The following is a 144,179-nucleotide window of genomic DNA, read 5'->3' as shown; positions in this document are numbered from 1 at the left end:
CCATCAGCAAGCCACTTCACTAAATAAGTAGGGTACAAATGTTGTTAACAATTACTGCAACTGGGAGAGTAGTGAGTACAGGCTTTTCTCATCTGCACTTCAGCATGCAGACAGCTTATGCTTACGTGTGAAAAAATGAGCTCTCTTTTTTTACATGTTTTCCCTTTCTCCATTATCTGTAGAACACAATAACAGCAGGGACAAAACCCTCCAGCATGATTCAGAGAGCTGAGAAAAGCCACAAACCCCCCTGCTAATGTGATGCCAATTTGCATGCAGAGCTGCTGCCTGCTTTGTGCAAAGCCCCCGATGCATCTCTGCTCACTGCCTCGGGATCACTGCTTCCAAAAAAACATGGCACAAAAAGAACTGCCCCACTGAATCAGTTATAGTATTCCTGGTGAGTTAAACAGGGAGCAGAGTTTGCCTCAGGTCCTGAAGCCAGTGTGCCTTTGTAAAATGACATCTTAACTGCAGGTCTCTGCATAGTGTAGGACATTTGAATTTTGGTTTACCCTGAAGGAAATCCTGGGCAAGTCAGTGTGTTAAAAGATTGACAGAGTTTGGATACATCATAAATCCATGGCTGAGGAATTAAGATCATAACCTCACCCCATCCATGAACCCATCTTTCCCTGCTGCAGCCCAGCCTTTAACCAGATGTGCTGTTCTGGTGGGCACAGGATCCCTCAGTGTCAGCTCACCTTGTAACCCCGTTTAGTGCTAGACCCATCTTAAGGGAAAAGAAAAATCATAGTTGTTGTCACAGAAGACAGCAGTAATGTACTTTATTTATGGAACTGGGAATAAAGCTACAAAATAAGAAAAAGGAAACAAAAAAGAAGAAGAAGAAGTAAAACCAATTATTAAAGCCACTTAAAATATTTCTCTGTCCTTATCTGCTCTGTCAGTTGTTTGCAGATGTTGCCATTACTGATAAATTCTCACAAATACCCATCAGAGAACACTCTGATTTTGGAGATACTGCCTCTTCCTCTGCTCACAGTCTCCTGTTTAGATGTTTTCTTAAAAGGAAAAATCTCTAAATATTTATGAACCTTCAAAATCTATTCCATCTCTCCAGTATTCCCCTTTCCAGCTATTATTGTGACAGTTTGCATCATGTTTCAGTTTAATTTCTTTCTTTTCCCTCCTGCCAGTCAGTGCAGACAGGTCCCTCAAGGTTGATTTTTTGTGTCACTAGCGCTGTACCTGCTGCCCAGAGCAGCTGGCTGGGTCCCAGTTGATGTTTAACCACTGAGGTAAATGCATCAAGGTCGGTAATTTTACTGAGCTTTCATATTTTTGCTGTGCATTTCCACCAGCAGTTCAGCCAGAGCTGTGATTTATCACAGAATTTCAAACATTTTATCTTTACTGTTCCTTCAAATCTAGTAGCACTACACTAACACGCAGTTCAGCAGGTTTCCTCCCCACTCAGATAACAACACCCAAACTGCTGCGTAACAGAGACAGAAAGTAGAGCATAGCCTGTTGCCTTGGGCTGGATGCAATCTGCCCTAGGAAAACCCTGGACCCAGGCTGAGGCTGAACAGGCTCACATCTGTGAAAAAAGACAGGAAAAAAGAACAGGGCTCAGCCGTGTTTGTGCACATTCCTTTCCAGGGATGCCTGCACCCTGCAGACCCCCACCTGCCTGCTGCAAAATCCAGAGCTGAAAATGGGGAGCTGTTAATCCCCACTTCCTGGTGTCCTCTGTGAAGTCTTGGCCCTGAGCACCCAGTGGGACAGAGGGAGGTCTCCATGCCCCTCCCTGCCTTAGGAAAAAGTACTGTCATTGTGGTTCAGCTCATTGTGGTTCAGCCACCACCCAGGGATGCTCCTGCAGTGCAACCATGCAGCACTTCTGGATGTCCTTCCCTCCTCACCAGCTCACTGTGTGAAGACAAAACCCATCACTGACCAAAAGCAAAACAAAGCACCTCAAAGGCCAACCCCTTCTTCAGGGACTGTGTGTTTATCTAATGAGGGATCCTTCCCAATAGCTTTGTTTTTAAGTGCTATGGCAACAGGTGGTATGAACATCAACAAACCAAATGGAATGGGAGGGCAGGCTTTCAAATAAAAAGAAAGTTCACATTACAGGAGTCGAGTGTGCAAAATGACACAAAAGCCAGCAAGCCTTGAATAGATTTAAAATGTGGTATGAAACAGGATCAAATTTTTGGAGGTAGTAAATAGCGTAGGAGTGGTAAAGGCTTATCAGATGAGTCCTGGTAAGTTGTTTCCCATCTAATTATGTTGGCACCCTCCCAGGTGTTCTCCTGCCTCTGCAGAATCACAGGACTGTGGCTAGAAACAAGTTGCCTTCTCCGTGGCAGCACAGACACCCTAAGTGTGTTCATTTGCACTGCTGCCCATGCCCTCTGCCTGCTGGCCAGAGCTCCACCAACTCTTCATGAGCTGCCAACACAGAACCTGTGTGTCAGGAAATTAGTTGGTTCTTCAAGCAACTTATCATCACTTTGTCTTGAGCTGGAAATAAGGACTGAGCTGCGTTTTTGCTAGCAATGTTTTCTGCCCTATCCAGCAACACATAAGAGTATAAATGCTCACAACGTGAAGTTCTCCATGGTCTACCTCATTGGTTTCAACAATGAAACTTGATCTCCCCCAGAAGACATGCTACATCCTCACAGTGCTGAATGAATTAGCATTTAGTGTACAGTTCAGAAAAAGAGTTTTACAGGTTTGAATTTATATAGCATGCCTATAAAACAACGGGATTGAATGCCTATGGATCATGGAAAACACGTTCAGTTTTCTCTTCTGAGTATATGGGTCCTATGCTTAAGCAGTTCGCTATATGTAAAGTTTTCTAAATCCTTTTTAACATTTATAAATAACTTTATTTTTAGTTCACAGTGTTCCAAGTTTTATCAGCAGAATACTATGTCTCATGTACTCTTCTAAAGTCCAAACACAAATATATGCTGAAAATAAACTCCGCTGCTTTGCTATCTCTACTTACTGGGACATTCTTTCCTGCTTTTTAAACTCAAGCTATTGCTGCATATTTCTGGATTTGAATACAAACAGCATGAAAAGGAAGGCAAGGGAGTTTTCTGAGTACCCTCTGTAAAGACACTCCTAAACAAAACTCTGGGAAAGGCTGACCTTCTTGCAGATTTGCCAGTTCATCTATCACAGCTGCACAATGAAAATATTTTTTCAGGGTGGAAAAGAGATACTGGACAAAGGGAATTTGCTCTTCAGGGGTTTACTTTCCTTCTGGGTGAAGTTATTCCACTGCTCTGTTATGTTTCATCTTTCTTCCTCTCCAAGTGTCAGGACTACTTCTAGAGAAAATGCTGCAAGGAATCATGACAAACAAAGCAGCACATAATCAGTAAGAAAATATGTGGAATCATTCCCACATTCACTTTCAAATCTGAAGATGAGTCTTAATGTAAAATGACTGGACTACTTTCAAAATTGGGACAGGCTACCCAGGGAAGTGGTTTAGTCACCATCCCTGGAGGTATTGAAAAGATGTATGGATGTGGTGATGAGGGACATGGTTTACTGGTGAACTTGGCAGTGCTGGGTTAATGGCAAGACAAGAGTCTTTTCCAGACAAGAGGTCTATGATCCTATGTGCTATGGACCTGGACCACAGGCACAATATGTGCTGGGGGCTTCTTCCCTGCCAAGACTGCTCTGGAGGGACTGAGGCATTTTCCCAAAAGAGTTCAGTGAGAGAAGTAACAGTGCCTTCATCAAGCTGTAGCTGTCCCCATAGCTCTCCCCACCAATGCAGCACAACCCTTGCTGGTGGTTCTTGACCTGCTCCCCCAAACCCCACAGTCACAGATCCTCCATTAGAGAAGCAAGGGGAAGTTGCTTTTCTTGCATCTTTGAGCTAAAAGTGACACAGGTTTCCAGGCTTTCTACTCCATGCTTCCCACTTCAGGCTAAGTTTCCCGTTTATCACTCCTCAGTCTCTGTTCCCCTGAAATAGCCCATTTTCCCAGGCAAGGGCTGGATGAGCTGGCAGAGACAGCCCTGTGCTTGCTCTCATGCTGAGGTCCACAGGCAATCAATCACTGGAGTGTGTTTGTTGCTGATACACTGATAAGTGCCTCCTCCTCTCTGTTTTCAAATTATTTCAAGCAACAAAAACAGATACCCAAAACCAATCTCTGAATGCTACTTGAGCAGCAGAGCCAGGGCCTCAGACAGTGGAAGAGCAGTGATGTGGGGAGAGATGGGCTTGGGCCAACCTCCCTGAAATGTGATGCTGCACCAGCAAGGATGACCAGGAAGCCCCACTTGAAGAATCTGGGTCAGAAAAATCACTTACCTGTTTTATAAAGACTTACCACAGGAAAGAGAATCTTGCTTTATATGTGAACCTGTGGGGAGAAAGGGAGGCAGCCTGTGGGGAAGGATTGTCCACAGCTCTGGGGTGTGGAGGGAGAGGAGGACTGCAGGAACAAGAACATCTGAGAGCCAGTGGGTTTGCTAACATACACTCCAGATATGAAAAATCCCAATGATAACAGCTATCATCTTGATAAAAGAGCCATGCTCCCGAAAAGTCTGAAGGCCTTTTGCTGGAAATAAGCTAAAAGAGGCCTATGGAAGTTTTTCTGTACTTTATTAAATTCTGTATGCTTTATTCTAGTTTTTGTTGAACTTTATGTTCCCTATAGTTTTAAAACAGAGGCCCCGGAATTCTATAGTTACAGTTTGCCTTTATTCTAAAGAGAAAGATTGGTTCAAAAATTCTTTTCAAACATTCTAACTTTTTATGAAGATTATTGAGCGACAACCTGAAAAATTAATATGGACAGAAATATCAATTACATAAACAGCAGATATGGGTATTTTACAGGTGTGCAACCAAGTGTAATAACTCATGTTATACAGACTTCCTAGGTCAAACAATCCATTGGAGGGAATGAAAAAGTTTTTTTCTCTACCAAATATTTTTTTTAAATTTCTTTTGACAAATAAAAAGTAAGCATATTAATACCCATAATTTGTTTTAAATAAACCTAGAAATCTATTTATTTTCTACAACTTCAAGATATCATTCATTACTGTCAGGTCCTGCCACCTCATTCCACTCAATTTATCAATTTTTAAGCAACTGAAGGGAATCTATTTAGATGCTACTTTGATATATAATTGATGAGCTCTGTATTACAGACGCTTTTGAGTCAAATAGCTGGGCCAGCCTGACTGGAGAGTTTTTCAGTGAAATGTCACAAGAGCGTGTGCTGAGCTGTTGCCTGCCCACACTGGCCCTGAGGCAGCAGGTCAGGGCAGGAATGCTCAGATTGCCAGCAGGCTTGGTTTTATATGAAGAGAGAAGTTCAGGGGCTTGTCTAGGGATGGTTGCAGTCAAATATTCTCCATCATTGCCATCTATGAGAATAGGAAAAGAGAACTGAGTGACCAGAGACATTTTCAATGCCACGGGCCAAAACTATAAAGGAAAGTATTTTTCAACTGGCAAATCCTGTCTGGATGTGCTTTTATGTAGCATGGCAGAGTAGGATGGCCTGGAACAAAAACATAAGGTGAAATTTCACAGAACCACAGAATATTCTGAGTTAGAAGGGATCCCTAAAGGATCATCAAGCCCAAATCTAGAGGGAGGGAAGGAAGGAAGGAAGGAAGGAAGGAGGGAGGGAGGGAGGGAGGGAGGGAGGGAGGGAGGGAGGGAGGGAGGGAGGGAGGGAGGGAGGGAGGGAGGAAGGAAGGAAGGAAGGAAGGAAGGAAGGAAGGAAGGAAGGAAGGAAGGAAGGAAGGAAGGAAGGAAGGAAGGAAGGAAGGAAGGAAGGAAGGAAGGAAGGAAGGAAGGAAGGAAGGAAGGAAGGAAGGAAGGAAGGAAGGAAGGAAGGAAGGAAGGAAGGAAGGAAGGAAGGAAGGAAGGAAGGAAGGAAGGAAGGAAGGAAGGAAGGAAGGAAGGAAGGAAGGAAGGAAGGAAGGAAGGAAGGAAGGAAGGAAGGAAGGAAGGAAGGAAGGAAGGAAGGAAGGAAGGAAGGAAGGAAGGAAGGAAGGAAGGAAGGAAGGAAGGAAGGAAGGAAGGAAGGAAGGAAGGAAGGAAGGAAGGAAGGAAGGAAGGAAGGAAGGAAGGAAGGAAGGAAGGAAGGAAGGAAGGAAGGAAGGAAGGAAGGAAGGAAGGAAGGAAGGCTTCCTGGTCCGTCCGTGCTTCTTAGGAAGGAAGGAAGGAAGGAACTGCCCTGCCTTTCTTCCTTCCTTCCTTCCTGGAAGGAAGGTGAAGGAAGGAAGGAAGGAAGGAAGGAAGGAAGGAGGAAGGCCCTTCCGCCTGTGTCCGTTGTCCGTCGTACGGACAGGGAAGGAAGGAAGGAAGGAAGGATCAGGATTGGTCTGGCAGGCTCAGCCTGGTCCCTGGTTACTCTGTGGTGGCACTGAAGATGATCTGCTCCATGGCCTTCCCCATCAGCTGACAGGCTTCTCATTCCCTGGATCCTTCTTGTACATGGGTGTCACATCTGCCAAGCCCAGTCAAGTGGCACCTCCCCAGCTAGTCAGGACTGCTGACAAGTGACCAAAAGTAGGTTGGTGAACTCTTCCAGCACAGGGAACTGTGCTGCCATTGCACAAGAACAGGCCCTGGTACTGTAAATAGTGGAGCAAGACACTCACTCCCCTTGCAGGAGCAGATGGGGACATGATTTTTTCTTTCTGTGTGGTATCTGCCTCATTTTAGGATCCTATACATTCAATTCACTTGGAGCTATTTTATTCCAGCAGTGGGTGTCACACAACTTGCCACACAGCTGTTGTCAATTAATAACAACGGGACATTATAGTAAAATGAGCAGCCTATTAGTTCACATCCTGGTTTATTCTCACGCCTCACTCTTGAGAAAACCATCAGGCAGCTGCACTGTGACTTTGAACTGGTCCCTATTCATTTCCTACTGGGGTGTGCTTGGACATCAAAATGTATTATTCATGCACAGCAGCTCAAAGGAGCCTCGCTCTTGCTTCAAGCCTGTGGAAATAATGCATTGGATCGGATGGTTATACAAATAGTAGTAATTATGCAGAAATCAGCCCATGTTCTCTTGGTAATGGCACCTCATTAATTTCGCTGAAGCCTCCCTAAATTATACCAACGAATTCTCCTGTAAGTTTGGGTTTGGGGTTTTTTCTGTTTGTTTGTTTTTTTCCCTTTCATAAGCAAATTGTGCCATAGAAAAGTAAGAAAGGAACATTTCTGCTGGGTTGAAATAGATAAATTTCCCATCAGATAAAACAGCGGTGGTGAGAATAAGAGTGGCGATGTCTAGTACACACTAAAACTGTGGTTGCTAACTGCTGTAGAGAAAGTATTACTTTGACAAAAAAAAGTTCAAGAATTAGTTCCAGAAGTGGCAGAGCCCAGTTTGCAATGGATTTCTGTAAGCAGTTGAATTGCATGAAGGTTGCAGCATGAACTCACCATGTCAGTAAAAATGACAGAACACTGCAGGGAGAAAGTAATAATATTAATTTTGATGAAAACTGCTATTAGCCAGTTGTTTGGGTTTTTTATTAGTAGTAGTTAATGCCAGATAATCTCCTTAGGAGACAGCCTTTGACAGAGGAGAGGACTCTTCACTTGACCCTGTGCATTTTGCAGCTGAAAATCAGCCATGAAGCACAACTCACAAGAGGCCTTGAAGACAGACAGAACATCCATGGTCTCTTCACATGGATCCTCTGGCAAATGGTAAAATCTGAGCTCTAGCTGGAGTAAGAAAATGAGTGGAAATGCAGTGTCTTTGAGACCTTCAGGAGTCTGGCAAAACTGTTTAAAACTAAACAGCAAGTTTGAAAATTATTGATGAGGGAGCTGATGGTTGACATATCCCTGCAGCAATTTGTCACCCTGTCCTGTTGATGGAGGAGGTTGGTGGGTACCTGGCAGCTAGCCAAGGTAAGCGTTCACTTTTATGTTTACTCTTTTTCAAAATTCCTTCTCTGACTATTTACTCTGATAGTCTCATATCTGATACCCTTTATTTTCTCTCTCTTCTGCTGAGGTGTTTCTTAAGTAAATAGATGATCACCCCTATTTTTATTAGGCTTTAGTTTTCTATTTGCTTATTTTAAATTCACCAGCTGTACTACTTAATGATTTTATTTTGCTTTGCCTTTCAAAGTCCATATTCAGTCTTTACTAGTGCAACACATTATTCATTTAATTCTTGAGGTACACCTAGTACTTCCAACAAATGCAACAATAGTCTTTCCTCTAACAAGCTTACATCTCAAATGATAGATGATAGAAGAAGCCTGAGCTGGGGGCAATCACAGAATGATAAGACTTTCACTGTATACACTTGAGAATGAATTGACCACAGGATGTATATAGATCATCACATCCTTGATGGCATGTAACCGTGTAATCAGTGGCTGATAATGGCTTCAAGACATCAAAGCAATGAGGTTTTAAAACAACCTTCTTGTTAGAGTTGGGGGAAAAACAAAATAAGTCATCCTTAAGCTGGTGCCTGGTGTGTTTCTGAAAATGACTGCAAGATGATGCTGTCTGCAGCAGTGAGAGAGTGGGGTTTTTTTTAATTTTACTTTTTTTCCACTGTATTTTTGTATTTTCTTGTTGTGAGCAGGGAGGGAAAGGGGCTTTTCACAGCGTAATCTTACAGAAGGTGAGTGTCAAAGCGGCATGCATAAGCAGTCAAGCACAGTACCCTGGGAAGGGATGAAAAAGTGCCACCACAAGATCTAGCAAGAAAGCAGGGTCATTAAATGCCTTTCCTTGCCCACCTGCAGCTGTGGTAGCTCCCGTCCATGCCTAAGAGGTGAAAGTATTTGTTTATTTGTTTACTGCACTAGAGATGGACATTGTGCATTAGGCTGATCCCAGTCGATCACAGACTAACCCAGTGACAGCTGTCAATCTGCCTTCAGAGCAGACAGAACCTGGCATTTCTAACTTGCCAAACCACACTAAAATAAAGCACAAACTATTTTCCAAATAAGCTGTTGTTCTAGCTTTTAGAGAGCAAATAAAAGCAGGGAGGAGAAGGAAGGTGGTCTGCAGGTCAGAAAGAGAAGTAGGGGCACATGGCCAGAAGATGATCTCACAAGTGACTGTGATCTGCTTTTGAAAAATAGTTTTCACTCCATCTGCACCAGTATATTTGATGATAAATGATACTGCTGATAGAGTGGCTAGACATCTTAAGACAAAATTAAAGGGTTTATTTGATTACATGGGGATAAAACATTTGTGCAGACAAAGCATAATTAAATACCATGCTCTCTACAGCCCCCAGAATGTTGCTGTGAGGTTAAGGTATTGTCTTTTTGCCTCCCTTGTGCACTGATTGCATTTTGCCTACACACATGCTCACACACACACACAGAGTCTGTCAGCTTGCTGGATTTGCCACTTTTCTCCTGATTTGAAATAGTCTTTCCTTACTGGAAAAAATACTTTTGTACCACTGCTGATAGCTTCCCAAATACTGGTAGTATTCAGGAAACAATGACAGGAAATGGCTTATTCATCCTGTGTGTTTCTGTCACTGATCATACCTAGAGACTGAATCCTGTTTGAAATATAGATGTGATTCTTGACTGTCTGCCTAGAAAAGCAGATATCTGAATGACAAAGGCTGAAAGGGAACCTGTGGTATAACTGTAGTCTTTAAAATTTTTTTTGGATTTTAAGTAGGAAAAATATTTGTGCAGTGCTACATGGCAAGGAAGTCCAGGAGTTTCTGCCCAGCACCTGCTTGATGGCTTTGGAGCGCAAAATCCCAGGAGCCAGACTGTATGGAGTCTGCTTTCTCCCCGTTTTCTGCCATACCTGACCTTACACCTGAATCTTTCATCATCTGTCACTGCACAGAAGGCAGGCAACACTGTTTTGCTGGAGTTTCTAAAGCACATCTAAATGCTTTGGCACATAATTATTTCTACAAAAGCCCTCCTCAGCTTCTCCATTCTGTGCCTACTTCACTGTCCTCTTCAAGTCGCCTTTTGCAGCATGGCTGCTGAAACTTTGACATGGAGAAGGGCACCTGCTGTTTCTGCAATCGCTGTCTGCCACCCCGTCTGTGCCCATCCAGGGAAGCTTGTCAGCTTGTTATATTGTCCAGTGGGGGGCAAGGATGGCCTTTGGTGAGCACCCAGCATGCAGGGATCTTTCCCTGAGCAAGCACTTCCGAGCACAACAGCAACACAAACATATTGACAAAACAGTATTTCAAATAGAAATAGAATTCTGCCACAAACACTCTGGAGAGCTCCTTCCCCCTCTCTGTTGTGGGGAGTTTGATCTCTCTGTGCACCACTTTCACCAAATGTCTTTCACAGCACACTCAGGGGTTCTGAGTAATTTCAAGAGTTTCAAGTGCATTCCTCCTATGTTTTGAATGCAGACATAATAGTAACATCTCCTCCTTGATTTTCTTGAAGAGTTTTGTTAATGCATTTCATAGTGATTTGACTTGCTCTCTCCTCCACATTTTTAGGTGTCTTTCTGGCAATAAGGATGTATTTTCCCTCATCAGAGAGCGAAGAGTGTTTACTCCTCAGCTCTTTAGATCTGCTTCACCTTACTCCATCTCCTTCAGGATAAGCTATTGATATCAGACTTGGGGAAATACAGTAAACTTTCTGAAACAAGGCAGGAGCAAAAAAATCTGGGGTGTGATGGTTCTAGCATGGGGTGACACAACACTGGTGCCACATCTTGGTGATGGAAAGAAGGATTCAGCAGTCATCAGTGCTGAGGCCCTCAGAGACACTTCTCACTCAAGTCTGGGGTTGGCATCCACAGCCTGTTTCCCAGAAAACCACTGCTGGTGAAATGCATGGCAACCTATAGCATATATCTCTTAATTATTGAGAAAGAGTACTCAAAATCCCTTATGTAGGGATATAACTATCCAAACTCCCTGAAGGAAAGGAGAAATGGGGTAAAATGCAGCATGGATGAGGAAGCGAGATGGGACAGCTCCCCTACCAGCAAGATGTGTGATCAGTGAAAGGGTCTCCAGAACAATGACACAACACCACTGACCTGGGCATCAAACATCACCTTGCTGTTGAGCAGATATTTTGGCAGTCAATTCTGTGGGAAGGTTTTGTCCTGAAAACTGCTTCCTCATTGCTTCATTTTTGGAATAAAAGCAGAGAGCCTGAGGGAAGTTTCATCCTCACAGATTCAAAGGCCTTCACACAAAACATGACCGGAGGTGCCATCAAACAAAGTTCTTCTTGCCCAGCCTTTGTCTGGTGATCCAGCTTCCCTCTTGCTACTCCAGATTCCACTTCATTTCAGTCACCTAGAATAGGTAATGCATTATTCCTTCATGTTCATACACAGATAATGGCCCAGAAGTCTCAAAAATAATTATGGTTTCAGATTAAGCCAAGCTTAGCTTGTGTCCTGAGTATGGACTTCAGACCAACCCAAGTTACATGTAAGCTCTTTGTGAGGCTGGTTTTGAACTTTCCAATAAGCAAAAGGCCTCATTGGATACAAACCTGTGTCACTGCATCTGCCTTGATTTAAAAGGAAATGATTGCTAAGCTCTTGGATCTAAAACATAGTTTTTGCTCCTTAAATTTAAAAACAAAGGAACAAAGGGTGTGTTGATAGCTGCTGTTAGGCAAGAAGAGATCAAAATGAGCTAAAATAGAGGTTTTTTATCAGTCTGCCAGAGCCTTCAAATTTTTTTCACCTAGTAAAAATTTGGGATAATAGCAAAAACTGATTCATACTGTTACTGTAGGCAATTAAGTAATTTTTATCATGTTTTGTCACTTTTTTGAAGTATCTTAAGCCATATGTAATTCACCATAGTTCTAACATCTGTCATTTCCTTGGGAATACTTCACTTGTCAGAAATTAAAATGCATTACTACTAATGAGATATTCTGATTTCAGATTGTCATTTCCGATTCTAAATATAAAAGTAATTACCAGCACATATGACCCCCCACATTCTAAATATAAAAGTAATTACCAGCACATATGACCCCCCACAACTGAACAATTTTATTATCATTCTCAGAAGTAGCATCAGTACTTTTGTTTTTTCCTTGTAAAAAAAAAAGCCTTTACCATAATGACACCCTTATAGTCAAGTGGAAGACAGTACATACACACAAAGGAATGAAATAATTGCATCAGTGATTTCATAATATTTTCTACATAAAAAAATAAAAATAAATGCAAAAGGACAGTTATTTAAATTTTTATGTACAGTCATAAAAGGCAGCTTTTGGGTTTGTTTCCAAATGCATGGAAAAAAATACCTAAAAGCAGAGTCTCAGCTTAGTCTCTGAAAACTGCAGCAATAGCAGGCAATGTTTGTGCTACTTGTAAATCTTAATAAATGAAGTGTTATTTCTTTTCATCATACCGATATCTCACTTTGCAAACAACACAGCTCGCTATGAGAGAATTTTTAAAATACAAGCAGCAGATTCATAAACAAGCTGGATTTCAGGGATAAATTTTGCCATATGCAAACCTCATATCCATCTCCTGCAGTGCTTTTCCTTTTTCAGCAGACTCCTTGCAGTAGGGATGCCAACAGGGATTCCTGTTGGCATCATCATCCATCTTGCTATTGGCCCTCTCAGCCTTGGATGCTCTGTATTGGATATCCTCTATTTAATATAGACGATAAGATGTCTCAGAAGGGAGTCAACAAGCAAGCAGACTTTTAAAGACTCTCCCTTATCTAGCACATGTAGTCGGAATTATCTAAATAATTGCTGCATTTATGCAACCAGTTCCTATTCTGTAATTTAATGCCTCTTCACATGTCTGTACATAACACTCCTCTGTACAGCCCCTTCAATGTTTTACAAGTTGTTTTTAGATGAGCATTGGTAAGCGTATTGATAATGGTGAATATTTCTTCACTACTTACTACTCGGTACTGAGAAACTGTATTTTGAACAAACTGCTCTGATTTATACTAATAGGAAAATATTTCAGAATAAAGCAGTCTAGTGGATATCTGGTTAGATCAATATTCAGACTGACACTAACTATGTCCCCTTTTCCAATTTCATGCCCATTTGAAAGACAAGAGAAGTTGATGGATTTTTGCCCAAAATCTTCTCCTTTTCCTGAGGATAAGACTATATGAGGAGACTAAGACAGAAAGGATTTTTTTGGGTCATCAGATCTAGCTTTCTGTTATCCCTGTTAGCCATGTCACACACATTTTTCCATAAAGAGACAAGTATCTAAGTTTATTTTTCATTCATATCAGTGATCATCTACTGGTTAGGAACATTGGGCTCATTTCCACTTGGAAATTGTCCTTGTTTATTTCCCGTTGTTTTTCTATCAGCATTTAGGTCAGTTAAATGCAGTGAGGTCCTTTGGTTAGCTGCCAGAAAATGGGGTTTCCTTTCTTCTGATTCTCCTTTCCTCCTTACCCTTGTTCTTACTCCTCTTCGGAAAGAACAGATCATCACAACCATGTGCTGTGTTTTGGGTGGGACCTTACAGTGGTTCTCAGAGGGTAAATAAGACTTTTCCAGTGTCTGCTGAAAGCACTCTGCCTGATGCAGTTCCTTCTCAACCTGCTCACCCTGCAGCTGCTTAGAATAACAAGCTCTTGTTCCTTCTTCCTTTGTTTCCAGCTGATGAGCTCCAGCTCACAGCGGGAATTTTAGCTACTTAGTGACCCTGTATTTTCGACTTCTGTAATGTCATTATTTCTTTATTTTGTCAAGATTTAAAGTAATCCTTTTGTTCCTGTACTGTTCTTCCTCCCAGCTGTTACTACCAAGAACTCATCAGCATGTTTCTACTTTTTCTGCCAAACTCTAAGATATTTCTGAGTCCCATATCCAGTACCCAAGGAATTCAGTTCTTCTTTTTTCTACTACTCATTAGTTCCCCTCACCCCTTACGTTTTGTTTATCAGACATTTCCTTAGTTATCATATACAAATTAACACACAAAACTCCAGCCTTATTAATAATTTCCAGTGAGGAAATGTTTAACCTAAGTCCAGGCAGATTGAAGCTATTTCACTCCTCTTTTATCAAAATTTAATTGAATCATGAGGGATAAGTATTGAATGTACTCTCAGGAAATAGCAAATCTGCATCGTGTTTTATACCATTCCCCATCTAGTTCCTTGCCTTTAATTATGCTTTTAGAATTATGGCATGAATATTGCCTAAGTTTCTAGTTTGACTGCATTCAGCATTTTGAATTCAATTTTTTGACGGGAATTGGCATATTTTATCATCAAGTTAAGAATTACTTAATTTGATGATAGGGCTCACTTGAAAACACAATAATGTTTAATTATTTGTAAGGCTTTCTGTGATGGAATATGTCTATTTGAGCACCTATTCTGCTGAATAAACTTCTTATATGATTTAAAGTACATTACAAGGTCTAAGTGAGTGTCATTTTTCCACTGTCATAACCTTCTTGATTTTAAAATTGTCTTTTTGTGGTTTTGATCTGCTCTTTCATTTTTATCTGATCAGTCTAGAGAATGTCTGCTTCTCTATACAGAGAAATTTATAGAAAAAAAATCCAGGAAAATTGTGCTTTACTGCTTTTTCCATGGTTCTTCATTCTACATCTGAGAAGGGAGCTTCCTTATTCATATTGCAATTCTTAAAATGTTTTAACTTGAAGAAGTACTCAAGTATTAATTTACTCAAACGTATTCACACAAGCAAGCACAGATATTAACACTAGGGGAAAAAAAACAGCCAAAGACATGTGTGAATTAATTGTGAATCACCCAGTACTATAGTACATTTGTTTTTTTAAAACTAGCACAAAAAGCCTTTCTCACTGCCTTCCTTACAAGTGTCTCTATAATCACCTGAAGCATTTAGCTTCACACATTGGAGAACTAGAGGATTTGACCTAGTTGCTAGATTTAAGGGAAACAAGACATACAGAGGAAGAAGCTGGAGGTTTTCAAGACAAGATGTTGCCAGGGTTACAGGAATTTGTTCATGCAATCCTCTCCACCACACTTGAACTATTCCAGAACTGCTTCATGTGCCGGCACACGGAAATAAGTGCATACACCAAGGTCTTGAGAATGTTATTTCCAGACAAGAAGAAACACGAGATGCTGTGTTCAACACTGTTTTCAGTTCATTTTGTTCATTTTCCTTATCAAACCAAATATTCTATGTCAAAAAAAAAAAAAAAAGAAAGAAAAAAAAAGAGAATGAGGTGATCTTGGTGTGAGAGAGCTCTTCACATGGTCAAGATGTTTTGTTACTATTTCCAGAATAACATCATTTGAGCAGAGACTTAATATTTCATACTGGACTTCATGGTAGTACTGAAGAGTTGCAGAAAAGTAAACCTATTTTTTAAGTGTGTATTCATTCATATTTCACCTTATCAGTATCCAATCAAAACAAAATATGTTTTAAAAGACTACACTATAAAACTTCTTTAGAGTAAGACAAATGTTAAGATTTGAACCATGTGGAGCTGTCCTGGCCCTGCCTGGACTTACACCACAGGTCCTTGTCCCCTGTGGCATCCCTTGCCACTCAGCATCCTGGTTATTGTCACATCCCACTCCTGCCTGCCCCTGTATCTTGTGTGAACCTCAAAGTTTCTCTGCTGCTGCCAGGTGGATTCTGGACATGACTCACTACCTTGCTTCCTCTGGGACTGTTGGTGGGTCCTGCCAGGGTCACCATCCCACCCCTGCTCAGAGCCTGTGGGATAGTGCCCATTGCAGAGGGCAAACTAAACCCGAGCTGCAAAGGCACCCAGGGATGACAACTCTGCAAAGAAAGCTCAAGTCCTGGGGGAACTGTGATGAGAATGAGTCTTCTTCTCTCTTTCTTCTAGAGTCTTCTTTCTTTCTTCCTTCTCCTAGACAGCTCTGATTTTCCAGGCTGGGGATCAGTCCAACTTGGCCCAGTCTGTCGGGAGCCTGACACAGCTTTTTTGTTGGACAGTCCTTTGGGCAGGAAGAATTATGGTAGCACATGCAGTAGATAGCCTTGCAAGCCAGTGGATAGGTTTTTTCTGCCTGGGAAAGTTCTTCTTTTGTCATATTACAACCACCACACCACAGCAGCTACCAGTCATGCTTCTGAGCTCCTCTGGGCATCTACAGGGCCCAGGAGAAGCCAGCAGTATGTGAAGCTCAATTTCATCTCAGAAACATCCAAGTAGCTCTCTGGATGCTGATTGCTACAGATCTTAGCACACTACAGTGTGTAAGAAACTAACCTCAATTTCCATGGGTGCCCCATAAAGCATCCCTTTCCTCAGACTGTGCTTCTAGTTCTAGTCTTTGCTTTGTTTTTCATGGCCAGTAATTAATTATCCCATTGATTGATGCAGAAAGCTGTGAGGATAGGTTGCTTTTGGAATCAAGCAACTTTAAAAAAAAAATCTTCATTAAGGGAAGGCAGAGATTTGGTTTGTCTGAGGCTCATATGGACATAACCAAAAGACCTGTTAGACCACCTAGTAAGGTTGAGACCAGAATGATCTCACGTGCTGTATCTTCATTATGAAAATACTCCTCAGCAAAGGTGCATTACTTGAGCATGTCTTAGCTGGGTTTTTGTGAGACCTCAGTGCAGTTCCCAGCACACCTAAGCTTTGAAGGACTCACGCAGAAAGGGGGCAGAAACAGGTCCAGCCTGCTGCAGGCACTCTGCCGTTGTGACTGTGTTGTGGTGTTACACAAATGTAATCCCAGCAGTCCCAGTGCTGCTCAGGCACGTCCATCCAAACCAAATGCAGCCTTCAGAACAGGGGCATTACACCCTGCCTTGCATCACGGCATACAGCCCAGCCCAGCTGCCTTTTGCACAACCTGGCCCCAGAGCCTCTGGATTCCTGACTCCACAAGCAACTCCCAGTGCTCAGCAGCAGAGCAGAAGGGCAGGAGGTGAGCTGTGCCTTCACTGCCTGCCCCTAAAGGCAGCTGTGCTGGTTCCTAGCCCTGCCTTACTATGGAGCCAGGTTCCTCTAGGGCATAGAGGAGGGTTTCTGAATCCCTGGAAGAGGAGGAGGAGGGGATAGGTCAAAGATTACGCTGGAGTGAAGAGCTGGGGCAGGAGAATTCATTTTATGACCTTGAATTGCATTGTTCACTGTGGAGACACATCACAGGCTCGTCACCTCTCCTTTGTTCCTGTTCCAGCTGAGCACTCAATGTTCCAATTCTCTCCTAATCAGCATCACCCTTTTTGAGCAACACAAAAAGTTTCCCATTTTCTAAATACATCAAAATAATGTCTTGATTTAATCTCCTTCCTGCAGAGAAACAGAGGGTGAAAGACCTTCTTCCATCTCTGTCCCTATCCTAAGAGCCGTTTAGTGCAGCCTTATTGACAATACTCAGAAAAAAAATCTAGCTCACTGCCTTCAGAACTGAAAAACAGGACAATCAGGAATAGCATAAAATCTATTCTGTCACCACTTTAAAAGCCCTTTAACAGACACCTCTTAAATCCAGCATCAGAACAGAGGCATGTCCTGGCAGAGAAGGGCTTAAGATGCTGTGTGACAAGGTTACAAAACCTAGGCCCCTCCATCTCATTTGTTCTGAAGTTTTTCTCCAGTCTTGGACTCACTAAGTGACTGCAAACACCCACTGAAGAGAGATTGTCTTCTTGAAATGAGGGTCTAGTGCTGGGTGACACTCAGCACTAGTAGAACCATAGTTAAAATACCCCAGTTGCACAGAGGCAATATAGGTCTGCTAGACAATAAATATATTTTTGCAAGCATTTTGTATTGGAAGTCTTGAATATCATGCAATATGATGACTTAAACACTTGGCTCAGAAGAGACAACTTCAGATATTAAAAGATAGTGTCAGTTTTTTGGGAGCTTTATTGCATAGTCTGATGGTCTTTGGGGCAGCATAAGAGAACCTGTGCGTGAAACAAGGAAACAGGCAAGTAAGCAGTGATCCTGACAAATGGCACAGCAACTTATTCTAATTAAGTAAATTTAATTACTGGAGTCAGACAAACTGTCTTTTTACAACCAGCCAACAAAATCAATACCAAGGATTAGTCATAGCAAATTTGGTAGTGCTGCCTGTTAGGAAAGTGGCTGGACATTTCTTATTAGAAAACCTGCTTTTGATCTAAATATTCCTTGCACAGCTTCATCTGTCTGAACTGAAATTGTCCACATGTGATATCTAATTTTGACTAATTTTTCCAGAAAATGTTATCAAAAAGAGCATAACCATTTCCAGGAATCAAAGCAGTGAACAGGATAGTGCTTAGCCTTGTAACTTTCCAGGACAACTATTTTCATCTTCTTACCCTTTGCTTTAGGGGGAGTACTTAAAATGCAGTAGAAAGTGGAAGCTACCATTAGAAACTGGAACTGTGCTTCCCATAGGGTCTAGCTAAACTCAGACAAGTTTCACAGTCTCGGACACTCCACAGATGCTCTGAAGTGTTTGACAGCTGAAATGCCCAGAGGTACAGCCCTCCCTGAGGACAGTGCATCCATTTGCCTCCCTGACGCAATCCAGGAAACTTCTCCACATGCAGGAGCACTGGGAAACTCCCCTGAACAGCTGCTGTGAGTCATTTGGGACCTACCTGGGATAAACAAAGAATTTGTACTTAATTGTACCTTAGCTGGCACTCAAGCAACCCAAGGGAGGGACCAGCTCTTTATGAATAAGGGAAGCAAACCAAAATAACAAGAAATAAAAAGACTGGCCAGCTACAGCATATTCAGACCTAGGCCTGGGACAGGAAGAGGAGGCAGAGGAGCCAAAGGACCAAAAGTTCAAGAACTGGGCCCATGGGAACCTCATGAGATTAAAGAGGACCAAGTGCAAGGTGCTGCACCTGGGTCAGGGCAATCACCAGTATCCAAAGGAAAGCCTGGACATGAGTTGGCAAAGTTAGACTGACAAAACCTACTGTCAGGAGATGGCAAACCTACATTGTGTTTTGTACCATTCCCCATCTAGTTCCTTGCCTTTAATCATGCTTTTAGAATTATGGGGTGAATATTGCCTAAGTTTCTAGTTTGACTGCATGAAGCATTTTGCAGCCCAGAAAGCCACCTGTAGGCTATCAGAAGCAGTGTGGCCAGCAGGGTGAGGGAGGGCTCCTGGCCCTCTGCTCTGTGCTCATGAGACCCTACATGCAATACTGCATCCAGCTCTGGGGTCCCTGACACAGGAAGGACATCAGCTTGCCAGAGTGAGTCCAGAGGAGGCCAAAAATGACCAGAGGGCATCAGCACCTCTCCCTTGAAAACAGGTTGAGAGAGTTGGAGTTGTTCAGCCTGGAGAGAAGGCTCTGGGGTGACATTATAGCACCTTCCTAAAGGGGAAGGTACCTAAAGGGGCTACGAGAGAGCTGGGGAGGAACTTTTTACAAGGACGTGTAGTGATAGGACAAGGACTAATGGCTTTGAACGGAATGATGGTAGGTTTTGATTAGGTATTAGGAAGAAATTCTTGACTGTGAAGGTGGTGAGGCACTGTAACAGGTTGGCCAGAGATGGTGGATGCCCCATCCCTGGAAACATTCAAGGTCAGGCTGAACAGGGCTCTGAGCAGCCTGGTTTAGTTGAAAATGTCCTTGCTCACTGCAGAGGGGTTTGGTCTAGATGACTTTTAAAGGTCTGTTTCAAACCATTGTATGATTTTATTTTGAGACAAGCACCCAGGTGGTGTCTTTAGTCCATAGTCTCTGGAGTCTCTCACACATATCACTGTCATCTCCAAGGCAGTTTCCATGTGGACAAAATTCCCTCAGTGAAAGCCAGACAGAAACTTCAACGCAGTCCAAGGGGTTCCTGAGTGCAATGAGGAACTCCAGGACTAGGGGAAGAGCAGGGACTGGAAGGAAGCAGAGGATATGGCACATCACAAAGCAGGAGACAATACTGCTGTGAGTGACAGAAAAAGATTCATATTTCTTGTAAAAGCAAAATTCTAATCAATACATATTAAAATGTCAACAAGGCAAAATAAACACATTAATTGTATTAATTAATCCTCTTCTCTTTTAGCATGTGTGCTGCCTATTCCTAGCCCACAACAGAAGTATCCAAGCTTTATCCAAGCAGGCAACAAAGCCATCAATAACCCTGTCACCACTGTGCCTCAGGGAATTCTCTCCTAACCCATTTAAGTCGCAGTGAGCTTAGGAATAGCTGTCAGAGCAGACCTTGATGATCTTTCTAGTAATCTTTTCAGGCCACTGGGGAAGAAATAAAATTGAACATTTTATTATCTGACTTGCTGTGGGTTTCAGCTTGGTTGTTTTTTTCCATTTCTTATTTGAAAAATCCAGCCTTTTAAGGACTGTCTTCAAAATCTTTCTACTCATCTCCTTGGGTGGGGCCTTCAAAAGGAAATACAACCATGATCATACATGTCTACAGAAATGACTGTTGAATCATTTTTTGTGGCTTCCCTGCTGGAGAGGAACAATTCTCCATGCCAGTGAGAACTGATTGGAGCTCTTAATCAGTGTTATGTTGATTAAATATTCACTAGAAGACAATTTAACCTGCTCTGGCTTACTTACTTTACGCTGAGGTGGACAAAAATACCTCATATTTGCTCCACCTGGGGGAGCAATCACCTCTGAAATAATCACAGGTGTTCCAGCAGGAATGATCTGTCTTCAGCCTCAATTTAGGTTGTGCAAATTCTTAGTACAAGTTTGTGTCCCCGAGCATCTCTTTGCTGCCTAGTAATAATTTTTAAAAAAAGAAAGGGAAAAGAGAAATGAGGAAAACACAACAGGTGCTGCTGTATTACAGTAGTTGTCAAACATTCGGGCTTGGAAATGTTGGGTGGCATACAAACACTGAGAGATGAACAAAGTAATCTCCAGTCTTTATTCACACTAGGTTTCCTTGTAATATCTACCTATTATGGGAGAAGGCAGCTTATTTCCTGTATCTCCTTTCCTGTGAATCTGAATCCTGAAAATGCATGAAAAAAAAACCCAGCAAAAGCAATTCAAATATGCATTAAGTCATGCTTTGTAAAAAAGTGACATAAATTTACATGGACAAAAAGGCCAGACACAGGGAAAGCATTAGAATGCAGCACACAGGCAACTCTCTTAGTTTAATCTCAAAATAATTTAGCTTTAGTGTTCTTTAAAAGCAGGTGTCACTGTACAATACTGAATCAGACATGCAGAGCTGTGACTGATGAGGAGCTCAGCCAGCAGTCCAGCCTGGCATTCCTGCTATTTTGCTTCATCAGACAGAGCCCCTGATGTGTCTGCTGCTTGTCCACAGCAGTCATGAGGTCAGGCATTGTCAGTACTGCACCATCTCCCTTCAGCTTCCCTTTCTGCCCCGGTGGGAAAGGAGCCATGAAACACCTGGAGACACACTTAATGCTGAGAATCTCAATTCATTCTTCACAAAATAGGTTGAAAACGTGAAATCTTGTTTCAGTCTATTTCAGCTATCAGGTAATCTGATTTCTTTCAGGGCAGCTGTTTAGGTGACTCACATCTTGGGGAAAGGTGCAAGGACTGTTCCACAGCCACCTTTAGAAAACTGTTGCTGTGGTTTCAGATGTAGCAAAAGACTAATCCCATTTCAGACAAGTATAAGGAGAGGGAGGGGAGAACAGAAACCCACTTTCCTCTCTTCATTTAAAACCGCAGCATTTAAAGGTGTCAGCAGTGCAGTGCTCAAGTCTGGCTGAGAGCCTCTCACATAAGTTGTTCCATGGCAAAGAAGGAAACTCAGGAGATAAAGCCCAGGCAGGGATCACACCTGTGATTCTCTTCCATTGGCAGGCACACCTGGCTTTGGAAGTGTAAGGGTCACCCTAAGAAAACTACAGCAAGCAGTGTGAATAACTTTTTTCCCTACGCTAGTTCAGTTTAGATTTGCTGCCAATTTTTTTATTTGGAGCATTGTTACAACACTTTGATACAAGAAAATAATCACTGATGGGAGCTAGTAATTATCTGTTACAGAGATCACAAGAAGAAAAGAAAGAAATTATAAAACATTGGCTGCAGCATAGCCCATTAACTTGATGCCTTCAAAATCTTCTCAGCTTTCATCTCTTTTTATTTTAGTTACTGCTACTCATCTCTGTGTGGCCTCCTGTTGTTCCTGATCCCTTCCATCCAAAAGGCATATATTAAACCTTAGAACACTGTCAGGCTTTTTCTCAGTGAACAATTGTAAAAAAAAAAAAAATTGACAACTTTTTAAAGTCACTGTATAACCTTACCCTCTAGCTTATCTTATTTCCAGCTCCCAAACATATCCTATTCATGTAAGAATCAAATAGGGATTATTTTTGCTTTCGTACAATGTGTCTTCCTGGTCTTATTCCAACACACATTTGTTGTCATCCTTGTAGAAATAAAAAATGCAGCTGTTCTTTATAAGAACATGAAGCTTTAGCAGAAAAAAGCCCCTCATGGGCTCATATGTCTCTGTTCACAGAATCACAGAATCACAGAATTTCTAGGTTGGAAGAGACCTTTAAGATCATCGAGTCCAACCCATGTTCTAGCACCTCAACTAGATCATGGCACCAAGTGCCACATCCAGTCTTTCTTTAAACACATCCAGGGATGGTGAGTCCACCACCTCCCTGGGCAGATGATTCCAGTATTTGACCACTCTTTCTGTGAAAAACTTCCTCCTTAAGTCTAGCCTGTATCTCCCTTGGTGCAGCTTGAGACTGTGTCCTCTTGTTCTGTCTGTTGTTGCCCGGAGGAAGAGACCGACCCCCAGCTCACCACAGCCACCCTTCAGGATGTTGAAGACAGTGATAAGGTCACCTCTGAGACTCCTCTTCTCCAGGCTAAACAATCCCAGCTCCCTCAGTCATTCCTCACAGGGCTTGTGTCCCAAGCCCCTCACCAGCCTTGTTGCTCTCCTTTGGATGCGCTCAAGCATCTCAATGTCTTTCCTAAACTGAGGGGCCCAGAACTGGACACAGCTCTCAAGGTGTGGCCTCACCAGTGCCGAGTACAGGGTAAGAATGACCTCCCTGCTCCTGCTGGACACACTATTCCTGATACTGGCCAGGATGCCCTTGGCCTTCTTGGCCACCAGGGCACATTGGTGGCTCATGTTCAGCTGTCACCAGCACCCCCAGGTCCCTTTCCACCTGAGCACTGTCCAGCCACACTGTCCCCAGCCTATAACGTTGCAAGGGGTTATTGTGGCCAAAGTGCAGGACTCGGCACTTGGACTTATTGAACTTCATCCCATTGGATTCTGCCCATCCATCCAACCGTTCCAAGTCCCTCTGCAAAACCCTCCGACCCTCTAACTGATCGACACATGCTCCCAGCTTAGTGTCATCTGCAAATTTACTAATAAAAGACTCTGAACCCTCATCCATATCATCAATAAAAATATTAAACAGAACTGGCCCCAGCACAGACCCCTGAGGGACACCACTGGTGACTGGCTGCCAGCTGAATGCAGCACTCTCTGGGCCTGGCCATGCACCCAGTTCCCTCTAGTCCTGGTGTCTTCCTTTCTTGCTTGGGATGAGAATACAGACAGCATGGCTGTTTGAAGGACACCATACCCTTCTCTTTTCCAACCCCAGGTGGCTAAAAGGCTCCCCAGTTACTGCCATAAGGAGTCCTCCTTGCAGCTGCCTTGATGCACAGATGCTTGGCTCTCTCCATAGGACTGGTTTGCTGGTGACAGGACAGAGCTGTGTGCCCTGTGCCCCACCCCTGAAAGCCACAGATGAAACAAGAGCCAGGATTTGGATATTAGGCAGCACATGTTCTCTAACCCTGAGCCCTGTGAATAATGACAAAGTTTAAATGCCAAAGCTCTCATAGCCTCATGCTTTGGCCATCATGAGCTATTTCACTGTGATAAATTGCATTAGTGCTTCTGTGTCTCTCATGGCCAAAGCCAGCCTTGATCTAAAGATCTAAAGACTCACCAGTTTTGGTGACACTCATGTCCAGATTTTCACAGTGTGCTAAAATCTTTGTAATGTCTGGTTCCATTTATATCAAAGAGGAGATCTGGCTTCTTAATGGGTCTATCATAGTGAGACTAGAGAAAGTCTAATGAAATCCATGCTGGGATATTTCATTATCTTGCAGGCAATAAAACCATCAAAACAAAGCCATTCATTATATTTCCTATTAGGGAAGAAAACAAGTGATCTATATAATTTAGATTATCTCATTGTCCTCCCTGTTCAAAAATGATAGCAGCATAATGAACATTAAAAAAGGCAATGTATATTATTCACTTGTTTCTTTCCACAGTAAGAAAGCAGTGCCTTAGAAGGAAGAATAAGCTTGAGGGCTCAGCTGCATAAAAATTGCCTATTTTACAGCTCATTGCATTGTTAAGTAACATTATAGTGTAATTTGGCCTTTGGGATATGGTTTTACATAGGGTAGACTAGCACTTGCAATTTTTTTTTTTATATTCTTTTCTCCCAAATATGTTACACATAACCAAATTCAATATTTGGATTTTCAAATGTGCACTAAGTGGAAATGACTATGAGCATACATGACACTAGGCTGCTTCTGGACTCCAATTCAAAAACATAATTTTTTCTAAAGTGATATATTAAACACTTCAGAATTGCTCATCTCTACTGTCTATATTTTTAAAACAGATTATAGGGTCTTTATGATAAGAGCTCTGTCACATTGACATGCCATAAGGCCGTGATTGTAGTAAAGAGATTTGGGAGGTTGAAAAAATACAATTATTATAATAATTTTTGTCCTGTTTTCATAAGAAAGAAATTACTTCTATGGCTGCAGCATTTTTCCCTATCCCTTCCTCAGTCTGTCAGTTCTCACAACTTTCAGGAAATTTTCAAAGAAGTGCAACAAAGAAACATGGGTGTCAGAAATGTTTAATTCCTCCAAATTTCATGGAAATAGGTCAGAAATATCTAGGTAAAAGGCAGTTTTTACTGCCAAAAGGCACCAGAGAGTTGGGCAAGTGCTACATTTTGGCTGCACTGCTGCCAAAGCAAGCCTTGGTAGGAGCACTTTTGGCCTGAAGTCACACAGGCTACTGCTCTGGGGCTCATCCTCTGATGGCAATGAGAATTCAAAAAAAAAAAAAAAAAAAAGGGCTTAAAAAGGGCATTTAATGTGCTCCAAAGCACACATCCTCCACAGCTCTCTAGAACACTGGGCACAAATAAAAACAACACCTCAGCTGCAGAGTCACCATTGGGAAAGAGATCCAGTGGAGACCCCGTGTTCAATGACGATCACACCAGGAGTAGACCAAGGCAAACTAAACAAGTAGCCAGTGTTTGAATCCAACAAGGCTAGGATTTTACATCTAGGGAATGCCTTTTCACAGTTTCTATGGCATTTTTATGTCAATTAAGCCAAAATGAGATTCTAGTCTCCTTGGCTGTGGGAAATAAACTGAAGCCAAAATATGTTGCTTAGAGGCAGTGACTGAAATCAAATGGAAATTCAGATGAATGTGTCATTACATTGCCCATTTCTAGATGACTAAAGAAAACAGCATATACAAGAGCAGAATCATATATTTTCCTTTCAGACTGGTTCTCCTGCAAATAAATAGCAAAATCCCCAGCAGGTAGTAAGGACAACCAGACTGTGTGAAAGCAAAAATGTTCCAGGTTCCCCCTAATAAGAAATTGCCCTACAAAGAATTTGACCAGCACACATCATTTTTCAAAAAGCTCACTTGTAATAAGACTTTTTTATTTAGTAGAAGAAGTTGAAACTAGGAAACAAATAGTGATATTTCATCTCAGAAGGGGTGGGGAAATTCTGGATTATGTTCTGGAATTCAATTCCTAATAAACAAATTCATTATTAAATAATTAGTAATTCAGGCATCTAAAATGGTTATCCTGTGGTAGCACCTCAGTCCTGTGTTACAGATTCACTGTAATATACAAATCTTTAATTGTAAGTTGGCAGTAGAAGGTCCTTTGTGGTAATTTAGCTTTAAAGCAATTATGTTCTTAATGCCACTATAGCAAAAATTTTCCTACCATTTTCAGTTTAGCTGAAGGGAGAAGGCCAAATGTTGCCGTTGGGCACCTGCAGCTGGAAGTAAGGAATGGGAACAAAAGCTCTGCCTTGGATTTCCAGAGGGTGGACTTTGGGCTGTTCAGGACACTGATTCAGAGAGTCCCTTGGGAAATAGCCCATAGGGTCCATGGAGGCTGGACATTCTTTTAATACAGAAATCTTGATGGCACAGGCGCAGCTCATCCCTATGTGCTGAAAAATAAGCCAGTGAGGAAAACCAGTCTGGCAAAACAGGAAGCTTTCCCTTGAACTCAGGGAAAAAAAGAGAGTTTAAGTTATTTAGTTAAGGTATTTGGAAGAAGGGGCAGGCAATTCAGGAAGAGTACAAGGATGTCGTTAGGTCATGTAGAGAGAGAATTAGAAAGGCAAAAGCTCAGCTAGAACTCAATCTGACCACTGCTGTGGAAGATAATAAAAAAGTGAGTTTATAAATGCATTAACAACAAAAGGAGGGTTAAGGAATCTTTTGTTAGATGTGGAGGTGGACACTGTTATCAAGGGTGAGAAAAGGACTGAGATGGAAAGGCTGGAAAATGCTTTCTTTGTCTCAGTCTTCAACAGAAAGACAGGTTATCCCTGGGCACCTGGCCTTGTGAGCTGGTAGACAAGGGTGGGGAGCAGAATAGACACCCTGCAAGCCAGAGGAAGTAGTCAGTGACCTGCTGTGCCACCTAGATGCTCACAGGTCTGTGGGGACAGATGGGATCCGGGGAGCTACAGGCTTGTCAGCCTGTCCTCGGTGCTAGGAGAGGTGATGGAGCTGAGTGCTCCATCATGTGGCACGCAGGTCAACCAGGGGATCAGGCACAGCCAGCACAGCCAGCATTTAGGAAAGGCAAGTCCTGCCTGAACAGCCTGACCTGCTTTTATGACCAGGTGTCCTGGCTGGTAGGTGAGGGATGGCTGTGGATGTGCCTGCCTGGAGCTCAGCAAACCTTTGCCACAGGTTTTGCCACAGCATTTCCCTGGAGCAGCTGGCAGCCCGTGCTTTGGATGGGTGGCCTCATTGCTGGATTAAGAACTGGATCACAGCTGGGCCCAGGGAGTGCTGGTGAATGGAGAAAAGTCCAGCTGTGGCTGGTCACCAGTGGGGTCCCTCAAGGCTCATTATTAGCCCTATTTAATTCCCTTATCAATGATCTAGATGAGGAAATCAAGTGCACCCTCAGTCAATTTGTAGATGACACCAAGCTGTGCGGGAGGGAGTGTTGATCTGCTGGAGTATAGGAAGACTCTGCAGAGGGATAGGGATTTTTGGGGTGAAATAGTGTTTTTATTAGATCAAGATATATTGCTGGGAAATACAAACTAAATTTCAAGTACACAAGCTGTCCTTCAAATGACCCAAAAGCTCGTCAAAACACTTCTAAATAAGTATTTCCAATTCATGAAAACAATTACATCTGCCATCAAGTTTGCTTCTCCTCTAACTTCACAGTCAAAGTGTTAACCCATGTGCAAAAAGTCAGCAAAGCAGAGGGTATTCATTCAGACAGCAGCAGACACTCATTCTTTTATCAAGTTAATGTTCCTGAACACTACAGCAAATATTACCAGAATTTTTTAAGCCTGTACAGTAGAAAAAAAAAATACATAAATTAGCAGCCTTGTAAATTAAGGCTCCTTACTATTAAAGAACAAAACAAACAGACTGGGTAATGGTCTTTTATCTTTTTCACACTCTAATATTCTTCTCACACAATGAGACGACCAACAGATGTTGAACAAATCATCTTGGAAAAAGCAATTTCAGAGGACTGCCACTGGCACATTTAAATTTGCACCTAGATTTTTACTTTATACAGTCATATCTTAAGCTATGATCTTGGTTGAACTTTTACATTTGCAGCACTGCAACAATATAAAAAGCACACAGGCCTGACCTTTGTGTGATTCCTCTGACCTGCCCTCATAAGCTTTCTGTCAAAAGTCTCAAATAAAACAATCCCAGGAGTGCTACATACTTCTCAAATTAACAAGCAATCATGTCTCTGTTCCCCAGCAAAGTCAGAGCTGCATTACCCTGAGTAAAGAGCAGATCATTACATACATAGTCTCATCCCTAATTCACTTAGTTATGATCTCCTAGATCCATTCCCCTCAGGAGGTCTGATTCTCTCCTGCTCACAGTATTACGCTGCTATCTAACTTCATGTAGCCAGGAGAGCTCTGTATCTTCAGTGAGTTGGAGAGAAATCATTGTTGGTCAAAATGGAATCACAGAATCACAGAATAATGAGGTTGGAAGAGACCTCCAAGGTCATCGAGTCCAACCTATGCCCTAACACCTCAACTAGACTAAAGCACCGAGTGCCATGTCCACAGATGGTGATTCTACCATCTCCCTGGGAAGAGCATTCCAGTACTTTATTATTCTTTCAGTGAAAAACTTTTTCCTAATATCCAGCCTGTACCTTCCCTGACGTAGCTTGAGACTGTGTCCCCTTGTTCTGTCAGTGGCTGCCCGGTGGAAGAGACCGACCCCACCTGTCTACAACCTCCCTTCAGGAACTTGTAGAGAGCAATAAGGTCACCTCTAAGCCTCCTCTTCTCCAGGCTAAACAACCTCAGCTCCTTCAAATGTTCCTCAACCTTTCTTTCTTAAAGCTCACGTAAAACTGAAAGGAGGTACTCTCAAGAGTGATATCCCTGTAAGTTTGTAAACAAAAGTTTGGCAGTAAGATAACATACACAGAACAATCTTTAAATTGTTAATCTGCTTCAAACTCAACTATCCACTAGCACTGTCCAGACTTTGTATAAGGTGCACATTATGCTCCCAAGACTAAACACAGGGCAAGTACATTAGCCAGTCACAAGCCTTAGAAGTCAATGTTTTGACTGTCCAAAATTTTGGATGCCTTTTCAATTTCTCAAACCTAGAGACTCAACCAAGGCATATTATTAGACAGGTATGTTAAGAAGATGCTCTTCCAGGCATTGGAACTATGCTGAGAACAGTTTACTTTTATGTGTACAGGCTTCCTTCTATCCCTTTTTGGGATAAAATAAATTAAAATCCTAGGTAGGACAGATGATGAGTAGCATATCCAGCAGAGGAAAAGATAATAAGCTAGTGCCTGAGGCTGGCACTAGCAGCAGCACAAACTGGCACAGGCTCTTAACAGCCAGCAGGGACAATAACTGAATGGTGAAGCAATGATGCAGCAACTTCCATCCATAGTGGAGAAAAATGAGGGGAGGTGCTGTCACTCCTTTCTGTTCAGTCTGTGACACCCCAGAGAAAAGGGTTCAAAACTTACTTGCCCAAAACCAGAAAGCTTCTTTTTTATGGTTTAACAAATGGGAGTCCTGTACCCTGGCTCCTTTTCCAATGACAGTTTCTGTCTTTGTTCAGTATCTATTTAAAATTCATACACAGTCTAAAGACAAGGGCTCAGGTGCTCTCCCTCCTTCCCTATCAAGGAACCTCTTGTTGCATGACCTGCAGAGTTTTTCCAACCTTGCTGTTTTTCCCACACAGGACCACTGGGGATTTTGGCAGATGGCCCTGGTATTATGAGAGCCATGAACATTGGTACTGAGAACTGGCTTCAACCTGGAGGAGTGGGCAGCCCCCAGAGGAGAGGGGGCCTGGCTGCTTCTGCAACTCAGGAGAAAACTGGTCGTGTCTCCTACATCCTGGGGGAGTGCCCTGGGAAACAGATTGTTGTTTTTCCAGGGAGGGTGGCACAACATGATAACTCATGATGACAGATTCTGCTGCTGCTGTCATGTGTGGAGCTGGTCCCAGCAAGGGCAGACAGAGATGTTTACCCAAGGACCCACACTGGGGACACACAGGGACAGGCCCCTGGCTGGGCTTCAACAAGAAAGGGCTGCTACATTCAAAGCTTTGACTAACACAAAAGTGGGTTTGAGGTCCAAGAGAAGAATGAATTTTGTATTCTGGGGAAGTTTGGGCTGTCCGGGGGAGAGACTGCTCAACTGAGCCCACAAAAACCAGGGAGCCAGATACATCTAGCTGATTAGTAACAATTAGTAGATGGTGGTGACTGATTCCCAGTTCAGCACCTACACCTATCAGGACCTATCAGGAATGGAATCATCTGACCAAACATACCTTATCAGATGCTACAATGCCCAATGGGCAGGAAGAATGATACACAGAACTCCATGATATCAGAAGGCTAATTAATTACTTTATTATACTATATTATACTATAACTACATTACAGAATATTACACTAACAAGAACTACCACTAACTAACTACAGACCAACACTCCACACAGCTTGGACTTGATAGCCTAATTAACATAAACAATCTCTACTAGAATCTGATTACCAATTCCTTCAGGTAAACAACATTCTCAACACATTCCACATGTGCAAACACCAGGAGTAGCAAATGAGATAAGAATTGTTTTGGTAATTCTTTTCTCTGCTTCTCTCACAGCTTCTCTCTGTTCAGAGGGCACGTGAATACCACATCGCGTATCTTAGCCATCTGGGCCAGGCTCTTTTCTAAGTTCCATGCCAAGAAAGAAATAATACCCACAGGTGATTAATCTGATCTGCTAAGGCTGACTGAGAAATTTGGACAAAAGGAGCCTGTGGTGAGTAGCTCAGACATAGACATATTTAGCAGTGCAGGTGCTGATACAAGCATGGCCCACAAGGCCCAAAGGACTGTCTGTGATGCTGTATTTTGCAGTGCCCCATCACTCAAGCAGGACACTTACCAAGCTCAAAGAGGACCAGGCCAGGTGACTCCAGGACCGTGCTGCCTGGTTTCTGGTCTCACGTGAGAACACATCCCCAGCAACTCAGAGCATGGTGCCTGTGTGGAACCCTGAGTGTCGATGTGTTCACGAGTCCCAGGACGAGGGAAGAGATGAATCTGACTCCATATTTCTTAGAAGGCTGATTTATTATATTATGGTATTACAGTATATTAAAAATGCTATACTAAAGCTATACTAAAAGAATAGAGAAAGGAATACATCAGAAGGCTAGGAAAGGAATGAATAATAAAAACTCATGACAGAGAGTCTGACACAGCTGGACTGCAATTGGTCATTAAGTCAAAACAATCCACATGAGACCAATCAAAGATGCACCTGTTGGTAAACAACCCCCAGACCATATTCCACGGCAATCAGATAGTTATTGTTTACCTCTCTTTTCTGAGGCTTCTCAGCTTCTCAGGAGAAAAATCCTAGCAAAAGGATTTTCATAAAATATCACAGCGACACTTGAGGAAGCTTTCAACAATAAAAACAAAGAAACAAACAAACAAAAAAAACACCCCACAACAACAACAAAAAGGCTGATAGGAAGGTGAGTACAACACCCATACAGAGGCATTCTGTGGCAGTGCTCTTCCCTGGGTGGGTTCAGAACTGCATTACACCAGGTTTTGGAATGAATCTTCAAATTGTATTTCCTGAACAGGATCTGAGGTCTGGTGCACAACAGCTGCTGTGGGAAATCAATCACATGTAGTGAGAAGGTTTGCTCCAATACTGCACTATTTCTCCAAATTGCAAATCTATACTTGGGCAATGAGGACCATGTTCCAAAGGTAGCACAAGTGGTATTCAAACAAAAGGACACCTGAGGTCATATTTTTATTGCTCAGATTGTCTCTGTGAAATCGGGGATTATTGAAGTTGCTATTGGATGAGGATATGTTATGCAGAAGCTCAGAGAAGACTACCCCAACTATTCCTTTAAATATATGGAGTCTTGGATTATGCTTTAATCCAAGACTTGGTTTGGTCCTTAGGTTATCCAAAGGATGTTACTGTGAACTTCACTACCATCTCCCAACTTTTCTTAAATTATTAACTGAAGGTCCATAGAAGTAGAAAAGATAGCCTTACCTTTCCAGAAGCACTCCTGAAATACACAATGTTGTCCACACTTCAGGAAAAACTGGTTTTCTAGGCTTTGATCCAAATTTGTGAGAGCATGTTACCAGGAGTCCAGTAAGGCAACCAATTTCTTCAAATGAACTAGGATGTTACAAGCAGGGAAAATATTCCATATACAAACAAATCATCAAAGTCTAAAGATTAAAGTACACAATTTTTACAAGATGAAAGACATTTTAATAGACTTTATTCCAGCAGTAGGTCAGCTAGGTCACAGCAGGATGTTAAATGCTGCAATCCCTGAGGTATTTTAGAGAGCAAGAAACCAGACAGTACTCAAGATGACTTACTTTTATATGAATAAAGAACAATAGAACTGATCCACTTCCGTGTTCCATGAAAAGTTAATTCACATTAAAAAAAAAAATTAAAGTTAAAAAAAATGTTTACAGATAAAATCAAGACAATCAACCAGAAATTGTAAAATAGCATTTCTGGAATTGCTATTCAGAGGGAATTTCCAACTGAGACAACATAGACATTTTCTTTGGACATCTCATAGATGCTGATGTAAATATTCTGAGCCATTTTAGGGCAGCTATACAAATATGAGCCTGCTGCATAGTAGAATATGCAGACTCTTTTAATGTAATTATTATAGATGAGCTCTCAATTCATTTCACCTTGTTAGCACATGCTAGTTACCAATTGAGACACAACTGAATACCTGGAAAATCTAGACAGTACCCAATAAAGAGAGAAATATCTAAATATAAGTTCACTGTCATCAAAAATACAAAGGCTTCTACCTGAGAAAAATGTAAGAAATCCCTGAACAAAGTACCAACCATGTCAACATTAGGGACAGGGTGAAGCAATAAGAGGAAGAGTTTGTCTGCAAGTTACCACAGAGCTAACAGATACCAATTCACTTTGCAAGCAGGGAAAAACTAAGCAGTGTATGGGATAAAATGCTGAGGCACAGAAATGCACCACAACTCCCATGCAGATGTCCCAGGGAAGAAGCCGCCTTCTATTTGTGTGCAAGGGTGAGGTGTTATTCAGTCCTAGGTACAGAAACAACTGTGTCATTTACTTCCCCGTCAATCTGAGTGAGTGAGCTTCTGCAGCACATTGAAGAGGCCACATGTTCTCCCAAGGGCAATGTTGTTCTAATTGTCCCTTGCTCCACCTCACTCCCTTTCTCAGATGATTTTGTTCACCTCACGCATGCAGACAGTGAAGTTGTGGGAAATGAGCTTCACCTAGTGCCACACAGGTTTCCACAGCCCCTGTTCACCTGTGCTGATCTGCCTTTGCTGCCAGCTCAGAAGTTCTCTAGGCTGTAATCACACTCTCTACTGTCATTGATACACACAGAGTTTGGGGGAAATCTTTCATTTGCATTGCCATGGCAGCTGTAACAGGTCTCCTGAAGTTAGCTGAGGTTGGTAAGTCATTTGTTGCTCTTACACTTAACTCTCCTTTATTTCCTCCACATCATTTTGGGCAGCAAGACCTGCCCTTATAATTGTTGACAATCTGCCTTTTCTCTCCTGAAAACTTCCTTTAGCTTTGGGCTGCAATTCCTGCTTACACAGGTTCTTGCAGAAAACTCCACCTCTACTTTTAAGGTATTGCTCAAAACTTCCAGTGTCTTCCTGGAAAGCCAGGGCTTAGATGCCTCTAGAGGATTTCAGAAGTATGCCAGAGTCCATGATCTCAGGCCACAGTAAGCCCTTTTTGGTACTACTCTGAATCAACAGTCACACTCTGCCTGATATTAATATGGCTTCAGAAAAACAGCAACCTCATGCAGCATCTGGCCCACCCTCCCACAAGAACCCCCTGATGAGGAACAGTCTGTTTGGTCAAGCAAATCCTCCTCACAAGATCCAACCTCTGCAGGCATTACACACAAGCACATGAAGGTTATGTCTCCAAGCAGGTAAATAAGGGGAAGCAACCTCAGCTCCAGGGTACACATTAAGTACGTTAGGCAGGTGCTAAAGGAGCTCACCTGTAAAGCTGACAGTGAAACAGGACCCCACACTGCCCAGATGCAACACTGGACTGCAGACACGCAGAGAGATCAGCTCTGTGCACAGAATCAGTGAAGTGCAATACTGACCCTGCAGTCCCATCCAAACTTGGATGCTGCTCCCCTTCTTTACAAACAAGCACAGCTTCATGATTAAATGATGAATTCTTTCTTTAACACCACAGCTCACAACTGGCAGCATGATTCTTTAGTAGATACCAAAACACTTCCAAATAACACAATTTATTGAAAATGTTTTGAAAATACATTTGCACATTACAGACAATCTTAGGAAATTCTTCACTTTTCACAAAGCAGTGGCCAGTGTCTCTCATTGGGGAAGACATACAGTGACATCAATTCTGCTGTCAGTATTTCTAAGGCACATATTCACAAACTACTTTAGGAAAGTGCAGCCATAAAAATACATTTTATGTTTCATTACCATTAAAGCTTCTTTTAGTGAAAAGACAAATTTGCTATGTAACCTGAGATTTTCTAGAACAATGCACAGCTCTCAAACTTGCTGTTTTACAAAGCTATAATAAGGAACATGATGCTTCTTATTTTTGTGTAGATATTGATTTTTGATGAATTAAAGGAGACACTTTACCCAAAACCAAAATGAAACCCAACTCTCAAAATTCAGAATTTTTCTTTATAGCAAAGTATGCCCCAAGCATCTGGAGCCCATAGCTCAGATTCAGCTTCTGTGACAGGCTTGATACTGCCCCAATGGTAATGAGATCTTACACCTTAATGCTGCCTTACACCCAGAGCAGCATCTCTCACCTTCCTCCTCTGTCCCAGTGGTTCAGGCTCCAGCCCTGGCCTGGCAGGGCTGCCTGAGTTGTGATGCAGTGGAGTAACTTGTGATTTCTAAATTAAAACACATCAATCCATTCTATTTGGGAATAAGTGCTACAATGATGGAGTGGTCACAGGATGCAGGAAAACAAGGGTGAACCTTACTTAATTTGCTTCATACTTATTTACTGCAACTAACTGAGTGTGGCACAGCTGGAGCCCAGATAATACCCCAGGTTTATGACTGGTTTTTCTACAACTTTCACAAAAGTGTTAAAACTGGAGTTTAATATATGAATGTATTTACTTTCTCTCTTACAAAATACAAATACGAAATCACCTTCTAGTAACACTTCTGTAATTTTGTAGGTCAGAATTATGTTCAGCATTATCAGACTTCCAGGAGAAATACAGCAAATGAATTTATGTGAAATCAAATCTCTTATAAAAGCAAAGTGAAAAAAACTTGTATCCAACATTAATTACTATAATCACATAGAGCTGAGATACAGCAACCATTTTTCATTTGTACATATTGAACAGCAAAAAAAGTAATAAAAATATATATACAAGCTCAATAGGAAAAAAAAAATTGAAATGGTTCTCTACTGCTCAAGAGAAAGACAATTTTCTCTTAAATGTTTTAGTGCATTCCCCAACTTATTCCCAAGAACTAATGCATTTATTCTTCCTGTTCCAAGGCAAACTGAAACCAGTCAAATCTTTCTTCAAATCAAGAAAGCTGTGAGCTATTGAATTGATACATATTCACCTGAGATCACTCTGAAATATAGCACAAGATAATAATGATTAACAGCTAAGGTGCACAACCGTTTGGTAACTTTTGAAACAGCATTTACACAGAACAGTTTTTGCTACAGAACAGTAAAACTGTCATCTGTAATGAGAATTACTGAACATAGCAGAGGAAGAAACAGTATGAGAACTGCAAGCAGCTTACTCTTCTACTTTCTTCTATTCAATATTGTCCTGTTCTCAAGTTTTCTGTAACATAAAAAGAGGGAGAGAAAGGAAGAATAAATGAAAAAGTATCAATTATTAAAAATATTTAATATTTAACTCAGTTTATTTCATGCGTATGTAATTTTCACTCAAATTTGTTGACTCATTTCAAAGTAGTCCTATGTAAATTCTACAAGTAGATGCATTTTATCTAAAGTGAAACCACAAAGCTAAATGTAATCTACATGTGTATCTAGCTCTGATTAATGTGTAGAATTAACCATGAGATTAAAAAAAAAAAAGCCAATGCTTTTCTTATTTTTTGATAGCTGGATTTAGTTATTTAATCTTTTCTAGAGTAATTCTGTTGAATAACAATTGTTATTCATAACATCCACTAGTGACATGTTCAAACACAATCAGCTTGGCTACTGATAACCACTCAAAAGCATCACAAAAGTACATTCATCCAAGTACTGAACAAGTCACACTGCAAGTGTAAACAGAGAACTACCATTCATAAACTCCACTGAGGAAAGAAGGGCTTTTCCAGAGGGACTGTCCTGTACCTTGTGTTGGTCTCAAGAAACAGAACCATTGTGATGTTTGGAGGTGGGAAGGATCCAGGCAAGAGTGAAAAGGAACATTTTGTCTACTTATTTTTTAGTAATTTTAGGACAGGCATCAGTACTGTATGTACATGTACCAGGTCATTAAATCTCTTAACATTCTGTTCTTTGCTCTCATGACTTGGGGATGGATCATTATCTTCAACATGTAGCACAGGAGAGCAAAAAAGAATTCAACTGAAAATCACAGAAGAACCCACGCATCTAAGGACTGAACTCCAATTTCTGCCACTACTTGGATCAGGAACCATGAGTCAGAAATGCTGTTCACATGCAGCTTTAATTGTCTGCTCATCAGAGCTGCTCAGTGTCAACACCATGTGAGACACAATCAGAGGGAAAGTTGTGCCCTCCTCACAAAAGGATGAGAGAGTCACACCAACCCCAGCTCTGATAAATCTGCATAGGAAAAATAAAGTAAGACCAAGTTTCAAGCCCAGATCCTGCAGTGATCAGGTGTCTCACAGGAAATAAAACCTCCAAACTAAAAGGAAATCTATGACTACCATGTTTACAGGTGAATAAACAACCAATCCAATGTCACTCTGGCAAAGCCTATGCCAAACAAAGCTACAATTTGATAAAACCTGTTTGTATCTCCATCACTCTGCAGATTAAATACGAGTATTTATGTTGGGATGAGTTTGTTGTATTAATGCATCAGATGCAATTACAGGTGAATATTAAGGCAAAATAAAAAGTAATGTCTACACTACAGTGTAGTTGAAATGATTCCAAATTGTAAACTGAAGACACAAAAAAATAAAGTATAATTTAAAAATGTTTTTTAATATATCTTCAAACACTAACACAACTTGGTTTTGTGCAGCATCCTACATAAAAGATGTACCCAAAATACTTAGCAGACTTTAATATCTCAATTTCAGAGTTAAGCAGAAGAGGAAAACAATTAAATGCTATGGATAAGAAAGAAGACAAGCTCTCAGATGGGACTTGAAACAAATGGGAGAATTAAGTTAACTTTATTTCCTGTTTTAAGTCTAGAACAAATCAGTGTCACAAAGCAGTATCAAAACATTTCAGTTTACCTCAATTGCATCATCCATTTCTGTGCTCTCAGAGAATCATTTCAGCTTGTGTCAGAATAAGAAAACTCTTTTTCTGGAGAGCTGTCATCACTTAGGTCACTGTAGCTGTCACTGTTGGAACCAACAAGAATTCAGAAAGATCTAAACCAAACATTTTATTGCAAGCCCTCCAACCCATGATGCATATGACCAACACTTTCCTCAAATGCAACCCATTTCCAGAAAACTTCTTTAGGCTCATGCTAAAACCATGGAATTTCAGAACACCTTCCTCTAATGGAATGGGCTGAAGTCTGGAGTTTAAGACCTGATGCAAAATAACACTCTATCTGATAAACAGTACATTAAATTTCTTTTTGCTTGACTCCTGTACATTCATTCTGCATTTTGCTGGTGCTGTGTGTGTCTAAGATCATGGTTAACAAGATAGATAATAACAGGTATTCAGGGCTAAAATAGAAGGAATTTCTCCCTTATGGTAAAGAAAATAATTGTTTTAACAACAACAACAAAAGTTAAGACAACTTTATTAGCTCACAATTCTACACTTAAATTACAGTTCTTGCTCTTTTAGTAAGAACAAAAATAATTTTCATTGCACCAAGCAATATCCTGACAGTTTTTATCGAGGTTTTATCCCCTTTTGTTGTGTCCTGAGAGAAGCAGACTGGTTTTCAGAGCCCAAATTGCCATGCAAGTGATTGTTTCGTAAGTGGTAAGAACAAGGAAACAGTGAAGAACAGGAATCACCAGTGACTGAGAGAAAGAAGTGCCCACAAGCCACATTTTCAGTCAGTGGGATTGGGTCTCCAAGTTTATCTTAAATTTAAGTGTGCTTCAGAAGTGCCTCCACCCCTTCCTACTATACATCATTTTACAGTCTGTTTTCCAGATATTTTAATTTCTCCAGCAAAGGCAGCCCAGGGAACAGAGAAGCACACTTGAGCAGCAGTAATTGTGGTCAGTCCTGTGACCCTGCAGAGCAGAGGCCATGGTTAGCACAGCTCAGAGGGGATCTCAGACTGGGTTTGTGTGGGGACACCATGACAGCCTTGGGTGCCAGCTCCATGCCAGGCACTGACTGCACAGATTTCTTGTCACATCTCCTCTTTACCACACAGCCCTTCATCCTCCAGACAACAGGACCCCTCTCATGTTCCCCTTCTCTGGGCATGGCCTCACTGTGACTGCCTGCTGGGCACTGCTACAAGGCAGCCATGCAGCTGGAGACCCTGATGAGAGTGCACTGGGGAACGGTGAACAAACCACACTCAGCTACTCTGCTGCTTGGTACTGAGCACTGCTGTGCAGCCTGAATTCACCCTCTCTTCTTTGAGGGAAAAGGAAAATTGAAGAAAGAACAGGTAAGAAACCAGAGACTTAAACAGAGAGGGGAGGAATGGCACCAACAGTCACCTCAATGAATTTCTACCTCTGTTAGAAAAGTTTCCCACAGTTACAGCAAGTCACTGTATCAAATTTGTGCAAAACAGCATAGATATTCTGGCTGTCCTAACATCAAGACTTTGTCCACAGCATTCTGCTCTTTTCTACGTGACACACAAACTGCTGATGTAATTCTTATAAAGGGTGTGTCACATCAGGTAGTGTGAAATGCTCAATTTGATCATTTCATCAGCTGGTGATCAATTACACAGTTCAAGTGAGGAAAGTGTTGTTAACAGTATGATCAAGCATGCCAGATGCACACAGACAAACACAACATCACCAACGTTGTACTTACTTTTTTCTGAAAGTACCCATGGAAACATGGAACAAAAATGCAGTATTATTAAAACAGTTTTGCATTTTTACATCACAGCAAAATAGCAAATATTGTCCACAGAACAGAGAGTAAAACAGATTGTAGAGAACTGCACAATCTTATGACAGCAATAATTTAAGTCGAAAGTCTTCAGAGAACATCTTTTTTTTATTTTTCATTAGCTCTGCTGCCCAGTGGCAAACAGCCCCAAATAATACCAGAGCTCTGTAAACTACACAGTTTGGGAGTCAGATGTTTAAGCAGAAGTGCTCACTGACCAACGGGGTGAGTGGAGAACTGCCCAGCTTCATCTCCTGGAGGCAGTCAGGTGCTGATCCCCACCCGGCACTTTCCTCATAGCTTCTCCCCCACCCAGTGACACAGGTTTTAGAGGGATTTGCCCACAGAAGTGGATGCTTCTGTGATTTCACTGACTTACCACCCAAACTTCTAAAGCCTGTTTTCAGTTTGCCAAAGCTGGCCACTAGTGCAGAGGCTAAAACACTTAACTCAGCTGATGACAATTTTGTCCTTGTTCCCACACTGCCCAATTTCAGTACAAGATTTGACACCAAATCCCAGAGAAGGGCTGTCATCATCACATTCTTGACTTCTGCAGTAGCACCTCACAGTCCCCCCTACCGTAGGGGGGCTCTATGGGGTGTATGGGGTTTTATGTCTCACGAGCAGGCCACAGGGCAAAAAAGGCAGGGGAAAAGCCAGGTAAGGATCAGCCCTTGGGCTTCAGACTCAGGTAGCTGTCAGCGTCTCCATTTCAGCTGCTTGAATGATATGTCTGAGCATAGAACCTGTGGCATCATCTTAAAAATAACAGCTTGGGCCCCAAGGAAACCTGAACTTCAAGAGTTAGGCTGCCAGTGGACTTGAAAGCAAACAGGGACTCGTGAAACTTGGCATATCTACACCTGTGTGTTACAGCTTCAAACCAGCACTGGTGTCAGGTTTCTGAGATTTACTCTGATGTCAAATATATTAGTATCATGTGTCATCTGAAGGGAAACTGCAGGTGGCATTACAAGAAGCAAGCCATCTTTTCTCTTTGGAATAAATGTGTACTTTGTTCCAAATTACAATGAGTTGTACACAGACAGTAAACACAAAACCCAAATGGATGCTTCGTGCTCACAGTTGGTAATATTAAGTAACCTTACTTAAAGGTGGTGGTGAGAAACCAAATAAACCCAGCTTTCTTTAATGAAATTATTTTTCACACTGAGCTAACCACTGAAAAAATATGCTTGCATTTGCTTCAGCAAGTTTTCTCTTAGTCTGTGTTCAAATTAATCAGTAATTATCTTGTGCAGGAGCCTGACACCCACTTCATCTTTTTTGTAACAATTCTCACAACAGTGGACTCCAACAACAAGGAGCTACTGAGCAGATCTGAGGCCACCAGTTCTAAGACCTAACCACAACAGGTTTTGTTTGGTTGGTTAGTTTTGTCTGTTTGTTTTTGTGGGATCTCAAGTATAAAGTGGAAGCCAAGGGAAAAATGCATAACAAAACTCAATGCAGTGTCACTGGATCTAGTCAGTCACTGTAGATGAAGAATTTTGGTCACTTCACTTCTGTAAAATGGGTACTCTGTGAACTTTCTGGTTTTCTCTTGGAAAATCCAGATCAATATTCTTTAGAAACAAAGCACCAGTTTCAGGGAAGCTTTTCTTTCATTCATTTTTAATGTACAATTGACAAAAAACTCCTTTTCCAAAAACATAAGGAATTAAAATAATTACTACAGTAATGCTATACCCTGGAAGATGCCAAGCTAAGTGCATTTCTTCCTCAGAGCAAATTAAAGATACATGAAGTACAGATAAATTTAGTACAGGCTGCAGTTGTTTAAGTTGTTTAGCTTCTGAGGACTCAGCAAAATGAACCTGCAAATTATTATAGTTTATTTCCCAAAAAAACCCCTGAATTATTAAAATTATTATGCCATTAAAACATTACTTTGAATAAATGCATACTTGATTGTACAATGGTTATAACTGCAGTCACCCATATTCTCGGTATAAAAGTTTATGATCATTACATGGTCATAAAAATCACAGATATCATTTACGGTCATAAAAATTTTATCTATCATTTAAAATCATGATCATCATTTAAAGTTATGGTCATCATGATACAACCCTATGCCTCCAGAAAACACGATTTCATTTGGGAATCCCTCAGCACAAACCCAAAACTCCCCAGTTCTGACCTGCAAGCCACCTGCCCTCACATAAGTGGACCTAGGATAGTAACTTCATCCGGGACAGGCACCAGCAATCTCTCCCCACCACTGGAGAGAAACAGGCTCTGGCAGAGTGTAATGCTTAACTGACCCTCAGAACAGTGATAATGAGCTATTGGGTTCCTTAAAGTGCATTTTCACTTAACAACTACAGAAAAAGACTTGAGGTCACTAGCTCAGAAGGGTTTTCAATGTAAACAGCTAACATTTAAATGGCAAAGTTAGCTGACATAACTAGCCATTACCAAGTGCCAGTACGGTTTAGAAAGGATTTCCTTTAAAACTTTTCTGTAGTTTTCTGTAAGAGCTCTGAGGGTAACAGGGTCTTTGCTGTCCCAACCATCCCCACCTGGGACCTGCACCACTGGAAGGTCACTGGAGCCAGAGCACTTGTCCTTCTGACTGAGGACACCACCCCCACCAGAACAGCTCCCACCCCTGGCTCCTGGCGTGCCACCTTTCCTGGAGCAGCCCCTCTCTTGCTGCTCTCCTGACAATCTTCAAATCACATTTCCTTCAAATGACATGTCTGGATTCAGCCAAGGGCAGAAGCATGATGCTGTGCCAAATGTGTTCTCAGCTGGGGACAACATACAGGGACATCAGGCACCAGAATGTGTCACACAGGCTGTTTTCTGTCCTGTTCACAGGTGCTTTCCTCCACAGCTGATCTGAGAGCTGGATCATGATGATGCAGTAAGCACCATATGGGCAAATTTTCTGAGGTTTTTGGTGTTTCATTTAAGGCACCATTCCTCCTGTTCTCTGGCCGCTTTTGCTCCTTGTCTCTGAACACAGCTCACAGGTCATCTTTCATTAACATTTTTCCCAGAACTCAAGAGTACTCTGTGACTAGATGGCATTGGCTTGGTGCTTCACATTAGCATATCCACTAATGCTTTGCAAAGGTTTTTTTTGGCAGTAGCCAGTGTTGCCTACACTTACTCACCTAGGAACACCTCTCATTTCCTACATTTCCTCCCTTGTACTGGATATTTGTGTTAAAATATTTATCTTTAGCTTCTTATCCTCTTCCTTCAGAGATGCCATTATATTCAGCAGAGATTACTAAATTCCTTACATTTTTTTGTTACTTCTTTGTTCTGAATAGTGCTTTCAGCTCTTATTCAAATGACATTATTTGCAAATATAATTAATGCACTCGGGCTTACTCTTGCAGACCATTAATAAAGGTGCTAGTTGTACACAAAGAAGAAATAAAGCCTGCTGATGCTTAACTGGATAAGGGGCAAAAAAACCAAACCAAAACAAAACAAGCAACATGGCTTTATTGTACACCAGTGATTTTGCAACCCATATTATACTGTTCCCAAATACAAGTCAGTTTTTATTAATTTTTTCAAATGAAACTATGTAAGTCTCAGTAAAAGCCAACATTACATGTGAAGTTCCCCTCTTTATCCACTAGTTTTCTATTAAAACCCTTTGTTTTCTCTTCTAAAGCAGCTTTATTGTACACTTTGAGTCTCATGTAGTTTTGGTTTTCTCTGTCCTTGAAAATGAAAATGTAAACTGGCAGCCTTCCACCACATTCCTCACTTCTGTATGAAATGGTGACTTCAGTATTTCCATGGAAAGGTTTGGAAAAGGTCATGATCTAAAGCCATTCACGAGGAAAAGAAGAGCAGGGCTTTGATGGTTGGGCACTTGTGCCATAAAGCACAAGAGGCTGAAACCACAAAGGCAACTTGGATGCCCAACTAGTGCTTCAGGTAAATAAGTAACAATTAATCACTGCGTTACTCTGATCCTTTGGTCAGCTCTCAACTGTCTCTTGGTGTATACACTGATGTTTCTAGGAACTCAATTTCTCCCAGAGGATGCATCCCAGTCTCAAACTAGGTGTGCTCATGCCTATGTGGGCCTATGTCTGTACCAGACTAGGCCTTACAAAAATTTAAGAGACAGTTTATTCACTTTCATTTATTTAGGGCACTCTCCCAGAAGTTGTAATGCATCTCTGAAGGTATTATTAGCTTTGCTTACAAGCTAGGGCTTCTGTCCAGGTGTCAAATATTCTAAAATCACACCCTAATTATGGGGCTATTAAATGTTCTGGAGTAATAGTTTCCTGTTAAGACTCTCATGCTGAAATACCTATTTCCTTTTGTCTCAGGACTCCATCATTCACTCTCTCTTTAGTGTTTATGGTAGCCTAGCATAGGTAATCTGCTCAGCTTGCTGGTCCACAGCACGGCTAAAACTCACGTGGGTGGTGCTGGGTGAGGTGTCCAGAAAATCCTCTCCTCAGATTTCTTTCAGCCTTGCTAGGACATGCCTTAGCTTTACAACTCAGTGACATCACCAGCAGGCTGGGGTTTAAAGGTTTACATTGGAAATCTTTCCACTCAGCAGGTGGGTATGTTAATATGAGTGTGTGTGCTGTAACTAACACTTCAATTCCCTCCTGAACATTCTTCCATACAAAATCTTCCTCTTTTAGCCTCAAAATGCCTCCCTGTTCCTGTGCTCTTTCTCAAGACATAGAGGTATTGCTTGATTGCTGTGTAACTAGGTAAATAGCAAAATCTGCAATTTTATAGATTAAGTTTTAGAGTGTGGATTTTTGTCTTTGCTAAATGTTTAAGATTTGGTAGGAGTTTATTCTTTGAACATGAAGAAAAACAGTTGGGTATACATTTTGAATGATTAATTCAAATAAGTCTAAGTGGAGCAAATTCAGCAATGGCTGAAACTTTAGGTCAAGGTTAGACAGCACAGTTGTTATAACACTAAGGGATGTAAATTAGCAGGATGCATGCAGATCACTCATTTAAAAAAGTAATTTTTCTTTATCTCAGAGAAATAAATAGGGTTACTTATGGGATAAAGCAGTGTAAGAAAGGATATTGGGGCCTGTGAAGCGAGATGAAATGTGAGAGTGCCCACCAAGAGGGCAAGGCTGAAGATCACTGTGGTGGAAGACTCTGCCTTGCCAAGCACCACAAAAATTTGATCTGTGTATTGCACCAGCACACCTTTTAAAAGGTAGCTAATGTTATGACTGCTTCTAACAATAACAGCCTAAGGTAACAGGAGTGTTTCAATCAAGCTGTGGTTTCCAGATCAGAAATTCATTCTCTTTGTATGTATGTCATTGCACAACTGGGCAGAGTGGATAAAAACTGATACCCATAAAGGAGTAGGGAACCAAAACAGATTGGTCTGGTCTGGCTTGGCTGTTTTCCCATTACTACTAAAACTTGAATAAAATTTCTATTTCTCTCTTAACAAACAGATCTTATTTTAATAGAACACAAGACTCAGGGAAAAAAAAAAAGCCCAACCCACATTAATTAATAAGTTTGGTGTCTTGTTTAGAGGAAAAGCCAACATGCCAGAGTTGGATCTGTTCAATATTATTATTCAGTCATTTTATGATGTTTTTAAATTTTTTCATTACTGTGCCCAAGGCTTCCCTCTGATTTTTTTATTATTGCTATTATAATGAAATTTTAACTGTTATTAATATCATTGAAATAAACAAGAATTAGTTAACCCTGGGAAAAAAAACATTGGTACATTCAATAACCAAAGCCTCTGTGTCCAAGAGACCAAGGACTGAGTTTTGGCTGAACCATCCAGTTCTGACTAAGATCCAAATCCTTCTGTAAGTCTAAAGGTATTCCAACTGATTTATTTCAGGCCTGTCTCTGAAAGATAGTATTTATTATTTAGCTACTGCAAAACAAAATCAGTGCTTTCTTTGTTGTTGTTATCATCATTTAAGTTCAACCAGATACGAATTTCACTTCATTGCTCTATCCTCTAGCAAATCTCTTTCCCTATGAAGCTACTGTCAATGGAAGTTAACACAGGAGGCTGCTATTTTCATTTGAATTTATTAATGGTTTTTTACTTTTTTTCTGATTGTAATGTGGGGTTCTGGCTTTAGCCCTAATAGCCTCTGAAAAGGAAGAAGTGAGGAACTGTGCTTCCTGTTTACAGGTTATTTTACACCCAGGTATAATACAGGCCCACACAGTCACAAGTAAATCAATACATGAAGAGCTCCTTTTCCTCTTCTGGGCTTCTGAATTGAAGGATGGGATAGTCCCTCTGAAAATGTGACTGTCAAACTGCAGGCAAGCAACAAAGAAAGATTACCTTGGGGACAATTTACATCCACGCTGCAGGTATGCATTCAGTGTGCCAGTTGCTGCTAGCAACAGTCCAAGGTATGGAGGTGAAGGTTTCATAGGTCTTGAGGAAAATTCTGGGTGGAACTGAACTCCCACAAAATATGGGTGATCTACAAGATAGACATCAAAGAAAATTACACAATGTAGGAAGAAGACAGTAGAAAACTTTTAGGAAAAAACCTTATTGAAGATTTCAGACTAATGTCCAGAAGCCAGAGCAGCACATGTCAATTTAAGGGTGAGGCAGCAGAAAACTTCTTTCCACAAAAATCAACTGACAACAGAGGCAGAAGTTCAGTAGGGCAAACTAAGGAAAAAGTCATCCTCTGATTCATAAAAACTGAATAATAAACCTGTGCCAACATGTAAGGGTGGGAGGAAAGTGGCACAATTGGAAAAGTCACAAAGTTTACATTCATCAAGTTATTTTCATACTATTTTGGTTTCTAGTATCTATTGATGCCCGTCTATTCAGAACAAACTCAAAGTTAAATCAGGTTGCTGATAGCTTTGTCTAGTCAAGTTTTGAAAGTCTCTGCTGCAAGGATGAAGATTTCACAGACTCTCTAGGTCATATACTCCAGTGATGTCATATACTTTGGCTATACTGGATATATACACATTTCATAAATGAAACACAAATTGGGGAAAATTAAACACACACTGGGACCAGACCAAAAATATTTGAGGGTGCTTAGGGGGCAGGGCAATGTCACTGTGAAACTGGCATATAGATAGAAATCTATAAAAGGCCAGAGGTCTCTGATGACTAGAAAAAGGCAGTCACCATGCCCTTCTTCAAGACAAAGAGAAGGATCCACAGAAAATTCCTGACCTTCAGAACATGAAGGTCAGGAAGACTGGCACAACAAACCTGAGAAGAATTTGTCTTTTGATTCAGGGAGAGCACTGGCTTTCCTTAATTCTGACTTTAGCAAAGCTTTTCATATGGTTTCCTTTTTCCTTTAAGCTGGAAGCTGTGGATTATGGGTAGACCACAAAGTGTGTTAAAAAAATGGCCAGACTCCTGGATTCAAAGAACAGTCATGAGTGGTTTGAAGTCCAAGCAACAGCATACTTGGAGGTACTCAAAACTTGACTGATGCAGCTCTGGAAAACCTGACCTACATTTGCAGGTAGCCCTGTGCTGAAGCAGAAGGTTGGACTATATGACCTCCCAAATCACTCAATGATTCTACATAGTCAAATCCTCCTGAGCTAGACTTAGGAACTTTTGGAAAAGAAGCACATTTGTCCCACATAATCAAATACATGCACAGTCCTTGCCAACTGTAAGACTTCTCCTAACCTACTCTGAATTTTCACCGATTGTAATACACAAGTAGAGTTAGCACTAGCCCCCAAAATGAACTTGGCTGTTAAGACAGCTAAATATTGTGTCTACATGCCATTCAACAACCTATAGTTTATAGTTCATACAGTTTTAACAGATGCAATAAGTAATACAAACAAATAAGACACTCACTCTCCAACTCAATAATTTCCATCCTGTTCCCTTCTGTATCATGGCCAACAAATTTCAAACCTTTCTCTTCAAAGCAGTGAGTCAATTCTGGGTTCACCTGAAACATTGAAAGCAGTGGTAGTTCTGGTTTTATTTTTGGGTTTAACAAACAGGAGTAGTCAATTGCAATGGTTTTTACATGCATACAAGAATGAAGAGAATTGAGTAAGGGTTGGGAATTTTTGCTTTCTTGTTTTAACAACTCTGGCATAAATTTATAGAAGTGGACACGCTTATTAAATAAAGAGATTAATCAGTAATTTTAAAAGTTATAATGCAATATTCAAAAATTAAATCCAGGGTGCCTTTTGCTTGCTGCTCTTCTGAAACCAAGAAGCCTGAATTCCTCCTTTTTAAATGGCCCACCAGATGCCCACTGACCTCCCCTGTGAACACTGAACTTCAGTGGTTATGACAAAAGCTGTGATGCATCCCTTCCTTCAAACTGAGGAGCTCTGCAGTGAGCTGCCTCATTTCCTTGATGATGTTTTAACCACTCAGTTACCATCCAAACTTTGAGCAGGTTTGCCACCATCTCGTTCTCCTCCCTTTTAAGGAAGGTTAATATTGTCTGAACGAGTTACAGCATGCACATATCTGAGAGTTCAAGGCCCTTTAGAGACACTGATGGAGTCAGATCCCTTCTGAACTACCTCAGAGATATAACTCCAGGAGTCCACCTCGAGTGTGTCTCCTTGAATGACAGTATTCTGAAAGCATTCAGGTACCTTACCCCAGATGTTTGCATAAGAGGAGTGGACCCATACAAAGGACAGTGCTTACCTCATATCGATGCCTGTGTCGCTCCTCTACAAACATTTCATCACCATAAAGCTTCCCTGAATATACAACAAAAGAGAAATTAAAAGCCCATGTGTTGCTTTAATAGTTGGTACAATTATTCCTTGTAATTTAAATGTCAAAGAAGTCACATTTAATACTTGTTAAACACAACAAGACATTATTCATCTCACTGCATTTTTCTGTTCTTCCTGAGTGATGACTAGTTTCTTTTAATTCACTGTTACCTGAGTTTATTCAGGATTCACATTCAACATTCCTTGACTAGAAATAGCTTAGGCAAACTAGAATCTAAACACACTTTAACTAATTTAAATTGTAAAGCTCAAAAAAGAAAAAAGTCTGAGTGAACCAGCAATGTCAAATCCCTTCAGGGTTTTACAACAGTTGCACACAAAAGATGCAGGGAAGGAAGCCTTTTAGTAGCATCTGTTCCATTTTAATAGATTATGCATGGCACCTGGCATAGTACCTCTAAAGAACAGAGAATATTGCTTTTCTCTGTTTTCCTGATCTCATTACCCAAATGACTCTGGCAGTCTTCTGTGCGTCATCTCGAACACTCCGCATTTCACAGCAACAAGGAGCAAGTTTGAGATATGCAGTAAACCAGATTTCAATCATATCTCTCACTTATAATCATGGCCCAAACTTTGTTCTCAATTTACACTAAGGTAATGAGAATTACTGTCTTGCTATGGGGTTGGTACATGAACTAAACTGCCAAGAACATCTTCAAAAATTGTAGAATAGTACTGCCATTTTACAAAAAAATGGTGTATGTCTTAATTTTAAAGGACCACCTTTTGAAAACTATTATTTTTATCCAAGTTGCAAAGCATAAGAAAAAGAAATCAGATTTCCTGATTAAACTACCATAGATTTTTATTATCCTTTCCAAAGATCTAAACAGATTTAAACTCTTAATATTGGTCAAGAGTGGCAACACATGTTAATTTTTATTAACTTTTCCAAGAAGTGTTTCAGTCACATAACAACTTGTACATTGTGATATGCATATCTATATCAGACATAGGCAAAGTACCACCCAGGCTAGTTAGATCACTAGTATGGGCATCTCTAGAATTGCAGATTTTTCATTAAATGTGCATGTGGCATTACACTCTGCTCTCCTGCTGAAGTAGATGTAATTTTTAAGTAGTCAGAAGGACACATTCCTTAAGTTTAACATAGCTAAATAAAGAATACCTCAGAACACTATCAGGAGCAGGGCAATATAAGAAATACACACATATTTAGTCAATAGACAAGAAACTACTTTTTACACTTTTGCAGCATCATCTATATTACTACTGTATAATGGGCTGGTTAATAGGAGACAAGTATTACTTCAATTTTAAAATACACATAAATCTAATGAAATATTTTTTTCTATATTCTGGTTGCTTTTATTTTGTTATCTGAAGCATCCTGTTACAGCAAATAATTTTTCTTTTCTGCAATAGGTACTTTGCTTTCCCAAAACAAGACTACTTCCAGAATCAGGCTACAAAACAAAAAGAAAGCACTCTGACCTTCCCAAGAACATAATGAATTGAACTGCCATGAAAAGAATTTCAGTTTTCTCAACATTTTACTCCTTTTTAAAAAAGCACTGGACCCTCAGTGACAGTTTCACTGGGAGTTACAGACGCCTCTCATTTCTTTTTTTCCACTCCAATTCTCAGTAAATGTAAATAACAGGCTCAGAGTAAATGAGCTGAGGGAAGCTGCCACCTAACTGCTTGCTTAAGATTATAGCATTTTTGATTTTCCATGTTACAAAGCTCCTATCCAAAAGGCAAAGTCATAAGAGCAGAAAAATAACTTACTTAAAACAGAATTTTCTGTTTTAAAAACAGTCCTCCTCTTCCCCAGTCTCATTGTTCCTCCCATATCTCCAGGATTGTGTTCTGGCATGTCAATAACCTGCAGAGAAAAGTTGCTCAGACACTGTTTCATTCAACAAATAAAAAATTCCTAAAACAAACAAGCCTAGCCTAGCAAGTTGCATATATTTTTAAGTGGCAACTTTATGTATTTTACCTCCAACCATTCCCAATCATTATTTCTCTTTTGTTTTTTGAATGTTTTGTTCTTCAGTACTGCATTGTAATCGACTGACAGTGTTAACTAGTCTGTGACAAATGTTTTAATTTAATGTTAAGATTAACAAAAGCAACTTACTAATTTCTTATTTTAATTTTTTGGGGTGGAAAAAACACCTTTCTTTTAAAAATTATACCAAAACATTGCCAATAAGATAGCACAAAGAATAGCTTGGGCAGAGTTAAGTCAGTACACAGATTTTTTAAAATTCAAATTCAGACCAAAAAAGTCCACCAAGTCATAAAGATGCCACCTCTGGAAAAACAAATTCCCTGAACCTCACAGAAGATGAATAATTATACATATAAAATATGGGTAAATAATATGGGTAAATATTCCCATACACTAGGCCATTTCTTATATTGCTCTTTCTTCTGCTAAGAGGCAGAAACAGCTGTGGTATCAAGTGAGAAGACAAACAACCTTTTTCTTGGGAAGTAGGAAGAGGGGAAGGGCATGCAGCAGCAGAGTGACAAGAGGACGCTTGTAGCAAGAGAATAATGTTGTAAAAGCAGAGTATGAGAAGAGGTGACTCCAGTATGTGTGTGCTATTTCAGATTATAGACATGACTAATTTATCACAGAATATGGAAAACCATTCCCCCCCTTCTCCTCTACTAAAGGGTTTCTCAGACTGCTGAAGAGTTAACAAAATACTGGGTTTCCTTGTATGATGAATATGCTATTTAACATACAGTTTAAAGACAAGGATATACAAATACTAGGTTTGAGGACTGAAGCAGATGAGTCAAATGGCTTCTATGTGGGCCAAGTGAAACCAGGATAGTGGGATTTGGGCCACATGAGAAATCACAACTTAGTGGAAGGAATGCACTTAGTTTTGCTCAGTTTGAAAAACCTTGCAGGGTCTCACAAGCCAGTTTAGAGGAAATCTGTCTAAGGGAGGTAAAAGAGTTTGAAATTGTAGAAACATGAGCTGAAGCCTTGACCTACGTACTTGTATTCACATAAACACAGTCAGTGAGAAATGTAATTGACAAAGAAAAGTTCTAAAAATACAAATATTCACATATATGGGTAATCGCAAATGGATTTTTATTAACCTTAATTTGCCCTCTGAGAGTAATGAAAACAGTATCTAGTGATACACTTCATAAAGTGAAGTTATTCAATTTAGGAGGGATGGTGGAAAGTGCTTAACCTTTGGCCTTGTGCCAGTGCATTTCAGCTGTGTAATTATCTCTGTACAACCATATACATTCAAAATGTTATTTATAAGCAGTATATTCATTATAAAATGTCATGAGCAGGAGTTGTGATCAAACCAATGGGATATTACAGATTCTTCAATTACCTCTCAAATCACAAAGACTGTGCAAGATGTTGAGCTAAGCCCCCCTCCACAAATACAAAAAAAAAAATGAAACAAACCCCATTCACTGAATACTTACTATTTTTAAAGTATGAAAATTACTGAATTTGTTTTATTTCCTTTCATTTATTTTCACTTTTTTTCTTGAAGTAGTGGCCACAAAAAAAAACCAAACAATTAGAGAGTCTCAGAAGTAGAAGCCTGCTCTGCTGAAGGGTTCTGTCATCCTCTGGGTCAGACCCCCACATGGCACTGCCAGCCCTACAAAAATTTGCCTGGAGCAATGGTCTCACGGGGAAGGTTCAGGTGAGTTGCAACACCAAGTGTGTGTGTGTGTGTCTTTTCAGCTCTCCATCTCTCCCAATACTGTTTTATTAGAAAGAAATGGACAAGGTTTGATATATTAAGTTTTGTCATTAGGTGACAAAAGGAGCTATTTATGAATTGAGACCTTGGAACTGCTTTGGCTTTGTGGCCCAGATGAACTCCAGCAACTACAACAGCACAGCCCTCAATATTACTTGTTTTTATATTACTTCAGTTTTTCTGCAGCATCTGTGCAAGAAGCTTTTGAAACCAAAGTGGCACTGCTGCCCTACAGCCCAAAGAAAGTGATGAGAATCAGAAAAGCAACATCATATTAATGAAATATTTTGCCATATTATACAGAATTTATTTGATCAGAAAAATAAGAGGTTTCAAATAGTGGTCATTTTGAACAGCTGTGCAACTGAATAGATTCTTCAAAGAGCTTATGCTTCCTGGCACAGAATAAATCAGCTCCTCCTATGTGTTAGCTCTTTGAAGGGCAGAGAACAGCACAGAACAGGCACCACAAGCAACAAAAAAGTATCAGTAGGGAGGATGCAAGAATATATAAGGCATCAATTAGGTCTTTCTTACACAAATCTCAGAAAATTGCCAACACTACAGGGACTTTATAAAGATTTTATATGAATTACACCAGAGAGCCAACATGAAATTAAGAATGAATCACAGTAACACAACACAAAGCACACTGTAGATATAAAGCAGTCTGATCGCTATTTAATCATGTTACTAATGAATAGCGACTTCAACTATCCATGAACAGAAATCTCCTTTCAGATATCCACCGCCTGGATTGTTTCATTGTTGATACAAAACACATAAAAGCTAATGAGAAAACCTTTCAAGCCCTGACACTCAAAAGAGCGCAGCCAAGGCTCTGAAAGCCCCACACCTATCATTTTAGCAATCATGCCAGGACCATTGCATTTTATCTTTGTTTTGCCTCATGTTCTGCAATGCCATTTTGAGGAATTCATATACTCTGGTTACCTTGGCAGGGGAAGGGGAGGGAGTGGAGGGTGACTGCTTGGGTTTTGTTTGCAGGCTTGGTTTTTGAGGAGTTGAGGAGGGAGATAGATGAGCATTACTTGATTTGAACAACTGATAGCTGAGCAGCTTTGGAAGCACATTTTTACAAGTTTGGGGTCTAGGGTTTTTTGTCTTTTTACTCTGCCTTTGACTGGTGAGCAAAAGATTTAACAATGCTGAAATAAATTACTACACATGTAAGTGCTGATCAAAGCATCAGGAGATGCCACAGCCCTGGAGATTACCTGAACACTGAGAACAGGCTCTGAACACAGTACACAAGAGATTGTGCAGAGGGAAAGCTGACAGCAGCAGGGAATGCAGTGACAGGTACTGATGAATACAAATCCCTGCTGAACTCAGCTATGGAAAAAAATCCAGCAGCACAAACTGACAAGAACTCAACCCAAACTTAAGGAACTTATCCTTTTATTGACTCTTCCATCAGTCCCTGCAGGATTAGTCAGTACTTGCTAGATTTGATCAAATCAATCAATCACAAGTTCATCAGTAAAAAAACCCAGACACCTACAAATGAAATGTTTATACTAACATCTATTCTGCTTTAGAAACAAACTTAGTACAAATATTTTAATGAAAAAGTTGACAACTGCAACACTACCAGGGGCACTGAGAGCTTCCAACTTGGCAAGAAAACCACAATGACACTTTCCCTGTTCATGAGGGTTTCATTTCAGTTACTAAAAGAATGTGCAAATATTACATCTGCCTGAATCCCTTGCTCCCTTTTCCTCCAGAGATATATATCCCAGTTCCAAGCAAACTGCATCACTGCCCACCCACCTGAAGCACTCAGTGCCCAAGGACTGAATTAAAGCCACTGGGACTGCCAACAAAGCCACTTGCAAATCTCAGACTCTTTCAGTGCTCCATAACTCTGACTGAAGTAATGTTGTTTTTAAAAGGATGTCCACCATCATGTGTAAGATCAAAGCAGAAATTATCAATAGCTGATTCATGCAATTACATACTGATATGAGTAACCAGCTTGAAAAATCCTGTCCTCTACTCTCTTCAATAAACTACAGCACAGTATCCAAACATTCCAATATCAATTTAAATTTCTTAAAACTCTTAAAATCCCATAGAACACTACTGTCAACTATTTTCCAGTTTGGATGATCCTCTTCTCCACAGATTTGTTGTTTCCTATTGTAGAATTAAGTAACTGCCATGGAGCATTTATTTATTGAAGTCCAAAAGCTCTCTAAGGATTCTGTCTAAGCAGAAATTCTGCTACAGAATGTTTTGTAACATTTTCTCTAGAAGAATTCATAAAGGGCGTGGCTTCTTTTCAAACAGTGCTTACTCACTCGTGAGCAGAGTGCAATGAACTGAGGAAGTTAATGGAGATGTTGATATGCAAAGCCCATAAAGATATTGCTTAACAGCATTTTGAGAACTCATTCAAGTTATTCCAAACACATGTCCTAGAACTGGCTTGAAGACTTAATCAAGCAGAAAGTTTCAGACTGTTAGCATTAGTGAAAGGCACAGGGTCAGACAGTGCTGGCTATAGAAATACACCGGAGTGTCAGCCATGCCATGCCACCAAGGGCAGGATTTGCCACAGACTTAAATAAATAAAAAGGATGTGCAAGAGCATTCTCAGACTTCAGACTGGTCTCTCTCACATCATAATTAATGACTAAATAATAATTTAATTTCAGAAAGAGCAGCAAATCTGTAGCTAAAATCTAAGATAAATCCTTAATCCCATCATATACATGTTTAAAAAACCAGAACTCTGTCATTGCCTTTGAAGAGGACATCTCTAGCTGCAATTCCTAGTAGGTGAAATTCTGCCCCTACCAAATGCCCTTAAATCTACATCAGGTACATCAGAAAGGGGAAGGCATGAAGCAAATCTGTGTCTCTGGGCATCCTAAAGACAGGGAAGAACCTAGAGAGTGAGACAGAGCCTGGTGCTCTCTTCATCAAACCCCCCACCCACAATGGTGAGACAGGAACAACCAAACCAGCCTGGGACTGTTTGAACAGCACTGTGCTTGGGTGGTCTCTGACTCAGAGAATTAGTATATCCTGCAGGGAACTGCCATGGAAGACTAGGCCACAGACAAGCCCCATTACCTAAACTACACAAAATAGCCACAGAAACATGAGATTGTCCCTGGTAGACACCAAGCACAGCAGATGTTTTACCCTCAAAATTGTCCAGTGTTCTATGCTTGCTCTTCCCTGAGTTATCATGCCTGAGCAAGCATCCATTCCAGTCGTTTCTCATTCATTAACAGACCTGTGCTGGTTTGAACTACTTCCTTATCAATTATCTCTGCCTTCAGCAAGCAAGACGGAAGGAAAATTGTTTACTTCAAGGAAAGCAAGCAGGAAAACTGGATATTTCAAGTGGTCATTACTCCAGACCTTCACTGAGGAGAATTACTGATACCAGCTTCCAGACAATGCTCAGGGCCATGACCTACACTACCCTCATACTTCTTGAAGAAGAAATTCTGCTCATCTGCCATAAAAACCAGTATGCTCATAGGGAACATGAGGAGAACTAGTAACTGTTTTTCATCCCACTTCCCTAAAGTAATAAGACCACACCAGACTTGCAAGAGAGACTGCCTGGATTCCAACCAATGATCCTTCTCACAGAATGGTGTCACCACCCATTTTGATGTTCTGTTCACCTTCCAAATCTGCTCAGTGATGATTTGGTACTTGATAACCAGGGACTTAGAAAATGAGGCATTTCTTTTAGAAAGGAAGTGAATGGGCAGCAAGTAGAAAATTACAGATTGGCCCATTTTAATTCTTTTTTTTTAGTTGGAAAGTGTTTTTGTTGCAGTGTAAAACTTCCCAGCTAAATGTAGAGCTGAGAAGAAATCCCTAGAAGATCAGCAGTATCAGAAAGATACCTGTGGACTATTTATTTTATTTGCTGGATATGGAAAAGCATCCTATCAAAAAGACAGCTATGTGAATAGAAAAAAAGACAAGATCCCTTAGTTGAAAAATTGAAAAAGAGACTGAAAATTTTCAAGTAAGAGCTCTACTCACAGAAGAAAGAAGTGCAAATGCTATCAACAGCATGAAATCCACGTCAGTTTTAAGAACATAAACCTGAACATCTGTATTTTTTGTGGCTTTGCTTCTAAGAGAAATTACTTTATTCACTTTTTGATTCAGCCTGGTCATTCATTTTTACATTATCTGGCATCAAACATTTGCTTAAACAACTTCTAGCAACTGATTTCACCAACTAGCTTTAGTTGCATCTGCTCAATGTATCATTAAATTGAGGTTTTAAATTGAAGGACAAAAATATACAATTACAATGGTTGATACTGACAGAAGAAAATCCCTTACTTAAAATTTGGAGTAAATGAATGAAACTGAAATAATGGATTCTAGCTCCATAAGGATTTCTCTGCTACAGACAGGTAGGAAGCAGCCCAGTACCATTCCTTCTAATTAGGGTATTATGCTTCATATTATGCCCAAAGATCCGTGGTTGACCATCACTAATGGCTGATTGATCACCTTTTGAAACAGACACCAGAATTTAAAATCTGACATTTCTACATCAAAAAGAATTTTCTACTAGTTGCGCTAAATTGGTATCTCTAATAGAGGATCATTCTATGAAAATCAGTTGAATAGAAGGAAGAACAATGCAGTTATTCAGAATAAAAAATGCTAATTCTTAACTCTTCAAAGAACAAAACCCCCATAGTACAATTCAAGATCTCAAGGAAAAGCAGAGTAGGTGAAAATATCTTGAAATGTGTTAAAGACACCGCTGAGCGAGCATGTTACACTGCTACAAGGTATTATGCAAGCTGTATGTCTTTGGAACAAAATCCCACTAAAGATAACTGCAGACAGTTGTGAAAGTAAATCTTGATCTATACCCAGTGCCAAAATCTTGTGCCAATCTGACTCCTTCAACAAGCAGCTCAGCTGAGTCCACTCTGGAAAACCACACAAAGCAGCCAGCTCATGCCAACCACTGTAACCTTTAATTGAAGCAATTTGTTCTCATGCACAAGTTTATTTTCTTTTCAACTGTTCTTTTACACCTAAGCTGTAACTTTGTAGAAATGAAAATAGATGTAGATAATGAAGCCCTCATACTAATTAGCAGTATAGCCATGCTTCTTCCTACTTTCCACTCCATTCTCTTCTCCATTTATATCTTTGCATTTTGAAACAGCATCTCACAGAGGATCACAACCAGGAAGAATACTGTGCAAGCTAAAGTAACTGGTATTGAAAAGCATGCAGGATCACTTTTACTGTTTAAACAGACTCATATCTACTATGTAGAGATCTGGAAGTATTTTACATGCATTTTTGTAATGCTCTCCTTCTCTCTTCCTCTTTGAAACCTTCTGGTTTGATTTAACTGCTGTTTAAATGTCATGCCAATCCCTCACCTCTACTACCTACATGCCACAATAAAGCATACAAAATGAAAGGCCCTCTAGAACTGAAGCTGACCATTTCATTACTTAGTGGTACTTCCACTTAATTTACTAATTTGAGAAATTCTAGTAATGTTAATCTTATGGATTAAGAACAGAACAGACATATTTTAACAGGGAATATCTGGGCAGAAAGCCTCTGGCTCAATCACTCCAATTTTAAATACTACTCTTGCCTTCCATTGCATGCCCAGAATAATAAACGTACTTTGACATATCTGGTCTCTCATGCCTATAACTTTTCCTAAGTTATAGGCATGAAAGTTATAGAGAACATGAATGCTGGGTATCTTGTTAGACATACAGTGTTGACATTTATTCTTCTGGAAAGCTCTCCAGCAACAAGCAATGGGATTTTCTTTCCCCTATGAATTCAACAGCAGATTACTTCCATGAGTCCTTATCCTCCCTCCCACACATACATCACAATGTTTCTCTTCTCATTCTGGAAAAACTAAGGCAAGAGCTGGATATCATATAGTGCTCATCAAGGTACTGAATTGTAATTCTAGGATTTTCTAAATCCTATAGTTTCCTATTGTAAAATATATTAGAAAAAAAGATAGCATAGGGAGATGATTACAACACAACTTTAAACAGATTATCTTGTAAGTACTTTGGTATTTCCATTACTGTCTATCCAACAACAGTAAACATCTTTTCAGCTGCAGAAAACCAAAAGGAATGCTGTATATTAATATCATAGCAGAGATTAATTACCTTGATTACCTCTGCCAGGCATTTCAGGGATGCTTTGAGACACATGCTCTACATTACATTTAATAGCTTCCTGCTTCCATTTCAGAAAAGCTTCAGTTGGCCAAAGACCATCTTGTCTGGAAGACTCTTTATTCTGATAAAACACTTATGACCTACAATACTTCTTTTTTTTTATTTCAAGGATAAACCATGATGTATTCCTTCTGAGCAGGATCCCTCCCATCTCATTTTGTCTGTCTTATTTCCTCCAAAAACCTAATAAACACCACCGTTCAGATCATAATTTAATTCTGCACTTCTTGTGATCTTCTCCCCCAGCACGTTAACTCTATCCCCTTCAACATGAAATGACAAGAATTCTTTGGAATTTGCTTTCCTTAATTGTGTTTATAAGGTATAATCAGGGGGTCAGGTTCAGACACCATTCAAAGAGACAAGTGGCTTGACCAGTTGCACCCACACTGCGTACATCAAACACTAATCACTTCCTCTCCCGTTCATGTAACGAGGTCCAGAGTTAACATGACAGTACAGACATGCCTGTGCAGTTCTTGCTTGCTAACAGATCATAAAAGCAGAACTGCAAATCTTCATATTCATTTTTAGGGATGGACATGGTACACACTTTATAACATAAATCAAAAGGAAGAGCTACCTGTGAGGAATTGAGATAAGCAGAGAGGATGGGTGTATGCATATGGAGAACCACTAGCAAAAAAGGTCAGAGAGGAAGAGAAATGGATCTTCACATCACTTCTTATTTAGCAACAAGATGGTGAAAGTTTATAGGAAAAAATTACCAATATTGTTTCTAAGAAAATAACATTTACAGAATTGGCTTTATACTAGTGCAGATCAAGCAGGCATTTCATTAACATGACATCAGCTGAACACACCCAGCACAATTTTTCCTCTGTGAAAAGTGTGGGTGGCCAGGTACAGATTAATTCAACAGATAATGCAGTGATCTACTCAAATGCTACAAATGTTTACTGAGCAACCAAAAGACATTGCCACAGAGCCAAAGTTCCAGGCTGCATCACCACAGTGGCACACAAAAGGCACCAAACACAGACAACCTCACAAAGGCAAAATTTCCCAGTGGCACTCATGCAAAATTCATTTTTATCTTTCACCTGCACCTCTGATAGTCTCCAACAGCAGAATAAAGAGACAGAGAGCATAAGAAAGAGCTTATAGTTTAAAAGCAAAGATCTACAGCACATCACTGTCAAATCCATTGCAAATGCAGTTCTGTTGTTCAGTGCCTAACCTCCCAGTATGGAACACTGCATTATCACATACAATGAATGATGGGAAGCAAATAAAAACAGAATTAAGGAAACAGAAAACCTCATTAATAAAACAGTCTTCCTTTTGGGGAACCTTCATAATTTGCTTATACTTCACATTATTTTTCTTCCATCACATTAATTTCACGGATTGGGGGGGGGGGGTGTTCAGGGGTCAGAAGTTTAAACTGAAACTAAAACTTTAGCTAATATTTTTCTTGGGTTTTTTAAATAAAAATTAAATACTTCACAACATAATGAACAGGCTGCTCACATCTAATAAAATACACCCTCCAATACAACCATTCTACTGATTTGAATCCCTTATTTTTCATTGCCTATGCACTTCTCGGCGCATGTCCAGCTCCAGTTCTCACTCCTGGGTGTATAAAAGGCTATTAGGAAAAGGGTGGAAGTCCTCAGCTGCTGCACAGACCTTTCTCTGCAGGTATCAAACCACTTAACAAAGGCAAGTGGGTTTCATTACCTCCATTTGGTATGGGAAAAATAAGGCAGATTAAACAATTTTTTTAACCCAGCAGAACCAGGACTTCTGTGATATCTAATCTTGTTCCTACACTTTAGAAACAAGGCAACTAAGGATACAGAAACCACACATTCCCAGGTGACCTTCTTAGAAGGCCAGTGCCTTAATGGCACTTGGTCCCTTGTCTGAGTAGGAGAAATGTCTACAGAAATGGCATTTATAAAATTGGAGATTTCATGTAGCTTTCAACATATGAACTCCAGCAATCTATTGAGTTATGCAGCAATCTGTGAACAGGTCAACTATTTAATGTTCCCTAATTCTTAGATTTTTCTGTTAAATTTCTGCAAGCTTGTTTTAAGGCCAGTGGGTGGAGGAGATGTTTTGGAGCTGTTCCATTCAGCAATATAACCACAGCACTAAGGGATCTGGACAATTCCCCTTTACATTATTGACTTGCCAAACAGAACAATGCTGAGGAACTAGTTCACTAGTTACAGTGCTTCCCCTGTGTGTGACAATCATCTCACATAACTTCAGCTGCCTAACTTCTAGATAAATAATTTTAGGGAATCGCCTGAGTGCTCCTCTCTGTAGGGACCACAACACAGACAGGGGTCAATACATTCAAACTGGAGAACCTCACCAAAACATTTGGCAGCTTGAAATGCTCATTTAAGCCATGAGATAAGCAGTGCTGTTCTGCCCTAACATGTACTACACACCTGCACAGAAACAGTTTTGTGAATGTCCCTTCAACATCCATTCCTTGTCAGCACTCCACAGCATCCCAGAGCATCCTCAGCTCATTCTGAAGTGACACACAGTTCATTGCAGCATTACCAATGCAGACACAGACATACAGTTTTCCATTCAATAAAATGTTCTCTGCTTATTAAATCAAACCCTGACAGACACTCACCTACATCCACTTCATCCAGAAAAAATGTTTTGTGCACAGCATAAATTTCCCTATTTGATTTACAATTAGTTACACATAATTCCTTTTGTAAGTACTGGAAAGGGCAAAGCTTTTTTGATAATCCAACATGCATTTCTACTTATAAAAATGCTTTTCTTGAAGAAAATTTTAAGAAAGGAAAAAGCAAGAAGGCATTCTTTACAGAAACCAAATGTCCAAATGATGAAACACAAATACTTTTAAGTTTATCTATATAAATACCAAATCATTAACCCCATCCCCCAAATATTTAAGAAACTTGTAAAAGGCATCAATAACTGAGAGTCAATTATTTTTATTCATTTTCATTTAAGGAGAAAAATTGCATTGTGAAGTTAATCCAATATCAAGACCGAAAAACAAAATAAAACTCATACACAGAACAATGACCATGGCAGAGAAAAAACATGAGCATTCTGTTTGTGTGCAGTGTCAAGGAGTTGAAAGACATTGCCAAGCTAAAATTCATCTTCAGGGGAACTCTCAAATTGAAGTGTTAAAAGAAGTGGTTACAAAACAGACAGAATAGACAGTAAAAAAATCACTGAAAAAGGTGGTACTCATTCAGTTTTGAGGCTGAAAGGTGAAACAGCTGATCCAGTACCTGTGGTGAATTGCCCATCAGCCTTGTCACCCACCCAAGTGGCAAATGCCTCAGTGGAGATACAGAGACACAGGGTCTGAACCGTGATGGCCGTGCCAGGCAATGCAGCTGATGCTTTAACAAAAATGTAGAAGTACAGGGCACCTGGGCAGCTGTCACAGGTTGGGACTCTGCCAACAAAGACCTGAAAGGGAGAAACAGGTCAAGCCTGGCCAAGGCGGCCTTTGGTCTAGATGGAGCTGTGGTCTGACCCAGTGTGCTCTTGTTAAAGGTGATACCATAATATGCATTGTAGAGCACCATACACATTGCCTTCCTGTGAAATAATTATAGGTGTGCTTAGTTCACAAATGGATTTCATCAGCTCAGTCTGGGTTCTAAGAGGAAAACAGGGTTCTCTCCTTTTAATTCCTTATCTAAAATAAAAGTCCTCTCAGTGCTATTTGTCACTTGACCTCCACATTTTGCTGAGTTTGTTGAGTTGCAAGTATGTGGTGGAATGAAGAAAATAAGTTCACTGAAAAAAATGATTTTTAGAAACTTTTTTCAGTTGTTTAAGTACTGGCTCTCTCATTTCTCCAAGAAGACAGATATTATTAAATATCCCATTACTTAAGATTCAGCTCAGAAAATGCAGGTAAAAATGAGTTGAGTGAGAAGGCGATAATATAAATATACTTACCACATAATGGTGTTAATGATACTAGATCTCTAAAATGGTAATTTACTTCGTGTTAGTTAATTCATGCTGTTTCTTTATAGGCTCACTTACAATTCCAGATTCACAGTGAGAGAAACAGCAAGACAACACAAACCTTGCAAGAACCCTATTTATCACTACTTAAAATGGATTATTCTGAGAAAGATTAGAATATTTCTTTGCCACAAGACAAAAAAGTTGTACATAAAGTCAAGCTGTGCAATAAAGTACTGTCACTGATCTGTGTCGTTTGCAGGCACAGCATGTCTGCTGTGATTTGCCAAAACTAATTTTTCATTTTACAGTTTGAGCAATACTGAGGTTTTAGTGGTTTTCCCAGGCTCTTGGGCAACTTCCTTCTCATCAATGAAGACCAAAGTTAACAGTTTCATGGCAAGTTATGTCTCTCATGCCTACACAGGCTCTCCCTAATTAGCCAGGCCAAATGACAATGCCAATGGAAGCCACAGCTAATAAATCTGTATTATCATTCAGTGGCAATGCAATAATTACCAAGTGGTTTTCGACCACTTGGTTATTGTTTTCAAATTTATAATTTATTATTTAAATTATTTTCAAATTTAGAATTCCAGATTCTTCACAGCTAGATATTAGGGCTTTTTCATACGAGGATGCAATGGGCAATAGAAGGTGATTGTGCAGAGGTGCTGGGAAAAATGGACTTCTCTCAGAGGATAACCAATGCCTCTCCTTTGGTGATGTTTCAGCACAGCATGCACAGATATCTTGGGGTTACACAGGTCTGCTCCAAACTGGTGCCAGGCTTAAGGCTGAGCTCCACAGGGTACCTGGTGCACTGCCTCACAAGCTAAAGACACTTAAAACTTTCTTATCAAATTCTCTCACTCTTGATTCTGAATCCTAAGAAATTACTTGATGCTACATTTTGTTACATCTCAGCTGTGAACGGCTGTGTACAACAGGAAGAAAAAAAAGCAAAAAAAAAGCAAAGCCCCTTTGTGTTGAAGGGAAGACTAGTCACTAACCTAAAATAAATGAAACTGGCTTTAAGGTAAATTCAACTTAATTGGTAGTTGGTTTCCTTACTAGCACAGCTGAGAAGTGAGTTATGGCTGAGGTGGATAATTTGTTAATTTCAGTTTACAAAATGCAAATCTACTTTTTCAAAGTTCTGGTTTACAGATGCTTAAATATGATGCACTTGTCTAAACCTAGAAATTCCAAACTACTACTCCAGTTACTTATTGAACCTAGAATAATTTTGTTTTGATTTAATATTCAAATTGGGTAATTAGAAAATCTAAAATTAAGCTAGGTATACAAGCACTATCCTTTCTTAACTACAGTTTCTGGAAGTAGCAACAGCTTAATTTTTTTTCAATAGGCCATAATCACATACAAAATAGTTAGAAAACTGATTGCTCTATGCTGTTTGTTAGACAACTGCTACTCTTCTCATAGGCCTCATTAGTCCCTCTAATTTCTTTGATTTTTCCCTCATGTACCACTCTTACTTGGTCAAAAGAGAGGGTAGGGGGAGACTTTTCTAGGAGCTTCTTGCTTCCATTGTCCTAAATTCCCATTAACAGAGAGACTTGAAAGTTATTAATGGTAATTTTGACAGTTTTCCTTTGGAAATAATTTAGCAAACATCTATTATATCTAGATACTAATACATCAAAATGCTAACAATATGAGGGATTTCTACGCCAAAGGTAAAGCCATTACTTTGTAGCACCATTTTTGTAATGTTTCCCCATTGGTAATGAAACATACCCCAGAATAAATAATAATAATCTGATTTTACAAGGCATGGCTCACTTGCAAACTTCTGAATGAGAATTAGTAACTTCTGGAGCTCTACTGGTGCATATAAGCACCTCTTTCTCTAAATCAAAGAGAGAGCTCCAAAGTTCTTACCACTGTTGTATTTATTTCTCTGCCTCTGCATTTTGTACTGCTGAGCCTGATCAGGCCAGCAGGGCTGACCATCCAGATACACAGTGCTGAAGGGGAAGAAATTGAAGAGATTCAGATGTTTTTACCAAAAATCCACTTCAATTTCTTTCTGCCTAGGGGCACCTCTCATGGTTGCTGCTGTTTTCCCCAACTTACCTTTTCCTGGCAGAATGTAGGTGGTCATTATCTAGCACAAGCACCTGCAGCTCAGTATGGTGGCACTACCTCAAAAATTCCCTTCCACTTCAGCAGCAAAGTCAGCACAGCTCCAGCAAGGTGACAAGGACCTAAAGGGTCACTGCAGCTCAATTCTGGTAAAAGACCTCAATCACTGACTTATAGGGGCTTGAGCATGGTTAAGTGCTGAGAGCCCCCTGTCCCTGCCCAGTGTACATCTGCAGAAGAGTGCACAGTGGTCCCTGGGGTGAAAACACCAGAATACTCCTTCTCCCAGCTTCTGCTCTTTAATAGAAAAGCCAGAACTGTTTTAGAGAACCCAGAACCCAGGATTCCCCATCTTTCCCACAGGCACACAAAGTGAGTCAAGAGGATCCTATCGTGTCACCACACCATCACCACACCATCTTCTGAAGCTGTAGGCTTTATAAGAAAGCTACACAAACTCATATGGTATCAGACTCCTGTCTGTCAAGTCATTTTCAATAAATTGATTATACCCTCCCAGGATCAAGACAACCAGATATGACATTTCTGACTCACCAGTAAGATTATTACATTGACAATCAGTAATCTAGGCTCACATGAAAACAGATTATAACTACTTCTAGCTAAAAAACATGCTGGGCAAGGGAATTCCTTAGTGGTACATTTCCCCTTTTGAGATCAGCATCTCAGTGTGATGTAATCCCTAAATTAGGTGCCCATGTGTCTTATGAGACGCACCTCTAGACCTCTTTTGAACAGCCCATCAGGTTTGCACTGCTAAGAGCAACATCAATGCTCTGATAATGAGCTACAAACTTGATTCCAACTCTCCTCATCGATTTTTTCTTCAGGATTAAGAAAGGTTTTTAGATACAGATGTGACATCTAGAGACTCCAGGCATCTCCAGTGTCAAAGGGCAGCTGAGGAAAGACCTCATGTCATCAGAGAAATAAACTCACGAGTGCCTCTTGTACAGCACTATTGTACTTATACTTATTTTGCTCTACCTGAAACTGAACCAAAGCCACTCCTCCATAAATGCATATATGCTTTGCTGGAATGGAGATTTACACGTTTTTGATCACTCTAAAGAATTTCAAAAAACAAATCTGAGTTTAGTATGGAACAAAAAGGTATAGGGGTTTAGCAACTACATAACTGTAAATTTCAGCTGTGGCACTAACAACCTGATTGCACTGCTGCACGAGTCAAGGTTCACGAAAGGAAGGATAAAACCTCTTACTGAAACACATTCTCCCTCAAAACTATCTTGTGCAATATAGAATATCTACATCACAGGAAGTTTCAGTAATAAATTAGTCTGCCAGATGTGTACAGCAACAGCTGACACATATAGTTACAATGAATAACACATCACCAATTTAAAGCTGACTACAAACAATGCATCTTATTTAATAATTCATCCCTGTAGCAGTCACACCCAGTCCTGTTTAGGGAGACACCTTCAACATCTCATTAGGTGTATGTCACAAGGGAGGGCCTGCAAGAGACTCTTGTCAGGATAACCCATATAGCTCAAGTTTAATTTGTGAGATGACACAACCCTTTTACACGTCACCACTACAGGTTTTACAAACAATGACAATTTTAACATAGGGAATGCATCACCTGTGACACATAAAGGATTTTACAACTCATCCCCAACTTACTTCCATCTAACAATTCCATCCCTCAAAGCAATGCCATGTTCTCTACAATGGCTGCAGTGCAGTTTGCTGCACTTCTCACACATAATTATTTGATCTTTTTCAGAAATTTTGTTCACCGAATGTTCCTTTTCGCTCAGTCAGTCCCTTATCTCCACCTAGGCTAACAGTAAGAACCAAGTGACATCACTGAAATATTCTATCACAACGCCCCTATTTGCACTACAGAGCTAGTTGCCACATCTGCCAGCCACCAGATATCTTGGAAAAATTACCCACGGGTTAGACTGGCTTTCAGTATCCCAACTTTAAAGCCTGTTCCTTTTTGTAGACAGGTCAAGAACGTCTGAAGATGAGTGCCTGCAGTCGTGGGACTGACTCTGCAAAACTCACCAAAGCCTTTAGAGATGAAATGAACACATAGCAACAGACATCTGCATCTCCATGGATTTCATGATTTGCAAATTATCTACAGTACAATGTATCCCATATTTAACTTCAGATGCAGCATGGAGATTGGTAATTTACACAGGCACAGACACACATACATTCTTCATACCAGCACTAGTTCTATACAAATTCTGCTCTGCTTTTTTACTCAATAAGAAATCAAAACTTGACACCTTGTAAGATTTCTTTGCAAATCAGATAGGACTCATATGTTCCACCAAGTCCCCAGTCCACCCCAATTTACTTTAATTGTCCCATCATTTTTCTCCCACATTTCCCATCTTCCTCTGCTACAAAAAATAAGCAAAGTTAACAAAGGGCTTTGATCCAGTGATGGATGTCTGTAAGCCTGAGATGATGCACAAGCACTACAGAAGTAGAAATAAGTGAACACTAAGCACAAAGCCACTTCCTGCTCTTTCTTTTCAAGTGCTCAACATCCACAAAGGTATGTTCTCTACTACAGCAAACTTCACTTTGACAGCAGACATTTCAATGCTCTGGCTAGGCTGTAAAATGAGCCTCACAGAGGTCCCTGACATTGCTTAAGGTAGCTGGGTTTACATACAAGTGAGCCTGGTGCTGTTACAATAAAAGACACCAAAGAAGGTGGAAAAATACTGGAGGGTTAGGGCGTTAACCCATCACCAGGGGATTAAACAGGATGGTTTGAGATAGTCACTGCCCTCAGGTGACAGCCCCACCCCTGTCGAGGGTGGCCTGTGCCTTCAACAGTGTCAATGAATGGCACAGAAATCCACTTGCAGACCAACCCAATTTATTGTCCAGTACCTTAAGGTAAACAAAAAGCACAGATTCACATAACATTCAGCCATCAATGGTGGCAGAAAGGATGTGACAAGGGCAAAAGAGACTGCACCTGGGTTACCATGGCACTGAATCCATCATTAAATGCACATGACTGTGATGCCATAAACTTCACCCCTCGTACCACTTTGGTGGTGCCCAGACTTCAGTCATCCCTGCAGCTTGTGCTCCCTTACTCTCCAATGTGACTGGAACTGCTTGCTCCTAATATGCCAACAAACCAGTTTGCTAGGGAAATATTCACTATTAGCCAGTTTTGAGTGAATACTGAATCTGCACACACTGAAAGAAAATGACACACAGCCATCACAGGGACATGCTATGTGCATCTCTAAACAAACTTAAAAGACACCACCAACTTAGTCCTCTTTTTGCTAATGGCTTTGTATCTAAGCTAAAATTAAAATGTCAGTTCCAAAAGGATACTGTGCTTACTATGACTTCTCTAGACCAGGGCAAACCCAACTGAATTATGCCATAAACTGCAGGAATTATGTATTTTCATACCTGCAAGAAAGAGCAGCAAGGCACTGGAACCAAAGCTGGATTGCTGCTTCTGCACTGGGAGCTGGCTTGCACAGACATCAAAGCTCCAAGTGCTGCTCTTTATCTCAAATAAATGCTGCTCTCTACTAGTCACACATCATCAGGGCAGTAACAGTAACATATTATCTTCTCCTACTTTTTGTCAAATTCTTAGTGAGCAACCAGAATTCCTTACACCTGCATATGATTGTGCCATTGCTAGACTGTGCTGGATAAAATGGATGTATTTCAGAATAGCATTTAAGCCCTCCAAAGATGCCTTCTGGAAAAGCCAGTGTACTGGGGCCTGTCAAACTGAGTTCTGTGGCTGATTCCAGAGTTCAGAGATGCTACACAAACTACTGGAGGAGGACAAAGAGTCAGGAGATCAAACTGCAAATCTCAGTTCTGCCAATCTCTCATTCAATCAGCCTCATAAATAACAGTGCCTTGTGAACAGAGCTGATCTGAGGACACTGCATTCATCCCCAGATTTGGCACACAACTCTTGAGGAATTCATCCACATTTCCAGACACTGGTCTCTCACTTTTCCAGGAAGATGTTTCAGTAAAACTGGTTATGCTATTTTGCAATTAGGTGGTGTTCTTTAATGAACTCTTAGCAAATTAACAAGGCTAATGTGCTGAATTCCAAGTTGTGATCCCTCGAAATGGAGCTTTTCCATACCACTAAGCATCTTACTACTTTTTGTACTCAGGGAGGTGCCTTAGGTACAAAGAGAAGTCATTTGAATAGTTAAAACATATCTTGTAAATACTGTAATGTCAACAATCCAGATCAGGCACACCAGCTTCCCAGCACTGCTTCCAAAAGGGATAAAGCAGTAAGGATGGTGAGGCTACCAGACAGGAGCTGCAGGGAGGAATTAGCAGGTGGGGAACAGAAGCCTTAGCAGATTACCCAGTCACACAATACTACCAAAATTTAACCACCTACCAAAGGTGGAAAAGAGGATGAAAGGAGAAAGAAGCAGGTATTTCTTTTGCATTTTGTTGGCAGAAAGAAAAAGAAGACAAAAGGACTTATGATTATCTTATTGTCCTGAACAACCATGGAGTTCATGGCCCCCTTTGGTGTATGGGCCTGACCCTAATCCATCCAATGCATTCCAGGCCACAAGCCCCATGCTTGCTTGCACTGCTACTCCCATATCCCATAGCAGCAGGAGAGGTTCTGTTAGTATAGACAGCAGCAGCTCCTGAATTTCTGTAGAGCCAAAAAGCAAACCTAGGAGAAAGTGCATTTCCAGCTTTGCACCTCAGCTGGACTGGACAGATACTGGGGGATGCCTTGACCCAATTCTGTGAATTCCAAGCCAATGCCAAGCTTTTGCACTGAATTTTACATCACTGCATTTGTCCTCTCCACAATCTTCAAATTAAGTGTCAAGAAACTTGACAAGTCTTCCACTGCTAAAACCCTGTAGCTGGACACCTTCCTGTGAAATAACACAGAGATTGTCCTCATCAGCTAAATGCCTCTGGAACTATTTAAATCTGCAACAACATGAGCACCCAGAGAGGTGAACAAGTGGCATAACTTTGGACGTGATAACTCAAGCAGAATGGGAAACAACTGAAGAAAGTCAAGAAATTACTAGACCTAAGTAGCAGGACTCACAAAGGAAGACTAAACTAGCAAAGATTTCTGAATTAAAAAAAAAAAAAAAAGAAAAAAGGAAGACAGGGAATTTCTCTGATGTTAAAGGCCATTTTAAGAAGGAAGATGTCTGTTCTGCCTATCTACAGAGAGGAGAATCAAAGGGCTTAAGTGCAGCAAGGCTTATGGACACCCAGTAACACACTCTAACAAAACCCAAAAGGAATAGACCAGAAAAGAGGCTGCAGATTCCCCTTCATATAAGGCACTTAAGAATAAGTTGAGCAGACATCCAGTAAAAGTACTGATGACCCCACTCCAGGGAAAAGGAAATAATTAGCTATATGATCTCTAGGGACTCTTCTAATACTCTCCTGACACTTGGAAGTGAGTGCAAGCACATTCAAATGGGCTGCTCATGCAATGTGTATATCTACATAATTCATCTACCAAAGTTTGCCTGGTCTTCTCAGGAAACCTCCTACTTACCTATTATGGAATCCTACACTCATACATCTGCAGTTCCAAAAACATCCCTTCTGTCCATCCATCTCCTACAGACCCACAAAGCTCCTGGTTCAGAGTTATAAATGACGAAATGGCAACTGATTGTGAAGAAGTGATGGACAGAGTGAAAAATCTAGTTAGTGGGCCTGGAGCCAAGCACCAAAAAATGACAACAGACAGCAGGCAGATTAGAAACCACAAATAGAAACCACAGCCAGAGCCAGCAACTCAGCAGTTGCAAAATTAACAGTGTTGGGTCATGAAGCATCAACCACAGGCTGATTATCAACTCCAGGATGTCCCACAGACCATCAATGGAACATGATAAAACCATTGGAACATTCAGAATGGAACATCCAGAACCTGCTGAACACAACAGTCAGTTATAAAGGTGTTCCCAAGAAGGGACTGTTTTTCAGAACCTCACATTCAATTTTCTCATTTAGAACACTTCAGTTTTTCACCATTCACATCATGCAATGCTTTGTTTCTTAACACTAGCAACCAAAATTTCATTCCAGAGGAACTTAATCTTTTTCCTGTGCTAAGAAATAGCACAGGATGTGGAGAAGCACAAAATAGCACAAAATGTGGAGAAGTGTGATTAACTACTCACACAAAGAGCGAGTAGCTTCTTAATATTTTACTTACATATTTGGATATGTTTAAAAACCCCTTATATTTGCCATTTTCCAAAAGGCCACTGTAATAACAAATGCTGTACACATCGCCATAGGGGTCTTTTTCACGCTTCTCTGAGTGTAGTTCATCTTGAAGTGAAGAATACACAAATTCAAGCAAGAAAACCTCTCCAGTATCACCTATAAAGTAAATATACACCAAGTGCAGTGGAGGATTCATGACACATTTCAGAGATAAAAAAATATTACTCATTTCTACTGCTAAAGTACCCTATTCCTTTGACTACTGAAGACACAATAACTAGTGCACTGACTCAATGACACATGCCAGTTTCATAATTAGGGTGGAGCATGCAAGCAACTATAAAGGTTGCCCCAATCTGAGACTCTCACTGCTGGATACATCTGAAAGCTCCGGGTTCCGAGAGAGGTAAGCATAACCTAAATATATTGGGTCTTTCAAACCCTTAAATGTAACTTAGATAATTTCCTTTCTTGGGAAAGTTGATCCATTTTGCAGGGAAAAAAAAACCCAACTCTTTTCATCTAGGTTAAGTATTACTCATTAAATGGTAAATTAAACAATGAAGAGAATGTCAGATATATTTCAAATTGTGATTGTTATTATCTGTTTTGTTTGCAGTTGTTCTTCAAGACAACATCTGAGAAACATGGAACATTTATTCAATGAAAACCTTCTGAAGTATTTTACCCAGTATGCTTTACAGGAGGGCAGCACCAATGCACTGTCCATTGGTGGGCTGAAGAATCTGCTTCAGAACCAATTTGCACAGTACCTGAAGGTAAGTTTCACTCTCATTGTATTCACTGTGCTTCCATGGAATGCACGAGAAAAAGGAAATACAGGCAACAATGTTCAGGGCAGATTACTGTGTCCAAATGGTTTCACTAAATCCATAATCCTTAAATAAGGTTTGGCTTATAAAACTTCATTTACATTGATGAACAGTAGCTTTGAACAGATATTTGAGCACAGAGTTTATTACAAAGTCCTATGAAATTGAATGCAAAACAATCTAAAAGCTGTTCTGTTTGGGTTTTGTTTTGTTTTTTTAATGCAAGCTGTATTTTGCCTGAAATATTGTACCTGAATCTTACAAAATATTTTTCAATCTAAATAATTAATCTTGAATCTATAAAATATATAGAAAAGAATCCATAAGCCAAGTAAAATAGTAGAACAGATTTAAAAGCAAGAGACCTCAGCCAATTTCTATCTAGATTAAATTACCACCACCACAAAATAAAAGAAGTTTTGCCATTCCAGAACAATGCTAAGTAAAGAAAAGAGATGCCACCAAGCTAGAGAAATACCAATTTCCTGTATCTGGACAAAAAACTATGTTCTGATCTTATATATATTCTCTGCCAAATCTTTCCTGAATTGCATTAGGACTCAATTTAGATTCTTCTGCTAGACTAATCTTTAAATACTGTGTTTTGGATATCTCACAAAAGCTATTTTTGCTGAAGGTCTGAAATAAGTGGCACTCCCATTAAAATTTTGAGCACTATATTTTGAGTATTTTGAGTATTTTGAGCACTACAATAATCCAATTTAGTCATTTCAATTAACATGAAATGGCTTATTAAAAACAGACTCCCCAAAAAACCCTAATAAAACACAAAGGGGTTTTTTATTTCCCTTAAAAGACAGCTTAGAAATTGATTGTCAAAAAATAACAGAAATGTGATGGCAAATTCAGAAATATAATGCTTTCTATAACACTGAAGATAATTCAGCATCATACACATTTTCCCAGATATGTGGAAATGGAACTGTTCAGAAAAAGCAATATTGATGTTTTCTGTCTGGACCTCAGACATTTTCAAGCAACAAGTCTGTTTCCAAATATTTATGGCACCATAATGAATCAATATCAAAACGTAAGAGGTCATTACAAAACATGCAGAGATACATGGTATGAACAAAAGGAAACATTTTATGAATTTAAATTATAACTCCAAATTTGGTTTATATTATTTAATTAGCCTGATTAGGGCTGTTATCAGAATATTCACTGCATCAGGATGCTACATGCACTCTTACCAGACACAACAAATAAAAGAAGCTAATAATCTAAACTAAATTTAATACATTAGCAAGATGTTTTTAACAGTGAATACAGTATTCCTACTAAAGAGGGCAAAAAGGGAGGGAAAGAGACCCTCAGATCCCAGCCCAAAGCACAAGGAAAGTAGCAACTTTTTTTCAAAATGTGCATGCAGGGCCAATTTAGTGTCTAATAAAGGAGTAGGTCATATGTATACAAATCTTTACTGGTGATTATGCACCTGCTGCAGCTATTTCACCTGCTCCATTTCCCAGATTCCAAATTTACCCAGAAGACTGAAGTAATCCATCTGAGTAATACTTCACCTTTCTCAAATGTTTACACATCTTTGTTAACATTTTTGGCAGGGAACAGCAGACACTGTCCTACTAGTTTAACCAGTCAAACCAGTAAACACAACACCACCAGTAACACCTTCAAGTAACACTGACTGTTATTGACTGCATCATTTCTTGGCAACATGCTTCATAGAAAAATGCTCATGGTGATCTAATTATTTCATTCTCTTTTTTTTAATTCTTGTCTTATAAAAACAGGATCAATTCTCACTTGATAACATAATTAAATCGTTGGACAAAAATCAGGATGGATCTGTCAGCTTTGATGAGTTTATTATGATTGTAAAAAAGATAACTGGTACAGGACAGTGAGGCATCTGCAAGAACGAGTATTACTGCTTTGAAGAAGAGCCTGGCATTTGTTTACATGACATGTACATCTAAACCCACAGATTTGTTACTATTTTAAAGCATATGGAATAAAGATTTAACAGAAAAGAAAGCATGTTTGTATTGTGTTTCATGCACCATCACCAGCCACGCACTCCAGCTAAAATGCCTTCCAACTAGTTCAGAACTACTGTTTCTATTTCATGCTACATTTGAGGTGTTATTTAACAAACCCTGTTTTACCTGGGCTATTATTTGGACCTCTAGAGAAATTCAAATCACACAGCTTCTAAAACACACAAAAAGAAAGGTGCAGCATTCCATTTGAGGAGTGTTTCCTAGAATATACTATCCAATATTCCTCACAATTCAGTTTCATAATTCACAAAAGATGGCACTTCATAAAACAAACAGTTTTCAAAAATTAAGTCCTTCTTTTCAATAGCAATGTAACAATGCCAAGTGTGATAACTGCAACATTAGATGTTCATTTTAAATTATATTTACGTAAGCATGTACTTTTTTTGTTATGACTCTGTGAATGGGAACATGCATGAGTGACTGTTGTTGCAGTTAAAGTTCATTAGTCTTATTTGATGCAGTCTTAATCTTTTCATTGTATGATTCCTGTAACAGATGCATTTGCATGGGCATTATTTACTTCAAGAAGAAATTAGTGAAAGAGAAATATGAAGAACAGCTATTTTGAAGACAAATAATCAGTGGATTAGGCACTAATCCTACTAGAGAACTTGGAATTTTGGACTGAATTTTAACACCAGCATCATCCATTATATTGATAAATCACATAGATCTCTTAAGTTACTTAAGGACTTAAAGACTTGACTTAATAGCAAAGCCTGTGAAGTGCATTCAAGATCCCACGCTACTGTGGCTCCTATCCCTGAATTTCCCCTCAATGAAAAGATGAATAAAGTACTCCACACCATTGATACATGAATAGAAGCCTTAAAATATGTTTAAACATCATACGATTGTCCTAACATGCTCCCAGGCCATTCTTTTACAAAACCCCTTTAGCTGTTGAAATGTGTTATTTCTTGGAAGAAAGAAAATCGTATGTATTACTTTTTTCCTGGTTTATGAAAATATTCTAAATTAACTATATGGTTTGATTTAAAAAGTAAATACACCACATGCACACTATGCTAACCAAGCTCCATGAGCAACTTTACACACACACCTAAGTACAATTACAGAATTTTAGCACATGCATTTTGCATGTGTGAGACATACATTCATTTTCATCTCTTAGACAACCTTAGAAATTTTTGAATTCAATCAGGTTACTGACATTCTGAATAGGAAGCATTAGGCACTAGGAAATTAACATGTTTTAAGAGTGTCACCTACTGGCAAAGTATACTTTTGCACAATTTCTTGAGTATTTAGAAAATGCAGTTATTTTACCCATTGCAGTAAGCTTAGGTTCATGATCCTATACAAGGTTTAATTGTTCATGAAGAACAACAATTACAACTAAAATTAGCTTTTGTAAATCAAAGTAAAAAAGGAAAATTATTTTCAGAAAGTTTTTTTTTTCTTCCAGAACAGTATTAGATGCAGTTGCAATAAAACTGACCAAGAAAATAATTTACATGATCATTAAAAAAAAAGCTAAGTTTAACAGTAGGGGAAGATGAGGGAAATGGAACAAAACAAATAACTCTTCATCTATCTGAATCCAGTTCACTAGCAGTTCAGACCGTACAGTTTCCCTTTAAAGGAGTTATTTTTAAAATTACCATTTGCATGAGAAAATTCATACCAAGCTATAAACTCAAGCAAATGCATTACCTTTCTGAACAGCCATCCTCCTGCAAAGAATACTAAAAATTTACCTATCATTATTTTTCAAAAAGGCTAGGAAGTAAAGCAGAAAGCTTAAAAATATATAATGGGAATATCACCTGCAAATAATCAACCAAGAACTTGGGCTGTGCTCAGAGCTCATTTACCTCCCTCATTGCCCTACTGAGGAGGGCAATGCTCCAGCCTTGGGAAGAGTGGCTGGAAAGCTGCCCTGGGCAAAAGAGCACTGAGGTGCTGGAGTATGTCCAGAAAATGGCACCAGACCTGAAGAAGGGTCTGGAGCACAAGTCTGACAGGGAGGCTGGGGTGTAGCCTGCAGAAAGGGCTCAGGGGTGACCCTAGCAAACTCTACCACTGCCCAACAGCAGCAGATGGGCACCAGGCGGTTCTCCCAGGCAGCCAGCAACAGGATGAGAGGAAAGGGCCTCAAGCTGTGCTATGGGAGGTTCAGGTTGGAAATCAGGACTAATTTCTTCTCTGAAAGGGCTGCTAAGCATTGGAATGGGTCACCCAGGGATGTGGTGAGGTCATCATCCCTGGAGATGTTCAAGACACAGATGTACATGGTACTTAGGGCCATGGTCCAGCTGACAAGGTGGTATTTGGTTTAAGATTGAACTTGATTTTGCAGGACTTTTCCAACCTAAATGATTCTGTGATTCTGCAGAATACTGAGTTACAGAACTACTTGATAATTGTAGTTTTTATTTGCAGCAAAAAGGTTCAAATTTCTATAGATGTAGTCAACAAAGAGAAACAAAAGAGACCAGAATATTTTCTAAGTGCTTTAGATGAAACTATCAACTTTAGTAGTACAGTTCTAAGTACCTGAATGCTTAGCAAATTTAGAAGAAATGTAAGTAGCTGCATCTTTTATGATGCCCCTCAGTTCCCCTGCCAAACTATGTGTCAAGTTCTGCCTCTGTTTTAAAAAATAAAAGGAAATGTAACTACTGCCTCACCAGTACCTTTCTTCTCCCTCTTCTGTTTTCTAAGCAGGGGAAACCAAAAGAGAAGTACACTGCTTCAGTCCTAAGTTAGTGCACAGTGGCATCACAAGATATTATCAGTGCTGATATACTCCAATTAACTGTCTTGGATAATGAAACATCTACATTAGTTTGATAGTTCAGTAATCTGCTTCTCTTCCAACTGTTTTTATTGATTATATAGAATATCTAAACAGCTTTCAGCACAAGATGGACTCTGCTAAGGCGGATTATTTAGTGGCTGTAATTATTGGTAGTGCAAATCTCCCAACTGGAATGATTTACATCTGTTTCTTGTCCAGAACTGAGGTGTCAAAGATCAGATTAAGATGCTGAAATATGACTGTCAATAACCAATTTCAGAACCTTAATGCAGCTCAGAAAAACAGAATATCCATTATACATACTGCAATGATAACACTTCCATCGTAAACAATGTATTAATCTTCTATGACACATTCACTCCATTATTTTCTTAACTTTATGTACACATAATTTTCCCTTTAACATATCTACCTTACTTGCCCTTGAATGTAAACTGCAGATCACCCAGTTAAATACCATTCAATAAAACTGACACTCAAATTAAATAACTATCATTAAATAAAACTGACACTTAAAAAGCTCCAGAAACAAGGATGCCCCAGAATCAGTCTTCTGTGCTCTACCTTCTTACAACCCAAATATCTATAGCAAGCTTTCGACATCTTCCACATTTTACAACATATTGCTGTTATGAAATTGACCCCTGCAGTGAAAAAGTACATTTTTGCACATAGTCAAGGAGAAAGGATGAGACCTGTAACTATGGCAAGGCCACAAATTTGATGCCCAAAGTTTACCTTCACTCACCTGTAGACTTCTCCAAATACCACCAAATTCTAGCAGCAAGTCCCACCTGAAGGTCTTTAATTTACCTTCAGAAGTTCAGACTAGATTATCTTTCCTATGCAAACAAGCAACTTTGACAAACTCAGCAAATGCTCAAAAAACCCTCTTATTTGCACATTTCAGACTAAGCAAACGTGAAAAAAGTGTGTTTTACTTGCAAATCCCAACAAAATTCTTTTGAAGGAAATTCATACAGAAACAGTAGGCCACTTTGAGCAACCCACTTAATTTGTCACTAGAGCAAATGTTTAAATCTCACACTAAGATACTGCTTTTTCTCATATTTACTTCTGTTCTTTTTCATGTTCTTAAAAACCCTCTTTCCCTGATCACTTTTAAGTTTTACTGCATTAATAATGTGGTGAAATTCACTCTAAAATCCTATCATCAGCGTATGATGCAGAGAGCCCTGACATATCTGAGGCATTGACATTTTTGTCAAAAGGAGGACCATAAGATGCATGGGGAGGATGGGTGTAGTGGTTATTTATACTATATATATAGGAAATAGAAGAATTTTTCAACCCATTTTCATCTAATCCTTATCTTGTTATACAAATTTTTATTTTGGTAATAGCTTGTGCTACAGGTTTCAGCTCCCTTTTATATTTTATTCCCTAGTAAAGCCAACTTAATAATTATTGTCTACTCCCAGCATGAGTTTGCACACAAGGAAACTGTTAGAAAAATTATAAAAATAAAGCTAAGGCCATTTACAGAAGCAAATAGGCAATGGCAAGAGACCATCTAAAGAAAATAGCTTTTAAAACAATACTGAGTAAGGATAGCAGATACCACCTCATGTCCTACCACACAGAAATATAGATAGATTTTAGCTAACACAGAGGTGTTAGTTAAAATCCCATTTTAAGAAAGATGTATGTTTACAAAATACATGCAGGGACAAAACAGTACTTACAACTGGGTTTTTTGTGTCTGGGTCAAATTCTGTAGAATTTGCATCTGGAACAGAAGTTCAAAGTAAACACAGTACATTTGCTCTACATGCACGACAAACTCATAACAGCTCTGTGGCATTTCAGGGCTTGTCTACAATCTCATTAATTGAAATGCATCCAGCACCACTTTTGAAGCAATCACAGGAAGCATATGACTTCAGACACATAAGCTCCCTTTCCTGCTTTCCAAAACACTTTGCTCTCAGCTCTTAGTATTAGAAATTCATTGATAATTTAAATCTCTTCATACTACTACTGAATGGCTCTTGTTTGGCGACTCTGGCTAATGAAGGCAAGTGAGAAAACCACTTCTCAGCTTTTACTTCTCACCACCAGCACACTTCAGAAAGAGACTGCAGAGGTGAACTCTAAAGCACACTTTCTTCTACACTCTTTAGATCAAAAAGCAGGTTTCAAACAATCCACATAACAAAGAGTTCTTACTCCCTTGCACAGAGAGGTAGCACAGGGTACTTAGCTGAAAATCATCTTGCTGCAAGAGCTAAGTATCTAACAACCACAGGATCTGTAAACAGTTCTAATAATAGACATACATTTCACACAGAGAATAAAAAATTCCTCATATTCATACCAGCCTACTGAGCTCACCTTCCCAATTCAAACAGTTTCTTGCGAATTCCACAACTGCTAACTGCATTCCCAGGCAAACTCCTAGAAGAGAAAACAAAAACTCCAGAATTTCCAGGCGAAAGAGTAGGACTGACTAAGTACTTGCTGCTCTGTCTTAAACTTGATTGCTTTGAAATCTTGGTATTCATTGCATATACACAGACTGACAAAATAAACCTAAACCAAAAGTGGCTGCTCAATGTAAAACTCACACTTCAAACTTGGCACACTATAAATACATGTGACACAATTATGTGCTTTAAACCCTTTCAAAGATATTTTATTCCTCTCATCTCTTTTACCAACAATTACTGCAAAGACAAACAGAAGCTGAAAGCCCAGGTATATCCAGATTCAAACTTTGCTTTGGCAACTACTCAGACACTTGAAACTATGAAATGTGGAGAGGGAAGCAAAGCCCCAGAGGCGTTTACACAAACAGCACTTAGCTTATAGGCCAGATGACATCTTTGGGCTTTACTGTAATAACATATACCAGTAAACCAAAAAAACCATTTAATATAGCAAAAGTAGTCCAAAGACATCTATGTTTTCTGCACACTGTTTAATGAAGAGACTTATAGTAATATAATTGCCATGAGAAGAAAACTCCCTCCATTTTTGTAGATGCAAATTAAACCTTTGCAGAAGGGATTGGTTTTTTTTTTCCTTCCTCATATAGCAGATGTGGTACAAGACTATGCTCCTGGGGATTCTTTATATGGCAGATAGGGAAGTATGTGTGATATGTGACTAAGACAGGATCCTTCTCTAATGTGGGGGTTTGTCTTTTTCTAATCAAATCAATTAGCTTGCTATACATCTCCTAAACACAGTAATTTCTCACTCTAATGATCTTACCAAGAAAAGGTTTTTTCTTTGTTCTTGCCCAGGAGATAGCTTGGAGTTTGCCTTCTGTTCCCCTAATTCCAAAACCTCCTGGGACCAGAATGCCACTGTAATGACAGCCATATATAAAAGAATTAACATGTAGAATCAAGCCAGCAGAGCAATCCACACAACTTGAAGACTTCTGAGTTATAACTAAGCAAGCACAATTCATGAAAGGCATGCTTTACATGACCATTCAGAATACAAAGACATTAAAACTGGAAATTTGTTTCATCTACCTACCCCAATTCTCATCTGACCAATATCACGCTTCACAGTGAAATTCCCACTGCTCAAATAAATATTGCTCAAATAAACTAGCTACATATTTACTACTTAAAATCCTAACACCCAAAGTTTAGATCTTCTAATACCAAAAAAACTAAATGCATCTAGACAGGAAACAACATCACTTGAAAAATACAAATTGAAATCCTAGCAAGGATTCTTAACAAAGGCATTTGCAGTGTGCATTTACAAGCACCTTTCACTATGCTGCATGTTGACCACAAAAAACCTTTGACAACTGATCTGCACTGTAAAGAAAGGATATCCAAAAAAGCAAAACAACAACAAAAAAAGCAAAACCCTGAACCAACAACCAAAAAAACTGCAATTTGTCTAAAGAGATTAAGCAGACTTTGAGGATATATGTTGATATTTCAATTTGCTGAAGCTTTTCACCACCCATTCAATTTATCCTTTTGCATAAGTAACAAAAGTCTGGACGCACTGAGAAATTATTTGATTTATTCATTCATTTGTTCATTTCATATTGATTTATTCATTTCAGTTTTCATCACATGAAATAAATATCATGGTCTGCATTTGGGAAACAGAATGCCCAATGTCACTTACTCTGCTTTGCACAGTTTCTGCCATGCCTGGTGATACTTCACTGAGTTCTCTGCTTCTGTAGAACGTTCAAGTTCTGTTGAATCTATGTACTAATAAAGAAAAACATGCAATGAAATGATCCTATCTTCCACAGAAGGAGCAGCAGACAGTATATGATCAAGCACTAAGAGAAATTATTAACAGTTTCAAGTGAATTTGCCAATAAACCTGTAACAACTTCACTGAAGACCCGGTATTTGTTTTTAAGACCGAATGTTTGCTCTAAGTGCAGCAATCTGTGCCCTTTTCTTTGCACACAGCTCAGGAGCTGTGTCTGCCTATAGCCCAGTTTGGCACCCTCCAGGTAAGCAGTTTAACTAGAATTCTCTGAAACTCTGAACCCAGGTTACCTTCCTAGGGCAACCAGGGCCAAACAAGGAGTGGTGCTAGCCTTATCCTGCCATCCCAATGGGATGTGGCCAGAGTGTTTACTTTCCTGGCTTTTGGGTGCCACAGCTTGTCAAATCTTATTATAAGACTAGAAAAAGCTGCCTTGTCTGCCAGAAAGGTGTTCCTACTCTTGGGTAGAAAGGGAGAAATAATCAGTATCTATGCCCTACTGGAAATACTGCATTAGAATCTCTAGTGTCATTAAAAAGCACAGATCCTGATGCATCACTAGAGTGAAGTGAGGGGGCAACAGGGACACAAAAGATCAGCGTTTGATTCTGGGTTTTGTCAGTCTTTTTCTCAGATTAACATAATTAACCACATTCTGATGTAGAGTCCATCCTCCATAAAAATGAGATCATCTGAAATGGCAGAACTCACCTGTGTGCAGAGAAAGGCAACTGACAAGGAGATTGCTGAAAGTCCCCCAGATAAGACTGCTTTCTAGCAAATATTTTCTACTTTTTCCACATTCCAGAAGGCATCAAAAATACAACAGAAAAATAACTACTTTTGAATGTTGCTATTCCATACTAGAAGAATATTACACAACCAACTAAAAAGACACTATGGTACTGTGAGGTTGGAAAGAGAAACTAATGACAGTTGGAGTTAACTGTATTTTCCTTGCCAAACATATTAAGAAGGAACATATATCAGTTAAAGAAGCATCAACATTTCATCATTCAGATTAAGCAGCTCCTTCAGAGCATGGGATTACACTGACAGCCTTTGGGCATAAACACTGAAAGGAGGTTTGGACATGCAGTTAAGTACAGAGGGAGCTGTGTCTGTTAACATTTCAGCACTGCACTGGAGCTCGGCAACCATCAGTTTTCATGCTTGTTAATGCAGAAGTCCCACCAAAATTCAGACCAGCTGCACATGAAGCTTGCTGTGTATTTGCAGACAAGGCATCTTTCACCTTTTTTGCTAAAAGCAAAGCTATTTTTCATGTCATAAAAATTTCCCACTCTGCAGCTGTCAGTACAAAACACTACAGTGACACAATCACGTGGGTCGGAAAGGACATTGGGAAGTCTCAAGCCTCACTCCCTGCTCAAAGCAAGTCAAATTAGAGCAGGCTGCTTAGGATAATTTCCAGTCAGGATCTAAAAATGTCCAGGGATGAATTCTGGCTGTTCCCACTTTCTCGTTTCTTCATGCACACAGAAAAAACTTTTTCAGAGTGTTAGCTAATACTCTTCCCAGGGAGCAAGAAAAGGCTGACCATCTGCCATTTCCCCAAATCCTGATTTTTGCCTTTTTTTTTTTTTTTTTTTTTTTTTTAAGACTGGCACATTTGCCCTTTTCTAGTCATAAAATAATTAGGTTGGAAAGAATGTCTAAGATCACTGAATCCAACTGTCAACCCAGGACTGCCAAGTTCACCATAAAAACTATGTGTCATGAAAACAAATGAAATCTAACTATGATAGTAAATATAAATTTGCAAATAGTCTTCTTTTCCATCAGATCCAGTTTTGGGTAACTTCAATGTTCCTTTCAAGTAAGTTTAGTTCCAAATAAAATAATCAAATCTATAAATATTTATTTTTAAAAAATTAGATGCTTGGCCAGTCTCCATTTACCTGCATGATTCATTTTCTAATTTTCACATGAATTAAAACTGCCACGCATAATGGCAACTAGTAGGTTACCACAGAATGATATAACAGTAAAATCAAAGTATTCCTGAAAGCAAAAGCCAGAAATATGCTCACCATTAAATCCAGTTTGTAATTAATTGCCAGTGCAGAGTGTTCCAGAGCTTTGAAAACAGATGCATAGCAGTCACTTAGTTTTGTGTACTTGCCCACGAGAGCTATGGAACACACCTTCAGCAACCTTTCATATCTGACAAAAACAAGTTCCTCAGTTACTACACTAAATTTCACCAAACCCCCCCCCCCATTTTAACAGCATTTGCTTTTTCTTTAACTCCAAAAAAATCTGCTAAATTTTCCAAACTGCAAATGGTTTTAAACCCAGACCATTCCCAGGTGTCTATCAGCACTAACCCTGTCAGTCCAGTTTGGTGACTTCATAGCAGCTAAAACCAACCTTGAATTACAGCACCTCTAGAGAAAGCAGCAGGATGCAGAGTACCTGCAAGCCATTTTCTTCCACTTCATTAGAAGGTCACTTGGCTGGTCATCAATAGGTAAATTTAGCCTCTGTTTAAAATACTTAATGATGCCTTGCTCCTCCAATAGGATTGGTACTCGGTAAGTAGAAGAAACATCATGAATAAATATCACCTAACAAAAAAAAGGCAGAAGATAAAAAACTTATATAAATTTTTCATAGGAAACATTCATTCTACTTTTGGATATTACATGCAATTTTATTCTACGCACATTCTGGTTTTTAAATACCTTGCTTTAGAATGAGCAGGACAGCACAGCTAATATTTAAGGTTACATTAAATCTACAAGAAAAAAGTAAAAATGTGATTTACTTCTCCTTCACACCATCATACAGGCTTGTCAAGCCTATTAATGCATCAGTTTTAATGCAAACATCTGCAAACACAAGCACTCATGCTTGCTAGCAGTTCCTTCCTCCCCTCTCACAAGCTTGAGGAGTATTAAGCATGAAAGCAAGAAAACAAATTAAACCTAACAAAACAGACCCAATTTGTTTGTGACACAGTCTCCTAAAAGTATTTTGTTAGTGAACTAGGCTATGTGATTACTGAGTGCAGTCCATTTAAGGACCTTTTTGTTCAGAACACATTTATAAACTGCATCCAAGCTGCCAGCAATTAAGGTGATTGTGCTTGGTTTACCTGAGCTCAGAATCCTGAGCACAAGTGTTCTCAAGACATGAAGAGTAAAGGATACTCTCTTTGCTACCCTCGAGCTGCTTCTGCTCATCACAAACTCTGTACCGGTGTGTGCTGCCCTGTGCCTCTCTGTGTGCCCCTCAGTCTGAATCTGTTGTACCTTCAGCATTATCCATTACATTGAAAAGTAAAATGCTCTCACTTGCAAAAATATTTAAAGAGCAGTCAATTAATCAAAAGTAATATCTGAATAGCAATTAATTGCAAACTATTAGGGGAAAAACCACACATGAATTACAGGAGAATATATATCTACACTGTAGATGCATGCTTAAGGGCATAAACAGCCTATTACATATAATCACAGTAAGAGTGTTCATGTGGCTGTGACCATCTGTGGACATAAGCAAATCACCTAGCTTTAACCATACTTTGTTCATCCATTAGTATAATCACCTGAGAAGATTTATGGGCAATAAATACATAGTAATAAATAATGAATAAAATCAGCCATAGTTGTGAAAACTGAACAGTTTCATGCTATGCATAATAACTAACCATGCACTCAAAATCTATTTTTTATTAGCTTTTACACAACATGCATTTAAATTATTAATGACTGTTTGACATAAAACTTAACATATCTTGATATTTTGAAAATGCTATAGCATCCATAATAGCAAGATAAAAATTATAAAAAACAATCACATATTAATGGAGCAGCCAGAAGTTGAAAACAGAAATACACAGAAATATTTGTATACTTTCCCACATGTGATATTGAAGTACAGACCTGCTCAGGCTCCACATGACAAAACATGGAAATCTTCTCCTTCACAGCCATCTCTATAGGTTTTGCACTTCTGCAGACTATCTGTCATAACAGAAGGAAAAACTTCAAATATTTACTAAGCAAACCAATAGAAGATTCTCAATAGTTTATCTCTTTTGGAAGCAGAGCACAAACAAATGTGCCTTTTTTTACTCTTTCCCCCCTTCTGGAGTTCCACAATATATCAGAGTTCACAAATATCTACTAGCAAGGCAGAAGCAAATCCATCACCTGCCCATACTGACCAATTTTCATACATCTTTCACTGGCATTCTCTGTAAGATTCCTTCCTCATGTTCTTCTTTCTTGCAGCTACTATTGTAATACTCTTTGCCTCAAGTCTAGCAGCTCTATAAGTATGAATATGATGAATCAAAAGAAATATTGTAATCAAAAAGATCAGATTTAAATTGAGAAAAATAATACTTAGCTTACATGCATGAGTATTTCAGTATTTCAGCATCTTCTTAATTTAGACATCATGACAAAAATGAGCCCAAGGAAGAGAAAACTAATTCACAATTCTATGGCGTTTTTACTGGTGCTAGTATTTTGCTGATACATTTAAACCCCAGTAATTTAAAAAAATATTGATAATTTTTAACCAATTAAGAAAATAATTATATGTGATAGTGTTTTCTGGAAGGAGTCTTTTTGTGCAATATGTAACTCCAAGCAACTAGACCAAAATGCACAACTGCTCTAATGAATTGCCTACTGATTACTCAGTCTACTCCCCTAAGTTATTTTGAAACCTTAAAGTATAACAAAAAGTAGGATGATACTGTTATGAGACTAGTACATTACTTTTCCCATCTTTCTAGCAAATGCAACTACTTAATTCATCAAGGCCTTTTGCTCAGAAACTTGTAGCTGCTCTTTGATCACCCTGCTAATGCAGCTTAGCTACACTGATACTGATGGAGTCTAATTAACTTATCCCAACCTTAGAAGTAATTCTAGAAACAGGAAAAAAAATTACCAAGTATAAGGAAAAGTTAGTGTGCTTTTAAATAAAAATGTAATTAGGAAACAGTTTGTACATTCTATTCACTTAAGCATAATTCATATGTAAAATTTGGTACAGTTTGAAGCTGAGGGTATAATTCATAAACCTTGATAGTATGAGCAAATGAGTAAACCCACTTTGAAATCTATCATCCATCTTGTGAAGACAAATTTAAAGTTAATGCAGACACAGAAATCAAAACCAGCATGAAAATAACACAACTCTTGTCTCGGCAACCCCTTGTGTGAGGACACGAGGCTTGACTCCATTTTTATCAGAAGGCTGGTTTATTATGTTATATATTATATTAAAATACTACATTAAAACTATACTAAAAGAACAGAGAGAGAGGAAGAAGATCAGAAGGCTACAAAGACAAGAATAGAATTGGAATCAATAACAAAAATCTTGTGACTGCTCACAGCCTTGGCACAGGTGGCTGTGATTGGTCACTGATTGAAAACAATCCACATGGACCAATGGAAGATGCACCTGTGGCCTTCCACAGCAGCAGATAGTTATTGTTTACATTTCTTTCCTGAGGCCCTCAGCTCTCAGGAGGGGAAAAATCCTAGCAGAGGATTTTTCACTAAAATATCATGGCTACACACAACCACAATAAAAATGGGAGAGATGCACCACAAAGGAACATAACACACAGAAAATGAGGAACAACTGAATCCAACAGGGCAGCTCTGCAAAGTGCACACTCAAAGTGCTGCATCAGAGCACAGGGTCTCTGCAACCCCAGCAGAGTGCCCATCTGCACTCAGAACAGCCTGGGGAGAACAGAGAGGCTCGGGCACACAGAGCTGAGCAGCCACCCCAAGGATGCCCAGGAGCACGCAGGGAGGCACCAGGGACTCAGAACAGGATGGAACAGGCTCAGCTGTAGCAGCTGCCCCATGTGCTTCCTGGCCAAGACAGCAATCATTTGAATATTGTCCTGAAGCAGCACTCAAGGAACTTTCTAAGGGCACCAAGAGGCTGCAAATCAAGTGAGATCTGTCCCTGCTTCAGGTGTCAACAGCAGCAGTCAAAAAATAAAAATGATACTGTGCTCCTGGCAGTCCCAGAACAGCCCCAGGCAACAACCCAAGATGCAAGACTGTCACCATGTTTGTCTGTTCTCCTTTTATCACACACACCCACTCAACAGGCTTTTTAAAGAAAATTATTTTTTGGAGGGGAGAGAGAAGTCAGGCATTGGCAATTGCCTTAAAGCCTTCAAAAAGAACAGGCAAATTTGCCTATGCAATTAGCACTTCAAGAAGGATTTTGGAGATTAGGCCCTGAAACTTGGAACAGAGTACAGCATTACAATAATAAAAGTCTTTCCTTCCACAAGCTGGTTACAATTATCATCATGTCACAGCCACTTGACCCCAAACACATCTTTCACCTATCCTATTTCCAAATCCATTGGTTTTGTAGTTAAAAACACATTCATTCATAAATGTAAAGAGCTTTAAAAAAAAAATACCCAGAAAGAAGCACAACACAAAATTCAGTTGTATCTTAAGACTATCTTAAGAATAATTTTTCTTTTTTTGAGGATGTACGCATTGCTTCTTCTGAATAATGTAAAAAAAAATCTGAATGCTATAAGACAGAAACATTCTAGGTTTTTCTACAAAGTGAATTGAGAATTAAATTATTTTTAGCAGTGACAAATTATTTTTGTAAAAAAAGATGCCTTTAGAAGACCCTAGCTACAGTCCCAAGATATAGCAATACGTTAGTTGAATTAAGTTAGCTTAGAATGATTTTGACTGCTTTGATTTCCTGTGGCTTTAATGGAGCTATGCAGCACATATTTTGCATTTCTTCTAAAACTCTCATCTCTCCTCAGAGACTATGGTTTATTCTTTGAACACTAGTTATGCAAGGATATTTCTAGATGACCTATAAATAAAAATCTGTATTTATTGACTCACCAAATCTGGAGACAAGCCTAGACCCCTCAGGGCTCGAACACTGTTCTGTGTTGGTTTTGTCTTCTGTTCACCAGTAGCATTAGGCTGAAAAGGCACATTTTCAAAGCTCAAATAGCAACTAACATCTGCTAACAAAGCAGTTACAGATTAAAAGCAAAATTCATTGCAGGTAATAATATTTTCAGGAAATAAACATATCCAAAGAGAGTCATAATATGCCAGAAATAGAAATGACACCTCTGTTATTACTTGTATATGAAATACTGTGACAAAACCACAGGGTTCCAATTCAGGTCAAGTTATTTTGTTGTTTTTGTTTTCAGAGAAAAATGTCCATATAATTGGCTTGGGCAGAAGAAGAAGAATATTCCAAAACTTGCATTTGGCTAAAAAATGGGGAATGTCCAAAATAGCACAAAGCCTCCAGTGACTGTTTTTGAAATATTCAGATGCAATAAATAATTCTGTTCTGAAATATACAGAATTAATCCTACCAATTGCTGTTCAATCCTCTAATCCACAGCTGTAGTTGGTAATTATCTTTTTGTCTGTAGAAGATGAAATCTATCATCATTACAAACCTTTGCTTACCAAAATACCCCCAGTGAGTAGTGAAGCAAAATTTAGAGTTCAAATGAAAAAATACTTCCAGTCCTGTACAATGAGTTACAGTGGACTTGACTTGACTCCAGCATGAAAGGGTTAATGAGACAAATAAACAAATATAAAGCCAATATAGAATAAAATTTATATCATTAATTCTAATAACTTACCTGGGGTACTAGGCTAACATGGATATTACAGAAGTTCTCTCTTTTTGCTTTGAACTGAAACTGTCTAAATGCTTCAACAAATGGCATTCCTTCAATATCTCCAATGGTTCCACCCAGCTGAAAAGGAAATGGATATGTCAGAGTGGCAGAAAGCAAAAACAAAGGAAAAAGAAAAAAAGTCTCATATATTTCAAGATGTTTTCTGAAACTTTTATCTGAAAAAAATCCCTGACAATTTAAATTTGCAAAGATACTCTACAAAGTGCTTTCATCTACTCTGCACAGTTTGTTTCTTGTAGAAAACATCAAACAATTTTCCAGTTTTATTATGTTCACTTTCCACCTAATACATAAGCTTCCCAGGGGAAGATGTGTGCTGCTGCTCAATAATACATGCTTCACACTGCCTTCAAAGTGGGGAACCAGTAATCAATAGTAAAGCTGATGTAAAGATTTTCATATAGGAAAACTTTATTTCCTGTCAGATTAAAAAATATTTGTGATTAACTAGAGACAGACATTTCTCAGTATTATCATGGCTTTCCAACATCAATAATTTTTTATAACCAAACCAACATGCAAGACTAAATCCATGCTGAAATTTATTTATAAAGACAGAAATCAGATGCCTTTCAAGGACACGGCGAGCTATAGCAGACTAAGCACTGAATAAAGCAGCTTTGCAGACAAGAATGATGAAATAGTGGGATTTCAGAATGATCTTTTTGTGCCACCAAGTGGTTTTCGACAGAATTACATATTTCTGTTCATCCAGTACCAGAAAAACTGACAACTACATTTGTACATCACACACATTTAGTCTAACTCCTTCGGGATTTTACAACTTAAAAATGTTACAATTATTTTTAGAGTAATAAAGAAAAATAATTTTATCAGGCTGGAGGTATAAATGTAACGAAAAAACCCCCAAAAAAACCCAAACCAAAACACAAAAAACCTGAAAAAACTGTAGTTAAAGGACTGATATGACCATCACTTATTAATGCTTTTGTGCTACTTTTGTATTTACTTTTTCATATTTGTTTTAAATTAAATATTTGACTCCCCCTGTGAGCATCATTAAAAGATCTATAGGTATAATGGTAAGTGCATCTCAATCAAGGCAGATTCTTCTGCATAAGAAACACTGAGTAATTCTGCTGTTGGGTCACAAAGTTTATTGTACTATTGATTGCAGTGGTTACTTCTGGCATTAAATCTATGACATCTTCTGTCAAATTCTCAACTATAATCTTTCTTCATTATTTTCTGCTGCAACAGTACTACTAGCAATTACTGGCTTTCACCCAGCTGTCTCAGTGCCCTACTAAGGGTGGGTCAAACTCCTTGTTTCCATTGTGCAGAACATCAGCAGGTCAAGTAATTAACAAAGTTGCCACCAAAGATCTTAAAGATAACATCAGAAACTGGGAAACTAACTTACACATTGTTTAAATATACTCCTTTAAGCATGACCACAAGCAACAAGATGAGCATTTGAAGTTCTGTGGAAGCTAGAATGTTAAGGGCTCTCCTACGAACCACAAGAGATTTCAGGTATTACACAACTTTTCTCAATACTATTAACAGTATAAAGCTTCAGTCATACATCTGGATCTTGGAATACACAGTTCGCATTACAGTAACTGCTTTAATTCTCTCAGTTAATGAACTCTTAAGAACCTCGATTTTCAGCTGTATTCTAGAGTGGATTTAGTCCAGTAAATGGAAGCTGTAGAGATAAGACCATACCTATCCTTTTAAGAACAAATCAAAGAATATAAAATGTGGTTTTGAATTTCTGCTCTCCATAAAACTTCAGTCTGACCTCTTTACAGTAAGGAGCAAAGAGAAAGCAAACAAGCTCACCGTGGTCACTGTAGACATACAACCTAAAAAGTTCTATACTTGCCTCAATTACACAGATTTGCGGCTCTTTTTTGTCATCATCCACAGGAACTTTTGCCTGATTCATTACCCATTCCTGAACTGCATCAGTAATGTGTGGAACAACTACAAAACAAAACCAAAGAAGGCAAGCACAGCTTACTTTAGGTCCATATACTAATTTTTGCATGCAAAAGGGGTGAAGTGAACAGAAAGCCAACAAGAAACTACCAGGTCCTTTCCCTAGTTCTCCTTTCCTTAAGCCCAGAAGCCAAACATTGCAGGAATATGCCCATATCTTTTGGAAGGGAGAAAGGAGTAAGGCGGTGCAGCAAGAAGCAGCCTGTTCTAGCTGATCCCTTCTTTTGTGAAGACTGAATAGACTAGTATCCCACAAAATTAAAATTATTACCTTGAACGGTTTTTCCCAGATAATCACCATGTCTTTCTTTATTAATGACATGCTGATATATCTTTCCAGTGGTGATATTGTTATCTTTATAGAGACTGATGTCCAAAAATCTCTCATAATTTCCCAAATCTAAGTCAACTTCTCCACCATCATTTAATACAAAAACTTCACCTGAAAAAAGAAAGTGAAAAAAGACAGAAAAACAATAAAATAATCAGAAATTATTAAACACACAGCAAGAACACCACAGACATCTTAAAATAGAAGAAAAATATTTTAAATTATATATGACAACAACATATCAGTAAAGCCCATACCGCAACCCAACCTGCACTGTCACTCTGTATGACTTAATATCCAAGTCAGTTTTACATCTAATGTCCATCCCTCAGACACATATAGTATTGCAAATAAAATGTACATTACATTGCCAAAATATTTAAGCAACATAAATATTTAACCAGCATTTCAACAGCACAATCATCCTTTTGGAAGAAAACAACCTCTAGGAATCATAAATCAGCACCAAATAAAATATTCATTTACTTGCAAGAGAGAAAAACTATGCTTTTTTAAGCATGAACTATTATACATGTTCAAAGTGTTTCATTATAAATTCTTGTTGACTGGATCTATTTTAAAGACTCAGGCTTCAATCAGGAGTAAACTTATGATGAAGAAAAATGCTTCTTTAAACATGATCACCATTTCTGGGTCAGTTGTTTCATCCAGCATCTTTTGTTCACCATGTCCACAGCAAGGGTTATCTTTGGGTATATACCAGCAAGGGTTATATCTGACCCTGAAAAATCCACTTAAAATACCCTTCAGGTGTTGAGGTGAACATCCCAAGTGTGGGGACACGAGGCTTGACTTCATTTTTCTCAGAAAGTTTATTTATTATGTTATATATTATATTAAAATACTACATTAATACTATACTAAAAGAACAGAGGGAGAGGGAGGACCAGAAGGCTACAAAGAACAAGAATAGAATAGAATAGAATGCATAACAAAATCCTGTGACTGCTCACAGCCTTGGCACAGGTGGCTGTGATTGGTCACTAGTTGAAAACAATCCACATGGACCAATAGAAAATACACCTGTTACATTCCCCAGCAACAAACAGTTATTGTTTACATTTGTTTCCTGAGGCTCTCAACTCCTCAGGACGGGAAAAATCCTAACAGAGGATTTTTCATAAAATATCATAACTACATTCAGGTTCACACTTTTCTTAGCCCTCTGAAAAGTCTTTAAATTCTGAATCTAGTCAACTTCTGACAGAACTCAAGTTACCAGATCTTGAGGTAAGGCTGGAAAGCTCTTGAGAAAAACTGTAAATATTTTGCCATGACCCAATGGCAAACGAAGTTACATGACTAATGCAAAAAACTTGTGGACTACAGAAATGTATATCCCACCAAAGTACAACACTCCACTTAAATGAACTTAGGTTCTCAAAGCTTCATTAATGTTTTTGACTAGATTTTTTTTTTTACTAAAATGAGAACTAAAGCAAACTGTCATGAAGGCACTTACATTAGAAGGCAGTAATAGCCAGAGAACAGCATTCTGGCTATCACAACAGAACTCTTAAGGACTTAAAGTTACAAGTAAGTTTCACAGCACTATTTAAAAGGGGTTTTTAATCAAGTTGAACTGAAGATAGCATTAACTGAACAATTCTTACAGCGAGGATTTTCCCAGTAAAGTGGTATTTTAGAGAAAGGAAGCATCTGCTTGTAACAGTATCTTCAAAAACACAGGCTTCTGTTTATTAACTTAGCACAGTTAGTGTCCTTGAGAACACAGAGTAAGCAATAAACTTTCAAAATAATGATAAAACAACTTGTAAACACCATGCTATTCATTTTTAAAAAATAAAACCAGAACACATTAATGTAAATACAAATGTTGATGTGAAAGAGAATAGCACTTATCTTCATACCATGTTCATACGGTGAAAAGGTTCCAGCATCTATGTTAATGTAAGGATCAATTTTGATTGCAGTGACACGCAGACCACATGATTTCAGAATGGTGCCAATGCTGCTTGCAATGATCCCTTTGCCAATGCCCGAGATGACACCACCAGTTACCAGGATGTACTTCATTGGAAAATCAGCACACATGCACAGACCTTGAGCTGGAAATCTAAAACAACAAAGATGTACATCTGATGAATGTGCATTCATGTCTGGGAAGATCACAGACTCAATCTGCAAAGATCTCAATTGAAATGACCTTCAGCAACATACAATAAAAATGACCATTCTGGAATGTGGGAGCAGGATTCACCTTTCCCAGGTTATACACCAATATGCAAGATAAACACCTGTCTTGTCCCAATCCTAGGTCCTTAGGAGGCTGATTGACACACAGATCCAAAGTATGAATTTACATTTCTAGACAGAAAGGGTTGCTGGGTGGCAAATCCACAAAAGTACTACAAAACTTTTTACTATTTATACATTTTAGCAAACAAAGGCACCAGTGTTGATCAGCTACAAGCTGCATTTTTCCACCCGAGACAGCATGACATGTATCTCATCTGCAAACAAATTCACATTCCATTCAGGCAGCTGTGGAGGTTAATCACTGAACAATTTCTGAACAGTGACACCACAGCTCACCATAAAGCAAGAACTCTAGGGCCAAGAAAATCACCCAATTCATCCAAAACAACATGCAACAGCACTTGATCTAATGGCCCTCAGTATAAATCAAAGCAGTGTGGTACTTCAGCTGCTGGTATGAAGTAGTACATACCCAATGAACATTTTAATTCTTCTTTTTATGAAGTAGTACATACCCAATGAACATTTTAATTCTTCTTTTTATGATACTAAAGTAACATAAGGCCTGGCTCTTCAGGAGACTGAGTTCAGGAATGTTGCAAGGCATGTTAGCAATGCTCTTACATTTCTGGTAATAGGAATTAATAAATTATTTGCTTGTCAATATGATTGAAAAGATGACCATAACCATTAAACACATTTAACTCAGAAGAAAAACAAACACCGATGATTAACTTTTCCCTGCCATTTAATTTTAATATGTATTTTTTTTTAATAGCAATGATTTTAAGACTTGGACCCTACTACCTCTATTTCAGGCTATTCCTTCAGAACTCAGCCAACTTAGCTGTCAACATTAACATCATAAACATCTAAGCCATTTTCAAAGCTCTTTTTCAGTATAAATCCTGAGTACATGCCACTTTAGAACTCTTAAATCTTGCTTACAGAAAGCAAAATGAAAAGTTTGCTGTGATTTTAGCAAAAACAACGATATCCCAGCAGCTTCAGGGAACGCGTTTACTTGGAATGGGTACAGAGAACTGCAGGCGGTCTGGGAATCCACTTGTAAAAGATGCAGGAAATAGAGTTAGGGGAGGGAGCGCTGAAAGCCCACACTGAATAAATCATTTCGCTGGGAAGCGGCACACGAATTACTCTGCCCAGCCTTATCTGCAGGAGCTGCCGCCTGCAGCAGGGATTTGTGGGCGCTGCACCTCGACCGAGCCGAGCCCAGCCCGAGCAGGGAGAGGCCTCTGACTTACGCAGGAGTTACAGGCGGCTGCTCCGACCGCAGCCCGGCGGCGCGGACCGGGAGAGCTCCCACGGGAGAGCCGAGCCCGGGCGCACGGCCGGCGGGGCGGGGGCGGTGCCTGCCCGGGACGGGGGCACGGCCCCTGCAGGTGCCGCGCCGGACAGGGGCGCGGGGGCCCGGCAGCAGGGACAGCCCCGCTGGGCACACACCGGCCGGGAGCAGCCGCGCTGGGCACAGCCCCGGCGCCACAGGTGCCCGGAGCCGCGGGCCGCCCCTTCCTGCCGGCGGAAGTGTCGCTCGCGGAAGCGGCGCGCAGCGGCCCCGCCGCACGGCCCGAGCGCCGCCGCGGAGCCATGTTGCGCGGCCTGGGCAGCTGGCTGGGGCTGGAGCGGGCGGGCGAGGAGCAGCTGCTGCCCGCCCGCAGGAGGAGCGGCCCCGCCGAGCAGGAGCAGGAGCGTGAGGAGGAGGAGGAGGCAGGGCCGGCCGGGCAGGAGCAGGAGCAGGGCGAGCTGGACTCGGAGGCGCTGCTCAGCCAGGCCAAGGGATTCGGCAGTGAGTGTGCCGGGGCTGCCGGCTTTCAGAAGTGAGCTAAGGAAACAAGGCTGCATGGTGCCTTTCCATTAGCGCCTCTTTCAGAGCTGTTTTTAAAGGAGCAGCTTTTAAGTGTCTGCTCTGTTGGCGCTATGGGAGGAGGTCTGTGTGTAGGCAGAATAGATCCGGCTGCGTGGAATAATGTACTACGTGGATTGCACTGTGGGCGTTTGTGTTTTGGGGTTTTTTTTTCCACAGGAAAATAATGGGGTTTTGTGATTTTGTTGAGCATGTCTGCAGTCTTAGAATCGCAGAATGGTTTGGGTTGGAAAGGATCTTGAAGGTAATCATCCCAACCCCCCTGCCATGGGCAGGGGCACCTTTTGCTAGACCAGGCTTAAAGCCCGTCCAGCCTGGCCTTGAACGCTGCCAGGGATGGGGAAAGCTGTAGTTTGCTATAAGTAAAATTCCTGCTTTAATGTAGTGAATTCTTGGATAAAATTAATCTACAGTATAGACCTATATTCATTACTAAGGGTTTTTTTAAGGAATGGGTTTTGGGTTTTTTTTAATTGATGCTCTGAAATTCTGGATCAGTATCATCTGAGAGGTTAATCTGAGCTGGTCCTTTACTGTGCATTATCTTGGGCACCCAGAACTGCAGCAGTTTAGTCTGTGCAGTTTGGTTGAATATCTGTCTAGTTGTGATAAATTGATACTAACCTGCTGCTGACTCTGATTGTTCTAATCTGCAAATTGCTCTGATTGCTCAGGAAGGAAAAAGGACTTTGAGTTTCAGGGGAAGAATAAGTATTGACTATTATCTGTATAAAGATCCATCCATAACTTGCTCTGTGAATGAAAATTTGGTTTAGTGGTCAATGGCTCCATTGTCTGTGACACCAGAATAGATTGTGGTGGAAAGGCTTTCTTGCTGTTTTAACACATAATCCTGGAGACCTCTGCATGGCAGCAACCTGGGTAGCTGTGTAAAAAGAATGTCCTGGCAGATAAAGAATTTTACTGGTGAAACCAAAGCCTTATAGACATTATTTTTATTCATTATCCTGCCATTGCAGAAATTATGAGTGTTTTGCCAACATGAACTAATAATAGAAGTATTGCTAGATACATATTCTTAGTACAGGCATACACTTGTAAGATGGAAGATGGGTTTCTTAGTCATTTGAAAGTGTTGTTTTCCACCACAAATTCTATTTTTCTAAGGCTAAGTACCACCCCTTCTGCAGTTTTATAAGTACCTTAGTTCAAAATAATATTTGCCCTTATTGGAAGTAAAAAGCATTTTGCTCTTCAGCGTGGTTCCAGGACTGGCCAAAACCACTTTGTGCAATAATGCCAGAATGTCACCAGACACCAAATACCTCTGCATATTTTGCACCTAAAACAATTGCCTATAGGAGAGGCAATACCTGAAACCACCAATAAAAGCTGGTAGGGAGTAAGCAGTCCAGTAGGTCGCTGCTTCCTCTACTCTCATAAGGGCAATATTGTATGTGTCTATGTCTGAAATGTAGAACTTAACCTTTTTTTTATGCCTGAATCGTGGGATGGGTTATAGAGGCTGATAACAGGTATAAAAGATGCTAGTAAGTACTTGAAGGATGTTTGGTTACCACCATTCTGTGACTAGTAACCAAAAGTTACATATAAAAGATTCTCTTAAGGCTTGGCTAGACCTCTGCATATTTTGGTATTGATTTGGTGATATCATTACAGGAGAACATTTTATCTACCACAGAAACTAGTCAGCTTTCCAAAAGGTGACATCAGTGTTCCAAAGTAACTCATTCTACCGGGGGCTAAAAACTGTGTATTAAATGAACTTTTAATTTATTTTTTTTCATTATAAGATTATTTTTTACATTTCTAACCCATAGGGAAACTGGATTTTTTGAGAGTTCTTGAGAAGGAGCATGGTCTTTTGTTTGAAACAGAAGACCTGGGTTTTGGTGGGTTTTGTTTGGTTTGGGGATTTTCTTTTTGTTGTTTGGTTGACTTTTTTGACAACCCCCTGTAAAAAAGTCAAAGGTGATTTTCTGGAATAATTGAAATATGTGACTTCTGTTGAGCTGACTACCAAGCAGCACCCCCAGATCTCTTTCTGCAGGGCTGCTCTCCAGACACTCCTCTCTCAATTTATATTCATCCCAGCATTTATTCTTGTTAAATTTCCTGCCACTGGTGTTTGCCCAGGCGTTCCAATCTATGCAGATCCCTCTGCAAGTGTTTTATTTACTACAGCACTGACACAATGTGTGTGCTGGAGCTGAGGTACTGCAGTCAGAATGCAGCCATTCTGATACAATTAAGTGCTTGTGACATCCTGCTATCTGAGAAATAGTACCAGTGTCTTAAAATCTCTTGTCTATAAGCTGGTACTTGATGTTTCTGAAGGTTTATGATATACATCTTGCTTCTTGCAAGTTTGTTATCCTTAATTAAAATAGAGTAATACAGTGCAGATGGCCGTGCTATGTGTATGTAGTTCTTTCCTTGCCACCTCTCTTCACTTCAGCACTGCTAATGCAAAGAATGTGAGTCTTTGAGAAGTCTTCATTGCTGTTCTGACACTGAATATTTTCTGAAAATATGGCTCAGAAAAATGAGTGAACAGGGCCACAGTGCTTTTCTCTTCCTAAAGAGTGTAAGACAATGCAAAATAGATAAGGGCAAACATCAAGAGCAAGCTTCTATGCTAAGACTTTTAAAGGAGGTGTTAGCTGCCTGAAATTTTTCATGGATTTGCTGCCTCAGGTTATAAGACTTTATTGTGCATGTTGATTTTTCTAAAAAAATACAATTCTGTTTTAATACTTTGGCTAAGTTACTTTATGGCTTAATGTCTCCAAAATACTTATATGAAATCAGGAAAGACACATTGCTTCAGAAAACTTACTGGAAAGGAGTATTTTAAGGATGATTAGCAATGTTTAGTTTAGTAAACAAGGTTCGTGTATAAATATTTGATTTACAGAAAGTTGTGATCATCATCATTAAAGAATATAAACTAGAAAAGGATAAATAGAATTTTAGGAGTTTTTTGTAGGCTGGACGCTGGGTTAAGGTATTTTGAAAGAAATGTTTAAGTATCCAAATGTCTAAAGAGAAGATAAAATAGAAGAAAGAGAACTGGATGTAAAGAAATCTATTCTCAGGTCTTGTTTTTTTGTCTGTGAAAGGTTACCTCTTCAATTTTGCCTCTGCTGCTACAAAAAAGATATCTGAGTCTGTTGCTGAAACAGCACAGACAATAAAGAAGTCTGTAGAAGAAGGAAAAATTGACAGTATCATCGATAAGGTAATTTATTTCTAGACACTTACTCTGAAAGATCTGTTTGCTTACCATTGTTGCAACATGTGGCAAGTCTGGCATTTGATAACATTTCTTTAAACTGTCTTTAGATACTATGTCTTTCAAGAGATACTGTGCATCTCTTGTCATGATGAATGATGTGACAGAAATGTTTACACATGGTAGAGTTTCCAAAAAATGGTCACCCTGCTTTTCTCAGTGCTGCACCCGTGTTTGTTCAGTTCCCTCAGGATGTTGATAGACTGGAGAAAGACCAGAAGAAAATATGAAAAATGCTGATGTAGGTGGAAGGGCTGGAAGAATTTGAGACAGGCAGTTGGGGAATGTCTGTCCCAAGATGTCTGGACTGGTTTCTTTTTGCCCCAAAGCTTATTTAGTTGGAAAAAAGAATGAGGTAGCTTGCATCTTAAAGGCAGAAGTCAAAATTAGCTTGGCATTGTACATATTGTATCCTGGGACCCTAGGGGTATACAGGTACAGCTCCAAAAGAGCCAGTGAGCTAATGAAACCCCTTGTTAGTGTCCTGATGTTTTCCCACCCTGACCCTGCCCCACAGTTCTTGCCCTCTCTGTTCCTGTCTGTCAGCTCCAGTTGCTTAACTTGTGCCAGCAAGTGTTCTTCCAGTGCTTTAAGCCACAAACCTGGCAGAAGGAAAAGAAAAAAAGAAAAAGGCAGCAATAAGTGCCATGAAGTGTTCTGTGTTTGCTGTTGAGAGTATCAGGGAAAGGGAAGGGAAAGGGAAGGAAAGGGAAAGGAAAGGGAAGGAAAGGAAAGGGAACTGGTCAAAACCATCCCAGCAGTAGTAGGACTGCATCCAGGAGTGTCTCACCCAGGCAAACCCCTTTTCCTGCTCCTGTCTCTCAGACAGCCCTTCTGGGGAACCACAGCATTGCCTGTTTATTTTTTAATACAACAGAATTATCTTTCTTGATATAATTAGTTTTCAGGTTGTCTTCCATCAAATTGCCAAATTATTTTCTATTGTGATCACATTTTACATTTTGTCTTCAGATTTTTAGATACTTGTCTATATAATAATAGTAGAGATCTATTTCCTTCTGCAGTAATATCAGAGTCTAATGTAATTTTGATCGACATCAAAGGGGAAAAATCAAGTAAAAAGGTTATTTGTTAATTTAATACACTAATAATAATGCTCCTAAGTAACTGTAGCTAAGTACCTACAGCAAGCATATTTTATGCCAAAAATACAATTTTCTTTTTTCTGTAAATGTTTTAGAGTAATATGAATCCCTGTTTCGATTAATCAGTATTATATACAGGAGAAACAAGATTATACCTGTACCATCATAAAGCTTTCTTCTTATATCATATAAATTGTTTTATTCCATAAGTAAAAAAAATTAATTTTAAACCAGAAAGAACCACAATAATCTGTTTGTATAACTGACACTACTATAGTTCTCTCACTGATAGTAATCTTAAACTGAAATACTGGGTCACTGAAGGAAAAAAAAAAGTAAGGAATTTATCAGGATTTAGCCTGAAGACTTCTGTGCATTTTGGCAACTTGTTAATCCATAGACCTCACGCATAAAAGTTGTGTTGTTGTGAGTGGTTTAAGTATTCATTTCTAGCTTCATCATTTTTGTCTCTGCTTTCAACCACAGAACATTTGCATTCTTAGTTCTAGATTATGGCATACCAAATTCTGAGATCATTCTCCATTTTTTTAAATTCTAAATTCAATATAGAGTATTTCTAAATATGATTTTTTTTAATGAAAATTTGTCAGCAACATAAGAGAAGTCATTTTGTTTCAGCTAAGCAGGTGTCTGAAATGCAACTTTAAAATTTTGAAAGTCCAGTTTCTTGTCATGGATATATTTCTTAGGCAACTCTTGAAACTTCTGTAAGGCCAAGGCTATCCCTAAGTGTTAATGCTTTAAAAACATATTTAATTAAGTCTAAACAGTCTGTGTTGGCTGTGTTTTATATAGTGAGACAGTAAGTGGATATGCCAATGTTCAAATTATCAGCTAAGATTTTCCTTCTTTTTTCCGTCTTCCCTGAACTTGATAAAACTATACATATAATTTTGAAAGCATACACAATAGTTTTAAATGCAAAATCAAATGTTTCAGTAAAAGGAAGTGTATGATTGACATGAGACACCTTTAACTAACAGCAAGGGCCATTATGGATATAAGAATATGCACTGTATTTGAAAGCACTTTCTGACTACTGAACATAAAACAAGAAGAGTGAATTTTAAGGTTTTTTTTAATTGTGGTTCTCTGATTTTTATTTTAGACAATTATTGGAGATTTTCAGAAGGAACAGAAGAAATTTGTCCAAGAGCAGCAAACCAAAAAATCAGGTAATGTATGCTTTTTTTGATGATGTCTAATATCACATAAGTGAAAAATTGCTGAAAGCTGGATAATGGAGCTGTATCTAAAACTAATCTATCAAAACACAATTTAATAAAATACATTATAACAGAACTTAATGCAGGTGATGGAATAGGAAGATTAGATTTTTAAGTGAGGTTGGTGTTACATTGTGTAGTTGGTTTAGATTTGCTTTTTAAATTCTACTTTGTGAAATAAACTCAAAGATCACCATGCTAACAAAAGCTGTTTTCTCACATTGTTTTTCATCATTGACTTTTATCTTTATTAATGTGTTACCTGAATGCAATAATTTCTGACAGTTTCGGTATGCAGTGACTGTTAATTTTCAAAATGAGCTGGTTTTAAATGGATTGTGATAAAATTTTTCATTATGTTTTTAGTTAGTATGTTAGTCTGGTTTCTTCTTGCAAGATTGTTTATGGGATTGTGTTGTCTGTATTTCTGTCTTTTTGTCTGTTAGTAAACTGGTATTTTCTTAATACATTTCTAAAAGCTTAATGAAAATAGGTAGCTAGATTGGCCAAAGGAGGAGTGACAGATGGCCTGACTGAAAGAAGCATCAGCATCTGATGTGGATCCATGTGGGTGAAAGATCTTGCTGATATCAGCTGCACAGGCAAATAAGTGTTGTTAGTTTAAGGGCACAAGAAATATCTGCTACAGATGCATCAAATTGTCTCTGTAGGCTGAATTTGCATTGACAGTGAAGAGAGTGATAAATATCTCTACCTCTACAATAGTTTATTTTCCTCTCTGTACAGCCCAAAGAATTATTTGAAAGCATCTGCATAACCATATAAAGCAGCTGAACTGGAGTAGGCTTACTCAGTGTACAACAGGTTGTAATTCATAACAAATTTATAACATTTTTCTCCATTGTTAAAGAATTGGTGTCTTCTGGCTGTAAGTTACTTTGCAAGCTTAATTTAGACAAAGTTTACACATTTTAAGTGGATCTGGAAATACTATTTGCAGGCAACTTAACCAGTTATACAGCACTACATCAGTAGCTAAACTAAGAGGTACCAAATTCTGACTGCTGTATGCTGCAAAGAAATCCCCACAGATTTATTTTTACAATTACAGAGAGAGCAGCAACTATTTAGTTGTTGTTTTATTTTTTTTACCTCTGATAAGAAAAGATCTATTCCAAGGGTTTCTCTCTTATGCCATGGACTTAGTTTAGGAAAAAGACACAATGACTTGGCCTACTGGTGTAACTCTGCTTAGTTTTGTGACACTGTTACCTTATGTAATGTCTGTTATTTGGAGTGGGTTTTTTTCCAAGTAATATACATGCAATTATCTTCCTCCTTTCAATACTAGAAGCAGCAGTGCCTCCCTGGGCAGACAGCAATGAAGAAGAGACAATTCAACAACAAATACTGGCTTTATCAGCAGTAAGTATTTAATTTCCTGTAAGATTTGAAATTTTCTCGTGGAGAAATTTAAACTACTGGGTTTTTTTAAGTAAGTTTATTAAATTATGTGTTTTCAAGACAATTTCAATATGTCTCTCACCACACCAATCATGTGCAAGAGTAAATAGCTCTATCAGTTCCAACTTGAACCCAAGCAGTTTCTCAATATAGTTTTTATTTTTATAAAGGCATTACAGATTGCTTTGATGCTCTTGTGTGTGAAATATGGTGTCCTTTTTCTGATATCATTTAATGGCCATAAATATGTTCTTCAAAGGATAAACGGAATTTTCTGCGGGATCCTCCAGCAGGTGTGCAGTTTCATTTTGACTTTGATCAAATGTACCCTGTTGCACTGGTCATGCTACAAGAAGATGAGCTTCTCAATAGGATGAGGTTTGACCTTGTTCCCAAACAGTAAGTAATTTCTTCTGGTAACTGTACCATCATGCTTTTAATGTGTCTGTAAATACTCTTAAATGACTCTTTGTTCTTTTCACTTCCTTCAGTTCTTTATGTTCTTCCAATGTGTACATATATTTTTATGCTAGTGTCTAACACATGCAGTATTGCACGTGCATTGCAGATCAGCAATTTGAGGTAAGAAAAAAGTGTATATGTGAGACAGAACAATAAGGAACTGTTGATTTAGGAAGCATGGAAGATGTCCTCATTATTACTATGTCCAGTGTGCTAGATTTTGAGTTTTTTCTTCTCAAAGGAAAGGTAAAGGCAACAATCAAAATGTTCAGATCTGTTGGTGTAACTGACATCCCAAAAATGTGATTACAGATAGTGAGAGACCACTCCTGGAGAAATAGTAATAGAATATTGTCACAAAAAAGCAGCAATGTAAGCAAGAAAAACTGGATTTGGATAGGAAATGGGAAAGTTCTATTTTGCAGAGCTTTATTCCAGAGCTGTTATTCCTTGTCCAGTCCCAGACTCTGTTCCTAATGCTTATTCATAATATTAATTTCAGCTTATTTTAGCTTTCTATTTAAGTGGGAGTTCCCAACATTAGTCTCCTTTTCCAAGGATGAAAACAGAAAGAAAATCTTTCCTTGTGACATTTTCTGTCTTAAATCTCCTCCTTTTATAAACCTTCCCAGCTCCTCATTCTGTTTCCCTTCTTCTCTGTTGTCATTTCTGAGGATCTGCTCATATTATCTGATGCTGTCTTCAGCCTCTGGTCATGCTATCCTTGCTTTTTCTACCATATTGCTTAATATTTTTTTCACCTGTTTTTAGTCTCAGTTGCTGTTTGCCTGAATAGGTATGAGGGTAACTTCATTCTTTCTCAGCCTACACAAGTTCCTCCCCACAGATCTTGCCATTTCTGCCTTCTGTTGCCTGTGGATTAAAGCTGGGTCTTGTCTTTTTTGCTGGAGGAATTTTAGAAGGAAATGTTACCTGAGGTAGGGGATAGTCTGCCACTTACCAGAGCTAGTCATTTCCAAGGTGGCAATTTCTGGTTACTGCAGGTTCTGTGGATGTGCTGAAAGGTGTGCAGATAGTGGAATAGTATTGCTGCAATCTAGGATTGGCTTGTGCCACCACAGATGTTCCAGTTCCACCTGTCTAGGAAGATGCAGACAATTATAGTTTGACAATAATAGAGTGTTTGGCTTTCAGGGGAAGAGAACGGGGTTGTTTGGCTTGTTGGGTTTGTTTACGTAATTTGTCAGGAGATATGGAACAGAATAATATTTTTCCATACCATGTATTGCTGTGTGTTTTTAAGCTTTTTCTAGACTTATAACATTACTGTTGTAGGTTCAAGTCAATTGCAAATGTCTTGTAAGAGATCAGGAACTTCTAAAATGATGAACTTTTTAGAATGTGTTAATGTCACAAATTTCTTTTTTAAGATTTTACTTAAATATCATCTATGTCTATTCCTCCTGTCTGCATATTTAATTTTATTTCACTGCTAGATGGTGAAAGGAACTATATTCCAAATGTAATAACCAAAATCTGTTTGTTCTCTCTAGTGTAAAGGAGGAGGTGTTCTGGAGAAATTATTTCTACAGGGTGTCCCTAATTAAACAGTCTGCACAACTCACAGCACTTGCAGCTCAACAGCAAGCAGCAGGAAAGGAGGAGGGCAAAGGCAGAGAAGAGGATAGTGAACTGAAAGGTATGGGAAACATTTGTTTTAGCACAGTTCATTCACTTACTGTAACACTGTTGTCTAAAATCGGAAGAAAAATTTTCAAATATTAAAATTGATAACATAAAAAGCAGTCTTTTAATGAAAGCTTTCAGTTGCACATATAATACCTATATGCATCTGCAGCATCAAATTTTCACAATTTTTATAAGTTTAATTAGCATGTCTAGCAAGTACATCCAATAGAAGAACAGTTACCCTGTAACCACCCTTGGATCTGCACCACAGGAGCCCCTCCAAGGATTCTTAGCCCTATATGGTGTTATATCTGCAAACTATTTCATTAGTTCAGCCCAGATGCTAGTGCAAAACTGGATGTCCTTGTTAGAAACTCTTTTTCTTGACCAAACAGAATTTCAAGAACGTGGCGTAATATGTGAGAAAGGGTAACTACTGTTCTAAAGTGTGAGAAAGTGCTAGAAACTATACAGCTGTTTATTAAAAATGTGCAAAGCTACAAATATATTTTAAAATGCTAAAAATCCTTAGGCATCAGCAAATGTTCACTGTATACATCAGATGCCATCACATTTTTATCCTGGATTGCCTGTTAAATCAATGCTTCTCTCACCATACTTGGTGTCTTTGTGTAAGCTGGGGAAGAGGAGGCTCCTGGTGCTTTTAAGCTGTTTTCCAGTTTTAGCCAACTTTGTCAGAAGAGTGGAAGTCTCAGGAGGAGAAATGTACTTGGCTTATGGCAGCTCATGACCATTAGTGGTCTTAGGTGTGATTTTTGACTTGTCAGAAAGAAGTAGGAGATAAGTTTGGTTCATTTGATCAGACAACAGGTACTAGCCAGCCCAGCCAGCTGGCATATGGATTGCTCTTGGGTTTTGCTCATCTCTCATTCCAAACAGAAGTTAGTGAGTGATACAGAGGTAGAACTGCTGTGGTGGTGGAGTGCAGGGTGTGCAAAGGTCCATAATGTATTGTGGAAACAGAAAAAAATGGGGACCAGGAGGCTGCCTGGGATTCAACCTTGAAATGAAAAAGCTGCTTCAACAGAGGTGTCTTCAGTTACATTGATCAGGTTCTACAGGTTATTCTTACTGACACTCTTACAAACCACTGGACCTCTTTGCATGTTAACAGATTCTGCAAGCAGGAATATCTGTGGCTTAAAGAGTATAAAACAGTTACTGGCAGAAATACAAAAGATAACCAGTAGCTCATTAAATCTTAGCCTAGCCTAGGTACACTCACCACCCCAGTAGGACATCTGAAGGATCCTGGCAGGCTGGGTAGACACTGGACAGAAGGAGAAAGTCCTTTCTGCACCTTGGAATGGTTCTCATATCCCAATATCAATGAATTGTTATCCATGAAGTCCAGTAATACTTATGTCCTTTTGACACTGCTGGCCTGACTTCCAGTCAGGTGGTTGCTGCCAAGTTAACTTCTTTTTCCTCCTCTTTTAATATAATATCTTTCCATATAGGTATTTTTCCTCTTGAATCACCTTTCTTATTCTTTCTACAGACTTTTTCACGGGTCTCTCACAACCTTTGCAAGATTGCTTAAGCAATCTTCTGCACAGCCTGAACTGAGGTTATTCAGTCAGGCCTTAGCTGCCCATCCAAGAGCAGAACTCTGGGGTAAAGGGAAGGCTACAGATGGAATTACAAAGCTCGTCTTCCATGTTGCCTATATGCCTTTGTTGTCAGTTTGTCTCTTGCTTCTCATAGGTTTTGTTTGGAGTATGCCTGTGTCAGCCTAGGCAAAGATCCCCATGTAGAGTGGAAAAAATAGTTTTCTCTGAGTAGATTCTGTAGTAACCTGTCCTGTCAGCATTGTCATCCAAGCAATGCTGACAGAACAGGTGACTCCAGAATATACTGCAGACCAAGAGGCACCAATTCCCACTAGATTTGTTCAGGGCAGTTGTTTACTGTCCCAAAACTATGGCTGTTTTAACTGAAGTGTCTCAGCTTTACAGGAGAGACTGCATCTGATCCTATTGAACCACAAAAATATTCTGTTTGAGTCATCCAAACACTTGGAAAGTACTATTCAGTCAAAGTGAAAGTTGCTGGATTCTAATAAAATTCCCATTGTGACTAAAGCAAAACATACCTTCATTTAAAAAAAACCAAAAAACTGCATTGTCTTTTGGTCTGTTGCAGCTCTTCTACAGTTCAAACCACCAGTGTGGGATATGATAGATTTCCTAATGACTGCATGTTCTGTAATGGCAAAGATTCATGTACCAGACTGTAGTAAATGCATGTTTTGTTTGACTCAGAAATTGCATAGATTTGGGAAGCTCTGAATCATACATATTATTTTTGGTTTAACCTTTTTGAAAGTTGGATTCCTTAATTGGAGGCTAAAACTGGAAGTAATTGCCTGTTGGTAGTTCTTCATAATGTTCAGGGTTTCTTCTTAAAGCTGAGTGTCTATAAAATAGAATTGTTAGCCTTCCATTTCTGTGTCTCCTCCTTAGCTGCTATTTTCAGAAAGTTAAATAAGCGTGGTTGATGGGAAAGGAAAAGAGAAGATTCAAATGGAAGAAATTCCACATTCTGGTGTAAAGGTTATATAAGATCTATAAGAAAATGCCAAGTTGTAGCCCTTCTCTAGGTATTTGTAGCTCTGTAGTTAGGGAGTAAATCACCTTGGGATGAGAGCACATTGCAGTGGAGGAGATGATGCCAGGCCAGTAATCCAGAATGATGCTAATGGTACATCAGTCACACCTGATGGGGACATGGCCCAGGGCAGAGCAGCTGTGTCCCCTCTCAGGAGAGCAGCGGGTGGGGTCTGAGGCACCTCTTTTGAGCAGCAAACAGTTACTGCCATGTCCTACAGCTTCCCCAAGCAGGGAATGCTGGAGCCTCTTTGGCTGCAGTGTTGGGTGCAGTGAGAAGTCCTCTGGAGATACGAAAGTGGAAGAAAGAGAGAGGATGGGACAGAGCAATGGGCATTGAGTAGATGAGCTATAAAAGCAGGGACAGCTACCAATTAGGGAATGATTTTAATTAAAACTGACCTTAATTTTAAAAATTAAACACAAAGAATCAGAAATTGCTGAGTTAGCAGGAAGGATCCAGCTGGGCACCCTGTAGAAAGCAGAGCTGCAAGCTCAGAGCTTCTTTGCATGTTTAAGCAAAGAGAACTGCTAAGCAAGCACTTGACCACTACCACAGCCTCCCCTGAATTTTACCTGTTCTTGCAGCCACCTGGCTCTTAATTGTAACTTTTCTCCCTTGAGAGTTGCACAAGGGAAAAAACTGGAATGTTCCTTTACCTGCCAGGGAAAAGATCTAACCTTTCTTGTAAACAATCATTGTTTTCCTAGCACCATGCTCTAAATACAGAATACACATCAGGTTTTCTTAGGAAATTGAGACCAGCTTCTAGGGTTTGTTTCTCAGTGATTTCTTTTGCCTGTGTGAAAGGTAAGGCTGCAGAACACTGTTCCCATGTGCCCTTGGGAGTGTGCATAGTACGTGTGCAGTCTGTCTCCCAAAAGCTAACTGGCACCTGTGTCAGCAGTAGAACCCAGCCAGGGGAGTTTGAAAACTTCTGTGACAGTCACTGACTGGATTTAATGAGTTTAAATTTTAAACTTAAAAGTTTTTAAGTTTATGCATTTGTAACTTTAAAGATCTTGGGATGTCATTTTGAGGGTCAGAGGGATCCTGTCTACTAAGTTTGGAGCCATAATGAGGAAATGGCTTGCTAAATTTGTCTTAATTAAGAATAGAAAATTGTTTCACTTTGCTTTTGAAAATGGTTCACCTGTGGCTAGATTCAGCCTTTAACCACAAGGATTCCTTAAAATACAGTATTTCCTTATATACTTAACAGCTATGCAAATTAAATTAGATTTTTATATATTTAAATGTTATCTACCTTTTTTTTTTTCCTTGATAGAAACAGTACGGCCAAAAACACCGCCTGTTACAATAAAGCCTCAAATAAAATCACAAGAGGTAAAAATGCTGTTATATTTTATCTGGGATTTAATATGTGAAGCTGTTCCTTAATAAGTAATTATGCATCTTTTTGAGTAAGTTCTGCTGTGAAACCATAATAGTATAGTATCTGTCAGTCATAACCTGCTGCTGTTTTGCTGTGATATTAATTTTCAGCATATAATCTTGAAGCTCATTTTCAGTAGCAGAAACAGTAATTTGTCTGAAGAATGTTTTCCTTCGTGTCCTCCACATTATGATGTGATTTTTCTGTCAAGAGTGAATTTTCCAAAACATTTGGTGTAGAAGGTTAGCATTGCATTGAGACACGAGCAGTACCTTCATAAAAATATATTTGTGTGCCATGTTCTGTCAAACTCTTCAAGTTGTTAGGCTGAAGTATAAGGAATCTAAATGATGCATTGCAACAGCAACACTGTTCTATTTCACTTTTGCTTGGTACTGCAAAAGCCTTTACCTTAGACACAAAATGACCTTTGTTTATTTCTGGATTGTAAAATTGGTGCCAGAGAACACTCTTGGCAGAAGCAGAGCTGTGCATTCACTTGCCAATAATATGCAGCGGGCAAAGATTTCCAAAGAACAGTCCTCTCTTAATCTTACTTTGATGTTACTGAATTGTGGTCAAATTTTTAATGTTTAGGTCCTGTTCTAAGCTACTCAGGAGTTTATTATTGTTTCTGAAGATTAAAAAGTCAGAATTAAAGTTGTTAGGAGAACACAAAAAGCCTAGAATGTAAACTAAATAATTTTCAGTACAGCTATCTAACATTTTTTTTGTACAAACATACTTGTAAGGAAAAGTAGCCAGTAAAGAAAAATAGTTGCAAGAGTCATGTGCTTGGGTTTGCCAACTCTAGTTAAAAGTAGTCACATGAGTGAAACTATATATTGGTGACTTTTTTTACCTTGTCTGGATAAGTTTGTACTGAAGTGTCTTGTTGCAGGATGAGGAAGAGATTTCCACGAGTCCAGGTGTATCAGAATTTGTGAGTGATGCTTTTGATACCTGTAATCTGAATCAAGAAGACCTAAGAAAAGAAATGGAACAACTAGTGCTAGACAAAAAGAAAGAGACTTCAGAAGTAGAAGGTAAAGCTATTATTACCTCTGTTTCTTACATGAAGCAATTCTAAGATAGGTTGATTTAAAAGAAAAAAAAAAAAGGTTGTAATTCAGTTTAGAAAAGTAGATCTCTCAACATTTTTTCAAAAGTGTATGAAACAATCTTCAATGAGATATTGCAGAAATTAATGGTCATTTTTGCCATGGTCAAAGCATCTTACATAGAATGTTAACTGTGAGGGGTTTAAATCCAAAGAACCTAACATTTTTTAGTCACTCTGATGAAAGTGAGTGTGGGGTATTTTTTTGGTTTTATCTCCTCCTTCCTTTTTCATAGGTTCTTGTGCACATGAATTGTTTTCTTTAATTGACATCCTTGTAGGTAAAGTACAGTATTTGAAAGTCAGGCTCTGTTTTCTTCTTTTGGCACCAGCCAAAAAAAGCAACTTTTGCACCAGACTATGAGCTTGAAGAGGCCTCTGCCTATAAAGGTTTATAGGCATTTGGAAGACTTGAAATTTAACAAATTGTTTGAGAATGATGATAAGAAATTAAGTGGAGCTTATTAATTAAAATAATTCAGAAGAACTACTGTCAGTGTAAAGAGCATAAAAGCAGTCTGAGATGATGTAACTCTGGCCAGAGGTAATTTACTTTGACAACACTTGTATATGTAGATGCTTATCACAAAATTTGCAGAATTTTCTTAGAATGTGCTTTGGATTTTCTTGCATCAAGTTCTTTGATGAAAGTGCTTCAATAGATCATTAATGTGTTATTTGTTCAGAGACATCTCAGCTGGCCTGAGCTGCTTTGGACTCTGGAATTGCGTACCCTCCTACCCAGGCTGAAGTGCCAGCCAACGTGTAACACATCAAACACCCATCTCCTCCCCCACACTCCTGCCTATGATAGGCAGAGCTAATTAAAACAGAGATTAACAACACAGGAATGCCTTCTGACTAATTTTTTTTGCCCTGAAGTATGAAATATGATTACCTTTAACCCTGATTAAGTGAGCTTGCCTAGCTACAAATGTTAGTGAGGAGAGTACTTTTTTTTGTTTTAAACTAGCCACAGTATTTGATCTTGATTTCTTTTTTCCATAGCAGTATATCCACACTTTTACAAACTTTGTTTTTTTATGGGAATTTAAAATTGCAAAGGGAGATTCAGTTGAGAGTGAAAGACTGTAGAAAATGATCTTGCAAAGGGACACTCATAATGACTTAGCTGTGTATTTGCTGTTAATATCTTTATTATGGTATGCATGTAGGAATTCTATTGGACATTAATTAATTTATATTTGTGATCAACAGGAAGGTGAAATTTCTGAAGTTCCTTTTGTTTCTAAGGAGAAGAGCCCATAAAGTTTAGGGGATATAAGAGAGATTCAGTGCCAATACATCTAGTTCTATATAAATAAGCAACATACAATATTATCTATTAAATTCTTACACATCATTTGTCTCTTTTAGAAGAAACTGCTGATTGGGAAAAGGAATTACAACAAGAGCTTCAAGAGTATGAGGTGGTGACAGAATCAGAAAAGCGTGATGAAAACTGGGATAAAGAAATAGAAGAAATGCTGCAAGAAGAAAATTAAACATTTTCACCATAAAATCACTATAACCCAAAGCTCTTTTGGAGGACTGACATGGATTTCTGCTTTCATATTTTGCTTACAAAAATATCTTCAGAAGACATAAAAGAATCTAAAGTCATTATAATTCCATATGGGAATACAACCAGTATTTCTGTTCTTTATATGAGCAGTTTCTGAACTTCTATATTCTTCAAAAGAAAAAAAAAAGAGGAAGCAGATACTGCAGGTTATAATTAAAAGTGGTAACATTAATACATGAAGCAGTGGTTCAGTTTGAGGCATTTTTAGGTGATCAAGAAGCTCTTCAAAGAGATTTCTAAATCTAAGAATTGCAATTTTTTTTTGTCCACAGCCTTCTGTTTGGGATGTAAAAATGGATGTTGTAAGTAACTTAGTCCTTGACAACAATTCTCTCATGCTATTTGCACTCTGATCCATGTATAATCTGTAAATGTGTACTATTTTTCAGGTACTTATAGTTGGTAGATTTCACATGTGTTTAACTTCCTTAATGTATGTAGCCAAAGAATTTATAGAAAACCTTATTGAATAACTTTCAAGGGTTTGGTAAAACATACTAATGCAGAATCCAAAAGAAGCTGATTATTTATCAGTCAGGCAGCAAATGTTTAAGCATTTAAATTAGTAGAGTTAGTAACTGCTTGAATTAAATTTGGGTTTGTTAATCATATTGAGATACTGCCTTTCCCCACAGAGAGAAGTGGTTTAATGCTTTCTTTCTGCAGAAGGCTGTTATGTTTCCATTTAATTTTACTGTCTGAGCTGAGAGCAAATTAAATGCTTCTCCTTAATTTTAAGTGCTGCAACATTTATATGAAAACTTTCAATGATTTGTATATCTTTATTAAATATTGTAAATATGTATAAAATTGGCTCGTTTGTTTGGACTGAGGGCAGCGAGGAGCAAATATGCTTCAGACACAGATTTTAAAAATACACTTTTTCACAGTGCTTAAGACAGAACTTAAATTTCAAGATAGGGGTTTTTTTCTCGAAAAGGTTTTTGATTCTTCATAGGCATCTGGATGTTTCCTGTGGTTATACCATCAAGTCAGTACCTTTATATATAGATAAATGAAAATTTTATGTTCAGTTTGTCATCTATTTCATAAACTTCTATAACAAAGCATTCATGAAATTCCAAATACAAAGGAAAATGGGTAAAATTAAGTAGGTCGGAGCCATTAAGCACAATTGAATTATAGGCATGTTACATACAGTCAGCTCTGTTTTAATGACATAATTCTGCAGGAAACTTTTGTAAAGAAACTGAAGAGATTATAGCTGTAATTACTCAGTCAATATTCATCCCATGGGAAATGAAAAGAGCTAAGTAGTTTCCACCACTCTTACTGTAAGAAAGGAATATTTTAAATTGTCTCCATTAGCAACTTGGACAGAAAGTTCTCCTCTACTTCTCGTTATGGAAAAGGAATTGTTTTAAACCTGCATACATTTGGCTTCTCAAATTAGTTCACTGCCATACACTTTCTCAACTTCAAACCATTTGAAGCACAATTTGTATTTTTCTAGGGTTTTTCACTTAGTTTACAGATGCGAGGTAAGTCACGGTAAATACGATGTACTTAAGGAGCTTTTGTATCTGAGATTGATTAAAGGTGACAAAAGTTAAATCTGTTATGCTTATAAAAATAAGTCTGTTCACAGCTCAGTGGTTACTCCTGACAAATACAACTGCTGTTGATTTAAGATGGAGATATTAGGATCTGTCTAATGTATAGTTCGATGTGACACCTTCTAAAAAGATGGGTAGCTCTATTCTGATAGTGGCAAATATTCCCTGGATGACTGAGAACTTCAGAATCACTGCTCCAAAAGTCTGCTTTCTTAAAAACAAGCCTGATGATTCCTAATGTTTTCAGATGTATGATGGCCTTATTTGCAGGGGGCTTGTACATCAAGCCTCATCTTTCTTTTCATGTAAGCATAACGTATATAGTGGTCATAGCTATTAAATTCCATTTCTCATAAAAGATGGTTCCTTCATGTAAAATTCTCATTTTTCCTTTTTTGTGAAAAGCAATTATATCTATAAAATAAAAGAAACCAACCCACAGCTTAAATTTGCATTTAAAAAAAGACAGCAATGTAGCAAGACTGAATCTGACTTGAGCTCTGATATTTAAGTCTCTTATCAAAAGTCATATTAATATTTTTAAATCTGGGCATCTGGTTTTAAGCCGGAAAACTGAAGAAAATTCTCCATAATCCTGCAGTTTTCAGGCCTGCCTATGACTTTCATTTAGGTAGGTGCTGCAAGTGCCTATCAGTTCTTATTGTGCATGGGAAGAGGGAAAGTTTCTGCATTCCACTTGCCACAATGGAGGAGCACAGGCAGACCTTTTCATGTTCACAGTGAATTTTGCATGCCTTTGTACCCAGATGTGTCATATTAGTATATTACATAAGCAACTGTGCTGGTCTTTTCTTAACAATATTCCAAACACGGATGGTACAGGTGCCAAAATCCAGCAAAACAGTGCTACAAAGTCAGTGAAAAACTGAAACCAAAAACGAATGTAAATAACATCATCCTGTGGATACAGTGTGACAGAAAGTACAGTTGTTCAAAACATTGAGAAGAAGCTTTCATGGAAGATAAACTTGCAGATTTTTTTAATTAACTTTTGGGAAACAGGGCAAAGGTAGAAATCATGTAGGTTACCTTAGGATAGCTCTGAGATGCCAGCATCTCCACTTATTCTGTGCACTGAAGAATCATTTTCAGCTATTTGTTTATAATTCCTGTTGGTATTAGTTAATACCTGTATGGAATTTTAAAAATTTAACAATCTATCCTGGAGGAAGAGGAAAGATTGTAAAATCTGGAAATAAGAAAAGTGTAGTGAAAAGTTCCCCTACGTTTTTATGCGATCACTTACAGATGATCTGTTATCAAAGTTAATCAAAGCTTTCAGTTTCCTGAATTTTTCTGGTAAACTTCTAAATTTTTTTTTAGTTTTTTTCCTCAGTATTTTTTCCTTGCTGTTTTGTGATATTGGTGGTCAGTGGGGTGATGTTTGTAAGTACTGAAGTGCAGGATGTCAATTTTAACCTTGTGCATTCAAATAACCCTATGTGCAGGAGTGTGTTGCTGGACTATGAGATGCATCCTTGAACTGTTGGCCACTCACATATTATTGACTTTTACCTTGCAATATCTGTTGCATAGAAAGGAGCAAAGTGTGTCTGGTTACTTCTCTGTGCAGTGCCAAGCAGCAGCAGCCACATCGGGCCCTTCGTCCCAAGGCTGTGTCAATAATGTGGTTGTACCATTGATGCTTCTTTTTCTGGTCCTAAAAATATGAGCCAGACACAGTTAGGGTGATAAAAAGGGGGACCTTTATAGAAGGATCCTCGGGTGCACAGCTGGTTTGGGAGAAAACACTGACCATGCATGCCCTGTGTGACAGGTGTATAATTTTTACAGATTTTGTAAATTGGAGTATCTGACAAGAGCCCTGCAATTAGCAACTGACCTGGTGAAGAAATCCCCCCAGTCCTAGTACCTTCTAAATTCTCCCCACCTTCAGTGGGGACCAGGCTCTGTTTACAAAAATATGTCTCAAAAAGCTGGTTTCAGCCTTGGTTTCTAAGGACAACCAAGATAGCAAATTCCAGGGATCCTGGAATTTGTTTTGTTTTCCTGCCTAGGAAAATGCTGAAGATAAGCTACAATAAGAAGCTACAAATATATGTGTCAAGAATACAGACAATATATAAAAGAAAAACAGGTCAAAACCAGAACTGATTATGGTCTGGATTTCAATTCAGCAGAAGTCTACAGGATGTATTCTCTGGCCTGATGCTCTTATGTCTCAGTATGAGCTGAGTGATAGATCTGTAACAGCAGTACAGTAGCCTAGCCTTAAATAACATTACCCATTAATAGATTTTCCTTCCAAAATACTAATTTTCAATGCTTTTTTCCTTTTGTTTTAAACATTTGGATTGTTTGTGTGTGTTAGATAATCATTCTAATTTTTTTAACAAAATGGCAAGTCAATTAAGTTTTGCTATGTTTTCTGTATATATTACAGTTAACTATTGGAGAAAACAACAATTTCTACAAAAATATCAGAACACATGCATGGCTCTGTTTTATTCTCATTGTAGCCCAGCATTTCCTATAGATAGATAGATAAAGACCATGCCTACATATAAATGCAAACCCACATGTACCATAGTGTCTAAATATATTAAAGAAATTATCATGTACTTTTCAGCTGTTACTTTGAACTACATACCAGTGAGACACAAAGGACAACCAAAATAATTAGCATTAGTTTGTCACACTATCATTTGTAATGAGATTACTCCCTGTAGAAATTAAGGATGAAATCACTTGCTTCTTTTCCTAAAAGATTGGTTTTTGTTATGGACAGGTTGGGGACATTTTCCTTTGCTAATTCAGGAATTCATGAATCTATGACAAACCTCTCCAGATAAACTTGGGAGATATCATTAAGCCAGAACTACATAGGCAGATAGGTTATTTTGTCTCGGTGTGATTCTGGCAAAGTAGGGAAAGACAAGAAAAATGCCTCTAGTTAAGGGATGTATATAAAATTAGAATAAATATTTGATGCCCTCTTTGATATATGACACTCTAAAGAAAATGATGCTTAGTGTGGGTTTTTTTTTTTACTTGTGTGCCTGCATAAAACCTTAATTCTGCAGTTGCTTTTATTTATTTCTTCTAGTGGCTATGGTTTCCACACACAAATGTGAAGCTTTAAGAGCCAGGTAAAACTGCTTTTCTGCATTTCCTCTGCATCCCAATTAAACCTGTTTACCTCACAGTCAAATAATGGCCAGAGAATGGGTTGATACACCCAGCTTCTTGTCCCACTTACTTCAGAAATGTTTTAATGCTGGCCTTGTGCCCTTTGATGCCAGCAATTTAAACATCAAACAGTTTTGGCTGTGCTGTATCATCACTACCTTTCATCCTGGATCATGTGTAACAAGATTTTCAAGCCCATCATGTATTGGGTGGATGAAAGGTCCTGCTGCAAGGACGTTACTGGGGTGGAGAGGATCTTCCACTGATATTTGCTGTGGATGTGGAAACAGGGATCTCTTTGACACTACACTTGGATGTAGTGTCAAAAAATTAGTGGGCATGTTCATGAAAGAGCAGGAACCATTGCCTAAGCAGGAAAAATACTGGTGCAAAGGATCTTTCAGGTGGAAGAATGTTGTTGTCCAACCCACTTAGGGTTTCTCTGGCTGTGGATGTACTTACTAGTCAGCTGACATGTCTGAGCACATGTTGAAAACAGAATGGTTATAAGCAATTACAAAGACCACTAATAATGTTTGCCCTGAGTCAGCTAGCAAACTCTCCATCCCAGCCACTGCACTGTTCCCACTGGAGCTGGCAAGCAACCCAGCTTGGGAGGCCAGGTGCCAAGGGCTACAGTAGGGAGTGGTCTGCCTCCCCTTTGGGGAAGCAAGAAAGAAAGAAGAAAATCACCTGCATATTTAAGACACAAGTGCATGAGTAGCTTCTGGCTTGGGTGCGAGCTGGGGTGAGCCCCCAGTCTTGGCTGCTGTAAGCCAGGAGAGTCACAGTTTTAGAGTGAGCAGTGCCAGGCTCTCCCGAGCCCCACACCAACCCCCTGCCTCCTCACTGGGACCACAGCTCCCCTTCCTACCCTGACAGCTGACATCCCAATTCTATTTCAAAGTATGTTTGCACAAACATGTAACTGGCTATTGTTCTTATTCATAAAAAAATACAGCTCCTTTTTAGAACTAATTCATTACTTTTCTGGTATTGTGGGGATAAAATTTATTGATGTGTGAAGGGGAAAAATCTTTTTATTGGTTTTGAATTTACCTGAGAAATGTATGACATAGGAAAACAGAAGGACTTGACTTTGCCTTCTTTGTATGTCCCACAAGTTAACTTTCTTGAATCAAGCGGGAAGTTTCAAACTTCACTCTTTTCAAATTTTCATGGGGGCAGTTTTCCATATACCAAATAGTGTGTAGCAGCTTTCTTCAAAACTCACCTTTGGAGGTCATTTTCTGGAAGCGAGGTGTGACATGCAACAAGCACATGAAAGAAAGCACCACCCAGCTGACACATCCTGGTTTCATTTTCTGTATTTCTCCTCATCTCATTCCACATGTACCCCAACATCTTGTTTGTTTTTATCTGTAGCTATATAGTACGTCCAGCCAGTCCATGTTTGCAGTGTTGTCCACAATGGATCCCAGGCAACTTCCCTAGTCACCACTGAATTTTAGGATCCTGTAAAGTCTGGTGATTGGGGTTGGGTTTTTGATTTGTTTGTATTTTTCTATTTCCCTCCTGCCTTCATTTTAATTTTTGATTAGTTATTCTGTGAAAAGTAACATTGGAAGAATTACTGCTCCTACTCAGTGTCATAGAGGAAAATGTTCCAAGAAAAATTCTTACAGTCCTTACCTTCTCCAAAGTTCCAATAGAAGCAATTATCATCATCGTCATGAGGAAAGGACAAAATTAAATAGTTTCCTGACTGCATTGTATGTTGTAATAATGCTGTAAGAAAAGAAATAATATCTTTATTTCACAGTTTCTCAATTGTCTTTGACAATTTTTGGTTAAAGATGTGAACATCTTGTTCTAGTTTTCACCTTGCTGATGTATTTAAACATAATGGAGGAACTAATTTTTCACCCAGTTACCTGGGAGTGTCTCTGCAATGAGGGCAGTGAAGTACCTAAGAGATGTGTCAACCTGGCTGGTAAGTGTAGAAGGTTCATGAAGTCAGACTACCCTTAAGCAGGGTGATAACCACATAACTTGGCTGTAGTTCATAAAAACAGAGTACTCCAAAAATCTGTAAAAAGTTGATGACTAAAGATTTCTACCAATGGATATTTAGTTATATCCTAAATAATAATTTAAAAGAACTAATTTTCCTAGGATTTCAGCTTCTTGCCTGTCAAAACTTGAGACCACTACACCTTCTTGGCAGCAGCCAGTTGGGTGGAACAGCTGCTCCTGGTGCGTAGGATTGCACGAACAGTCTCCAGCAAGGTCATTTACAGGGCACAACTGAAAATATGTTCTCAGTACGTGTATTTACTTGCAGGAATGGAGTATAAATTTCCCATACTGTTGACATGCACTTTATTGGTAAGTGCATTTTTGAGGGAAAGCATGTTCACATGAGCACAAGAAGAAACACAGAGAGAATGCTAAATGTAATTTAAAATACTAGAAGTAATTGTTTTCATTCAATTTCTCATTTTTATTCTCCAGAGGACAACAGCACTGCAGGCAAGCAGTGCACCAGAGATCTGAGTGCTGATGGTACCTCTCGCACTACACCTGCATCAGCTATCCTCAAAAAAACCTGAACTTTAGAAATCTGACTTACTAGGAAGAGTATCTTTCTTCACAAAATAATTATAATTGATCTGTATCACTTTATCAGCAGAAAAAAACCCTAAAACATGCAGTTCATGTGTGAAAAGCATTACAGCTGGAAATACATTCTCCAACATCTGATATTTTTGAAGAAAACTTTGTTCTCCTTGACAGAGCAGCCTTGTGCCTGCTTCTGCTGCACAAGGTATGCTGACTTCCCAGGCACCCCAATTCACCAAAATAGAGCTCACAATTAATTTTATTACAGCAAGAGCTCTGTGGTTTTTGATTCCAAGTAGCTCGTATTTGCAATCAATCTTCCATTCAAAAGTGTCCGAGAGAGGAACAGTGCAAAAGTAATTTACGTTTTGTAAATTATGTTTTAAACATATATATATATATATATATAATGCTTGGGAGAAATTTAAAGTAATCTTAAAGCCCTATTTAAGGGTTTCATGAGCTATCTAGGAGGGATCAAACAGAGCATGTTTGATGAATGGATCTCTTGCCATTCTCAAATGGAAGAGATTCACAGGGAAAATATTAAAACCACAAAATTCTGCTGGGGAAGGGCCATCTTCCTTTTTCCAGAATTTTTACTAGTATTACACATTTGTAAAATAACAAGTGTGTGTGGGGGGGGGGGAGGGCAAAACCAAAAAATTGTAAAATAACAAGTGTTGGGGGGGGGGGGGGCAAAACTTCCATCTAAATATCAGGATGGTACAAAAAAATGTAAAATTATTTTTCATCTTGAAATTAACAGTGGAACACTTAATAGAGTAAGTTTAGATTTAAAATGTAAGGAAAATATATTTTAAGCAGTTACTGCCCCGCTGAAGTGACTTTATTCAACACTGACACGTGACTTATTCTCTGAAGTGCTAAGCGCCTAGGGAGGTTTAGAGTGATATTTTTATTCAGTAACTCCAAAGTTCCCGTCATATATGGAGTGGGCAAGTTTATTTTCCCGGAAAACAGGAACATATGTAATGTAACTTTTTGCTTCCAGCAGTTTTAAGTTCTCCCCCCGCAGCCCCGACAGCCGCGCCCCAGGTGCGCACATGGCGCGGACGGGAGCGCAGGTGCGCCTTGGCAGCTTCACTCTCCGCTCCGCGTGTGGAATCGCAGTTTCCACAGACGATCCTGCACCCCGGTGCCCCCGAGCAGGAGGAGCCGGGGCGGGCGGTGGCTCACACGGGCATCCCCCGGGAAGCGCTGCCTGCAGCCCCGGCTGCTCCGCACGGCAATTCCCGGCACGACTTCCTTGCGCAACTCGCTCTCCCCGAACGCACGGCCGCCCCAGTTTTCCCGCAGAAGCAGCAGCCGAGTATCGCTGAGTATCGCCAGGGAGCCTCCCCGGCTGGAGATATTCCAGCACCTCTGGGATGGCCCCGCTCGAGCAGGTTGGACCAGGTGCCCCGCTCCGCTCCCCTCCAACCTGACGCACTCCTTGATTCTGCTGATCCTGGCCGCCCCGCCCCCTGCCCCGTCGCGGACAAGCCGCTGAGTTGGCCCCGATTTCACAGCCGTGGCCGAGGCAGGAACAGAGCCGAGGGAAGGGACGGGACCGGCCGTCACTGACGCTGTCCGCCCGGGGCCGTGCCGTGTCCCCGCGCCTCGACGGACGGACTACAACTCCCAGCACGCCCCGCGGCAGGGAGGGCGCGAGCCCCTCACGTGAGCCGTAGAGCTGCGCGGCGATTGGCTGCGAGCGGGAGGGAGGCGGGCCCCCGGGGAGCACTTCCGGTGCCCCGCGCTCGGCACTTGTTTGGATGCTGCCGTCACATCATGGCGACGCGCGGGGGCGGCGGCGCGGCGGGACCGACCCGGCGGAGCTCGAGCCTCGGCGGCGGCGGCGGAGACGCGGCGGCCCCGAGCGGCACCCCCGAGGTGAGGCGGCGAGCCGCTCGGGCCCGGCGGGACGGAGCTCCACCTTCCCCGCCGGCTCGCGGCGCCGCGTTCCCCGCCTGCCCCGTCCCCACGCGGCCGCCCGGCCCGGGAGCGCGGCGCAGGGGCGCGCAGTGCCCGCGCCGCTCCGCGGAGCCTGAATCTCGGGCTGCCCCCGAGGCCGGACCCGCCGAGGCACCGGCGGGCGTGGGGTCCCGGCGCGGCCCCGCGGGGTGGGCAGCGGCCCCGCGGCGCTGCCCGGGAGCGGCGGGGCGGTCCGTGCCGAGCGCGGGCCGCCGGGGGCGGCAGCACGTGGCGGGCCCGGGCCGCGGGGGGCGGGAGCTGCGGGCGGGGGGCGCCGCCTGCCCGCGTCCCTCCGGGCACGGCCGGGCTGCCCGGCGGGAGCGGAGCGTGGCTCTGCCCGCGGGGGCGGCGGGAGCGGTTTCTTAACCTCCAAAATAGTAAAAAAAAAAAAAAAAAAAAACAAAAAAAAAAAAAAACAAACCTAAAAGGCCGTTTTATTTCTTTTTCCGTTTTCTGCCGAAACCACACTGAAAGCAGGGCTGCTCCCGGTGATTTTACAGTAATTTCTGGTTGCAGATCCGTGTAGGAAAAGCTTAAAATACCTGTGCTTGGTCACCCAACGGCAAATGCTTCAAACGTGCTGTAATTCACTGCTGTGTGTAATATCACCGGCTCGGTGCTTTATGTGACAGAGCTGCCTTGTTAATCCCATGTGCTTCCGAAGCATCTCGCCCTGTGCCCTTACATAAATTGAAGTGGCTTTTTAGTGGTAACTTTTTTCCATGGTACAAAGGCTAGCATCTCGGAAATAGTAACTTGGTGGTGGTTTATTTTGGCTGTTAAAAAGGTCTAGGAAGCTGTGGAGCTAGTTTTCTTCACTGAAAAGCACCGTTCTCTGCAGTGTGGGTTTTTTTAGCATTTTACTAAGAAGTAATTGTAAGTAACTTCGGTGCCTATTATGAAAGCAGATTATGATGATGTTAAAAAAAACTCTCTGTGTTCCATATTATTTCAAATACAGTCGATAGGAATTTAATTATTTTAAAGAGGTGAGATATGGCAGGCAATGTTAAGCAAATTCTACATTCTCTTGTAGATTTCCCTCCCCCTGCCTTGATATTATTTTTAGGTTCCTTGTGACCTGTTTGCATTGGGAATTCAGAACTTGTCTACCCTGCTTTTTCCAGAATCATACTGTGGGTGACTACAAAACTATTAAGTTTATAGTAAAGAGGAAGTGAAGCCTCATTGGTGGAAGTGATTCACTAATGATATATTAAATGTTTTCTTAATTAGCACCTGTCTCAGATGTTTATATTAAAAAAGGTCTTGTTAGATGTGCAGCACTTTGTCCTGTGGGTAAATGCCCTGAAAACTTCCATATAGGCTTTGGATTCCTGCAGTGAATTTTTTGCTAGAATTACAGGAGGTGTTTGTCATGAATTTTTTAGGTTGTTTTAAGAATCTCTGGCAAAAGTAGATTTTATATAAAAGCAAAAGCGTGACAGAGTTGCTTGGCGAGGTTCACTCTGCTACTTACTGTGTGGTTAAAGCATGCAGTGAAAAAAAGTCTATAAAATCAGTTGATCTGAAACTAAAACCAACCAAAATGATCAGCGTGGAGGCCGAGGATGGGAAAAGCCTAAGGATAGGAAAGGGTAAGGATGAAAACAACTAAGGGGACCCTCCTGTTGAGTCACACGTTCAGAGGGAATTCCCCATGCCAAACTTAGCCCCAGGCTTGACTGATAATTTAGGCACAAAAGCACTTGAACTTAACAGCACTTAATCGATGCCTCCAGTTAACCAATTTAACAAAAGATTCTGTAGAATTTTACTATCAGTACAACAGTAAGTCACAGGCCTCTCTTACAAATGTACAGCACTTGAGAATCTGAGAGCAGCATTTACAGTACATTTGCTGTAGCATGGTTACACTACACAGACTTGAAGAGTGTGTACCAGGTGTGTATCTGTGAAGAATTCCCCTCCGATCCGGCGAAGTACTCGGGGTTGATGCCTTTTTCTGTTCTCAAGGGACAAAGAGCTGAGCCTTGAGGAGTGGGATCAGCCCAGGCTCCATCACCAGCAGCTGGCAGTGTCCTCCAGGAATGGCGAGAACGTGGGAGTTTGCTGGGTCTGAGAGCTGCCCCCGCAGAGGGCGATGCTGGCCACAGCCTGCCACAGTCCAGGGCAGCTCAAGGGATCTCACTTCAGACCAGTGTTTGTAGGGTCTCAAGAGAGAAGGCTTTGGTCATAATAATTTTTCATCCTGGTTCAGATTTGGGTTGGTAACTTCCCTTGAAAGTCCTGTAACAGAAATATTATTCCACTTGGGTGGTTGTTCATATTAAAAAAAAAAGGTTTTCAAGGATGTTTGCTAAAAGCCATGAGCTTTTTAGACATCACTGTTTCCTGGGAGCAGGCAGTGTTTCTGATAAGCTCTGGACAGGCTTTATTCCTGGGTGCTCTTTGTCAAGGCCAAGGCCTTGAGATCGCACTGTGGCCTGGCAGGGGTGTGAGATGCACCACCACTGTTTTAATGTCTTCAGCTAAGTGAGGGAAGAGATGGTTGGGGTTTTTTTCCCGTTTGTGTTTGAGGTAAATTAAAAAGCTTTTCTTAAAAGCAGCCATGTTATCTGTGTCATGAGGTCACTGAAAGAGCAAAAACACCCAGTGTGGTTAAGGGTAAGAGGAAGAAGTGAGTGCTACAAGCAGGGGTCATGTTAGAATGTTTCTGAACTCATATTGAAGACCAGGTCTTGGATTATAGGGCCAGGAAACTTAATGGTGGAATTCTGCTAACAAAGAGTCTGTCTTGACTTTTATGAAAATAAAATACAAATTTAGGGAGTAGGTGTTACTTACTGTGTTGGAACTTCTAACCTTGCAGTGCTTTGAAACTAGTGATGAGCAACGCTGCAGGTTCCTCTGTCCAGTGTTTTGAAAGTAGATAAATGAGTGCACAGAACATAGTTTTCAATGTAATGACAGAATGTGGTGAAATGTTTCTTTGAAATGGCTTTCAGATCTCATAGCTAAGATCCTTGTTCAGTGGGGAAGCCACCTCAGAGGCCATTAGGTTTGAGAAAGGTATAATTAGACTGTGTGATCATTCAGGTCAGTGAGCACAGTATAGAGAAGTATTGCATAGAGAAGTAACCTCAGTAAGCTAGTCTTGTGGTCAGAAGCATCTGAATAATTGTATCTAGACCAGTGGATGAAAGTGCACCTGCTATAAAATTCAAACCAAAATTTTGTTACATCCTAAGTGGTGGTTTTCATGCTGAAGTTGTAAATAAAATTAATTCCAAAAATGATTATTTAACATAACTGTTGAAAAATCGATTTGAGAAAAAGTGTATTGTATATATGTTTTCAAAATAAGCTTTTCTGTGTTAGCAGGAAAAAGTAACTTGCTGCGATGCTGGAAGCTTAATATTTGTTATGAACCATACCCATTTGTGATAAATACTACTTACCTTTTTTGCTGCAATATTTTTTTTTCTTACTGCAGTTGGTTAGGATAAGGGGTGTAAGGCTTCTGTGGCCAATTGCATGTGAAGCAAGTTTGGAAATGTAGTCAGCTGAACAGTGTTATTCAGATTATCTCTTTTGGCGTCTGATGTTGAGGAATTGATTGTATATTTAGTTATATAGTTAGGTTGTCATCACAGTTGTGAAAATCTATTTTATGTTCATATACTTGTTCCAAATGCTTGTTCCAAAGCTTCCTGGATATTTCTTGAACATATTAGCAATTCCAAAGGCTAAGGGTGGAAGAGTCTTTTCACAGCACAGTCCAACTGCTACTATGGGGTATGTAGGAGTTGTTTACATAGATTAATGCTAGTGCTTATGTTTCTTAGGATAATTAGCTAACATACAGGATAAAATCGATTATGGTGCAGCTACTAATTATGGGATTTTTTTATTAAATGGTACTGGAAGGTATTTTCAGGTGGTTTAGGGAACGATTGCATATGCACAGGAGTATGGAATACAGGTAAGCATGGTACTGATAATAAGCACAGTATATTTTAGCATAGTGTGTAGCATAGTGTGCCTAGACTTGCGTAGGTAGTAGAACAAAAAAATAAGTGGGTTTTTGATAGATTTTGGTGTGGTGGTAGGACAAGTTCTGTAGGACAAGTGTCTGTTCTGTCCTTATGTACAGTGTGAGTTCCTGAAGCTAAACTGTTTGAAGAACAGCTGGCTTAGGCTCTGGTGATCATAGCCATTTTCACATATGGAGTATCTGTCTTGTATGCTGATCTTTTAGGTATGAAATAAGGTAGAGTTTTCTTGATGTGCATCTTTTTTGATCGAGGTATAAGTTGAAGGAGCAGAGCACAAGATTGAAAACTGGCATGAGCAGGAGCAGTGTTGCCAGTAATTTTCCTACAGTTAACTCCAGGTGGTTTGTCCTGTAATCCTTAAGTAGCTTGAAGATGACATGCTTATTCAGAAATGTCAGCATCTTATAATTGCTGGTTTCACAGCTAGGTAGGTTGCACGTATCTTGGAGTTTTGATAAATTTGTAATCTTAAGAATTTGCACATTACCTGTGCAACATACTCTTTTTGCCTCTCTGTAAATCTTTCTAGGCATGTAATAGTGTGACTCTGGGTTGTCACATCATGAGCCACCTGTGGCTGAAGATGGCTGGAAGCTGAGAGACCATGGTAGCAGTTAGAAAAGGTAGCGGCGATTTCAGTAGAAGGTCTTTGCTGGGGTAGTTTTGTTTTGGTTTTATTCAGTCAGTACTGAATCAGCACTATTATACAATGTGCTGGGGGAAGTGCTCTGTTCTGGCTGGAATGTTAAACTGAGAAGTTCACTAGTCTGATGAGCACACATTTGGAAAGATGAGAGAGGTAAGACTTAGGGTTGTTCTCACAATTGCCTCAATAAGGAGGGAGCAAGTTCAGTGATTAACATGGGTTAGCACTTAACATTGTCAAAGTGTTGTTTCTTATTCCTGTATTCCAGCTTGAAGCTTGATACAAACCAAATCTGAAACCATCTGCAGTTAAAGTGTTTTAAGTATAGCATTGAGTGTAAGAAGGCTGTTGACTAATGGTTTTAATATGTAAAGTTACAGCTAATGTAGAAAATTCTTTGTTAGTCATAATCAGGAAATCATTTAGATATTTTGTTTGTGGCCCCTGTCAGGCAATAGCAGATTTTTGGTTTTTAAAATGAAAACACTTCCTAATTTAGGTTAAATAAGTTAGAATTTTAATATGTTGTGCCACTACTGTCAGTTTGCTAAAACTTACAGGCTACAACTTGACAGATAGATTGAGTTTTGACTAAGAAGGAAGGGGGTTTTGTTTGCGTTTTTTTTTTGTGTGTGTATGCTGTCAGATCGTGTTTTAGCTGCTGGTAGAACCACTTTTTTGAGTGCAATATTCTGGTCTGTGGTCAACAATTTGTAATTATATTTAAGATAAGAAAACTGGATATTTTTGCAAAGCCTGCCTACTGCTACACTGAGCTTTAGTTTGCAGGGAGCTTATTTGCTTGTCAGAAATCTTGGATTCGTTCCATGTTCATGTTTGGAAAACCAAACGAAGGCTGGCAAGTTCTGTGTATTTTCACCATCTTTATAGTTTTCAAATGTGTTGGAGACATACAGGACACTTGTGCACAAACCTTTTTCTTCAATTCAATATTCTGATAGGTTGTTTCTGCTTTTCTGTTAGACTTCGTAGAGTGAGTCTGTAATTCTAAAAGTCCTTGTGGCTTTTTTGACAAGAATAGAGAATACTCAGAGTTTAGAAATTATTATTGTCAGTAAAAAATTGAACTGACACCTAATTTGACTTCAACAAAAAGCTCTGCTGAATTAATGAGGTGGTGCTCACTTCCTGAAACTTCCAGATGCTTTAGAATATGCATGTGAATTGCCAGCTCTGAATTGACATTTAGGTTACTATGATGGTTTGCTCAGAAAGAGATGGGCATTTCATGACACATGTATGCCCCTGCTAGTAGTTGTTCTTTTTTTCACTGGAAACAACAGAATTTTCTCAGATAAAAACAGCAAAATCTTTTCAGGTGACTAGGTTTGAAGCAGTCACAAACTGCTCACAAACGTGGTCTTGTTGACGTCCCAGTCCTTCAGTAGCCAGAGTTAAGTGTGTACCTGTGGTGAGGATAAGGTATTGTGTGTTTAGTTCTTGTGCTCTGACTGCAGTAAGATTGGCTTTTATTTTTCAGAGGCTCTCGTGCTCTGGCTTCTGTCCAAACATCCTGCTTCCACTTCTGTTGGCAGGATTGCCTATTGCTGTGCAGTGAACTGGGTTGAGGAACTGATCTGGCTGTAAACTGTGTTAGAACAAGTTGCACAAATGTTGTTGCTAGGCCAGAGGAGCTTGGGCATTGCTGCTGTTCCGTACGTGACTGCAGCCAGTCAGGCCTTCTCACCTTCCTTTGGAGTTGCTGGCAGTTTTGTGCTCTGCTTTAAAAAACCTCCGGAGTCTCTATGGATATCAGAAAGTCTGGAAATGCTTAATGCTTTTGGGTGCCACACCTGAAATTTTGAGTTTAAAGCAAACTTTCTGTATGTTTTGCAAGACTACTTGGGTGCAAGTATCTGAATCAGAAGTTCACGTTCTATGCAAATAAAAAAACTGCGAGTTTCAGCTGTTCTCTTGGTACTGCAGGTACCCTTCATGTTGTGTTAGAATAATCTGACCTTTCTTGTCTTGTCAGCTTAATGTGACACAGTGTCTTCAGCTTCTGTATGAATCCTGGGTTTTAGACAACATCAGTGCCGTGGTTTCAGCCATTGGTACACACAGAGGTGAAGTGAGCTGTGTTTTCACACTTGTTGTTCTTTTGTGTTTATTTGGCTGACCCTAGAGGGGTAAGTCTTTCCTGGAAGACCTACAGTTTAGGACAAGCCAAGGGGAAAAAATGGGCATTTTACAGATGACTTTTTAGAGAGGTAAAGTGTTGTAATTGGTTATTTGTTCCAGCAGTTCAATTACTGCATGACCTTTGTAGGCATTTATCAGTACATGGTCTGACATGGTTAAGAGAATAAAACTGCAGTGCATTTATGTTTGTCCATAAAGCATGTGCATCATTTCCACACTTGTAAAGTGAATGTTCCTTGGAAAGTCAAAAGTTGCTTCTTAATGTTTATAGAAATTATTTGCAGTTAAAATGCTTATTGTCCTTTGAGAAAAGACACTGTGTGAAGTCCATCTCCTCAAGAATGAATCTACCTTGAGATAAGGTCTAAAGAAAGGGACTTGCTTTAAGAATAGGGAACAACAAAACCATTATCCTTGAATATTGCAAAAAAAAGATGTATTTGTTTAATGATTTTTAAATAACCTTTTCAAGCATGCTGAACAAATTTGGAGTTGAAATACATCTCACAATATATTACAAGTGTTGGCTGCATTCCTTTGATGTTGGCTGATTCCTTTTGAACAGGAAAACAGTCCTGTACAGAATATAAAATCCAGTGCAAACCCCTGGCTTTAAGAGTTAGCACATTTTTTAATAAGAAAATGTAAGGTAATCTGATATTAATTTGTGCTTTAAGAGCATAACTGTGTATAAACAAGCTCTGTTTTTAAAATTCTTTGTGATTTTAAGGAAATTTACGTTCAGTCCACTGAAAATAAATCAGCATGAATTTTGCTTTGGCAGTGAGTTTAGCTCTGCTTATCGTGCTTTTAACTATCCATATATGTTGTATATTGGGATTGCAAATGGGCAGAAAAAAACCACCCAACCACCTTTGAGTATTGTTCTAAGTCCCAGCCTCTGCAGGGTAACCAAATGAACAAAACAAAACCACACCCAACCAAACACTCTTGCAATTCTGAATCAGCCTGAAATATTTGTAGAAATTGAGAATGTTGTTCATGTGATTGAGAGGGAAGCCTGGAGATGCTTAATAAACTACTCAGTATTATATAGAGAACATGGGATATTCTGCTCTAAAATATAACCATGTCGCAGCAGTGTTATAAAACAATTGTGGTGGTTAACTTTTTGGTTAAGTGATTAAACAGTTAGCATTTTAGGAAATCTTTAGAGAGAGTTCTCTTTAATTGAGCAGAAAGGATGTATTCTTAAAAATCATAGGCAGTAGGAGTCCAAGCTTGAAGTCAATTAATATTTTGGAAAAGAAGGGTGAAAGTTATAACTTTAAACACATTTGCTTAACACTGTTCACATCCACTTCCTGCTTTCCATTCTGAAGGTGGTTGGTGGTGCCATGGAAGAAGCTGGATCTGGAGAGGTGGGAATGAATAACCAGGATCAGCTGGTGAAGAGCAAGTGCACTGAGTTGTCTGATGCAGCGTTGCAGTATCCCCAGTCCAATTGTTACAGCCTGGAAAACACTGACACCTTGGAAGAAGCTGAGTATATCACAAAGAACAGAAAACACCCGGGGTCCACAGGCTGCTCCCAAGAGTCCCGTGAGGAGACTCCTGGGAGAGAAGAAGCCCGTACTGATCCACCTGATGGCCAGCAAGATCCAGAAAGTGAAAAACACAAAGAGAAAACGTTGGGTGTGTTCTCTTTGGCGTTCTGATTTTTAATATAGTATTTTTAGAAAATATTTATAAAATATTTATAATAATTTTGTAAAATAGCTATGGATTTGCTCCTTGTCTCGAATTTACTCTGTAGCCAAAAACTTGTCACCCGTAACAGGATATTTTGAGAAACTGTGTGTGCACTTCTACTTGGGAAAGACAGTTCTTAATGCATATATAAGACTCCTTCAGCTGGCAGTGCTATTTTTACATGAACTTTAATAATAACATGGTAATTGCTAATCAACTTTTTTAACTTTCTGGTTTAAATCTGGGATGGCAGTGTTCAGTGCTGCCAAACACGGCTGATAATTAAATTCTAAATGCTTATTAAGAACATACCTGCCAATACTTAACCTTCTAGATGGCATTTTTTTCAGATTTTTTATTATCTGTGCAATTCTAAAACAAAAATATTTTTGTGTTATTACATTAAAATAATTTTTTCTATCCTAGTTGTGGAATGGCAAGACAAATTTATTCTTGCTGATGACATCTTGTGATGACTTCCCATTTGTCATCTGTTAGGATTATGCAGCTGTCAAACCAGGGAACAACTTAAATCAGGCTAATTTCTCAGGGATCTATATTTTACTTCTAAGGACATGCTGCTTTTCTGGTATATGGTTTTTCTTCCTCAGTAACATTGTCTATCATCCATTTCATAGGAAAAGAAGTGTTATTATTAATGCAAGCCTTGAACACACTTTCTACTCCAGAAGAAAAGCTGGCAGCTTTGTGCAAGAAGTATGCTGATCTGGTAAGTAATTTGTAAAGATAGCAGAAGTTATTAATTGTTAATATTAACTATGGAGTGCAACGACAATGAATCAAGGACAGTTAATGATTTTATTATTTTACAGTGCTGGTAAAACAGACACTCAGGCTGACTGAGTATTGCTTCAGCCAAACTTCTTGTAGTCATTTCACTTCTACATGACTGCCCAAATCCAAAGAAAAAACAGGTTTTGATAACTTGGTGTTGAAGCATAATACTAGGATTAACAGAAAAGTTGAGTTCTTTTGGGAGTAATTGATAATGCTTTTGTGCTAGTGTTTTATCATTTTAGGATAAAGGGACAGAACATACTGTCATACAGAGATTTAGTGGGGGAGGGAGAATGTTCAGTTATATTTAACTCTTCAGTGGTTTTTCGGAAATGTAGAGTGTTGGAAAGATCTGGGTTTAATTTTGCTTTGTGCTTTCTGATGATGTGAAGGAACAGAAAGAAAGGGTTGCATTTCTTCAGTAACAAACCAAAAAATAAGCAGTTCTTAAAGTGCATTCCTGCCTCATGTTGGTAATTCGTTCTCTAAAATAATCGATCACAAAACTGGGGGTCAGAGGAGAGGGTTCATAAGTTTACTTTCCAGAATGTTCTTGGAGATAACAACACTTGACTCATTTTTCTTCAGACAGGGAGAGCCAGGAATGGAAAGACTGGAAATCTTGTGTGTATATGTTTTCCCATTGTATTTGTAGTTATAAAATGAATGCAAACTAAAGAGATTACAAAAGCCTAAGTTTTCTCTCTGTAGCTGTCAAGTATATCATATGCAGATATTTCTGAAAACGACACAATGGCTGCACAACATGACATTACTTTTCTGAAAGAATTTTTTTTCCTTTGAGATTTATACTGTCTCCAAAACTTTGAAGATGATCTGGCAGGTGGTCTTTTTACTAACAGAGGCAATATTGATTACTTAAGAAGAGACTTAGATTAGTTCTGTTATGGAAATCCTGAGTCCTCTCTGGAGGTCTGTTATATTTTTGCTTGTTTTCCTTGCTCTCTCTCATGTGCTCTTGGTTCATGTGAGTGCATTTCCTCTAAAACCAACAGCTTCTCTAAGAAGTCACTTTCATTTAAATGAGAAACAAAAATAGTTCTGAATTGTAATTCCAGGATGGAGAACACACCTAAAAATGAGCTTTGATATTGTGAGGGAAAAATGCAGTAGGTTAGTTGTTCCTTATGAGCAATTACTTGTGCATGTGATGCCTTTTCTATTTAAGCAAACAGCTCCCGTGTCACCTCACAGTGGTGATGAGGGCCTGCATGAGGAGCTAGGCCAGTATGAATCCCTCAGTTCTGCAGAAAGAAAAGAGTCTGCCCTATTTCAGTTTGAGTTTTATTATTACTAGAAAGATCTCAAAACAATTAGGGAGCAGCTGGACCAAATAAATTGTAATCTCCTTCAAGAAGTTTGGTAGTCAGATGAGATGTGTCCTCGTTAAGGTTTTTGCCCTCCTAGGAAGATCAGTAGACTGTAGGCAGAATAAGCATCCACAGTTGCCATCCTAGAAAACTACCTGTTTTCTTCATTATGCTCAGAATGGCTGAGGAGCTGGGTGGGAGCTTGTCTGGGTGTAAGAAGAGCTCTGTTTCAGCTAAATGAGTTTGAGGGATGCCTCTGTTCCACTTAAGAATGTTTAGGTTGGATCTGATTGTGTTCCTTTTAATATGCATTCTTTTCTTCATGATAGTGATGGAGAACCACTGGCATAGGTATCAGCTTTAATGCCAGCAGAGGTTTGAACTGTTTATGACAGTGCACCTACAATGCTTTTTTTCTTTTTTTAAAGATTCATCATCTTTAAAGCTCACTGTCAGGTTTTTCAGTGGTGTCTCATGAAAAGGACTGTACAATGAAGGTAGGAATGCCTCTCTCCTGGCAAAAGATCTTCCACAGTTTTTTTCCATAATTTGGAATATATCAGGAGATCACTCTCTGATGCAGGAAGGTTTGCATCCTTGTGATACATCTCACAGTGGCACACTTTTACAGGCCTGAAGTTTCATAGGTGTGCAGACAGCACAACCACTTGAAGTAGTGTTTTCTGACCGTGCAAGAATTTGTGTTTAGATGTGAAAATACGCCCTTAATATTCCATTTCCCTAAACTGCATTAAATACACATTTAATTTACTGTTGTCATGGAGGTCCTTAGCTTTATTCTTTCTTTTGTGCTTCAACATTATTTTGAGCTCTTTCAGAAAACCAGCATTATATTACTCTTTTGTCATGGTGATGTTCCTCATTGCCAACCCTCTTTTCCCGTGGTGTCCCAAGGCTGAGGCACCATATAATAAGGAGCAGTGTAACACTTAGCATTGTAGCCTTCTTTGCAAAGAAACAGCCTCTAAATAATATGGTTTCTCAGGGAGCCCAAAAATCAGGTATAATGAATATCTCTGTGAGATATTAATGCAAGAAACTTCTCTTCACTGGATATTCATAGAATAGATTTTTAAATATGTATAGAGTTTACCTGTGTCATCTACCATGTAAACAGCCTAAAGGAAATAGAAAAAAAACAACTGCTTCAAATGGTTGAGACTGCAGATCTCTTAAAGTCTGGACTATGTAGTTGTAATAGTAACTGATTTGATTTGTCAGGGCTGCTAGTTTCGTCTCTTGTGTTCTGAAATATGAGAGTTCTGAAAAATTCTGAAATGCAGAATTCAACGAACTTGTATCAATTACTGCTTCCCTTGGTAGGGCTCCTGCTGACAAGGAGCTCTGTACAGTTCTGTGGTTTTTCTTTTTGATAGCAAAAACAAGACCTGTTGGATAAACAGTTGTGTGTACCTTCAAGATAAGAGTGGGAAAAGCTGTGACTTGTTGAAAACCCAGTCTCAGTTGGCTTTTAATTGTATCTGCTACATCTTCCTTTCAGAGGGCTATTCTTACCCCTGCAGATGAAAGCTCATAGTCAACAACAGGTGCATGCTGCCTGTTCCTCGAAGGCAAATGTTAATTGGCAGATGAAATTTGTAAATTTTTATTTTCTGTCCTTATACATTAGAGTTGTCTGGATGGATGATGGCAGTTTCTCTTTAAGATCAGCTTGGGTTTTTAATGAAATTTTACTTCCTTGTTTTCATCCAAAATGTTCAAAAGTTTCTTCAGTGTGCTCATCTAGATGCATAAAGATGGTTTCACCTCTGTTTATTTGACAAATTTACTCTGTAACTATAGTTGGAGGAGAGCCGAAATGTTCAAAAGCAAATGAAGATACTGCAGAAGAAGCAAGCACAAGTTGTGAAGGAGAAAGTCCACTTGCAGAGTGAACACAGCAAGGCCATTTTGGCACGTAGCAAACTGGAATCTCTCTGTCGGGAGCTTCAGCGTCATAACAAAACTTTGAAGGTTAGTTTATTTACATAAGTTATAGTGCTGCTGGTGATGGAAAACTTACACATCACTGATTAAAATCAGGACTGCTGCTTTTTTCCTTGTCACTTTGTCCATTACCTGTATGTGTAGATGAGTGGCGTGTAGTGTAAGTATAGCTGATTTTAAGGTAAGGAATACAGAGATAGTTAATTTGCTGATGCCCATTTTTTCCCCAAACCAATTCTTACTACTTGCAGTATTTGATCTTGTCATATTTGTTTCTGGGAACACTGCTTGATAACTACTGGAAAAAATAGCACAAGTAAAATAATAGCAGCATGAAATGACAGGGTAACCATAAAGCTTAATTCTGAATATATTCTTAATATATTCTGATCTTAATATATTCTAATCCCATTGATTATATTCTGAATATTCTTAATTCAGAATATAATCAATGGGAGTGAAATGGAAGAGAGCCAAGATAAGATAAGAATCTGTGATTGCTGTAGAAAATGGCATTATAGTATCAGTGCTGGTTTTTACATCTGGATAATGCTGACACTTGCAAAGGTACTTATGTAGCATCTTAATACCAGCCTTTATGTAATGTTGGTAGTGGTAAAGACAAAAGTTTCTAGAAGTTTTGCAATTTCTAAATTCCTTTTTCCCACACACTTCACGGGTAGTCAGCGTGGCATATTATGATTGTGGCTTATGTTAGTTCTAGCACTCTAGAAATTGAAACTGTACAGAAGTGAATTACTGCCATTGTTTCTGACCCAAAAAGTGCATGGTTTGACCTGAACACTTTTAATATTTTATATTTAAATATTTTATGAATATTTATTCATAAAAGGAAGAAAACATGCAACAAGCACGCGAAGAAGAAGAAAGACGGAAAGAAGCAACTGCACACTTCCAGATCACACTGAATGAAATTCAGGCTCAACTGGAACAGCATGATATACACAATGCCAAGCTCCGTCAGGAAAATATTGAACTGGGGGAAAAGCTGAAGAAACTCATTGAACAGTATGCATTGCGAGAAGAGGTGCTTACAGTACACTTGTAATGGGATTTTATTAGTTCCTTGACTGTAAGGATCAGATAATGAATGAAAAGGGAGGGAAACCCCTCATGTCTTACAGCCATTTTGTATATAGTTTTTGTAATTTTTCTTTTTACTTCACTACTGAGAGAAATTTAGTAGCTGTTTGGCTCCCTGTCTGCCCTTCCTGACTGGTTTTGATTATCGTAAGTTCAAGATGCATTGGAGAAAGTCTTTCACAATGAAAGTAATCAAATATAAATAAGTTGTTCAGAGATAGTGTAAAGGCAGAGGTTCGACATACTCAGAGCTCAGCTGGGCAAGGTGTGAGTAACCTGATCAGGCTTTGAAGTTGACCCTAGTCTGAGTGGATTGAATGGCCTCCAAAGGTTGCTTCCAACATAAATGCATATTAATAGTTGAAATTCTTCAGAATTATAATGAAAGGGGATATAAGAGTTATTCTGTCTTATTTCTTCCATTTCATTAAGGTTGGGGTCTTTGGGGGAAGACCTTTGTGTACATAGCTGCTCTTGTTGGCACAGAATTGAAGTAAGCTATCACGCTTTAAGAGCATATTTGGCCTGGAGTCATGGAAGTGTCTCTACTCTGGGGCTAACTGAGCTGTCTTTAATTGGCACCAGGATGTGAGCTAGCTGCTCTAAGCTACAGTGATGGAAAACAGCCAATTCTCCTTGTCCAAGAAAGAACTGGGCTGTGTGGAGTTCTACAGCTAAGATTAATTGGCTGGTTCTTAGTTGGCACAGGAGGTTTGGAGTATAGTTTCTCAACTGTTTCTAGAATGTTGGTTTTTTGTTTTGTTTTTAATCTGGATCAGTTAGTTAGAAAGCTCTCTGTAAGGTAATTCCCTACCTTTTGTAAGTGTGGAATATTTGTATCTACCTTGAGACTCTATGGAGAAAAGACAGGAAGTTGCCTTGTGCTACTTTATGGATGGAAGTAAGACTGCAAAATGCAATGATTTGTGGGATTTCATGAGCTAAGTTAACTGTTGTTGCAACCTTTGCTCATTTTGAGCTTTTGTAATGATGAGGACTAGAGCTTTTAGAAGTAACACAGTGCAGATTAGAGGTAGATAAAGCAGCTTTAGAAGCAAGAATGTAGGCTGCTTTTTATAGGATTTTTGAAATGTCTGGTGTAATGTGACTGATGGTATTGTACCAACTTAATTAGACAGGCACCTGGCTTCCATGACAGTCTAAAAAGGGTAGTTACAGTGTATGGAGATGAAGGGGGGGAAAAAAGGCATGTAAAATGGTCTTTCACCAGTTTGTCTTTTGCATGAAGCTTTTAAACAATGTGCATCTCCCCAAACAGTACATTGCCTTCACTGACCAGCAGACTATCTATGTGTGGCTATTATGATTTTCTTTTTCCTTTAGCATATTGATCAAGTGTTCAAACATAAGGAACTGCAGCAGCAACTTGTGGATGCCAAACTTCAGCAAACTACCCAGCTTATTAAAGAGGCAGAGGAAAAACATCAGCGAGAACGGGAGTTTGTAAGTGAATTCTATATATGTTAAGAGAAATAAAATCCACCAAACCAGACTTTTCCTGATTTAAAGCAAATACAGCAAATTGAGAGGACCATCTTTTGAAAGTTAGGGTAGATTTGAACAAGGACACTTGAGATTTAAGTTTTGTATATGATGCCTAGATTATTGATATCCCTGCTAACAGGCAAGTAATGTTACTTGTTTGCATTTTCTCAGCAAATATGCTAAATGTAATTTAAATTTCTCTTAGGCTGGGGAACATGCTGTGAAACACCAAAGGTACTTTTGCAGTCAAGGGTTATAACCTCTGGTTCTGTGCTATAAGAGATAACACACAGAATAAAGCACATATTTTTTGTGCCCTGTTTGCCCCTCCCCCCACCCCCCAAATCTGTGTGATGTTTTATTTGTTTGTTAATAATCAGCAGTATACTTGCAGTCTTCTGCAAGTTTTCTTCCAATGAACCTGTAACTTCTAGAAAATAAAAGCCTTGTTTTTTCTGTATAATCTTAAAATTACCAGCTAGTGTTGGATTCTTCTGGTTTTTTTAACATAATTTCTGAGTCGTAAGCAGGTGAAAATCCCTTCAAACATGAATCTACAAAATGGTGTTGAAGTAAAATTGGTTTGAACTAGTCTGCAAAGATAATGGTGACTGGAGAAATGAAGGTGGAAAATAAATTAGGCTGCAAATCGGCTACAAATTACATGCAGTTTGTTAATTAACTATTCATAATTTAGCAGTTCAAACTTGCTAGAGAAATAGAAATATTGACTCATGTTGCCAGTTAGAGAAATGTTTCAATAAAACTGCATGACATCACATGCTTTAAATTGTGTATGTGAAAATGTAGTGTAGTAATAAAGCCTGTGTGAGAAAATGTGGTTGACTAGCCCTTAGGTGATGTTAATGTTTGTTAATTTTTATTCATAGATTGAGTTAAGCCATTTTTGGAAGTATTTTCTTTTTCATTATATGGCTTTTTTGCATTGTTTTTTAGCTGCTAAAAGAAGCTACAGAATCCAGACACAAATGTGAACAGATGAAGCAACAGGAAGCTCAGCTGAAGCAGCAGGTACCTTTTCTTAATGAAGAGACCTTCAGTAGCAGTTCCAAAAAGAAAATACCAAGAGATTGGTGACTGTAGTGAACATAAGCCAACATCTGAAAAAACTTAATATTCAGATGCTTATGAAGAGTACCTTGTATTATATTAAATAAGTTTTAAATTTAATTTCCAGTAGGTAGTGAAGCATGAAACATAAATTGTAAAGAACTAATGTTTTGTACTTGCTGTTTAATACATCTGGAGAGTACTGTTCCTGGAAGGTGCTCAACACTGAATTTCTGGAATTAGTGCTCTTCTGAATTAATAGTGTTAATACTACAAAGACTAGAATGTAGGAAAGTTTAAGAAGAAAAGTTTAGGAAAGCATGGCTTCTCTGAAAATACTGGTTTTTTGTGACTGTAAAGAGTTGTGTGGCGAATTTTACTCAGGCAGGTTTTAGAATCTGTTTCTTAACTGTTTCCATCACCACCTGTTGTGGAGCATTGGGAGCAAGCAGTGTCCTGTTTATCCCTGTAGTTATTCAGATTTAGTAACCTGACTATCTCTGTCCACAGACCCTGCTGTCTTTAAATTATTTTATTGTTGTAATGTAAATGCTACAGCAAAATCCCCTCTGAGAGAGGGGAAATGGTCTCTGGTTTTTGTGCTTTGGATCACCTTCAGTCATTGACTGCCCATGGGCTCAGCACGAGGCACGGGGAAATGGCAGTTTGAGCCAACACCAGAGCAGTGGGAAGCAGTAGCTATTCTCTTCATGTGTGTCTGTTACTGCTTCATTTGAGGTTTTGTATGAAGTCTGTCCTGGTTTCAGCTGGAATAGAGTAAATGTGTCTCTGTTCTGTGTTTCGGATTCACTGTAGCATTGATATCACACAGATGTTTTGGCTGTTGCTGAACTGTGATTACTTTAAGTCAAGGGCTATTTTATGTCTCATGCTCTGCTAATGAGGAGGTACACCAAAAAACCCAAAAAAACTGGGAGCACAGCTGGGACAGGTGACCCTGGCTAAAAGGCCAAATGAGTGTTCCAGACCAGAAAATGTCATGCAGGCTGATGTGGGCTTGGAATGGGATCTGGCATTGGGCAGTAGGTGGTGAGCAGCTGTGTTGTGCATCACTTTTTTTTTCTTTTATATTATTGTTATAATAATCTGTTATTACTGTGTTGTTATCACTAATTTTTTATTATTATTATTTTTATTATTACTTTGTTTCAATTACTAAACGGTTCTTACCTCAAACTACAGTTTTGATTCTCCTCCCCATCCCACTGGGGCTTGGAGTGGGGATGAGTGAGCAGCCATGTGGTGGTGCCCTAGTTGGCTGCTGGGCTTAAACCATGACAGTGTCTTTGAAAGCTATTCCATGCCCTTTTTTCACACATACTGTACACAGTTCTTTTCTAGCCTTTCCAGGAGTTAGGTTTAAAGTGTGTGTGTATGTGTGTAGTTTGATGTAATCATACACATCTCCATTGGACCTGACCACAGGAATATCCAGATACTTCCAAATAAGTTTTTTAACATGCTTAGTCTTTTATGATTTTTTTTCCAAGTTGGTTACCCTTTATTTAAAATCTCACTGCCTCTTTTGTTGTTTTTAATAGTTACAATGGGTATAGTTAGTGGTTTCTTGGGGCCAACAGATTTTTATTTTTTTTTTGTAGAATAAGATGAGCTAGAAAGTTCAGTGACAATAATGGCAATGAGTCATGATGTACTGGTGACAAGCTAGGCTAATTCCTGTTATGAAATTCCCTTTACTAATAGAGCAAACCACAGTATTTCTATGCTCTTAATTGTATTGTCCTGCAACCCCCATGTAAGAATTAAGAGAACCTACTACTCTTTACTGAGAGTAACAAGTTACTATAAAATGGTCATGTATTCTTAGAACATCAAATCACACACTGATTAGGAATAATTTTTTTAAACTGTTATTAAACAGATTTTGCAGTTCTTTCTTGGTGATTTACCTTGTGGTGCAGGGCAAGAAAGTTTTCTGTAATTGAATGTTAATGCTCTTGACTTTTTAAAGTGTAATGCACTTCACTGTTCTGTGAATTTCTTTTCAATATTCACTTTCCTTGATTTTTGTTCACTGGGCAGATGACATTGGTTGTGAATGTGCATTTTGATTTCTGAAATCTGTCCTGTTTATTTTGTCCCAGCCTTGGTTATTAGCTTTGGCTGGTTAAGGTGGAAAGGTAGGTAATTCCTAAGTTTTAATTTTACCAACCAGGTGCTGAATTTCCTATATCTGTGTATGTCCACAGAACTTTTTTTCCAGTGGGGAAGTAAAAATGAGGTAGTGATGAACTGTGATGTCTTCCAGCATTTTATTAAACATAATATTCTTTTTACTTCAGAATATATTGCTGTTCTCTAAACACAGAACTCTACTTCACATATAATTTGAATAGCAGGTCTGTGTTCCTCAAATGGAAATTGTAGCATAGTTTAAAAAAATATAAGGAAGTTAATGTTTTACTATTTCTAGTTGTATTTTGCCAGTACCTACATATTTTTGTATTTGTATACACTGTTCAGATTAATGTCCCTGCCTTTTTCCAATAGCTTTCTCTTTACATGGATAAATTTGAAGAATTCCAGACCACCATGGCAAAAAGTAATGAGCTCTTTACAACTTTCAGGCAAGAAATGGAGAAGGTATTTATAGGATTACCTAGTTTCATAAAAAGTACTATAGAAATGCATGCTGTTAGTGAGTTGCATTTTAGATTTTATAAGTATTGGCCTTCTGAAAAGATAAAGATTATTTTGACAGTTTAATGTGGATCATAAGATAGGGTATTAGAATTATGGAAGAGAAATGTAATCTTTTTTCTGTGTTTTGACATACTTAAATAATACTAAAATTGTAATTTCAGTGTTCTACCAAATGTTGATTCTCATTCTCTTTGGCTGTGCTTATGTTTTAAAACTTCTTTTCCTGAAGTTTTTGATTATTTGTATTTGAAAGTTGATAGTCTGTTTCTTTTTAGACTCAGTATTGTTTTCTTTGAATGCAGAATCTGTAGTTGTGGGGTTGATTCTGTGCAGAAGCACTTTCCCAAAATAACTTGTTCAAACTGGACTTGGAAAGTAATACGAAGAAGTCTAATTAGTCATGTAAAACCACCTACATTGCAGCACAAGCCACAAAATTAAATCTTTCCTTTATCTTTGGTAGATGACAAAGAAGATTAAGAAACTGGAAAAGGAAACCATTGTGTGGCGTACAAAATGGGAAAACAACAACAAGGCTCTTCTGCAAATGGCTGAAGAGGTAACCACATTTTAAGCAGCAGTGTAGTTCAGCTAGAGCCTGAGTCCTAGAGAACTTGTGACAGCCTGTCAGTTTTAGAGCACTGGAAGCAATACACTGTAGCCTCTTGGGCTGTCTGCATTATGTTTCATGTTATGTAAGTTATTGTCCTCCTCAGGCATGGAAAATGAAAGGCTGCTATGTAAATCTAAGCTGATGGCACAAGAAGAAATTGAGCCTCGTTATTGCTTGCTGTTTAATTGGTGGGATGTGTATGAAATCATACAAGCTGAAGGAATTGGCTGTATTTCAATATGCTGAGCAAAGTTCAGCCAATGCTGTGATAGAAGTCTGTTTGAAATGCACACGACTGGCATGAAGGAAGTAACCCCCCTGCAACAGATTGATTGCTTTCTTGCATTGCTGCTGCTTTTGAGGTCACAAAATGCCATTACTTACTGGCAGTCTGGCAGGAGCTGCACAGTGCAGCTGTCCAGGGCCTGGTTCAGGTATGTGAGGTCTGGGCTTGGCAAACTGTGCTTGGTTCAGTAGGATGTGCTATAGTGCTGTTAAACTTTCCCTCCTTTCTTATAAGGAGAGCCCCAGGCGTGGTACATTCTCACCTGGATTCTGCAGATGGACTGTGGATTTCTTATTTCTGTGCCCTTCTCCTTCCTATAGTTGCCATTATTTGGGTTGTAGTTGACAGTGTTATGGGAGTTCATATTAGGGTCCTGGTTGATGCCCAGCCCTTACTTATGGCTAACATTAAGTGGTTATGTAGTTCTCATTGCTTGTTTTGAAAGGAGTCTATTGCCACTCCAGCTCCTGGCTAGGTGAAGTATTCTGAAGAAATTGGCTCTAGTTCAGCTGGAATTTGGCCTGCTGGATTAATTAAGACTTAATATTCAGGATTAAATAGTGGTGATTCTTTTAATTAATTTAAGGGAGGAAAATGGTTGTATCATGGAGTTTTTATTTCCTTTGTCCTTCAGAAAACAGTAAGAGATAAAGAATACAAAGGCTTTCAAATAAAACTGGAGCGTCTGGAGAAGCTCTGCAGGGCCCTTCAGACGGAAAGGAACGAGCTGAATGAGAAGGTGGAAGTGCTCAAGGAGCAGGTGTCTCTTAGAGAAGCAGATGTGGATCTGGCAGTGCAGGTGTTGCAGTCCTGCACACTCAATTCCCACGAGGAGCTGGGAACTCCCATTGACATGGAACCAGGAATCCAACCCGGTGCGGAATCGCGTGCGGGAAATGGCTCAGAAAAGACTGTCTCAACAAGTCCTGTTCCTGGCACTGAATCTGTAGACTAAAATGAAGTGTAAACACTGTATTGAGAGATATATTTTGTGTATAACTTTCTCTGTTGGTGGTAACTATTTGGTTTTGTGGTGAAAATTTTCTTACTTTTTCTACCATATCTGTATTTTCTTAGAACTACTGGACTTATGTGGTACAGGAAGCTGCATAGCAGCTTTAAATAGCTTAAACTATAAATTTTCCACAACTGTGTTGCACATCTGCCTCATTTTTTAGAAGAAAATATTTTTCCATAAAAGGATGCATGTACGTTTCCTCCCCACAACACAAATCACTGTCATGGAAGACTGTGTACAGACCTAATATCGTTTGGGGAAAATGGTGACAGCAGGTCACTCTTTTGTTTTAAAGAACAGCACTCTAGTTTTGTTCATTGATTTGCCACTCAGTATACTAAAGATTATCAATTTTTCCAGTAAATTTATCTACATGAGGATGTCTAATGGCCAGTAAAAAAGTCAACTTTCCCCCTATGTATGTTTTCATATATATGAATGAAAAAGTAAAGGCCCAGAATATAGCATAAAATATGTTTAAAGGGTTTTATGTACTTTGTGGTATGAAAAAACAGCTTTGAAATACATTAACTTGCAGCTGGTGAAACAGGGTGTACAGCTTTTTGCAGATGTCTCAGGGTTGTGTTATAAAGGTTAGTTTGGACTATTTGCCCTACCTGTGAACATGTTAAATATAAATGTGTGGGAAAATGTAGAGTGATGCTACCAAGTGGGATTTTGCAGCTGTGGAGCCTGTTGCACAGGTGTTGGTCACATTCTTCCTTCTTAGCTGCAGTGTGCCCACCACGTGGTTATCCTGACTAGAGAAGTCCATTAATGTCTGAACAAACCTCTGGATTATCTGAAGAGCTGGAAAATAAGACACTTCCTGCTGGAGGTGTGGAAGACAGGAGTTTGGCATACAGACTTCCTCTAATAGCCAGGTATGCAACGTATTTAAGTGTTAGTTAAGGCTATACTGGTTATAATTGACCATGAAGATTCAGATATGTCTCCTGAAGTACAACATGGAATTTCCTGCACGTTCAACCTCAAAGCTGCACCAGTTGGCCGAGTGCCTTCCCAGTCAGGTTATCTGGTAAAGATGGTATTTCACATTCTTACACTAACATACCACAAGCAAAGCCCCCTTGTTAACCTGAAACTATATTGTATTTTCCTAGAAAATTTGATATCCACATTATGACTCCTTTTCTTGAAAGAAAATGAACTAGGACCAACACTTAGTGTTTGACAAGGCAATGTGATCTAACTGCATGCTACCCCTAACTTTAGTTCCCATGCATTTACTTTCTAGTTTTGGTTGCTGTCATTTTAAGAAATATGAACATGTGTAGCCTTTTCTGGTACTTAAAAGTTTTTTGCACTTACTTGGGAGGGGATTTCTGAGTCAAGCACATCTCAACGAGCTTCCTACCCCCATTGCCCTTGGCAGTTCTGTGGCTAAATTACTTGAATGTTCAGGCTGCACTGAGCTCCCAGTCCTTTTCCTGTAGTAATGTACATTGAAATAACTTAGTTGTTTCAGAGAGAAAGGCCATGTAAGGCCTAATACATGTGTTTTAGCTCATACCACTAAGAGGAACTGTGCAAAACTTATATTTCTGAAATAGAGCAAATGGGAAGCTGGCCATCTTTCTCCTAGATTGTGTGGGTTTGGTGTTTGTGGTCCAAGCACAGTGCAGGAATGAAAAGAAGGTAGCAAAGAGCAGTCAGGTAAGATTCAAAGCTTTGAAATGTTGATCATGCAAACCGTATAGCATAAGTATAACTGGAAAGAAATATTTCAGACTTGCTGTTCAAATTACTTGCTTCATAGAATCAAGCTTATAAAAACAGGTGTTGTGAGAACTGGTTTTCAGCTAACACTAAGTATGATGTAATTTTCCTGGGGAAAAGCGAAAAAAATTGTATCTGGTTCATCATACCCTTGGCAAGGTAGGACATGCAGTTTTCTATTTTTACAATTTATTATTTGGACATTTGTATTCCGAACAATTCTTTCTGTAGTGCTTGTTTTACATGGAGGAAAGAGTGAGTTTTTGGACCCTGCTGCAAGAATAAATTAAAGGGCTTTTAGAGACACGACAGATGTATGCAACAGCAATACAAGTATCTTTGACACTGGCTAATATGTAAATGAAGCTGAATGCCCCAAGGGGAAGGTTTTTAGAATGGGGATATTTTCTCTATTTTCTACCCTCAGCATACCCTTATCATAGCAACTTATCTGGCCAAGGCAAACTGTACTTTGCTCCCTGAAACCAGTCAGCGAAGTTTCATGCATTGATTAAAAAGTTTTGTTTTAAAAAAAAAATACAAACTGATGTTAGGGACAAGCTCAGCACTGTCACTGATCTGCCATACTGCAGGCTATTGCACTGCCAGGCTGCAGCCAAAGGGGCTCCAGTAGGGTTTTTAAGTAAACTTGTATTACTGCCTTTCTCCCACTACTACAAACCATTGAAGCTGGATATGTAAACTGATGTAGCCTGAGGTGAGTGTGTCTAATTGTCAAAACTGGGGCCTGATCGACAGTTTCACCATGATTAAGCTGCAAAAAGCTAAACTGTATGTGATTCAAGACCCAAGTACGTGTATACATACACGCGTAAGTTAGGGCTGTATCTGTATTGTTTTGTCCTTCCTTTCATTACACCTGGTTATGTTACAGTTCAATTCTCAGGTGTTGCAGAAAATCTACCTCTTTGGACTGTAGATGGAAATAACTGTGAAAAAAGTGATGCAGAAATCTAGTTTGTGCTAAACACACTGCTTTATTTTTACAACCCATGTCTGCTTTCATGAGGAAAAGTGATAAATGAACAGGCAGTCTTTGTTTTGCTTTTCAAAAACATTTTGTAGAGATTTTTCACTAATGTGAATCTGAAATTTTATCTACTCAATTCTGTATAGATTAAGTAAATAAGTATGCTTAATATATTGGACTCTGAGTTTTTCTTTAACATCATACTCACGTCTTCTAACTGAATCTGCTGAAACTGAATTTATTTGAAAAGTCAAGAGTGAAAATTAAAAGACATTTGATTTCAAGCATATTGTTGGAGGGGCTGCTCTGGGGTTTGTGCAGTGACTTGCACATTCCTGGTGCTGTCTGGTGGGAGCAGCCATGGGCAAGGGGTGAGTAGGTGCTGCACTCTGCTCACCTCACCTGGAGTGTCTTAAGGTGAGGGTCACTTGGGCCATGAAGGGCAGGAGCTCTGGCTGAACCTGTCTGCTTCAAATTCTCATGCCTTCTCTCCAAAAATTTACCCATCATACTTCAGTTGGGTTCGCTGTAAAAAATGTGGGGATTTGTGTTAAAAAATAAGGTTTCCTAGTAAGTTCATCAAGTGCTCCACATTCTGTGGAGGTCATACTCTGTGGGGTCATTTGTTCCTAATGTACACGCCCTCCCAGTTTCCTAATACTGAAAAGTGTTCTATTTGCCTTTTTTGGTATATACTCTAACATTTGGCAACTTCCCTAAACTGGGTTTTGCTTTGGAGCTGGTTTTGAGTTCAGTTTTCCTTTGTGTCAGTTTTCGCTAGGTAGCATTTGGAATTGCTCTACAACAACAATACTTGATATGCTCTCTGACTCTTTGAAGATAATTTTTTTTTTAATTAAAAAATTAATACTAACTTGTTTGACAATACCGTTGTATAAAAACAACAGGGGTCCTAGCCCTGAGCCTTTTCTAGAGCTGTGCCAAGTATTTTGAAATCCAGCCACACTGTCTGGTCTTAGTTCTCCTTGTGCTTCAAAGTATTCCTTTGTA

At 39.3% G+C, this 144,179-nt stretch overlaps 4 protein-coding genes and 1 long non-coding RNA gene across 8 annotated transcripts; 3 read left to right on the top strand and 2 right to left on the bottom strand.

Annotated features, from left to right (window-relative positions):
* Positions 1-34,120: 34,120 nt before the first annotated feature.
* On the bottom strand, positions 34,121-93,884 carry CTPS2 (CTP synthase 2). 2 transcript variants are annotated; one of them, XM_064407601.1, is made up of 19 exons: positions 93,690-93,884; positions 92,076-92,281; positions 90,124-90,294; positions 89,737-89,837; positions 87,825-87,941; positions 87,052-87,135; positions 84,067-84,147; positions 82,595-82,746; positions 82,210-82,342; positions 80,057-80,145; positions 79,169-79,263; positions 78,287-78,349; positions 77,638-77,681; positions 49,688-49,784; positions 47,838-47,893; positions 47,016-47,112; positions 45,495-45,639; positions 37,342-37,452; positions 34,121-35,705 (listed from the first exon to the last, which is right to left on the bottom strand). In XM_064407601.1, exons 2-18 carry the CDS (start codon positions 92,257-92,259, stop codon positions 37,383-37,385), a joined length of 1,779 nt encoding a protein of 592 aa, XP_064263671.1. In that variant the 5' UTR covers positions 92,260-92,281; positions 93,690-93,884; the 3' UTR covers positions 34,121-35,705; positions 37,342-37,382. The 2 variants fall into 2 exon arrangements, with proteins under 2 accessions (XP_064263671.1, XP_064263672.1); XM_064407602.1 differs by lacking the exon at positions 93,690-93,884 and adding an exon at positions 93,373-93,577.
* On the top strand, positions 68,658-73,529 carry S100G (S100 calcium binding protein G). Its single transcript, XM_064407604.1, has 3 exons — positions 68,658-70,671; positions 70,885-71,044; positions 72,874-73,529. The coding sequence occupies exons 1-3, from the start codon at positions 70,559-70,561 to the stop codon at positions 72,985-72,987; spliced, it is 387 nt and encodes a 128-aa protein (XP_064263674.1). The 5' UTR covers positions 68,658-70,558; the 3' UTR covers positions 72,988-73,529.
* A 103-nt stretch (positions 93,885-93,987) lies between the features above and the next one.
* On the top strand, positions 93,988-111,018 carry SYAP1 (synapse associated protein 1). Its single transcript, XM_064407603.1, has 9 exons — positions 93,988-94,231; positions 97,414-97,532; positions 99,822-99,888; positions 101,252-101,325; positions 101,624-101,763; positions 103,341-103,486; positions 107,396-107,454; positions 108,405-108,549; positions 110,001-111,018. The coding sequence occupies exons 1-9, from the start codon at positions 94,033-94,035 to the stop codon at positions 110,126-110,128; spliced, it is 1,077 nt and encodes a 358-aa protein (XP_064263673.1). The 5' UTR covers positions 93,988-94,032; the 3' UTR covers positions 110,129-111,018.
* Positions 110,080-117,830, bottom strand: LOC135293445 (uncharacterized). Of its 2 annotated transcripts, XR_010355569.1 has the most exons (3): positions 116,610-117,830; positions 116,191-116,523; positions 110,080-113,466 (listed from the first exon to the last, which is right to left on the bottom strand). It is a non-coding gene; the product is annotated as an uncharacterized LOC135293445 (long non-coding RNA). The 2 variants fall into 2 exon arrangements; XR_010355567.1 differs by lacking the exon at positions 110,080-113,466 and having other exon boundaries at positions 114,169-116,523.
* A 1,449-nt stretch (positions 117,831-119,279) lies between these two features.
* On the top strand, positions 119,280-143,339 carry TXLNG (taxilin gamma). 2 transcript variants are annotated; one of them, XM_064407600.1, is made up of 10 exons: positions 119,280-119,435; positions 127,688-128,000; positions 128,696-128,787; positions 132,011-132,181; positions 133,008-133,202; positions 134,603-134,722; positions 135,722-135,796; positions 138,368-138,460; positions 138,984-139,079; positions 140,054-143,339. In XM_064407600.1, the coding sequence occupies exons 1-10, from the start codon at positions 119,334-119,336 to the stop codon at positions 140,372-140,374; spliced, it is 1,578 nt and encodes a 525-aa protein (XP_064263670.1). In that variant the 5' UTR covers positions 119,280-119,333; the 3' UTR covers positions 140,375-143,339. The 2 variants fall into 2 exon arrangements, with proteins under 2 accessions (XP_064263670.1, XP_064263669.1); XM_064407599.1 differs by lacking the exon at positions 119,280-119,435 and adding an exon at positions 124,311-124,334.
* Positions 143,340-144,179: the final 840 nt, after the last annotated feature.

Source organism: Passer domesticus, chromosome 2 (assembly GCF_036417665.1).
Source record: "Passer domesticus isolate bPasDom1 chromosome 2, bPasDom1.hap1, whole genome shotgun sequence".
In the NCBI taxonomy this organism is placed as follows: domain Eukaryota; kingdom Metazoa; phylum Chordata; class Aves; order Passeriformes; family Passeridae; genus Passer; species Passer domesticus.
This window is presented reverse-complemented; position numbering and strand designations above follow the sequence as displayed.

Coding starts and splice junctions, on each gene's coding strand:
- S100G (XM_064407604.1), top strand. CDS start 70,559: ATGACACATGCCAGTTTCATAATTAGGGTGGAGCATGCAAGCAACTAT. Junction 70,672..70,884: donor AGCTCCGGGTTCCGAGAGAG/GTAAGCATAACC, acceptor TTTTGTTTGCAG/TTGTTCTTCAAGACAACATC. Junction 71,045..72,873: donor AATTTGCACAGTACCTGAAG/GTAAGTTTCACT, acceptor TTATAAAAACAG/GATCAATTCTCACTTGATAA.
- CTPS2 (XM_064407601.1), bottom strand. CDS start 92,259: ATGTGTGCTGATTTTCCAATGAAGTACATCCTGGTAACTGGTGGTGTC. Junction 82,343..82,594: donor TGGAAGAAAATGGCTTGCAG/GTACTCTGCATC, acceptor TGTTTTTGTCAG/ATATGAAAGGTTGCTGAAGG. Junction 37,453..45,494: donor GGATGTAAATTGTCCCCAAG/GTAATCTTTCTT, acceptor TGGTTCCAACAG/TGACAGCTACAGTGACCTAA.
- SYAP1 (XM_064407603.1), top strand. CDS start 94,033: ATGTTGCGCGGCCTGGGCAGCTGGCTGGGGCTGGAGCGGGCGGGCGAG. Junction 94,232..97,413: donor CCAGGCCAAGGGATTCGGCA/GTGAGTGTGCCG, acceptor TGTCTGTGAAAG/GTTACCTCTTCAATTTTGCC. Junction 97,533..99,821: donor TTGACAGTATCATCGATAAG/GTAATTTATTTC, acceptor TTTTTATTTTAG/ACAATTATTGGAGATTTTCA.
- TXLNG (XM_064407600.1), top strand. CDS start 119,334: ATGGCGACGCGCGGGGGCGGCGGCGCGGCGGGACCGACCCGGCGGAGC. Junction 128,788..132,010: donor GCAAGAAGTATGCTGATCTG/GTAAGTAATTTG, acceptor CTGTAACTATAG/TTGGAGGAGAGCCGAAATGT. Junction 132,182..133,007: donor GTCATAACAAAACTTTGAAG/GTTAGTTTATTT, acceptor TATTCATAAAAG/GAAGAAAACATGCAACAAGC.